The sequence below is a fragment of the Terrapene carolina genome, unplaced genomic scaffold, assembly GCF_002925995.2.
Source record: "Terrapene carolina triunguis isolate 2854851 unplaced genomic scaffold, T_m_triunguis-2.0 Scaffold132, whole genome shotgun sequence".
Lineage (NCBI taxonomy): Eukaryota > Metazoa > Chordata > Testudines > Emydidae > Terrapene > Terrapene triunguis.
Window position 1 is genome coordinate 3,208,196 of NW_020664483.1, and position 128,241 is coordinate 3,336,436.

Consider the following 128,241-nt stretch of genomic DNA (forward strand, 5'->3'; position numbering starts at 1 on the left):
CCACGTCCACACGGGTGATGGGCAGCCATTGGGACACATGGCCCCAGCAGGATATTAAGGAAAACATCCCCGATCTCTGCTTAAAACGTGACCTTGGTTTTATCTCCAGATTTCAGTGGCACTCTTCCCTCCCCCTTCCCCAGTGGTTAGGTTCCGGCTATTAGGATCACTCAGCCCAAGGGAAATTGTGTTGTCAAATTGCTTGGGCGTGTCCTGCCTGGGAAGCCCATCGTGTGGACTTCAGGTTCTTCTGCGGCAAAGTCAAACTCTTGCTATCAGCTCGGATCCCTTCCCTGCTTTCCAGCAGCAGTTAGGAGGCCCTGGTTTCCTAGTTAGCTGGACTCCCTCCTCGAATGGTGCATCTCGTTAAAAAAGGAAGAAGCCGGGGAGCGTTTTTTAGTGGGAAAATAAACACGGATCCATTTAGAACAGCAGGAAACTGGGAACGAACTGGAGGCAAGCCACCAGGTGCGGCGAACAACCAACTCCAGCTCGTGGGCCCGATCCTGCACATTTTACTCAGTGGGAGTTGTACCTGGAGGATCCAGCCCATCCCCTGTGTCTCTGTCTCTTGATTTTTTTTTTTTATTCCGTTGCTGGTTTGTACCTGAGTGACATTAAATGCCAAATTGGGCCCGACCGGATGGCCCAAGTCCACAGCCCACACGCACCGATTTCTCTGCAGCTTCTCTCTGCGGCTCCCCGCAAAGAAAGGAGATGAGCCCAGCTCCCGCTTCCCTCTCGCACACGAAGTCCCCACTTGGAGACTGTGGGAGTTTGGGGTGGGGGGCAGGACTGCAGGATCGGGCCCTGCGCGCTTTGCCAAGGCAGGGGGGACACGACCAGGATCCGCTTAGGGGAAAGGAGCGGCGGGCTCAGCAAATGGAAGAGGAGAGGAACCCGGACGAACCGGGGGACAAGGGCTCCCAGATACAGGTCTGGGGAAGGCGGCCTATTGCAGATTGCTCCTGCAACAATATATGGCGCGTGCCTGCACACCCTGGGGAACGTCTTGGGCCACCTTAATGACCAGAGGTGGCAAGCGACAAGCTCCTGGGGGGAATGAATGCATGACCCCTTGGGCGCCTGGCTCTCTGGCGCCTAGAAACTCCTGCCCGCAACCGCACGGAGTGCAGCCTCGCGGGGTGAGCTGGGCCAAAGGTGACCCTGGGTGGCGTGCAAGTCCCCACGGCCGCCTCTGCATTGCGCCAGTGCGGTGCGTGAGCCCGGTGCACGCTCTTTGCAGACTGGGTGTGAAGAGGGGGAAACACCGGTCTCAAATAATCGATCTGCTTCAAAAAGCCCGGGGCAGGCCGGTAGCGCTGATTTGTGCCTTATAGAAAGTGTATATATTTACTAGAGACTATACACACACACGCACACACACACGGGTGGGTGTAGTCTCTATTAAATGCATACAGTTCTATAAATATATACCACATACACGGGTGTGCAATATACAGAGTATTACATCCATTTTCTATACATCACCTCTCAATATTCTCTATGTGCATATCCATGTAAATCCCACTGGCTAATTCCCGTGTAAATCCCATTGGATAATTCCCATATACACAGCAAACAGGCTCTTCAGCGATACAGATACAGACAATCGCACCGCTGTGTGACGCATGTACTGTGCTGGATTTGTCTGTGTCCACACAGAAACGACAGAAAGTCTCCGTTGGCCTGGGAGGGTTAGAAAAAGTGCCCTAGCCGGGGTTGCTAGTTGGGCAATTCGTTAAGAACCATTTGGGGATTGTTTTAGCCGCAGTCAGCCCTGATCCCTAGAGGCTTGTCTGGCTCTCCTGGGTGCACTGGGGCAGCCTTCCCACGGGGAGCATTACACAATTAACCAAGTGAATTCCAGGGCCTGGGGTGACAGGGCTTCTCCGAACCATTCGCGGCGCGTTCATTGACAAGGTAACTACGCAAGTTCAAGCTGATGCGCTGTTCCAAGCGCCAGTCCTGCAGGGCTGAGCGGGCCCCAAGTAAGAACCGCTCCTTGCTGAATGTGGGGGGCTCCTGATCCAGGGGCGAACAGCCTGGGCTAGGGGGTTGTTTTATTCCCAGCCAGGGGTTAAACTTCCTGCGGGTGGCGTTAGGACTAGGGGCAAACCCTCGAGCCAGGCACGTGGGCTGAGCTGACAGCTCCCGTCCCAAAGTTCATTTCGTCCGCAACGCAAAAACTTTTCCGGCGGCCTGGCCCTGTTCGCGTTAAGAGTGTGTGTGTGTGTGATGGGGGGTATTGCTTCGCCTGCAGAAAACCAAACCCCCCCCCCCACGAGTTTTCAACTCCCAGAGATGAAAGTCACTCGCTGATCAAACAATTAGCCCGGGGTGGCACCGAATTAGCCCGCACCGCACCTTTATCTCGCAGCATCTGCGGACTGAAAGTGCGGGCATTCTTGTCGGTTTCCATAGGGGCTAATTCTCGGTCGGGTTCTGGAAAGTGACCCCGGGTCCCTGTTTCTACCCCCCGCCCTGCAGGTTTCGTTGTAAAACACGCTGGGGGGCTTAGGGCGTGGGGATCTCACGTTGGGACCTGAGGAAGTACTCGAGGCCGGGGGCATGGGGGAATTGGGAAGCCCTATATTCAGACGGGATCCTGCGGGTAGGAGGCTGCCCTTGCTGGCCTCTCTTTTCTGGAGTAAAACCAAAGTGTACTTGGAGGTAACACAGACACGGAAGAAACACTAAGCCATATCTGAGCCCGGAGAGAAACGAACAATGTTCGTCTTTATAACGCGCCTGGCGATCGCTCCCCTTGGGACCTGCGGGCACCCTGGGTAAAGCGTTGGAATCTTTCACGTGTTTATGATCTAGTCGGTTCGAGGGATTTTCTCTTTTCAAGACCAAGACGCATCCAGACAGACATCGGGCTCAAGCCAGAGGGAAACCCCGCTGGGTGAATCTATGGAGAGCTGCTGGTTTAATATCCCTCCCAGAGCTGGAAGCTGAGTGGGCAGAGGAGTATCTGATACCTTCTTGTTCCTACACTTACATCACGGCTTGTCCCTGATGGGAGTGAGGTCTCCGGTCTCTATTTTCCTCCGCAGTCTTATTCCCACGCGGCATTTTTTACTCATCTCCTAGAAAAACAATACTGGATTCAAATCTAATCTCTGCGGCTTTTCTGGGAGTTATTTCTGAGCCAGGAGCGTTTGGGGCTTGTTGAGTTCCCAAATCGGATGCTCATTATCCATCGCCTGGAGGCTTCTCAGTGACTTTCGGGGTGTTTCTTTTCTTACGGCTTCAACAAAACCAAAATACTTTAGTCCCTTTGGTGAGAGACGCTGGTCGGGAAGCCGGGGGAGAGAGGAAGGGGTGGGGTTTACACGCCTCGGAGAAGGCCGGCTCTCTGTTATAACGCCTGGCGGCGCAGAAGTGAAACGGAGCCTTTTCCACAGCGCGCCCGGCCCCCCGCAGATCGTGGGCTCCGGGAAAGTAGGAAAACGGGGTGGGGCCCTAGGCAGAAATGCGCCCCCCTCCCCTCCCCAGTAAAAGCAGGATACTTACAGGAGAGAGTCTCGGGGTGGGGTTTAGTCTTGCTCGCCTCTGGATTTTGATACTTTGAGCTAATTTGGAAGTGCCCCGCCGCTGCCACCAAACGATGCTTAAGAGCCCCAAGGACGCATAAATTAGGCGCATCTACAATAGGAGAGGAGAGTCCTCGTAACCTCGTCTCCTAAGCTCCCTTTGGTGCTTGTGCGAGGAAGACTGGAGGGGGGGGACACCAACCCACGGGCTCTTTCCCGGGGCGGGGGAGGCAGCGGGCTGGGGGTTCCCACTCGCCCTCGGACCGCAGCGCCGGAGCCCAGCGCTGCGCGGGGACCTGTCCGGGTGCGCAGGGGCCGGAGCGGGGCGCAAGGCGCGGGGCGCAGTGGGGAGCGAACTGGATTTCCGCCCCTGGGCACGGCCGGTTGTTGGCTCCTTGGGGCTGTCGCTCCGCCCCCCAGTGTCTGTCGTAAACCTGGCGCCGGACTAAAATAAACCCGAGATAAGAGAGCTCAGGGCTCGCCTCCCTCCTCCTTCCTCCTGCGCGGCGAGCGCTCGGCGCGCTCCGGAGCCCCCCTCTCTTGGCGCAGCCAGCCGGCCGGAGGGGAGCCGGCAGCCGCCCCGGGCTGAGCCCCCCCGAGCTCCCCCGCTGCCCGGCGGCCGAGCCATGTCGCTGAGCCCCAAGCACACGACGCCCTTCTCCGTCACCGACATCCTGAGCCCCATGGAGGAGAGCTACAAGAAGTTCGGGGCGCTGGAGGGCGCCGGGCACCTGGGCTCCCCGCTGGGGGCTTATCGCCAGGCGCAGGGCGCGCAGGCGGCCCCGGCCATGCAGCAACACGCCATGGGCGGCCACAACGGGGCGGCGGCCGGCGCCTACCACATGCCGCACGGCGTCTCCCAGTTCCCCCACAGCGCCGTGGGGGGCTACTGCAACGGGGGGCTCGCCAACATGGGCGAGCTGCCCGCCTACCCCGACAGCATGCGGAACAGCGCGGCCGCCGCCGCCGCCAGCGGCTGGTACGGGGCCAACCCGGACCCCAGGTACTCCACAAGTAAGTGGGGCGCAGCGGGCGAGCCGGGGACACTGGGCTGGGGGGGGGGCTTTGCCGGGAGGGAGGGAGGGCCGAAGGTTGGCGGCTCTGGGTACCCCACAGCCCCCAGGCTGAGACTTTCTTGGCTTGGGAAAGCCACAGGTCCTTACCCCAAATCAGGCGCGGTCGGCATTGACTAGAGAAACGGGGGATAGATAGATAGATGTGTATGGGGATGGATGGATGGAGTGTGGGGAGATAGATAGATAGAGTGGGTGGGGATAGATAGATAGATGGATAAACAGATATAGGGATGGATAGATGGGGTGTACGAAGCTAGATATTTAGATCATTAGAGGTGTATGGGGCTGGACAGACAGGGGTCTGTGGGACAGACAGACAGCGCTGTATGGGGATTAGATACCGCTGTTTCCCGTGCCCTGATGCACCCCACGCCCTTGCGATCCAGCCGAGGTTTCAGACCCGGTGGCGGGGGGCAGGTCCTCCCCCCCCACCCCCGAGCCCTGCCCCAGGCCCGGGCGCCTGCATTTCGTTGACTTGCTCCCGTCGGGCCGGCCTAGCTCTCAGCCTCCCTTCTGCTCGCAGTCTCTAGGTTCATGGGCCCCTCGGCCGGGATGAACATGGCTGGCATGGGCCCCCTGAGCGGGATCGCCGAGGCGGCCAAGACCATGGCCCCTCTCCACGCGGCGCCCCGGCGGAAGAGGAGGGTGCTCTTCTCCCAGGCGCAGGTGTACGAGCTGGAGAGGCGCTTTAAGCAGCAGAAGTACCTCTCGGCGCCGGAGCGGGAGCACCTGGCCAGCATGATCCACCTCACCCCGACGCAGGTCAAGATCTGGTTCCAGAACCACCGCTACAAGATGAAGCGGCAGGCGAAGGATAAGGCCACGCAGCAGCTCCAGCAGGAGACCAGCCTGTGCCAGCAGCAGCCGTCCCCGCGGCGGGTGGCCGTGCCGGTGCTGGTGAAGGACGGGAAACCCTGCCAGGGCAACCCCAGCAGCACCCCGGCGGCGCCCAACCAGCCGGCGCCCCAGGGCGCCTCCAGCGGGGGGCTCCCGGCGTCCGGCAGCGCCGCGCACCAGCATCAGAGCCAGCAGGTCAGCTCGCTGAGCCAGGCCCCGGAGCTGGAGGAGATGTCGCCCAGCCCCCCCTCCCTCCACAGCCAGGTCGGCGGCATGGCCCAGATGGACACAGCCAACGTCGATTACAGCAGCAGCCTTGTCAACCCCAACCTGCTCTACAGCAGGACGTGGTAACGCGGTGGGGGGGCCTGCCTGGGACTGCCTGGGGAGCGGGCTAAAAGCACCCCCCGCCACCACCCACCCCAACAGTGCTGGCGCCCGCGGCTTTCTTCCCTGTGAGTCCGTCCCTGGAGGGAAAGATCTGCGCGCCTTCCTCCTCTCTCGTTGTCGTGGTTGATTTTATTTTATATGATTAATTATTAATTAATTATTATTATTATTCCTTTTTTAAAGACTTGAATTGCAACCAAGTCTATAACTCCGAGTTGCCAAAGGTGCAGCGGAAGTACGGACTTCTTCGGTGTAGTTGAAAGGCTGATCAAAAAGCCTTGCACATGTAGGGGCAGGGGGGAGGGAAAGGGAAGGGGAGAAAGAACAAAACAAACCCACAAAAAAACCCTCGTTGCTTTAGGAGATCTGAGGCCACTGCCCAGGTACAGGTGAGGACTTCCCTCTTGATCGTCTGACTTTGACTCGAGTGTAATGTACGAGGAACCAAATTAAAAGCTGACGCAGCAGAGGGACAAGAGTTAGTGTTTACCACCCTAAAGTCTCCGATTTCTTTCTTTTTTTTTTTTTTTTTTTGTTTTTTAAAAAATACAAAAACCCCGTTGGTTGGTGTCTCTATCTTATAAACCAATTGAAAGCGAACAATAAAGCGTTTGAAGTGCAACTTATCTGGTAGAATTAATTTTATAAGGGTGCCCCTTAAGTGCAATTTCATTATTATTTGATTGAAAGTAAATTGAATTGTAACTCAAGGTCGATGAGGCATACAGCAATGTTAGCTGAGAACAGTTCTTGCCATTTAGGTGACAGGGAAAGAAAAGCAGCGTTAGCAATCAGATCGAGAAAAAAGACTTGTATTATACCCGTTGAGGATATTTTTACAGAAGAGCTTTTGAACTTTGATGCTCAGATTTAAAAAAAAACCGTTTTTATTGTTGTTATTATTAATTATTATTATTTAGTAAGGACTTGGATGTATGTTGACAAACCACCCACCCCTCTCACTACGTGTAAAATGTGACCCGTCCCAACGATGACAGATTGCTGGTTAAGTTAAATTAGACCTGATGAAATAAAGAAACTCAGAACAATTCCTCCAAAATGTGTGACCTGCTCTTGGTATCCCAGGATAATTTTACCCGAAGCTAAATATTGTTAGTAGAAAGCATTTAATTATTGCCGGCAGCATAGCTACAGATGTGAACGAGGGGGAAATTAAAAAAGATCAAGAACCTGAAATGGACAGCAGTCAAACCCTGAAATTGACATCAGTTGGGTAGAATGCTAAATATTATGCTGGGTCTTTAAAAAAATAAAAAATCAAGGAGAATAACAAGGAAAATAAATTACAGCAACGTGTTTTCTTCCTCACGCCTCTTCCCGAATACAAAAAAAAAAATACAGAGAAACTAAATAAACCATAGACTTTTTCAGCAATTTTTTATAATATAAGAAACGGCGGTTGCTCACAAAACAATTCTGTTTTAATTGTACAAAAGACGTTTTTGCCTCTTACTATTAGCAATTTTGGTTCCAAACTGATCTTTAACTGTCACTTCAGAGAACCCTCAATATTTTTTTCTCTCTAAGAAGTGAAGGTGATTCTGTTACATTATGTTATGTAGGTCTATTTAGGGGTTTTATTTTATTTTTTATTTATTTAGACACTAGTATGTTTTGGGTGTTCGATATGAAACCTCAAGTTACAGAATGATTTAATTAAATAAATCATGACTGGAGTTCAATATACTCAGAGCAATTTGTGTTATTCAATTAATGCAAATAAATGGAATATCAGTAACAAGGTGTGCGTTATAAATTATCAGAACAAATAAGTGAAATCTATTCTCCACTAAAGAGATATAACCTCAACATGAGAGATTTTATAGCTTATGATGTTTTTACTGAATGTTTTTGGTCTATTTTTAATCGAAAGATTTCCATACCGCCTTGGATTTTTTGGGGGGCGGAGGGGAGGTGGTGGTTTGGCTTAAATATTTTTGATCTAATACTTTAACTGAATTTTTATCGTGCTTTTTTCCCTTAAATATTTTTGGTCTAAATTTATAGCTAAGAGATTTTATAATCTGCTTCGCGCCCCCTCCCCCTTTAAATAATTTGGCTATAACATCCTAAATGAGTGTTCGGCCAAACGGATACTTTTAAACATTTAGAAAAAGTTATTCTGTGATTTGATCGCGAATATTTCAAAAAGAAGTAATTTTTGGATTCCTCTGGAGGTACGCAAAAAATCAAACTGTCTGAGGAATAAATGGCCTGTACTATAGACCCATAGAATGATCTCTGAAAAAAATATATACATACAACTGGATACCAACGAAGGATTTGCAAATAATATAAAGGTGTATGCTTGTGAATGCAGTGCAGGGAGATGGAAAATTCTTGTTATTTTGATCAATGTACTATTCGTTTCCGGGACAGAAAATTAATTTCAGAATGTATTGTTTAATATCTGATGGCACTATTTCAATGTAAGATACTCATGATTTATTTGACAAGGAAGATGCATTTTTTTTTAAATGTCTGGGGAAATAGATTAGGTAGATACAGATATATAATCAGTACATTTTGCAAGCCTGATTTTTTCCCTCTTGGAACAAAAAGCTTTGTTTACATAAAGACATGCTGCGGAGAAAGCGAGCGGATTGAAACCTTTAGGAGAATATGACCTTTTACAACATTGCCCGGGTAGAATAGAAACGACAGGACTTTATTATAACGGAGAAAAGAGACGACAGAACGAAACAATCTGTTGTCACCATGCTCTAGGGGTGATTACGCATTATGTTTCGCTTGCGGCTTCCAGTGAAATCAGAAGGAAATATAAATATAAAGCGATTACCTTTTCTCTACATGTAACAGAGGGGAAATAGGTTTATGTACAAAAATCAGTTCTGGGTTTGTGTATATACATACATACATACACACAGCATATTCTGATTCGGTGATTAAATAGATAGTCTACACAATCTATCTATCATCCCTGAAATGTAGACGATCGAATCAGGGGTGTGTGTGTGTACTTTCTAGCAGAGACAAAGGTGGGCGAGGTAATATTTTTTTATTGGCCCAACTTCTGTTGGCGGAAGAGACGAGCTTTCGAGCTCACACAGGGCTCTTCTGCATGCAGAGCCTAGAGAAGTTGGTCCGATGAATGACCTCACCCACCTTGTAACGTACGGGTAACTCGTCTGCCTAAAAGTTAGCACCCCCCTTGTCGGGAGCGGAGAGCTTCAACCTTCCCGGCCGTGGAGCTGCGTTTTCTGCTCAGTCGCCACCGGGATCCCTTTTGCAATGGGGGCTTCCCAGGCCTTTAGTCCGAGTGCAAACGCGCAGACTGGGTGCAGCTCATTAACTGGAGAGGAGGCGAAGGCTCTTCACAGAGAGCCAAGCGGGAAAGGGGCTAAGCGGAACAAAGCCCCCCTGGAAGTTTAGGGTGGCCCAGCGGCGACTCAAAGGCTTTCTTGCCCCCCCCCCCCCAGCAGGGCTGGCGGGCTCCGGCCGGCTCAGAGACCGGGTCATTGGAAGCGAACGTCGGCTCCAGCTGAGCTCTGGAAAGAGCCTGGAAGTTCACGCGGCCGAGAAGGCGAGCGGGCAGGTACGCGTGAAATGAACAAACAAACCCCAGTGGTTCCCCCCCGCCCTCCTTTTTCCTAGGGTTGGGGCCAGGGCAGAGCGCCAGACCCGGCTCTTTGCTGTGAGGCCCCCCTCGCGCCGGATTGGGATGTTTCAACCATTGGTTTTTGCGAGGCGATCCCCAGCCATGCGCTCGCCTGCGGGCCGAGAGGCAGCTCGGTTTGGTAGCAAGAGAAGCCCCAGGTGGAGCTGGCTAGAGGGGAGAGCCAAGCGCTGGATTTGGAGATCGGACGTTTGGCTCAATTGCTAATTACCCCCCCCCCGGGTCTCTGTTTTCCTTTCAGAGAGACGCAGCCGGCTCTTACGGCCTGTGCTCGCTACCCCTCCTGTAAGGAAGTCACGGGGAGATTTGGGTCCATCACGGCTGTGGCCTTACCCCCCACGCGGTATGTCCTAGCGCGCGTGGGTGCCCGGAGGCAACGCGTTGGGTAGCTGGTACGTGCTGTGCCCAGCCAGGCGAGGGGTTATGATCGATCGCAAGTAGCCGGCTGCAGAGAAAGGGAAAGTCCCCCCTTACCCCCACTCTCGGTCCCCAGGGACTGGTCCTGCCTAGTCCCTACTTTAAAGGACTTTTTTTAGCCACAGACACGCCTGACCGTGGCATCAGGTGGAAGCCAGAGGCCTGTGAGGTCAGTGGCAGGACTCCCATTGGCTGCATTCGGGCTGGGCGAGGGGAGGATGCGATTTCCAGCCGGCACCGGGAGTTTTCATCCTGCCAGGGCGATCGGCGCTGGCTCACTGGGGGGGTCCCAGCGAGCATTGCCCCCAGGCTGCTCCCGCAGAGAGCTTCCCCCAGAACAGGTCATTTGCGGAAATAATTAAATGGCAGCAAACGCTGTTTTTAGAGGAACGAAGGGAGCGAGGCAGGTCCTGGGCGCCCCGCAGCGGAGCTTTTCCCCGCCCGGTGTGAACGATCAAGCTCCGTTTAAACCAAAACGCCGGTTTACGCTAGCCCGATCCTGCCCCGCTGGAAGTGCAGGGGAGCTTTTCCCGTTGACCCCAGTGGGTCTGGGGTAGTCTCTGGGGTCCCTGTGTTTTCTGAAGGCGGCTTTGCAGAGGGCTGCCCCCCGTGCGTGTCTTGTGAGAAATCGGTAGATTTCCCCTTTTCAGTGCATTCATGGAAGGGGGGGGGTGAGAAATGGGCCTGAGGAGCAGTGAGGGAGGGGAGTTGACCGGCAGCCCTTGGCCATACTGGTCCGTGCCCCAGCGTCCCCACTATAGCTCCAAGGGGCTGTTCAGACGAGGTGGCACCGAACAGCCCTTCGTTTCTCCAAAGCCCAGCCCTCCCTGCTCCCATCCCGCCCGAGTCCCCTCAACCTCCCATTTCTCCTCCCTCAAGATCCATCTCAGGGGCTCCATCAAATTCTAGCCCGAGCCTTTCTCCCCACTCTCACAGCCATTAGTGTCCCCGGCTCCAGGATGGGAGCAAGAAGTTAGAAACTAGACCAACTCCGCTAAATGCAGGGAGAAAGGTGCGATTTTCATGATGTCAGGACTGGCCCAGGGTTAGGAGCCATTGTAAGCAGGCGCTTGCAGAGAAAGTCCCTCCCCCTTGAAAGGACTTTTTTTTTTTTTAAGCCACAGACACGCCGGACCGTGGCGTCGCTTTGGTTGGAGGGTTTGTAAACATGTTCCTATCTGTTCTAAACAGTCCCTCAGGGCCAAGTAGAGCCTGAAAGATTCCTGCCCTGAAATGGTGCTAAAACCAGCTCTCTAAACCCCTCTTCCCTCACCAGAGTTTGTCCTGCTAACCTGTTCGGCTATTTCTTTAAACAGACTGTGCATTAGCAGGTTGCTAGAGCAGAAGGGACTATTCAGATGCTTGGACCTCATGCACTACACAGCCAGTCTATAGAATTTCAGCCAGTAATTCCTGCAATGGGGGGAATTCTTCTCTAAGTGAAACTGATTTTGGCAGGAGTAAGTCTGAGTTACATCCCTCTCCTGAACTCCTTATTAAAGAATGCACTGTTACAGACTGGAACCTTTGCCAAACCCAGCCTGTGTGCAATTGCATGTCTAACTATGCACACACAATTACTGCAATTGCAATTTTGATGCTTGGGTACAACTGGCCATTTGCGCCCACCCGTGGGTTCATGCAATTGTAAGGCTGTGCCAAAAAAATGACCTTCTGAAAGTCACACCAGTACTCCAATTGCACCATCAAATTATGTATTTGAATAATGATGCTTTGCAGGAAACAATGACACTTTTCTGAAGGGGTTAGAGAGAAGCTGCAATGCACAGAACAAAAACAGACAGTAAGTGTACACACAATTGCAACTATTTGCTACAAACACCAGAAATTCCTGACATGTACACTAGTTGTGAAAGATGCAAAGCCCAGGTACAAAGGTGCATTCAGTTTCCATTTGCAGGATGTTTATTCTCTAACATTTTAGCTGTCAGTCACATTTGAAAAGGATAAACGGAACAACATTTTCTTTAGATTTGATATTAAAAACAGCCATATATGAGGCGAGTGCTTTGAGAAATGCCTATATGTCTGAAAATTGAGTTTCACTGCTGCTCCTGTTCTGGTCAATAGCAAATGTTTATACACACAACATTTTAATGTAATGCACTATAGGCCATTGCAATCTGATGGTATACATCAGTTTCTAACAGTGTGACCACTCTTTGAATCACAATAAGTATTCTGCTCCATCCCCAATCACTTGCAAATGAATCTAGGTTCAGGATTTCTTCCTCTCAAGGTTACGTTGGTCTGGTCCTTTTCCCTTATATTTGAATATTAACATTTGTGCCCTTGAAGGAGGACACCTATATCAGATGGTCCACGAGAGACTATTTCTTATAACCTCGTGTAAGAGTTAAAAAATACGTACATAGAAAAAGGCTACAATTATGCATACATACATGTGCATATTAAAGGGATATTGCATCCATTTTTAAATAGTTGACTTAACCTGATGCATGGTGTATGTTAGGAGCAGAGAACTGTTTACTTTTTATGGGCAAACTAAAAGGTTTAGAGTCTTTTAAAAATATGGATGTTTATATAGGAGGATTTTCCAAGTTATTAATTAATAACTAACAAATAAAAGTGTGCATATGCATTTAGATAAAAACTACACAAATATTCCAGAGGAAAGAGTCATAAGCCACTTAATACCAGTGCATATTTTCAAAAGCCACTTCATAGGGCAGTGAAGTAAAAAGAGAATATTTCAATATTCAATATACTGAATGCAAAACCCTTTGAAAATTACTAAAAAATACACCTAAAAAATACATTCCATTTACTAGTCAGCTAACGGTTTGTTAACCTTTGTTTGAAAATGTGATTTTCTGTAAAATCTGTTGTTAATTTCATATTCTACGAGGTAAAAGGCATAAAAGAGCAAGAACACACCAGACAAAAGTTGTAAAAGTTGAAACATTTTTACTTAGAAGTCCAGAAATCAAACTCGAGAGACAAATACATCAATGAAGTGTTGTTAAAAAGAATACAGACAAAAGCGTGTCTTTAAACATTGTGTTTCTTAGACTGCCTGCTGTGCCTACCTTCACAGCTAATAAAACCCTATTTCTAGGCAGTCTTTAAAAACCAGTATCTATTTTTGGGCTCTTATGTTGTGAATTAAAGGATGTTTTGATTTGCAATTGACAGGCATATGCAATTGATGCTTAGCTAGTAATAAAGGCAGAACAGTACTCCTACTTCATGAAATGTCTCTCAAGCACATTAGTAAGTGCTTTACATGTCGTCTCCAGTACACAGTTTCAAAGCAACATAAAAACCCTTCCCCCCCAAAAATCAAATCTTATCAGTAAGAAATATACACAGTTAAAACACATATTGCAGTTTAAAAACTACTAGTACATTTCTTAAAGATGCCTCATTTTTCCACAGCTATTGTAAAAACAGGTTTTGATGATGGAAGACTTCAAGAGTCTAATTCCAGTTGTATCGTCCAGAGGGAGGTGGCAAAGGGTAGGGCCTCCCGGGGCCATATCCCTGCAAACAAACAAAAGCAAGGGTTTATTTTCTGGATTAGTGTCACAGTAAACAAGTTAGCCTAGCCTCAGACTCCATGCAAAACTGAAACAATACAGCCTTTACACAGAAAGCTACCAAAGAAAGAGCTAAACATCTCTTAATAGCGTTTACAAATGCTCTCCTGGATACACACACTTCAGCTCCTACACAAGGAGTGAGTTCTGTACAACACCAAACTCACACTTCCATGTGTGTTGGACAAGATTTAATAACCCTAAATGAGAAAGTCAAAAGGCAGCATTGAGGGTGATTTGATCTGCAGGAGTAACTGCTAACCTTTTGCTTTCAGTAATAGTGGAATTTAAAAGGTGCAAAATGAAAACAAGAACAGGATTTGAAAAGCAAACTTTGTAAATCCATGAAGAAAACATGGCTCTGCCATTACGTATATATAGACACACACGTGCGCACGCACATTTTACACAGACTAATAGTGGAAAGTAGAATACCTTCAGTATGCACAGTAAGGGTGGGCTTTGACACCTAGGATGCTTCTACCCTAGTTAGGATTCATCTTAACCTTCCCATTATGGTTAATTTATACAATGTTTTGTCTTTATTTCAATTTCATTGAAATACAGGTCCAAGTCTGTATATTTTAGTTGTAGACAGCTGATCTTCTGCCAAAGCAAAAACCATATGCTTTTACAGCTACATGAGACTTTTCTTGTTAGATGCATTTCTGTTGTGCTGGCGTCTTGTAGGCATCAGTTCCGTTTTAAGTAGCATTTTAAATACTAGGTGACATGATATCAATGCATGTCAACGGACTGAGTACTGAAAGTACAGAAGACTTCAAGTAAAGTGGTTACCACTTTAGATATACATTTGTATTTAATTTAGTTGCCACACCCAATACATCAGATTCATGGTGATAAGCTTATCTGAGGGGATATAGAGAGACAGTCAACTTGAATCTCCCTCCAAACTGAAAATTTGGTGCCTACCATTGTTACCAATAATCCCAAACTTTACCATAAGAGGTCAAAGGAAAGTTACTTTCCTCTTTATTTTCCGTTTATTCTGGTGATTTGACACACTGGGTATATATGGTCTTTCACTTCTTTGGGAGGGATGGTGACAGCTCCTTCCCCAGGCTTTTCCAGAGGGTGATTAGGAGTAAGAGCAGCAGCTAAACTGACTCCAAAGGGCAGTAGGCAAACAAGTGCAAAAGGAGTGGCTCATGCAAGCTTGGTGGTGTTACTCTTGGGCAGCCCCCAAACCGTTTCTAAACAGAGCTCCACCCCATCCATCCCTTCATTTAAAAGAGATTGATGATTAACTGTTTTAAAAATGTGCTCCAATAGAAAGCTTGCTTTTTTTTTTTTTTTTTTATTAAAATAAATTTAAAAAAAAATTTGTTTAGTTGCTTTCCTCTTAGTAGAATAAAATGGTGCACCAAAGAGTATTTTTTTTTCCAAAAAACATTGTATATAATCATACAATTAGACACTGATACACAGTTGCACAGGAAAGAATTATTCCTTATGTTCAATTCTTATATTATAGGCTAAATATTAAGTTAAATATGTCTGCAATACAATGCATTTTATTCTTTTCATTTCCGGTGTGTTTGTAAGGTTTATCAACAAAAGTCTGCTACAACAGTGATCTGCATCAAAGATAGTTACATCAATTCTGTAAGCACTCCACAGCAGCATATTTATTAACCCCTGCGGGCCACGCGGTAGCAAAGGATTTAAGGGTGAAGGGAGTTGATAATTACTTATGCTACTATAAAGTGTGTCCACTTTCATTTTAAGCCTTTTTCAGGGCTTTAAAGCCTTGACATTTATAGATAACACTAGTTTCAGATGCTGTTTTGCACTCCTAAAACTCTAACGAGGCTTATAATGTAACATCAGTATTTACTTGCCCCAAGACCATAATGTGAACTAAAACCTCATTAAAAAAAAAAATCAAAGAAGGCGTAATTACTAAAATTAGAGACAAAGCAACCGTCTTAAAAATGGGTTACACAGAAGGGCAGTTGACATAAGGACACTTCTAAAAAAGTAAGCCTTCTTGGCCAGAAGTTTTCTGTCCCCGCCCACTACTATCACATATTAGAATATGACCAAGAACGTCGTCACTGCCTAGATTTAACTTCACTGCAGGATCAAGCAGAAGATGAGTCCTGCATTTATGACACCAGACTTGAATATCAGAAATTCATTAAGTCTTCTATCTAATGTGGCTTCTATCTAATGTAAGAGGGGAACAATTTGCTAGAATTGTGAGGGGACAAGGAAAGATTTAAATAATTTATTGGCTTATAATAATTTGGTCTGTGAGAGTGCACCATGCCAGACTTCATTGCTAGCTCCATCAATCCTGCAAACCTAGTTTTCATAAAATATCCTGTTTTGAGCTCTTAAGATCACACATGGAAGGTTTTCTTTGTGAACTGATGCAGGGCTCCCTTCTTGAGTCTACAATACAAACATTTTTTTCTGAGAAGCACCATCTAGGTGGACTGTTAACCCTTATGCATAGTGACTACAATTTTAATGTCAACAATGAACTATTCCAGTGCTCACTGATTCCTTTAACAGAAATATCTGGTTATTCTAGGATTGTGGAGCAGAGTTTGGGATTGCAGAGGGAGGATGAGTATCCGATTTTCCAGTCTGATTTCAATGCTCTCTGCCCCCCCCCCCCCCCCCCCCCCACAAGCCCTGAGAATACCTCATTCATTTTTTATCTATCATCACAACAGCTCATATTGTGGACTGGTGCAATTATGCATTTATTCTTTGTTTTCAAGCTTCTTGGTGAAGATGCATTTTAAGTAATTCCATTAAAGCTTTCCAGAACTGACACTGTCAATACACATCTTTTAGCAAAGTTCAGCCACTATACTTAAGAAGCGTGGTGTAGATTAAGAAGGTTCTGGTATGGTTTAGCCAGCCAGTGTAGACAGAATCACACTATGTTAAAAGATGCAACAGCCCAGTCAGTGCCCCAGGCTAGAACCCACGTAATCTGATCTCCTCTACACAGGCCAAATAGTGTTAAAACATGGCTTGTCTACAGTAGAGTTTCAAAGCCATACCTGAGCATTTTAAACTTTGCTAACAGGCCTATACCTGATAAGCCTACTTTTTCCCTACCATACTCCAAACCAGAGAAACAGCTTGAGCTAAAGACATTACCAAACTGATCTTCAAAGCTTTTTCAGAAAGGTCCCTAGTTCAGAGAAAGATCCCACTGTTGCTAATACAGGTTCAGCTGAACAAGTGTCGAGTTAGGAGCACTAGGGTAGCTCATCTGCTGGCTGCAGATGTTTCAGCATCACGTAATCCTGCAAAACTAAGAGACGCGAGGATGGAAATGGTGTTGGCAGCTGGCAGGCTGCTTCCCCCGGGCTCCTATCACTGATTCAGCCTTGGCAACGGTGGGAAATTTATCAAGAGTTTCCCTAGCGCAGAGATGGCCAAAGCAGCTTCATTGTGGTCACACACTTTGGTTGATGCCACATTTGAAATGTCCATTAAAAAAAAAAAAAATCACATCTTCTTGAAATGGGGCTATTTAAATGAGCCATTTAAATACGACTACCACAGGCTCCCACAAATCTATATTATGGTGTGTGTGTGTGTGTGTGTGTGTGTGTGTGTTTGTTTCTGAGTTGCTTTAAACAGCCACAGTACAAGGCATCAACTCATTTATAGAGCATTCAAGTAAAAATGATCCACTGTAATAGAGAAGGGAAACATGATGTGGAGAAAAAGCCATAGCAGGAAATTCACACTAGCAAGCACTAAATGACAACTGTATAATGCTCTGAATAGGCTTATTAGAGAGAAAAGGTGGGTGAGATAATATCTTTTATTGGACCAACTTCTGTTGGTGAGAGACAAACTTTTGAGCTACAGAGCTCTTCTTCAGGTCTGGGGAAGGTACTTAGAGTGTCACGGCTAAATAGAGGATTGAACCGATGTTTAGCGTAAGTGGTTAGCACGTAGAAGTTGATCCAATAAAAGATATTACCTCACCCACCTTGTCTCTCTAATATCCTGGGATTGACATGACTACAACAATACTGCATATTGAATAGGCTTGTAGGCTAACCAAATGGAATTTTCAGAATTAAGTGCATAATTTTATCATTAGACACTGAAATGTAAGTTTGTATTCAAGCAATTACCTCAGCAAAGCAGATATGGATATTGACTCATCATTGTATTACTCGTTTTACACTGGCATAACATGAATTAAATGACGTTACAACAGAGTAAAACTGAAGGCAGATTTAATGCAACTGATTCATCACTATTAGGTTCCCAATTAAATGGGTTTTATTTTATATTTATAAAATGGGAAGAACAAGAGGATTGGGTAGTTATCCAGCATGTGTGGTACAGGCCAGAACTTATCCTTCTGATAATAACTATATCCTTCTACAGTTGGGAGTGGGGAAGAGGGGGAGTATGAGAAACTGCTTTAAAATTAACAAAAATAGGAGGAAAGTATCTTCAGGTTTTATGGCTTTCAGCCACATTGGGAGGGGGAGCAGGAAGGGCGCCACGCACAGCATTTTTAGTGCATGGTGGGCAGCAGAAGACACCAAAAAGGGAAGAACTGTTCCCCTCCTTGGGAGCTAGCTGCTAGTAGTTTTTCTGGGCCAGGCCCTACGAAAATAAGGCAAAGGTATACTTACATTCTTATTAATGGCTCACACCTTTGCTTACACATCGTGTTGGAAAACAACACGGGTAGCCAGCAGGTAAGAGGGAGATAATTTTCCCTTACTACTTCTCCAGCTGCTACTTGGTAGCCTGCCTGCCAGTTGAGCACTACAAGCTCTGGTTTCCAAAAAACAGCATCTGCCTCATACTCAAATAGCTGCCTAAAGTCTAATCAGGACATCACTAGTGCGTTTTACTACTGTGCTATGCCACACAGTTTCTGTACCCAAGGTTTCTAGTACAACTGTGCATCCTGATGTGTTACCTATTTATTGGGAAAATGGAGGAGAATGTGTGCATGTGTGGGGAGAACAATATGCTGGTGTTTTTGGCTGTTTAATAAATTTATATTGTACTTTTTAAATGATGGCAACACGACCTAAGGTTTGAATATGAACTCTCTAATGTTTGCTTACTTAAATCTAAATAAGTGATGTGTGTGTGTGTGTGTGTGTAGGGGAGAGAGGCTTGGCGGAATTCAATTTGATTTTTTATAATTTTAACAGATAATACTGATGATATTTAAGCTTTTTACCCTGTTTTTATCAATTTAAATTTTCACAGTTGAAGGAAATTATGGGGGGCTCAGACAACTTAATGACAGATTTTATATTAAAAAAATTAAAGTTTTATAACTGTTAATATAAATTGTCGTCACTACATGTCAAAAATATACAAAGTAAATATCCTTTAAATCAAACTCCCAAAAGTTCTCCAGCAGCATTTTTTTCTTTGCCTAGCTGTAAGTTTTGATCATCGTTGATGGAAATATTTTATTCATCTGTTTGTGTGTCTACAGTGAAATCAACCGTTACCAACAGTTACCAATGAAAATCAAATCCTTCCAAGACTAGCTAGCTACACACATGCGTACACCTGTACATCTTTGGCTATTAGAGTCTAATAGCCCAATAGTTTCCAGTCTAAGTCAAATCAGTATCTTTCAGCAAAAAGAAAAAATTCTAACAATAGATGCTTTAAATTTGGGGGTTTGATATGTCCTTCAATTCACCTATGAGGATGTGTTAAAGACAAACCCCTACAACAGAACCACGTTAAACTTTAAAATGAAACAGAAGATTTTACTTGCCGAAATATTTGCGGTGAGTATTTTCCCTTTTCCCATAACACAGATACTGCACAAGTGACCCAGAAGAAAATAACGTACAATCACACAGTGCTTTATTACCTGTCTTCCCCTATCCATTCGATCATCCGGTCTGTGGGGGTAATTCATTGGTCCACCTAGTCCTTGGTACTGATTTTGCTGGAATGCTGCACCCTGGGACTGCAGCATGCGGTTCCAAGATATAAGAGGGGCAGCCCCAGAATTTCTGTGTAAAGAACATGTGTATTATAGCATGTTATTAATTTATATATAACTTCATATTACAAAGCCCAACCTTTTATAGACATGTATAATAAATGGTTCGATTTGCTTAAGCACAGATCTATTGTGTTAATTGCATAGTCATATTACAATCTATGGGAGCTACAAGTGCCTCTAAATGATTTGGCTCACACTGTGTAAGGAAGAAGCCCTGCACAATTTAACGATCAGACCATGTTTACTCGCTGCTTCACTCTCAGACATCCTAAGGTGAAGAAACAGATGCTTTTGAAAGAATGCAAATTCAATTTTGCAGAGTCAGGGATTTTTTGAACACCATAAAAGGATTTTGCTCATCCTGTATTTTAGAGACAGGTTTGCCAGTCTGTTTGCAGTGACCGCCAATGTAGATTTGAAACAAAACGTCACTGAGTTAGCTAAATGTAACACACTAGCCAAAGAGTAAACATGTGCAACACAGGAGAATGAAGCTTTATTTTCTAAATGTCCAGACTCTTTCTGGGAGTCCATTCTTTCTAGTTAATTGCAGGTTGCAAATGAATTCTTACTGCTGAGTATTTTGAATCTAGGGTAGGGGCCTTGGCTGTTTTTTCCCATCCATTATTCTGCTCAATATGTCAGAAGGTCTGATCGGGAAGAAACCTTTTCAAGTTCTATTGATGCAGTTTTCAATTGACCATGGTGACCTAGCAACATAAGCACTAATTGGCATGGACTGACTGACATTTGGTGTACAGTTTATATGGGAACACAAATTCAACATCTATTTTAACCTAGTTTCTCATCCTAGATTACTAGCAGCAAGAAATATTTAATTGCCTTCAAGTACCTAGTCTAAAATTACAAATATAAAACAGGCACATCACATCCTTGTTTTATTACAAATATTCACAAAAATGATATAGCCATGTACTGCTTAGGACATGATCTCTCCAATGCTAGAGAATTCAAAATCCACATTTTCTGCAGAGAACACATACCACATTGTGTTGAGGGGAAAGAGAATTAATTAGAAAATGAGATATTATTCACATACAAATCCTGTACATTTAAATCTGTTTTGGTTACTGTTCAACAGGTATACATTGATATTTGATTATGATCTCTGAGAAAAGGAGGAACGTAATTAGCATAAAATATCAAAATGTTGGACAACTGATGTGTAGGGTAACCATTTAATTTTAAAATCGATTGTAATGACACTAATGTCAGTATTACTTTCCTTGTCTTTGAAAACCTGGGGCTGGATCCATTTGGTTAAAGATACTAAAGTCATCCCTGCCAGAACTCTACCAAAGTCAATGAAGTGACACCGAGGCTGAATTTGACCCACTCTATTCAAGCAAGCACTCAGGGTTTTAATAAGGTGATCACATTCTCCTTCTTGAAGTTTTTACAAGCATATTACACATAGCTGCCTGTACAACAGCTGAAAGATCAGTGTAGGGCTTATTGAGGGAAGGATTGGTGGGGGTGGGGAACATTTTAATGTGGTTTAATATGAACTTCACTGATAGGAATGGAGACAAAGTCTATGTTAAGCCAGTGCATTGATCACGGCAAGCTGTTTCTGAGAACCCAAAACACAAAAAGGTAAATATAACAAGATGGGGGAAAAGTACACATTTAAAGAGGGCTTTCATGTTTAAATTCCTATTCCCATTCATTTTAGTTTTACACTGTAAAAACTGCATTACGTTTATTTTATCTGGCCAGATTTTAAGAACAGTTATGATGTCCCAAACCTAGGCAATAAGAACTCTTACTGTCCACAGAGATAAAAACAAGATTTCTAGTATGAAGTGCGACTCTTTCATGCTGGATTCATAGTTGGCACTTACAAGCAATATGCAAAATGATATTTACTGAAACAGAACTAAACGTTGCACAGAAGCAAAACCTTAATTACTGCTGAATCATACACCCCTTTTACCTATTTTCGGTCTCAAACAGCAGACTATGCATTCATAAAACGTTATCTGAAACATTTACTAGTCAGACCAATACTGTAATTATTTAAAATCAATGGCAGGGTGAATTAAGCACTCAAGATCACCTAAGACTAGTGCAGAGATATTCCTGTTTAAATACATGTTAAAAACATTGTTAATTTTATATTTCACTGAAATAATATCCTCATCTTAAGGCAAAACACTGGATTCAAAATGTGTCTTGATATTTTGTCAGATAAATCATAGTGGTGACAGGAGAAAATTCCATCAAAACACTATGAACATTAAGTAGCATGAACTTTGGTCTTTCATTAACTAACAATCATTTGATTTCAGTAAGTTGGTCAACATTTCCATTATAAAGTCACTTTGCCACAAAAGTCTATGTAGGCTTAGGCTTCTGTAAGGTCTCTCCTAATAAAATTTTAAAAACAGATTCCATTTAAATCAATATGTTTAAATTCTATGCAAATACCAAGGGACTGTGGTTAAAAAGCATTTGTGCTTTTGTAACTCAAGGTGATCTTAAACAAGTTAAATTATTCAGGCAGTAAGTGCGTAACATGAATTTGGAGTATTTAACTCCCCCCAAACCACCCCAAGCAGTAATTACATAGCCAATATGTTGATTTTTAATAAGACAATACGCATGTGCAGCAACAACTATTCAGAAAGGATTTTGGCAATTCAGTTATTGCATACAGGGCAAAAGTTACACAATATATTTTTGTATTAGGCAAAATGTACATTAACTCTAGCAGTGTAATTTTGTAAACTGCATATTAGGAGTGTTTACTAAGATGGACTGACAATGTACTATGAGTGTTTCATAGATTTAAAAGCTTGTTAGATATTTCTATTGTTTTCAAGCCACTGTAAAAATGAAACAGCTATGTAGTAGCATCAGAAGATTTTAGCTAAACCTGTTAAGTTACTGAATATTAATATAGCATCTAACATTTTCAAAATGCTGTGCAAGTACTACATAGTATTAAAAGTAACAAAACCAGCATCCAGACTTCCATTCTGCCCTTCACTCATTGGGTTATGCACCTTATTTATATGCCAAAACAGTATTAATGCAAGATTACAGTATTAATGCAAGATTACAACTGACATTTTAATCTGACAAATCAGGAAATTAAAAGTTACAGTTCCCACAGGAATAAATTCTGTGCTATTGTGCATACGTATTACTATAGGATCTAGGCTCTGTCTTAATATATAGCTTGACCCCTTAATATACATGCAGGAATACAGAGTCACAGACAGAAGGGCAGTGCCCTTTGTGCTGTATTTGAATTAGGACAAAAGATGATAAGTATTGTATGATTGTGTAATGAAACCCTAATCCACATGGTAAGTGACAGTTATGGCTGCTTTAGGAAGGTGTTCTATAATAAGAAAATGTTAATACGTTTCAGACCTCAAATGATCTAAAACAATCCTAGCTTAGTTTAGATTTTCAAGTTATGCCATCAACACTCATAGTGAAATGATCGTGTTCTCTTCCCTGAAATGCTAGGAAGCGAGGGTCAAACCCAGATCTCTCAAGCTTTCTAGTGTTATGATCAACGAAGCCCACAAACAACATTAAATATATAAAACTTCTAAAATATAGTAATTAAGTCCAGCTACTGCCATTGAAAAAAACAAGCCTAGAACACACAGCATTCTCACACAGTGGTGCTGGAACAATTTTTATAGTGGGGGTGCTGAGAACCATTGAACCAAAACTGTCAACTCTGTATATAATGGAAACCACTTCAAGCCAATGGGTGCAGTAGCACTCCCAGCATCTCTAGTTCCAGCACCTATGTTCTCACATGCTTATTCAGTATTAATCAGGCCTCAAATGCTTTAGATTTTAGATTGACTGTATCAGAACTTCTCAGATCAGTAAGACTGTTTGTTTGCAAGTATGCAGCAGCTGCTCTGTTCATCAGTAACTTCCTGCGGTTTTAATGATTTATTCCCCCTACATATACTTTGAGACTGTTACACCACTGGCTCTAAAAACAAACACTCCTGTACAAACAACATGTTCATTTTGATTCTGAGAGAAGCATTTTATAAGCACCAAGTTTCCCTCCAGCAAGCCAAAAATCTGACCACTTTCAACCCAGCCTTCCAGACATCTTTGAACCTGCTTCACTGGCTCCTCAAAAGATTCATTGGCAGGGATGGGACTCCGTCCACATTCCCTGCTGGCTGTTGTAAGTGGAGGAGGTTCCATTCTCCCAGTCCTGCCTCCTTTAGGTGAAGAGTTTCTTCCTGGTTGTGTCGCTCCCCCTGTATGTTATGATTTCAATGCCTATTCACTTCCCGATTTGCCCCAACCCAGGCAGAGCAAGAGGAGGAACTATCAGCAGGAGCAGGCAGTGGCGAAACAGCACGTGAACGGCAGCCTCACAATGCCACAAAAACTTGTTGGCAACTTCCCTCCTGCTGGGTAACTATCCACAAGTTGAAAACCACTACTCTATAGGGCATTAGAACCAATAAAAGAGTCCCAGGTCTAAAAAAGTATCAGGTCTATTACAACCAACTCTCCCCCAATCTCAAGTCCTTTAGAAGCACTGGCAGAGTCTGTTCAAATATGCAAATATTCAGGCCCATCACCTTTTAGATGCATGCTTAAATCAGTAAGGCAAGTAATTTAATGTCAATGCTCAGTGCATTTAAACATTTTAACTTTTTTTTTTTTTTCTTCCTAATCAAGTATCTTCAGGAACATGGTGGTGTATTTGTCCTCATTGGGGAGCTAAGTCTGGCAAGCTAGTGGTTTTATAAACCAAAGAGGTATGAACACAAAAAGTACCAGAAAAAAAATAAAAATCTTGAATTATGAAAAACCACCTTATTTTCATTTCAAAGCTGGAAGGATTTTCTGCAAACTTTCCAAAGAGATTCCCTTCTTGGCTAAGCCATGGCATGAACAACTTCAGTCCCATAAAGTAATTGGAGGAAGATTGAAAATGGAAGTTTAAGAAATGAATGGCGACCTCCACATTGTAACATTACTAGCACACTGCACAACGTTCACACATCCCACCACCTACAATACTGAAAGCACATTGGGTAAGGTTAAGGAGCCAGTGATGCCACCATATACTATACTAGTGAGCCAGATGTCTGGACCCTAAGTACAGGCATCTTTCCAATGTGAAAAGGAAACTAAGTTCTGTGCCCCCATACCAAGACCTCTTCACTATTAAAACTATAATACACACACGCGCACGCGCGCGCCAGCATTGGTTGAAGAAGTGGAAGTGTGAAGTTGGAAATCCAGAAGCCCAAACAGAAATTTTAGTTCAATTATACTGAGTCAGTGAAATTAGCAGCCCAACAGAATGACATTCTAGAATGGAATGAAATTCCTAGCATTGTAAAAAACCATTACAAGTTACCAAAGCGCACAGTACTGTTTCCTTAAAAAAAAACAAAAGAAAAGCTATTTGTGAAGCTACTTTTAGTTAAGATCGGGTATTTCAGTTTGTTACATTGCTGAAGATAACCCTGAAAATAAAGTTTATAAGGCAAGATTCCATATTAAACATGGCAAATTAAAGGGAAATTGGACTGATTTTGAGAGAGATAAAAATGCTTGCCATGGAAGGTGTGCATATTTGTTAACAGCCCAACAACTTTTCCCCAGTCTGATTCTTCTCAGCATTAACAGCTGTAAGTAAACGTAGCATATGTCAAAGTTAATGTCCATTTTAAAGCTGTATTATAAAACTGCACTATATATATTAATATAATTATTCATAGCATTCAGATATCCTGGAGTTTGTAAAGTCCATCCGACTTAAGGGAATACAACTTATCAATGAAGGAACACATGTAAAACATCCCTTATTATCAAACCATGTCACATTCTTTCTATTCCATGGTACTTATTGGACTGCAGATTCTATAATCCTCCTCTGAGTCCCTTCTGCATTTAATTCAGTTCAGTCTTAAGTAGTTAAAGAAACTGTTTTCAGTGGCAACTAATAACTACTGACCTACAGTGACACTGCCCTACAATAGGCTTGTCAGGCCTGAAAAAGTTGTACCAAAGAAGCTGATTAGGACTTCAAGAGGTTTGTAGCAAGAATCAATGGCTAGTCTGTACTAATGCTGTGGTTCCAGCACAGAAATGATAAAAGTGGAACACCATTAGTTATGCCTCATTAAGCTCCACAACCCTCCTAAAAAGAAATTTGTTTAGCCTGTACAAAAATCTAATGCAGTTTTAAGCTCTCTGTGTTGAATTTCATGGTATCTCAAAAGCTTCAATAAGATAAAGGCCAAAGATCCAAGAATGGTAACCAAAGCATCAACAGTAAAGTTAATTTTGAAGTTTCTGGTTTTTAATAGAACGTGTTTTTTTCTTTTTCGCTTTCTTTCTTAGCCAGAAACTCAATCTTTTAAAAAGAGAAATACTGAATTTCGCACCCCACAATGAAAATACATCATGGATTTAATATTTTGTAACGGTTTGTTTTTAAAAGTTAATATATTTAAATAGAAAATAAAAAGCCTAGTTTTAAGACTAACGAATAACATATTGTGGACTATCAGGGAGCTAAGTATTTTAAAACTTTTTACAAAATTTAAGTGGCCATACCTTTCATATCTCTGGGGCGGCTGTTGAAACAGAGGTGTGGGACCTCGCCATGATTCTTGGGGCCGTAGATCTGTATAATAAAACAAAAAAGTCAAACAATATGCAAAAACCAGTTCCATACATCACTTATTGTTAAATATGTGTTAAAAACAAATTTTTACAAGTTTCAGAGAACTAACGAAAAACCCCAAATTGGACTTGCTGCCAAATACTTTTGGGCCAAATTTTTACTCTACGCTGGTGTAATTGTAAATTAATTCCACTGACTTCAGTGGAATAACTGACTTGAAACCGGTGAAAGAGCAAAATTTCTCCATTTGTATCTTCTTAATATACACAATGGAAAGCTAAATTTCAGGTAATCAAGAGGAAAAAATTATAATGACTGGGACCAATACACTGGTTAATGTTTTAAACCTCTGAATGTATACATTTTCTGGAATTTTTACAACAAAAGAAATCATACGACTCCTACCACAACTTTTGAAAAGCCTCTTTCAGACAACGTTTAGCGTTACCACCAAATACGTTCACCAATATGCCAGTATGTGTGATTTTTGTAATTGGGGAGGGAAAGCAAATTGATAATGAATTGCAATATTTTTATAAGCATCAACCAATAATTCTGTCCTCTTTATTAGGCTGAATTATTCACCATACAATCTGAAAGCTGATAGGGTGGAGACATGATTTAAGAATACTGTATTTTCAACTTTGTCTGGCCATCAGAATATTATGATTTACTATGGGTCCTTTTGAATAGTTATTATACAGACAGAAAAAAATTGGTAAAATCTGGCTCAGGACACATGGCATTGCAGCAGTAAGAAATGGTAATGAAAGGGACCACCCACTTTTCAATTGTTTTCTTGTAGTCAAGCTCTAACTCTGTACAAAGATGTACCAGCAACAACTTTGCTTTAATAAGACATGCAATTAAATGGCTGCTGTTCTTCTAAATAAATTGACCAGTAAACAGGATGAAAGAAACATCTAATCAATAGCTCCCTGGTCAGTTCACAACACTTAAATTGTGTATCAGTCAAAAGCTTCAGTTTCAGTGACATCTTTGATTATCTTCAATGGTGTTTAAGTGTGACCTAATTATAACAGCTGGTTCCAGAAGTTGTCTAATGGATATGCTGTGATAGGATAGTAATACCCTGTTAAATTGTCAATATTCAAGGACACCGAAGCTTAGCAATAATTTGATAGCACTCTACATTTACTTTTTCAATTGAGCTTTTAAGAAAAGCATGGATAGAGGGAAATCTGAGCCTCTCTTCTAGGAACTCAGACTGGATTGCTTGTGCATTTTAATGGTCTGACCTGAACAGAAACCTTTTATGGTAGCACTTGAGAGAACTCTGTGTAGTGCGGGCAGGTCCTACTGAAGATAACAGCTTTGCTGGTGGAAATAAATTCTGATCTCCAACAGTTCTGCTCTTCCTGCCTTGGGCCTCCTTTGATCAGAATGAGTCATGCTCACATAGGCCAGATTACAAAGTTACTTGTAGTGGGAACAATATACCCATTAGAGACTAGACTGGGATTCCCCAAACTCATTTCACTTGTAACTAATTGCTAATTTGACGATAATGCATTATATATAAAAATAATGTTTTAGGGTGGTCACAGAGTGGCTGGGGAATTTATGGGATCAAATTAGGAAAAGAAAAAATTAGACTAATGAGAAAGTTTAAACAGTGAGGTCTATTATAGAGGATAGGACACTTTAAGAGAAGTAGATTCATCATTCAAATTAGGATAGTACCAAAGCGCTTGAGTATGTATCGTAGGGAACAGTACTGATTACACTGGCCATTTCAATCTTCCATGATCCATAGTTTCAAACCTTTCATTTTAAACAACTCCATTTGAAAAGAGATGCAAAATGAAAGATCTGCATTTCAGGATTAAATATTTAACCCAAAAGGTATGCCCATAATTCTTTTAATTAGACTGTCCACTTGGTGTCTCATAGTCCTGGCAAATGGCCCCACTTTTCTATTCATAGCTGTCAAGAAAACTGTCCCCATTCCTGGGCTTGGACTCTACCATGGTGATCCAGCCATACAAGACCTCTAGGCTAGATTCCTTAGTTCTCAGTACCTAAATAATACGGTCACCGGGTTCCTAAACTGACAGCTGTTCCATATGCTCAGAAACATCACCCCAGCACTCTAATCTCTTTAACTGGCTCCCTATTGAACGCCTGGTCAAATTCATGGTTTGGGGCCCTGTTTTAAGGGCTCCCCAGGAGACTCTTCCCCAAATTACTTCAGGGACCACCTCACGATGTGCTAACATGACCTAGGCACAACAGATGCATGCCGCTGAAATAGAACTAAGAGCTTCACAAGTCAGAGTTGTGTTCAGGAGACAGATCTTTCAGCAACTGACCCCCAAACCTGGAAGTCTCTGCTGGAGGAGGATGGGATGAAAAACTCCCTTTGATCTAGCTGTCCCACAGCCACCCCGCAAAAAGAACCAACTAGTGAACAAAAATTAAGTCCAGTCCCTGCTGACTATAGGGAAGAGGTTTTTTTTTTTTTTTTTTTTTTATGTGTACGCTTTATAATGTTGGGAGCCACTCAGATACAGCTGTAATGGGTCCAGTAAAAGAACTCAGACAGACCGACCAGATTCTTGTGTCACTGCTGATGGACAGCAGCAGCAGTATGGGAGTCTAGGGGGTGGGGAAAAAAGGAGGCGAGTCAAACTGCCCTTTCCTGTCTAGTACACAGATGGAGAGTGGGGTGGAAGGGAAGGAGAAGGGAGGGACACTTCACACTTCCAGCAGCATGGAGAAGGGGTGCTCCCTCTTTTCTTTGCAGCCAGAAAGTAGGGGAGCACTCCAAGCAGCCAGGAGGCCATGCAGATGAAAGAAGCTGCCTTTGTTCCTGGCAGTTCAGGGCTACACATTTAATCCAAACACTCACTTATAAAACCCCCATGTCCTCTGCTCCTCCGTAAAGTCCAAGGAAAGCCCTCCAGTGAGAGGAGGTTAGTCCCCACCAGGTGTAGGGTGCATCTTTCATATTGACCCCCGAATCACAAGCGCCTGGTGTATGTGTGTTTCAAGCTCTGTAACCCTCCCCTCCAAGGGAAAAGTTAGAACATAGCCCCCTTCAGGAAGTAGCTCTGATCACATCTCCTTGTACAGCACTGAGGAACACACAGATTAAGTATTCACAAGCAGGAATATCTTAATAATGAAGTAGAGTTTAAAACAAACTTATTACCATTCTTTGCATGGTTCTGACAGAAGATCACTTTAAGAAGGAAAAAAAAAGCCTGAAAGTGAATTGCACTTCAAAAAGGTACAAGCAGGAGAGGAAAAAATGACAGTTAATATTTTCTTTGGTCTTTACAAATTAGGCATTTCCTAGAGCTATAAGGCCATATAAACTGCCTTCTCCAGCAACTCCTCAAGTAACAATTTATCTAATCAGTGTAGCAATCAAAGACAAGATTTCATGTTTACTGATTGCACTAATCAAAATCACTTTTCAAATGCAGCTAATTGACAAGTTTACTGACTGAGATGAAAGTCATAAATCACATACTCTGGATTGCAGAAACCAAATATGCCATTCACACAGTACCACCAGACTGCACTTGACTCCCCCAAGTTATCAGCACAGACAATTATTCATCAACTGAAAATTGGCACATCAAAGTCAAATCAGAGAACAACGGTAAGAAACACCCACAGCAGGCTCTTGAAAAAGAGGTGGTGGTTTGATTGACCACATTGCCCTTCTAGAGTCCCATTTTACCTCATCATATATAAAATACAGATCTCCTAAAATAAAATTCCGCTTCTTCAACCCGCAGTTTTAACTGCATTATCTCTACTTTTTCCAATACATTTTAAACTATACAAAAATTGAGAGAGAGTTTTCCGGGAGCTTTTTAGTCAGATTACTATCTTGACATACAACTATTCCCACTCATCAAGGCCTATCTTCTGGCCTCATCTGTGGTTGTTTTATAGTAATACAGAAAGAAGATGATTAAATCTGATTTTGATATAATCTGTGTGTGTCTCATTTAGAAAATCTTTTCCATTTGGCAGTGTAGGACTGCCTAGCTGAAGACTTCTGACTTTCCAACATCATCTCCAAGAACTCCTGACAGAAAATGATTTTGTCCTCGGGCTTATTTGAAACACCAGTGGAAGAGCCTTTGGATTTCGGTGAGGCATGTGTCCTTGAGTTGAGAGAGAGAGAGAGAGAGAGAGGTATAAGAAAGCTGCCACAGCTAGATCCAGAAGCCCATAGTACCCAAAAACCCTGTTTAGCCAGAATTACAGATAGCAGTAGGATTAAAGCTCAATCCTTTTTTTATTGCCTTGGGAACCATTCGTATTGCAGGGAACACATATGGAATGTTTGCTCCAGTTCAGTAAGAAGGCTACTGTCTACTGAAGGAAGACACAAACGCTAGCTAAATTGCTCTCAGCCTGAATATGTGTATGACTAGAGCTCCACAGAAGCCCATCAACTGTGTGTCTTCTCTTGGCTTATCCTTACGCCTTGTAAGTCTTTGGCAAACCAGACTGTACACTCTACAGCATCTGCTCCCTCACTAACCAATCACTGAAGTATTGGAAGAGGTGGATACTAAGCCTCAAGTGAACTGCCACCAAATTTAGAGCAGTTAGGAAATAACTTGAGTGTAGCAGGAAGGTCAAACTAGATTTTCAAGGCTTGAGCTAAAGATATCTCCTGGAAGGTCTCAGTATCATCAACAGAAGAGAAGGGGATAGGGAACACAGAAACTAGTGAAGAGTAAGGAAACTTCTCAGTCTTCTGTCCCTCCTCTTCCTCCAATTCAGATTTTATCTCCTTAAATGGAGATAGTATCAAGAGCTGGCTGTCTCTCAACTCCGTTCAGGATACTTAGGAAATGGCAAACACAATGGCAACACAATTTTTACCTTCCTTGCTTTTTGAAAGATGCCTTTAAGAGGACTGAAGATGGCAACGGATGCCACATGTTAAAGGAAAGCTGAACTGCCCATAAGATTGTTGACTTGACATCCCTTTTCCCTACATGGGTGGGAAAGTCCAGGGGCACAAGAATCAATCTTCATGCAACAGAAGAGTAGGGAAACCGGCACTAGGGAAGTAATAATGACAGAAAAGGAAAATCTAACATTAGGAATAGACTGGATTTTAGATTTGCAGGACCACACCAAAAGAAGGGGAGACTTCAACAGCATCAAAAAAAAGCTGAACTATTATCCTTGGAGACAGATGCTCAAATGAGAATACGAAATGTTCTTGTCTTGGCAAGTGTTGGATCTGAGAACCAACCAAATCCAAGGACCCATTCAAGGAACGATCTTCTTTTATTGACTCTTCCAATTGGTAGAATGGGGCTCCTTTGGGAAAACACAGGGGAAACCCCAAGATCGTTCCTGAGGCAAACAGATGGTCTAGAATTCCACACTGATCAGTGGATTCAAGCCTCCTCAATTTGAAGGAATGATGGTATTTGTATCTGGAGTATCTTCTATACAACGAGATGCACTCAGATGCTATGGTGATGCAAGCCACAAGTACCTAAATGAATAGATCAGCTCCATGTATCTAAGGCTCAGAGGATTGTTTTGAGAGTTCTCCCTCAAAGTGCCAAGACATGAACTTTAAAAATGCAGAAATCAGTACCAGACACTCATGGTACTCCAAATGGGTTATTCAATCTCAACATTTGTTTCCTTTGCTCCCTTCAGATGAACACAAAGATTTGAAGTCTAAGTATTTCCTATGACCAAGGCAAAAGATAGTTATGCTTTTCATTCTGATTATCACATTCTTCTCTCCACACCATTACACATTCTCTTCTATTTCTGATTACTATAAACACTTAAAAAAAAAATCAAAGTTAGTAGTTAGGGCTGGTGTCCTTGGCCTCTGTTTGCCAGAAGCTGGGAATGGACAACAAGGGATGGATCATTTGATGATTACCTGTTCTGTTCATTCCCTCTGAACCCCTGGGCATTGGCCACTGTCGGAAGACAGGATACTGGGCTAGATGGACCTTTGGTCTGACCCAGTCTGGCTGTTCTTATTCTTAGTAGCCACAGCCACTCCACATTGGTTAGAGCAGCGGGGAAGGCTGCATGTGCGATTTGATACCTCATAAATTTAAAGGTTTGATCCTGTAGTCCTTAAGTAAACCTCATCTACATTGGGACCGGACAATACGTTTAATTTAAAATGGCTACCATTATTTTATCTCAACTGTTCACTTCCACTTCCTGGGACTTCTGTTATTACTGAAATATAATAAAGTTTGACACTCTCCCATTCTGCAATTAATTTGATCTCTCTCTCTCTCTCATGCATGCGTGCAAGCTGGCTAAAAGTACCGCACATTTATAACATTATTTTCCCATTAGCTTTTTGCCCTCTCTTGTCTGCTTGTCCCAACTCTTCAAAACTAGCTTGGTCACTCATCTTTTTTCCAAAATGGGTTTTCCCCAGAATTCAATAGAGAAATGAAAGTCATCATTTTAGTACCTTTTCAGGCAGTTCACCTAACTTTCCTCCTGCCTCTCTGTGGCCCAGTTCTCTCCATATATCTGCTACCATTATTGCCCACTGTAAACAGATTGAGCATGTAGCAGTGTCTGACAATGGGAGAAAGGAAGGTAGAAAGCTTAAGAGTTTCAACATATGAAAGATTACCCATTTTAGGGTAAAAAAAGCCTACTTTAAATGATAACTGGGTCTGAACACAGGAAAGAAAGTCTTACTCCCCACGCTCAGTCTCTTCTCTTGCTGTTCTGTTCTGTTGTCCAGGATACAAAATCCCCATCTGACATGTTTTCTGCTGGTGTTTCAGAGATCAGGATTCTGGCAAAGCCTGTAGGTTTCACTGTTGTCCATGAGAGGTTATCCACTCAAGTCTAAACACTCTACATGTTTAGAGCCCACCAAGTTTCCCCCCCCCAATCCTGTTTCTAACACTGGGATGTGTGCTGACAGTCAACAACACAATCCTGCTTGAAGAAGTACAAATGCAGTTTTACAGAAAAGATCTTAGAACATTTTACGACACTATCACCATGCAGAATAGCATCAAAGCGGTGCAACAAAGAGAGCAACACAAGATCAATCATTTGGAAGTGAAAACACCCAAAGTGACTTAGGCCTTTAAAACAGATGAATACTGAGCAATTGTGGGCACATCAAACACATTGGCATGTCAGGTTAATGAAGGGTTTGTAGGAGGAGACTAAACTCATTTCAAATCATGACTATTAATATTTAACCAGGTGTAAGGTGAGTCAGTGAAGTTTATCTATTATGCCACATAGCTCAGACACTTTTTTCCAATCATACAGTGAATAACCAATGATTAAAGTAAAGAGGACTTTTTAAAGATGACCATTTGGAAGTTTTTCAATATTTTCTAGGATTGTAAGTGTCCCTATTCCCTTTAATAGGATTTTGACTACAGTAGAACCCCATTTACCTGAGCCTCCATTTTCCGTCTCTCTGCATTAACTGAACCACCAGCGGGCACACACAGGAATACGGAAAATTGATGCTTTAGCCCCGGCCCCCACCACCCAGGGCTGACGCATATAACTTAGCTTCGCAGGGGCCTCTGTGGTGTGAGGCCCCAGGCAATTGCAATAGAAAGGTTGAGAAACACTGTTGTAGACAGTCCCTATAATGTTCAGGGTTAGAGTGTAAAAATGATCAGTACCTGTACAACTTGTTAAAAACTCTCATTGGTTTTCTTGTTAACAAATGAACAAAACATTATTTGCAAGAACTAAGGGTTTGTATATTGTGTTAAGCAGGTAAGTAGATGAGAAAGGGGGTAATGTTTTAATGCTTTTCCAAGATGGGTCAGCTAGTTTAAAAGCAACTCCGCATCGTAAAATAACAGAGAAAACTCTTTGCCCATTCTCCTGATAAGCTGAATTTTTTATTATCCAGTCTGGCCCTGGTCCCAATTAGATCGGACAAACAGGGTTCCACTGTATTTGGTGCTACTCTGAGCAGAGTTTTCCAATCGAGACAGTTCAATCAACATCAGTGTAACTCTTATGTTAAACATCTTTGATGCAAACTGTCAGGCCAGGGCTACACTAGCGGGGTGGTTTGAACTAAGATACGCAACTATTCGCGTAGCTGAAGTCGAAGTATCTTAGTTCGACTTACCTGGCCGTCCTCACGGCGGCGAGTTGACTGCCACAGCTCCCCCATTGACGCCACTTACTCCTCCTGCGGAGGTGGAGTACGGGCGTCGATTCGCGGATCGATTTATCGCGTCCAGACAAGACGCGATAAATCAATTCCCCGTTACATCGAACTCTACCCGCTGATGTGGCGGGTAGTATAGACCTACCCTCAGTGTTGACATTCGAATGGCTACCTCAAAAAGTGCTGATGCTTATGTAGTGCTAAAGAGAGGCACAAAGGAAAAACATGTTTTTTCCTTCCCCGTTGAGTACAAGGAGATGGTCAAGTTTCTTAATCCTCCTGTGCAGGACAGAACAGTTTAAATATTGAGATTTGCAACATCTCAACTTAGTTTACATCAACACAAGTAGTTCAAGCCATTTCTTTCACACTTATTTTAAAAGTGAAATGGGCTCAAAATTCAGAACCCCTTGAGTAATGAGGGTCTTAAATAACTGACAGATCTTTGAACAGGAATAAAGTTTCAAATTCCCACAATACAACAGTTTAAACCCTTTCTTTCTGCCTCATACAGAGAAAAGTTTTCAAAGCACTAACACACAGTGCAGAGGTAACAATTTAAGGAGACTAAAAAAGTGAAATCTGTTCAATATTCTAGTTCTTGGCAAAGACAAAGCAAGCAACTAATTTTTTAAAGGTTGTATCTGATGGTAGTTGCCTTGAGACATGTCTTATGGTCTTTTTGGACTGAAGCCACGCTTTACAGTGATAGACTCAAAGCGCTCAATCTATTTAGCTTAACAAAGAAAAGGTTAAGGAGTGACTGGATCAGAGTCTGTAAGTGCCTACATGGGGAACAAATATTTGATAATTGTCTCTTCAATCTAGCAGACAAAGGTACAACAAGATACAATGGTTGGAAATTGAAGCTAGACAAATTCAGATTGGAAATAGGGCATGAATTTTTAACAGTTAAGGTAAATAACCATTGGAACAATTTACAAAGCATTGTGGTGGATTCTCCATCACTGGCAATAAAATCAAGTTTGGACATTCTTCTAAAAGATATGCTCTAGTTCAAAGATAAATTGTTTCGGGGAAGTTCTATGTCCTGTGTTATATCGGAAGTCAGACTACATGATCACAGTAGCCTTGGAATCTATGGTAACTCTACATGCACAAATGCACCTGCTCCAATACTAGAGTACAGTATTAATATTGCAGAGGTTGGCCAGTGGACCCCCCCAACTGTGCTTAGTAGCACAGATGCTTGTGTCACTATCTCCAGCCCCTCCTAGTTAAATCTCTTGGAGGGACAATTTTAGATGATGCTGATGCTAGATTTTAGTAGTTGCACTTCTACTTTCTGACAAAGCAGGTTCGTTCATAGATTGAGAAGAGAGTTTTCTTTTAAATTAAATTGATTACTTTTCTGTTTTATATTGGCAGGAAACTAGTTTTCTATTTTGTTGTTTTCTGCCAATATAATAGAAACACCATGAAGTGAATTTTTAAAAATGCTTTCCTCAGCAGTGATTTAACAGGCTGGCTCCCAATGTAAGCATACAACTGAGCTAACATCCAACATCAGCACCTGTAACATTGGGGGTTAGGGAGGGAGGGAGGAGGGGAAGAGAGAGAATGACAAAAAAGGCATCTGTCTGCACCATAATCAGACTGGGCACTGGCCCATGCTGTAATGCACATTTACAGCAGTTGTCACTTTTTGTTTTATAAAATGGTTCCCTTCTCCAAAGCAGGACAGTGGGGAATCTATATCAGAACCCATGAAGAAGCAGAAACATAATTCACTTTACTCAAGTCTTGTAACTCCTAACCATTCTAACTAAGTGCCTTTCCTATAGTCAGCAACCTATCAAGAAAAAGAACCCATGAACGTGCTCTTAAACCAAATAGCCCTTTAATCTTATTATGAAGAATACTATGTAGTTGTAGCAAAATAAAAGTCAGACAATTCAATTTTAAAATTCATTAAATTTGATAATGCAGGAGGGAAAAAAAAATAATAAAAAAAAAACTTACTTGACAACAATTTAGGAATCTGTGGTTGGCCACCTAGAAGTGGTCTGTATTGGTTTCCCTGATAAGCCCCAAGTGGTGCTGCATTACTGTAGACTCCACTTCCTGACTGTCCTCTTTCCCTTGACATTGCATGGCTGTAATGTAAAAGAAATGGAAAGTAGTATAAAAGTTATTTTCTCAATGTCATCTTACTAGAACAGCTGCTACCAAGTCAAATACTACAGCTTCCCCAGTGTACTGATGGAGATGCTCATGAACAGTGCAGTAATTCACCACCTGTAAGGGTCCCATGCACATCATGAATGAAGCTCACATTTTATGACCGAGTTGGTTACTGTGAAAATGCTCTTATACCACAGCTTGCCAAAGAAAAGTAAGGGTTTTTTTTTGGGGGGGGGGGGGGGAAGAGGAGGAGGAGAAGAGGGGTTTGCACAAACAGTGTAAAAGTTTAGGTAACTATCATACATATTCTGTAGAAAAATGAAAATGCAGATACATTTAAGAGCTGTTTCATTGTTTCTGTGTAGAAGTACCTTCACTAAGATTTTGAATTTTTAATTAATGTTTTAATAAGACATGTTCTCAACATCGTTATCATTTTGTGACTGCAAAGCATGGCAAGAGGGAAGGGGATTCATGTGCACTTGCAGTGAAACAATTTTATTTCCCAGGGTGTGAATGGGAGGAAGAGTGTTGCTTGCAACTTGTCATTCCTCATCTTTCTTCCAGGCCACAATTCAATGGACAGAGTCTCCCACTTTCCTAGCTTTCTACAAGCGCCGTCTCTCTCCCTTCCCCAAGCCTCTTATCTATCTCTAGTGCCTTTGTCTTCCTCCTTGAGAGAGAGGTTGAAGCCCAGCTGTCCAAACGGCTGGGACAGTCTGAACTGGTTGTTTGGTAATGTTAATGTTAACCTCCTTTAAAGCATTTTCTGTATTTCTACACTGATAATACTCAATAGTGGCTTGTTAGCTCTACTCATTCTCCCCAATGAGCTGATTCAATTATACATGCCTGCCTGTGCATCTCAGCTTAGAAAAATACAAACCTAACCATTAGTTTCTGATGTATAATTTCAGATCAATCCCTTTGCTTGCAGCATTACTATGCAGGATTCCTAAATACTCAGAAAAATCATTTGGAATTTTGGATCACCAGTTAAACTTGGTGAACAGACTTCCATCTTTGTTCAAAGTACTACCAAAATCAAATTGATTATGGCAGACCACATGAACTTTGAACAAACGTCATTTAAGAAAACAAAAACATGGAAGACATCCCAGTTCTAGTTACACAATCTTAACTATTACTTCTGTGTAATATTCTCTTTGTAATCTCCAGTACTTCAAAGGAGTACTGAAGAAGCAAAAGTTGAAGGAACACAGCAGGAAAGCCAATTAGAAATACTTTACAGAAAAAATATCAAACGGAAGAATGTAAGCCTACTATAAAATTCAAGTATTTAAGAACATTTTGAAAATGTAACTCTCATCAGCACTGATTTTTCAATATATAATTGTTTAAGTGACCTACATATAAATACCAACTTTAAACCATAGACGTATATTCCTTTATTATTAAAAAAGGGAAGATAGACGGCATCTCAGCAAAGCAGTTAAGCACTGCTACTTTCACTAAGTGTTTTCACTGCTACTCACCCTAAAGTTCTGAATGCCGACTGGTCCAAATGAACTGGCCTTCTGTCTCGATTAAAACCAAGCTGGGGCCTCCAAGGCCTGCCATTATTGTTGGTTTTTTCCCAGTCACCTGGCTTCAGAACTGGTGCAGGTTTTCTGAATATTAAAAATAAGAGAGAACAATCGTTTGTTTCTCTATGCATCATTATAAAAATGAAGGAAAAAGATGACAATTACTTACTTTGCTCCAGGTAACACTACAGCCTTGAAAACAAAGTCTTCTTGAAATTGTGGATCTTTGAAATTGATACTAAGAGAAAAACAACAGTTGAGATAGTTATGCCGGATATACATTTGGCCTGATAAGTAAGATCAAACTATCCTAATGAAATAGCAGTTTGCTGCATTATTTACAGAAGTGATGCAGCGTACTAATCTGAATTATTTTTTCTAATAGCCAAGTTATTGGTGTGCTGTTTATCCATCATCCCCAAACTTCCAGCAAAAAGTGCAGGCAAGGGCATATGGGATATACTGGCTCAAACAGGTCCCAATATACTTCAGGGATGCCTTCCCCCCTGCACTAGATGTCAGCCCAGGAATGGATGTGGAGTTGTTAGTCCCACATGCAATAGGGAAAAGGCACCTTGCAAGCCCTTAAACATGGTAGGCCCAAACCAAAGCTCTAGCTAAGAAGATCATTCGTTTTAGAGCTCATCTTCGGGGATCCTATGTACCAATAGAGTGAAAACAATCCTATGGTGCAGCAGCACATCCACAAGCACCTGAGGAAAAGAAGGGGATTGAAGATCCCACACACGGTATTTCACATTCTAGCAGAAGTTAACAGTGCACAGTCAACCTGTGGAACTCCTTGCCAGAGGATGCTGTGAAGGCTAAGACCATAACAGGGTTCAAAAAAGAACTAGATAAATTCATGGAGGATAGGTCTATCAATGGCTATTAGCCAGGATGGGCAGGAATGGTGTCCCTAGCCTCTGTTTGCCAGAACCTGGGAATGAGAGACAGGGGATGGATCACTTGATGATTACCTGCTCTGTTCATTCCCTCTGGGGCACCTGGCACTGGCCCCTGTTGGCAGACAGGATACTGGGCTAGATGGACCTTTGGTCTGACCCAGTAGGGACATTCTTATGTAATGCTTGCTTGGTGGGCAGACTGAGAGGTAAAGAGACTTAGACTGTAAGCTCCTTGGGTCAGGGACAGTCTGTTCTGTGCTAGTACAGCACCTAACATAATGGGGTGTTAGTCCCTGACTAGGGCTCCTAGGTGCTATGTGAATACAAATAATAAACAAGGAAAGGAAGCAAGAAAAAAAGAGAGAGTAAATAAAGGAAAGTCTTTTTATTAATCAGTATTTAATATTCTTGTATCTGCATATTTTCCCTCTGGAAAGGGAGTGGGAAGGAGCACTGAAAGAAAGGGCCAACAGTGCACTCAAGGAAGCATCTTCTAGCCAGCTAGCGAAAGGGTTGGTGGGACTCTCTTCCATGGAATAGTACCGTTTCCCCTTGCATTTGATGAAGGAAGCCCCAATTCCCAACTGAGCTGCCTGTCGTTCCAATACATGGATATGTAAGTTGGCTTCAGTGGCATTCTGTAGACTCAGTACTGTAAGCTGTTCAAGGTGACAGGAGCACACTGTTCTGCTACCCTGGGTCAGTGGAACAGCCCGTGGAATTGGGGAGGGTGGGGTGGAAAGGTATACCCCTTCCCCCCCAAGTGTGCTGGGCACAGCTCTGGCACACCTGAGGATATGGCACTCTGGCGTGGCCTTAACCAAGAAAGATCTGGTGCCAACTGATGCAAGTCATTCTGAATCACTCTGTAGAGCTGTTGCATGAGAAGTGACCAGAGCCTAGATTCCCATCTCTTCTGGCCCTTGGTGACATACGGAGTACCTGCTGAGAAGCTTAGCCTCACCCAGGCATCAGAGGCCTGGTCTACACTAGGCGTTTATGTCGAATTTAGCACCGTTAAATCGAATTAACCCTGCACCCGTCCACACCACGAGGCTATTTAGTTCGACATAGAGCTCTCTTTAAATCGATTTCTGTAATCCTCCCCAACGAGAGGAGTAGCGCTAAATTCGAAATGGCCATATCGAATTAGGCTAGGTGCGGATGGAAATCGACGCTAATAGCTCCAGTAGCTATCCCACAGTGCACCACTCTGTTGACGCTCTGGACAGCAGTCCGAGCTCGGATGCTCTGACCAGCCACACCCCGGGAAAATTTGAATTCCTTTTCCTGTCTGGGCAGTTTGAATCGCAGTTTCTGTTTGGACACCGTGGCGAGCTCAGCAGCAGTGGCAACGATGCAGAGCTCTCCAGCAGAGATGGCCGTGCAATCTAATAGAAAGAGGGCCCCAGCATGGACTGATCGGGAAGTCTTGGATCTCATCGCTGTGTGGGGAGATGAGTCCGTGCTTTCCGAGTTGCGCTCCAAAAGACGGAATGCAAAGATCTATGAGAAGATCTCTAAAGCCATGGCAGAGAGAGGATACAGCCGGGATGCAACGCAGTGCCGCGTGAAAATCAAGGAGCTGAGACAAGGCTACCAGAAGACCAAAGAGGCAAACGGACGCTCCGGATCCCAGCCCCACACATCCCGTTTCTACGAGGCACTGCATTCCATCCTAGGTGCGGCCGCCACCACTACCCCACCAGTGACCGTGGACTCTGAGGATGGGATATTGTCCGCGGCCGGTTCCTCAGCGGACGGGGAAGAGGAGGAAGGAGATGAGGAGGACGAGGCAGTCGACAGCGCTTACAACGCTGATTTGCCCGACAGCCAGGAGCTCTTCATCACCCTCACAGAGATCCCCTACCAACCCTCCCCAGCCGTTATCCCAGACACAGATTCAGGGGAAGGATCAAGCAGTAAGTGTTTTAAATATTTAAACATTTATTTATAACATAACTGGCATATTTAAAATATTAACAATAGCTAAAGTGCTTTCAAACATGTAAACATTTATTTATAACAGAACAGGAAGATTTAAAATATTAACAATGGGTAAAGTGCTTCAAAACATGTAAAGAGTAAAGTCCAACAAAACGGGAATATGTGCAAAGGGTATCATGATTAGTCTGTCTTTGGGCGCTTCAATATATAGTCCGAACTATTTTCAAAAAATTTCACAATGTCCGCTTCATGATTATACTGCCCAAAACGCTCCACTCTTTTGTCCCTCCAAGGGCACCTAAGCCAAAAACTGGTCAATGTGTCCGGGGATAGAGGCGACATCCTCCGGGGAGAACTCCTCATAGGCCTCCTGCAGGTGTTTTTCAAGCCTCATGAGCAGGTTCCTGGGCAGGGAGAGCTTATTAGGCCCCCCGTGGTATGAGACGTTTCCCTGCCACAACGCCAGCAGGTACTCGGGGATCATGGCCTTGCAGAGCATTGCAGCAAATGGCCCCGGTTTCTGCAGGCTGTCCCGAAGCATCCGCTCCTTCTGGCTCTCCGAGACCTTCAGGAGGGTGATGTCTGGCATGACTCCCTGCTGTGAATTAGGTAGGGGAAAGTTAGTATTAGGACTGCTTGCCCGTCCCTTTACAGAACTGCAACCGCCGGTTTACAGCCACGCGGTTTACAGCCGCGAGGGGCTGGGACAGGGGCAGAGTTCATGCTTGCAGGATTGCTGCCAGCAGAGACTCGCATTGCTTTCTATGTGAAAGGAGGCCAGTGCCACTCTTAAAGTTTTAAGCAGCCCCAAGTCTATGGCTTACCATGTTTGCCAGCTAGACAAAGTCCGGTGTCCTGCCCCGCTCCTCAGCTCGCCACAGCAAGACCGCAGGCACTGTACGCGAGGGCCGAAAATTCGACCTTGTCCTCAGTGCGCGTGTGATAGGTGCTCTGCATGGTCTTGTTCACAGAGAAAGACTATGTTTTCTGTTCACAGATACATTGATCTGTCTCAGGAATTCACTCCCTTTTTCCAATTCCCACAGCCACATCTGCCCAGAGGCTAGCGCACATTAGGAGGAGGAAGAAGAGGACACGGGAAGACATGTTTGCTGAACTAATGGGATGCTCCCAAGCACAGGCAGCCCAGCAGACACAGTGGAGGGAGAACTTGTCCCAAATGCACCGGGCAAACATGGAACGGGAGGAGAGGTGGCGACAGGAGGACTGGCAGGCTACTCAAACGCTGCTTGGACTAATGAGGGAGCAAACGGACACGCTCCGCCGCCTTGTGGATGTTCTGCAGGACCGGAGGCAGGAGGAGAGAGCCCCGCTGCAGTCTCTCTCTAACTGCCCTGCCCCGCCACCAAGTCCCATACCCCCCTCACCCAAAGTCCAAACACGGAGGGGCGGCAGGGTCCGTGAAAAATTTCACTCCACCCCTGCGGACTGCTCTACCACTAGAAGGCTCTCATTCCCCAAAATTTGAAAAGTCCTTTCCTACCCGCCTCACACAAGACCCCGTCCAAGTTTCACCCCCCCGTTCCATGTGCGGTTGTTAATAAAAAATACGTTTCTGTTCATTACTGTTTCCATCCTCTTCTTTTGGAGGGGAGTCTGTCTGAAGGGGGGGGAAGGGGCTTGGTAATTGGACAGGACAGTCACCTTTAGCAGGGGGCAGGTCCAGCAGCAGGGCACATATACAGTGCAGTGACTAGTTACCCTGGTCAGTCTGGGAGGTGGTTTTCATGTCCTGGGGGGGGAGGGGGGGTTGCTCTGTGACTTTGTGGCGGGGGAGGGCAGTTACAGATCTTATGCCACAGTCTGCGTCCCAGGTTTAAAACATTCCCGCGAAAACAGTAATAAAGACAACGGTGTCCATTAACAAAACAGAACAGATTTTATTTTTTGGGAAGGGAGTGAAGGGGGTATGTAACTGGAGAGGATAGTCGACGGCAACCGGGTAAAGAAACGGGGGCAAGTTCAGCTTCTGTGTCCACAAACTTAAAAGTCACTGGGTACCCTGCTCAGTCTTGAAACTGGCTTTCAAAGCCTCCCGGATGCACAGCGCGTCCCGCTGGGCTCTTCTAATCGCCCGGCTGTCTGGCTGGGCGTAATCAGCAGCCAGGCTATTTGCCTCAACCTCCCACCCCGCCATAAAGGTCTCCCCCTTGCTCTCACAGAGATTGTGGAGCACACAGCAAGCTGCAATAACGATGGGGATATTGGTTTCGCTGAGATCACAGCGAGTCAGTAAGCTTCTCCATCTCCCTTTGAGACGGCCAAAAGCACACTCCACGACCATTCTGCACTTGCTCAGCCGGTAGTTGAAGAGTTCTTGTGCAGTGTCCAGGGCGCCAGTATAGGGCTTCATGAGCCAGGGCATTAGCGGGTAGGCTGGGTCCCCGAGGATCACTGTAGGCATCTCCACATCCCCAACAGTTATCTTGTGGTCCGGGAAGTAAATGCCTTCCTGCAGCCGTCTAAACAGACCAGAGTTCCTGAACACGCGAGCGTCATGAACCTTGCCCGGCCATCCGACGTTGATGTTTGTAAAACGTCCCCGATGGTCCACCAGTGCTTGCAGCACCATTGAAAAGTAGCCCTTTCTGTTGATGTACTGGCTGGCCTGGTGGCCCGGTCCCAGGATAGGGATGTGAGTCCCATCTATAGCCCCACTGCAGTTTGGGAATCCCATCGCTGCGAAGCCATCTATGATGGCCTACGCGTTTCCCAGGGTCACTACCTTTGACAGCAGTACCTTGACGATTGCCTTGGCTACTTGCAGGACAACAACCCCCACGGTAGATTTGCCCACGCCAAAGTGGTTCGCGACTGACCGGTAGCTGTCCGGCGTTGCAAGCTTCCAGAGGGCTATGGCCACTCGCTTCTGGACAGTCAGGGCTGCTCGCATGCGGGTGTCCTTGCGCTTCAGGGCAGGGGACAGCAAGTCACAAAGTTCCAGGAAAGTCCCCTTCCGCATGCGAAAGTTTCGCAGCCACTGGGATTCATCCCAGACCTGAAGCACTATGCGGTCCCACCAGTCCGTGCTTGTTTCCCGGGCCCAGAATCGCCGTTCAACAAAATCCACATGCCCCATTGCCACCGTGATGTCCTGGGCGCTGGGGCTCGTGGTTTCTGACAGCTCTGTGCTACTCTCCGACTTCAGGCCCTCACGGCGGTGCCGTAGCCTCCTCGCCTGATTTCTCTGCATCTGCCTCTGGGAAAGGTGTATGATAAGCTGCGAGGCGTTGAGAACGGCCACAACTGCAGCGATGGTCGCAGCGGGATCCATGATCGCAGTGCTGTGGCGTCCGCGCTGTCACTGATCAAAAAGTGCGCGAACTGATTTCTCGCCAGCGCTTTCAGGGAGGGAGGGAGGGCGGTAGTGACTGACGGATGACGACAGTTACCCAAAAGCACCCTCGCCACATTTTTTTACCCAGAAGGCATTGGCGGATCGACCCAGAATTCCAATGGGCAGCGGGGACTGCGGGAACTGTGGGATAGCTGCCCACAGTGCACCGCTTCCAATGTCGACGCTTGCCCCGTTAGTGTGGACTCACAAAGTCGAATTACTGTCCTTAGTGTACACACACACGTTCGACTTTCTAATATCGATTGCACATATTCGATTTAACTAAAATCGAACTACTCTCGTAGTGTAGACATACCCAGAGGCAATGTATGTGTGGGTCCAGCATAGACATTGTTGAATCACATGGAGAGCATCATTTGAAACCTGTTATCTCACTGGCTACCCTATGACAATGCAGAGTACCCACCGCACTGAGAGGAATAATGAAAAAGAAGAACTAAGAGGGAAACCTTGCAACAGCAATAAATCTATTTTAACGATAATAAATGTTTGTTTTCAACAAGGAAAACATGTCAGAAGGAAATACAGCTGGAGGCTAGAAGGATTCTGACTACATGATCTGGTGGCTGGAAAGAACTGCAGGATGGTGCCATGGGTCTTGATACAAACCAGGGTCAAAGCCATGATGAATATGGTATCTCATAGGAGCACCGCAACAAGGAAGGAAAGGCTTTACAGCAGAAAAAATGTGATTACTACAATCTGGCAGGGGGGGCTCAGAGGCAGGTGTAGTACCTGAAACTACTTTAAACTTGTTACTAGAAAGTGACCGAACTCCCATTTGAGCATGTTGTCCTTTTAATAATATCGTGAACAGGCGCATCCTGGATATTTCAGTCTTGAACTGCCTGCAAGCAGATAGTCCTATCTAACTGAGCCATGCTATACCCCATTTGAGGGACTGATTTTCACTATCTCAAATATTTTATACATCTCCAGAAGTGAAAGGTTACAGGTGCAGCATTAGACACCCACTATTGTAATGCACCAACTTAAAGCAAATCACAATGACCTACAGCATTCCGGTTCTAAATCAATTTACTGTCAAGTGCATGAGTAATTCAATCTTTTGTGACTAAAGATTTACCCTTGGAAGATTTGTATGGTTCTGGGAGGACAATAGTATACTTCATGATGAATAAAGATCATCATGGTTAAGGCAAAGTCAACATTTATTCCTACATATGCTGCAACAAAAAGTAGGCCAAATCAAAAGAAATGTGGCTACAGGTGAAGATTTCACAATGAGTGGGATACTTGTTTTTTCTGTCACTTGGTCTTCTCTGAGAAGACATCTGTCAATCTGTGCCAACATCACTGGTCGGGCCCTGCACACATAGATGCAGCCCTATGCATTCAAAGTAGGCCCATAAACACTACCAGGTGCCACCAGCCTCAAAGAGAAAGCTGGAATGACAGAATACAGGAGGACTGCCATGCATTAGCCGATGGATTCTCTGTGAGGACTCCAATTTACAGATAAAAAGTGGTCCCATTCTCATAGGAGAATCCATCTGTCAGTCTATGGTTCTACTACAGGGACAGAGAAAGCCATAGCACAAAAGGCATAGAAGACTAAGAAGAGGAGACAGACTCCCTTTAATCATCAAATGAAGGCGTTAAGTCAGAACAGAAGAAAAGATACAGGAAAGAGAATGAGCTTCCAGCAATGATGTATTTACTATTTTTATTTTTAATAAAATAAGGGAAACGGCCTTTAGGATCCAGTGACCAAAGGAGTTTTCAGAAGATGCCTGTACTGTGGTATAACAGCCCTTTAACGGCCTGTCAGGGGAGCATGTGGGTCTGGCAGTGCCTTATTCCAGCATTTTCTGCCAAGAATACAGTTATAGGACTGGGAATTTGAGGGTTCGGGGAGAGGAAGTGCTCTAGGGAGGGCAGTAATTCAAGACTACTGCCTCTATTTAGGACCTGAGACCAGTGTACCCAGTGTAGGGTGGGTGGTAAATCCCCATAGCACTTTGGAACTGCTAGGATATGATTGCTGGGAAGGGTGCAGAATATCATGTAGTCAAGGGGCCAGGATGGCTGGGGGCCTTTCCCCAAGACAGGGAAATTAATTTTGTCTTCTGGGCTTTGGTCTCTTGGAGGGTCTTCTTATAAAAAAGCAATAAAACTTTGCCACCAGACCCCATGGGGAGAGTAAAGACGTGGACAAAGAAACCCAAGTGGAGAAAGTCTGTTATACCATAACTCCATAGGTGTAAGCCCTTTGGTTTGCTTAAGCCCTCAACAATGTCGAAAGTGAATGAATGGAAGGAAATGAATCCCAGACAGAGGAAAACATTTTAGACCACATCAGACTGACACTGGGTTTGACTCACTGAGAAATGTTAACTTCAGGTGACCTTGCATAGCACATGGTGCTACAAAAAGGGTCAAGCAGTAGGTGGCTTTCTAAAAAGCTACCCTATTAAGGTAAAACTTAAGAGCCCTAGAGTCACAGAGGAAGGAAAATTCCCTGGTTAAGGTAAAAAGGAGAACAAACCCTTAGAACTACTCTTCAGTTTAACCCTAAGGACAACCTTATTGGGAAAAGTTGTAGGAAGGGTTTCTTACAGATCAGGGACAGACCAAAGAACCGAGACGCCAACCTATCACACTGCAGTTTAACTTTAAAAAGGGATACTGTCAATTTGACTTTATTGATCTTTACCCTTACAAAAATCAATTCAGTTTGATAGAGCACCATAGAAGCAGTACGTCATGAGTATTTCCTGCAATATTTTTAAAATGCAAACGAAGATTTTAACATGACACGTTGGATGTATTTTTACTTGTTTATACTGTCTGAAGGACAACTCAGGTTCAGCAACCTACCATGACAAAGTTCATGCTTCATGTCAGAACACAAGGTAAAGTTAACAACATTTTGTATCTTTGGTTAACTTTAATGTTTTCTTCACATGCATAAGAGATTAGATTCTGAAGCAATCTATGACAAGGGGCTGATTCTGTAGCAAATTCAACAGCTACAGAACCCCAGATTACACTGGGCCTGGATTGATACATTTCAATAAGCAGAAAAACAAAACACCCCACAACCACCAGTACATTCACACAACATTAACTCACCTGATGGCAGAATTCTGTGTCAGATCACGCAACAATGGAACAGGAGACTCTACTGTCCTAATGAAAGGAAAAAAATTACCAACTTCACTTTCCCTAATTTGAGACTGTTGTTATAATTCACACGTGTCTGAACAAAGCAGTCTATAACCCACACAAACTGAAGTTCTGAAGAATTGTATCACTTTACAATGTAAACAATGGCTAGCTGTTCTTACGTCTTTTTAACAGCAACAGAGGGTCCTGTGGCACCTTTAAGACTAACAGAAGTATTGGAGCATAAGCTTCGTGGGTGAATGCCCACTTCATCAGACGCATTCACCCACGAAAGCTTATGCTCCAATACTACTGTTAGTCTTAAAGGTGCCACAGGACCCTCTGTTGCTTTTTACAGATTCCGACTAACACGGCTACCCCTCTGATACTTTTTAACAGCAGTTTCCAAAAGATGCAAGTTTCCTTTCTAATTAAAGTAGACTACATTGGATGCACAGTTCTATCACACCTCTCCCCGATAAGCTAGCTAAACTGTGCCCCTTTAATCCAAGCAGTCAACAACTTGACACGCAGAAGGAAACGGCCTTTGTTATTAATCAGAAGTACGCGCCTTCTCTGAAGATGACAGCAATAAAAGCCCCACTCCCTGCTTCATACTCCTGCCTGTGATCAATTTCAGAATACTATATAGCTTACTGGATCAACCTTTAGGTCATCAACAAGTGCTAAGCACCCCCTGGTTGGGCACGGTGATCACCATCTACTTGTTAGTTCCTTTTGACCAAAAACCGCAGCTTCAGTAAACCAATGCATAGGCAAGTGTGTATTACCACCCTCAGAAAATAATGAATTCCAGGAGAATACTTCTAAGTATAAAATGGCAATAGAGCCCTTCTCCTGGGCTGCATCTATGCAAGGAAATTTTAGCAAAAACTTGCCACTGATTTACAGCTGCACCAATGATAGACTTATGAGAGGACTCGTGTAGCCAGTGCTTCCATAACTCGGTGCCTTGAGTGCACTACAGGTCCCACAACTGCTTAGCATTCAATCTTCCAGAGCCTCACCTGCACTACCACTCCCTCCGGTGCAGCTTTAAATCTGCAGGAAATTTTGATAAAATTCCTCAATGTTTACATGACCCGGGAGTGGGAATCTATATTAGCCACTCTTGCCTAAGTTACATTAGTTGATCAACACAAATCAGGGTGATTGGGAAGAAGTTATTCTTAGAGCAGCTTCCCTCGTGTTTAATCAAAGTTTATCAGAGCTTTCAGTACCTTATTTACATGGGTTTCACAAACTAACTTAATACATTATTTAAAAAGCTAAGTGTTAATGAATGTTTTAAAAATTACACATCAAAAGGGTATGCTCCTAATTTACTGCTAGGCCCTAGACAAAAAACTAAGCATGCTTTTCTCTGGGTTATTCTCTAGTGAATTCAACAATAGTATGAAGACAAATGATATAAAATTTCGATGGGCATGATCCAATAAAGCACACAGTGCTGCAGCCTCAACATCAGACTGGAACAAGATTCCCCTAATCTACTGAAAGATGATCAGAGACCCAAACACCACAAGATTATTGAAGACAGTAGGCCCACTTATGATCTCTCCCACCCCGCCCCAGCTCTTCACCTGTGAAAGTTTATCATATAGTACGTGGTGCACAGTATTCTCTTCATATCAAATACATAAGACCAGTCTCTCACAGAAGGCAAATAATGAAACTAGGATGACCTCTGTTGATTTCATAAGTAATGAAGACACTTTCTCGAGCATGTTAAAGCCCACTACCTTCCAGAGCTCTTAAACCAAACCCTTCCAAAGCAAAGCAATGCAATGGGACTGGAAAACCATAAACACTAGTTGAAATTTTATATGGATAATAGCAAGCAAACTGCTTTGAACTCTAATGGAAATAGTACTTAATTCCAAAGACAAGTATTTAGAGACGTCAGACTTTTCTGGGTTTTTGTTGGGGAGTGGGGGAGTTTTGTTTTAGTTTAGACACAGCTAAAGGAAGTATCTTTCAGCAGCAAACAACTCAGACTGAAAGCTATACTCACTGATCTGGAAGAACTGCATTTTCATTCAGAGTAAGTTTTCCCTGGATTCCATGGCACAGTTCAGCGGGTATATCCATTGGCTATAGAAAAAAATAATTTTTCAGCTGAAGCAGACAACCACACCACTCCCTCCCACAAATGCAATAACCATAGAACAAATGTAATATACCTCTGTGCTACTGGATTTGTACAGTTCTAAAACAAAGTCACAAAGCAAGTGATGTTTCCCAACAAACATAATATCGCCACCAAGACTATTTCTTCTGTCTAGAATAGGAGAAAGGGAAAATAGCATGATAATTCAGCATGAAGGAGATTTAAAGCAGCAATATATGCCAAGACAGCACCATTTTGTTGACAGGTGTCTGCAGTAGCTCACTAATTCTCTACTGAAAGTTTCATTTCTGTTATGGAGAGACTATAATGCACACTCCATTGATATAAGTCCAAATTCTTCTCTATGGCTTGCACTTTTGAGGGGGATATGGGTCTCAAATCAAGGAAATATTTCTTATCTGCTAATTATTTGCAATGGTGTGACCACACTTGTACAAACAAATCAATGTGGCCCTATCCTATGTCCATCAGGAAGGAGATATCCAATCAGAATTAGGAGCTCATGCTTAGCTCTGACTATCTGCTTTGTGGAGGCAGTCTCCTTGGTTAATGACTTGCAAAGCTGCAAAATATAGATTAGTCTGCGCTTATCCTGTAGAGACCTGTGTGTTAGTATGCCCTAACTTTCCACCCAATAGGCCGAAATGCAGAGCAATATGAAAGCAGGGAGAGGTCCTAGGGAAGCGATCTTTCCCCCGACTAGCCCATAAAAGTAATTTCTTCACCATGACTAGGATCTGAACGCAGGCTTCTAGGTTCTTCTCCCCTGGCATCCAGAAGCAGAGGAACTGCTGAAAGGTCTGAGAATGGAATTGTGCCTATGTAGGCTCAAACACGTGTTAGGCTTCCCTGGGCCTCTGATGACTGACCCAAATTTCAGGATTTTTTTCCAAGGATGGCAACACTTTTCCCCTCTGTGGTATTGTTTGCACCCAAGTGCTTTTACCTCTGTTCAAGAAGAGTGCCAGAGGGAAGAGGCTTGGAGTGAGATGTGCTGCCAAATCCACCTTCAGGTGCAGAACCAAGAGGGCATGAAAAGTTTACTTATGATTGTAATTCTTTTGAAAATGTAAGCATGGCAGCTGCTGTGTTCAGGACAGAGCAGTCTTTTACTACTATCTGGATGATAGTGAGATGCATGGAAAGGACTCTGAATTAGTTTTCTTTGTGGATCCTTTGCTTAATAGGAGAGATTTTGAGTCAATGCCATGAGACACTGGATAGGTCCATGCGTCTAGTGAGACCACCTATAAATTCTAAAAAGGGGATAAGACTGGGAAAGGGAAGAGATAGAGCCTTCCCATTCTTTGGCCGATTCATCCCCTGGAGGAGAAGGGGGAGATAAACACAGGTTACAACAGCCACCTATGGTAGAGGAGTCCCAGCATAGGATGGAAGAGGGACAGAAGAGAAAGCAAGCTAAGAGGAGGCTGTATGGAGGAGATTTTTAGACTGGGGAAGATAAAGCTCCCACCTACCCTCTTTGGAGCATCGGGAGAGAAACTGCATAAGCTTGGCTGAGTCAGAATAAGGCTCTTGGATTTAGTCTCTCTAAGAGATTAGGGAGGGAAAAGGTAATCTTGACATACTCCTCCAAACTACTTTCCTCCTCCTCCTGTACTCGGGCATGGTGGCCAACAGAGATGTCCCGCCCTATGGGGGTAGGCTTCCTGAACTGCTGTGAGAGCACCTGCACCAGCCCCATTCCCAGTCATATTGAAGCCACCAGGGAAGCTTATAGCAATGTGGACCTGATTAACTCTGTTCATAAATGGGTCCACAACAGGAAGCTGAAGGGTGGCACTGACACCAGGGCAGAGTCTATAGTTCCTGACTGGCTTTTTTCCTCCTCCCAGCTTCTTATCCTGGCTTTCCACCCTGGAAACAGAAACAGGCTGAAAACGCCACCTTGAGCTGGCACCTCACCTGGAAGAATCTGCCTACATGGAGCTTAGAAGCTGGTCATGAAAATTCCTGTATCCTGATTGGACACAAACTGGACAGAGGACAGGTGTATCCCCATTCGGTTTTACCAGTCTCACCACAGAAAATAATTGAGTGCATTCTTTTGATTAAAATGTGTTCATCTAGCAATTACTCATTCAGGTAGGGCGTACCAGCTGAATCATTTCATACAATAACCTGAAAATTAGATTTCGTGTTAAAATTCTGCTATGGATCTACTTAATTTTAATAAGTGCAAGTGAAGGCTGATAATTCTGTTTTTACAACAAAGTTCACTCCATTTACAGCCACTGAATTATTTGTGGAGCAAAGGTTGCAGTTTGACATAAGGAAATCAATAGCAGCCATCTATTATACCCTGTTCATTTGAGTTTTAATACTGCATGAAAGATAAGTACACTAATAATGAAAGCCTTAACGATCACAGTCATCATAATGAAATATCATAATTCTTACTTTCATCGGGAGAGAGGTCAGGGTAAACCTCTTCCAGAGCAGCTCTCAGACGGCGCTCATCAACGAATGGCAACAGAGCAACACCTAATTAAAACAAGCTCTTAGTATTGATGCCCAACTTTCACAATCCTTGAGCTTAGCCGCCAAGTTACCCTGTTTATCTAACAACGAAAGATGAAATTGAATTTTTCCACTGAGAGGGAGAAAAAAACCTAAGCAGTAGTCAAAAGGATTCAGTCAACACTGACATTTTTTTTAATTCGTTTGTTCCAGAATTTTCCAAATACTTTAGGAAAAGCATTTAAAAAAAAAACCCACCACCACACAAGGAGCTATGACAAATATGGCAATTTTCTACAGTATCTTACTACATTAGGTTTGTATCATTGTGTGCCAAGGACTGCATATAATTCCATGGGGGAGCCCGTCCAGGAATTAAGAACAGTAGGAGGTTTGGGGTGATTAGGCAAATTCACTCAGGTTGTAACACCTCCAGACAGGTACCACCCTCCCAGGGAGACTTGCCGATACAAGTTTAAAATGGATTCTCCAAAGGACAAAGACAACAAAGATAAATAGCTTGAGTTTAAAATGACTCCGGGACGGCCTTCTGATCCAGCAAATGGACAGGAGCGTCTATCCAAAGGGAAGGCCCCAAGCCTCAGGGAAGGGCTGGAAGGACTGACACTGCTCAGAGCACTTGTGGAAACGGGGGTGGGAGGAGTGATCTCTGATGAGCTTATTAACATGCGTGCAGGTTCTTTTATTGTTTTAATGTTTTCTCTGTAATGCTTTCACCGTCAGAGTAAGTGTGCTTACTTAGGAAAAGCTGTGTGGTAACTTAAAACCCTGGCTAATCACACTGTTTAAAACCTCTGAGGAGAAGGCAAAGCAGGACTGCTCTGGCAGTCTGACTTTCTATAGAAATCCCTGTAGGAAGGGGACTGGCAGCCTGGGAAAACCCCAGTGAGAAGGCAGAGATACAGGTCTCTGCCTGAGAGAGGTGATGGCTCAGGAGCCTAAAAGCGGTGCCCTTGGTGGGAGGGGGAATACAGCATCCCTGAATTGTGAGAGCAGCAATCCTAGGGACGATTTTTATATTGCATCTATTTTTACATGTTAACATTGTATGGTTATATACAAGAATAGCTTGATTTTCAGATTTCATGCTGTGTTTGCAATGCTGACATTTAATTTTATTTTAATAAAGTAGTATACAGAAGTCAGAAAATATATATGGAATCCCAATTTTAGTCACTTCTGATTATAACCATACTCCACGAAAGACAGAAATGAAATGCTATATACTTAATACAGGAATCTTAACTTTTTAAAGTAATTATTTCATTTAAAAACTTTAATCTTTAGTATTTACTTTGCTAAACTGAATTAATTTTTTTAAAACTGGACAATTTCAGAAATAAGACTTAAAACTCTGATTTATAGTAACACATGGCATTGCACTGTTCCAGGTACCCATTACCACATAAGCATCCTTTACATAGTTCAGCTCAAGGTTAACACATCATGCCCCTCCAAAACAAGCAACTCCACTTCCGTGAATGGATCAGAACCAGGGGGAGGGTGCATGTGTGCAAAGAGTAACAACTAGGAGGACAAACTGCAAGAGACTAATTGTTAAGGGGATTTCTACACCTACAGTTAGTAGAATGGCTGAACAAAGATCCACTGTTTTGCACTCCACTGTGAAAAGCAGCTAGAATGAGCCAAGCAGGGCCAGACAGACAGGCAGAATTACAGGGTCTCAATGCATGGATGAGATGATGGTGTAGGGAGGAGGGGTTTAGATTTAGTAGGAACTGGGGAAACTTTTGGGAAAGGGGGAGTCTATACAGGAAGGATGGGCTCCACCTAAACCAAAATGGAACCAGATTGCTGGTGCTTAAAATTAAAAAGGTTATAGAGCAGTTTTTAAACTAAGGGCTGTGGGAAAGCCGACAGCTGCAGAGGAGCACATGATTTGGACATCCCTTAGGGGAGGATCTATAAATGGAGATTCCCTGTGTCCTAATAAAGAGGAGAGGATGGATGATGATAAAATACACCTCTCTAACAACACTTTCAGTGTTTCATTTGGAAGGTTCTTTTTCATCTCCCATCAATTTTTGGTAACTATCCCACAGGCTATCTTATTCACTTGCATGACTTTGACTATCAACTTTGTACAAAGTACTCTCAAACCTACCTCTTCACTCTCCATTCAAACCCACGTCCCCTGCCTGTCTTTTTGACATCTCCTCATGGTTGTCCAAGTCTTTACCCAAAACGGTGCTCCCTGTGTCCTGCCCCATCCCTTGATGATCTGTCACCATGGACAACATGATCATCTTCCCAGTCTCTCAGACCTGTAATCTGGGCATCATCTTTAAATAAGTTCAGTCTAGCTCTAGATCCACCATATTCAAGCAGCATCTAGAACACTGCTACTACCTGACCAAGACACCCTGAATTTCCATCACAAACACCATTCCAATCTCTGTTGCAAACCTGAGCAGCTCTCTCCATTACACAGCAACCAGGTCTCACCTCCTCCAGGCCCTACCATGCCCACATAAACTTGGAGGGGGCTACAGATGGGAAGGTGGTGAGTCAGAAAAAGTGCATGAACCCACTGGAGGAGAAAAGGGAGAGGACAGCGGAGATCTAGGTTCAGATCTGGAGGGTAACACACTCCAGAGCATGGGGAAAGGTCTCTGCACAACTGTTTGCACCACGGGGACTTGTATTTTTTCCTCACTATTGTCTAATGTAAGCAATATGCACAGGAATCATTACTAGCCATTTCTTCTAGAGCAAAATCATAGCAGCATCCAGAATTAGTAGACCAACTAAACCAACCGAGTTATTCTATACGAATTAGATTAACTAGGAAAAAAAAAAGGATGTTTTGTTATTTCTATTTTTGGACACTTGGGAGGACACTACAATGACGGAGGGCACGTAATTGCCTAGCGGTATCATGGGAGGGCAATGTTGTATTTAACTGGCAAAACTCCTCATTTAAATATTGACAGAATAATACAACTGATACTTTAAAGACAAAAGAGAGTACATTAAGTACTATACATTATTTCTTCATTCTTAGTTTGCATGTACCTGAAATGTTTCTTTATTGCCTACAGCATTGTTCACAAGGAACTAATGAACTACTGATTGAACAGAATACGATCCATTAATTAAATGCAAAGGAGACAAAAGACATAATTATATAGTAAGGCTGATAAAGAATAGAAAAATGATTAATCTATTTCTGGCCAAAATTAACTGGTCCAGAATGACTGCTAAAATTACTATTAATCATTGCTAATCCTCGATCAGTTACTGAATCATAATTGGCTCTTCACATGAATTTATTTATTTTTTTAAAACTGCTGTAAAATGCTCTTTCCTTCCTTAAATAATGCATTCAAATATGACAGTAAACCTCATTAATCATTATCTAATTAAAATCCTTTCCTATTTTGTTCACATTTTTCAGACATCCCCCAATACGAAGATTAAGGTTTCAAGTTCAAATAGAAAAAGATCTTAAATTTCACCTTGCCAAGCAAATTTCTTCCCATTCAAATCAATAGCAAAATCTTCAGGGTAGAAGTCAATTATACTTGATTCCTGCATTTGAGAAAAATCAGAAGACCATTAAAAACAATTAGGAAGTGGATTCACAAGTCTGCATAGAGCTGGATGAACCTTCTCTGTTCTTTCTCCTGCTTAAGACAAAACTGTTTAATATGGCTAATGAAAAAGGAATACACTGTATTATAAAATACCATCCAAGCTAGAAGGCTGCAGGGGAACCCCACAAACCCAACAGAGAGTCAAGGATTGACTAAACAAGACAAGCAGGGTAGGATTTTGTGGGAGTTCAGGAGAATGGAGCTAGGCCTCCACTCCTGAAATAATTTGCAGGGTTCTTGGAAGCAGAGGAGATTTTGGTTTGCCTCTATGGAAATAGGGTCAGGAAAAGTCATTTAATATATTCAAACATTTGAAACAAAAAGATTCACGTTTCACAAAGCTGTATGACCAGACAAGTTAAACTGTTACTTTCCCCCGTCAGTATTATTCCTTTAAGACAAACCAGTAACAGAAAGAGAAGATTCTTACTGGATCAGTCATGAGCTTCCGCCATGTTGGTGGTAGAAAGTTACCACTAGCAGCGGGAAATACTCCCATGAGTTGTTCAAGTGGTCTGAACTGCCAAAACAAAAAAGGGAAAAATGTGAATGACTGCCAATAACCTATTAAAAGACAATAATAAATGAATGTCTCTTACCGGTTTTGTACCCTTCTCAAAGTCTGAGGGCAGGTCTGCAATACCTTCAAAGTCAGAGGCAAATGGCGCATAATGGAAAGGATAGTACCACTTCCAGGAAGCACAACCCTAGTTTTGCAAGACAAGAGACTAATAAATGATACAGCTCAGAGGAGATAAATAGTCACATATACTATTAGTGGCTATCGAACGATGACTAAACTTAACCCAGTGTGAGCACCAGTGTTATAGTCATGTGTCATGGATAAGGTTAAGATTCTGTCAAGGGTATTTTTAGTAAAAGTCAGGGACAGGTTGCAGCAATAAACAAAAATTCACGGAAGCCCGTGACCCGTCCCTGACTTTTACTAAAAATGCCGGGGTGGGGAAAACAGACAAAACAGAGCACTGCCAGAGGCTTGTAGCTGCTCCTGCCCTCCGCTGCTGCTCCGGCAGTCCGGGGACTGCTGTTCCGGTGGCACCAGGGCTTATCGCCAGCAGCTGCACCAGCCCTGCTGCTGTTCCTGTGGCAGGGGCTGACCGCTGCTGCTCCAGCCCCAAGTTTGCTGATCCAACCCCAGCCGCTGCTCCTACCCCAGAAGTCACAGAGGTCCTGGAAAGTCACTGAATCCATGACAGACTCGTATCCTTAGTCACAGAACTAGGAAAGTTACCTCCCAGGTTCACTGAGGAAAGAGTTGCTAGGTCTAAATATCTTTTGGAATTGCGCTACTCCACCAGAGTTCAGGTCAAGGCTGAACAGATGTGTCCCAAGAATTCAGTAGAAGGCTATGTGGTTAAATTCAATGGGTAGTAAAGGAAACCGTAGGGACTTCCTGAAGAACTTTGGAGACAAAGTCTTATGTCAACACATCCCTTTGTGCCTGTTACCAGAGATAGAACTGCTTCATCCACAAACACATCCAGAAAAGGTTCTCTGAACAGTATTCCAACAGCCACTCTTGCCAAAGTAGCGACCTTACTCATGAAAGTATGACTTTTCCTACATTACAGGCATACTCCCCCTCGCCTCACAATACACACAAGCACATACGTAGTTCTAGTCCTAGTTCTTAATCCTTGGTTGTGTATACTTTGTCTGCAGTTTGTGTGTTAAAACGAAGGCTATGTCTACACTACCCACCTGAATCGGCGGATAGAAATCGATCTCTCGGGGATCGAATTATCGCGTCTCGTCGGGATGCGACAATCGATCCCCGAATCGACGCTTGTACTCCACCAGCACAGGTAGGAGTAAGCGCCGTCGACGGGGGAGCCGCGGAGGTCGATTTGCCACCATCCTCACAGCGGGGTAAGTCGGCTCGGATACGTCGAATTCAGCTACGCTATTTGCGTAGCTGAATTTGCGTATCTTAAATCGACCCCCCCAGTAGTGAGGACTTAGCCGAACAGAGGTCACTTTACGGGAAGTAGTTACTATTGAGTGTAGTTTCTGCATGTTCCCCTGGAGCGATGTGCTTCTGGAACAACAGAGTTTCAGAACCTTCTAAAAAGCCATGCCACAAGCATTCCTTGCAGCACTGAATGTTTGGTAGCTGCGGTTATAGGAGGGGCATGCAGCCCCAACTGCCACAGTATCTAAGAGTGGAAATCTCAGGAAAAGGATAAGGCAGGAGAGAAGTATGAATGCGTGTAGGCAACTATCTTGAAGAACTACAGTTACAAGTAACCTCTTCTTGTATATGTAAGGTGGCTTCTACATATCCAATACCTTCCCCAAGATGGTAGGCTGAGGTGTTCTAGATAAACAGTGATTGCTAAACTGCCCTCTTACGGTATCCGTTTGAGAGGTCATGTCAAAAAAAGAGTGTTTGTAAAGGTGTGAACAGAACTCAGCGTTGCATCCTGCAAATATCAAGTATGGAAACATTACTTAGGCAGACAGATGCTGCCTTGGTATTAGTTAAATGAGCCGTAAGAGAGACAGGTATTCAGACATTATAGAAGTAGTAGCAGATTTCAATACATAACGTCTTTCTAAGTGGATAAAATTAAGTGGAAACGGTATTCCCTCAACACTGACCCCCTGTATATCTGGGGATCTGAGTGACTTCAAAGTCGTGGTCCCATTTAAACAAAAAGTTTAAAATTCCATATAACCTTTCAGTGTGAAGTCATGTCTCCCCAGGATGCATGATATACTCTGGGAAGGAGCTAAAAGCATAATTGACAGCGTTGGAGAGGAAATTAGTATGTGGTCATTGGACAACTTTGTCAATCAAAGTTCACAACTCACTCTCCTCACAAGTGTAAATGTGATGAAGAATGCTCTCTTAAGGCAAAAGATGGAACAAAGATCCAACACTCAAGGACTCAAAAGGTGTCTCCATCAACCTGAACAACACTAACCTGAGTTCCCATGTTGGGAAAGGATCTTTGACTGATGGAACAGAAGAGAGGTTATTTTCATGGCAACAAAGTTTGGCTTATTTTGAGAAAGAAAAGTTAAATTCTCTTAATATTGGGGTTTTGGGCCCAGAGTAGCCTGGAATGCCACACACCATGCCAAGTGTGTGAAGGCACAAACCATCTTTGCTGCAACTTCAAAACAGTGTTGCTTTTGTGTGCAACAGAAGTATTACATGTACCTCAAATTACATTTTTCCTTATCTTAAAGGCACTGGAACAAAGGGAGAGATTACAAGTGAATTCACTCAGTTGAGAAACACAGTAATCCTATAGAAGAGTATAACAAGAGAAACTCAAACATCTAGGAATATGGTACAACATACAAAGGAAACGTGGCTCTAAAAAGTCTGTGTAGAGCTTCCCTTCCTCCCCCCAAATCTTGGGTTATTTTTCTTAGTAGTGACACTTGAAGCAAAAGTCTACTATTTTAACTTCCAACTATGCCTAAGTACATGTTGGTGAGCGTGTTATTGGTATTTTGGGAACAAAACTGTACAGAGATTATAATTCTCAAATTCAATCACTCATAGGACTTTAGTAATACAAGTTTTAGAAATGGAGGTGGAGTCTGTAAAGACAGTGAATGTTATATGCTGGTCTACTAAATTGGGGTTTTTTTGTTTAAGGAAATGGGGTTAATTACATATTCTTCTGTCTTTCCCCATTATCTGTCCACAGCCAAAATACTGAGGTAAGTAATTATGGAAAGCAACTCTTGCACTTCTGATAGCCAGCTTTGAAAAAAAAAAAACCATCTTATTTGGAACCCCTCCTCACCTCTACAGATTTACGTCCCTAATCTTGCAACCTCCACATGAGCATAAGTGACGTTAATGGGACTCTACATGCAAGTAAGCTTAAAGCACCAGAGCCCAAGTATGTATTTGTCACATAGGTAAGTAGGATCAAAAGCAGCTCACAGGCCCTCAATGTTCATATTGTTTAATGTCAGATATTTATGCTTTATATTAAGCATGGAGCCATGAAATTGACCAAAAAGACAACCAACAGCCAATATAAGTAATGCAGTGTCTACATTGACACAGTTGCCTAACTACACTGACATAAGCCACCTCCCTGAGAGGCGTAGGGAGTTTTGTCAGTGTCGTAGGGCACTTACATGGGCGGGAGCAAGGCTGTATTGTGTGCACTGACATAATTAGGTCGACAAACTGCTTTACATGGACCTAACTGTGCAGTGTAGAGCAAGGCTCTATATCCTGTTTGGTTAAAGTAGTGGAATTTGTATGGGGACTCTTACCAGTTTAAAACTGGTTAGTTTGGTTTAAACTTGCACCAGCAAGTTGGTAGGCACCAGCCTAACTGATATAAAAAGTGTCCACACCCAGACAAGCTGCAGCAGTCTAAACTGGTGTAAAAAACACACCTTTAATTGTGTCTGTACAATAGTGTGTAGACCAGGCCAATGGCACTTTGAACAATAGTCCTGGGGGAATTCTGCACCGAGACAAGTAAAATTGCAATTTTTTTTAATGTTACTTGTCAAAACACAACATAATCACACCAGTTTCAATTATTTTGGTAATTTATTTCAAATACCTGTCAGCAAGTACATCTAACAATACAGATAACAAAATTTCCCCCCAGGAGTAGAGAGTTAAAGAAACCCCTATGACAATCCAGCTCCTGTTTTTCTGTTATGCTTTTGTTGGGTGCCTCAGTCTGGGTGTGTCACACGTGCCAGCGGGGCACATCTTGGGGGAGAAAACTGCTCCTCCAGTCTCAGACACCCACACCCTTACACCCAGCTGCAGCCCCCCCCCCGCCCCAGCCCAGACACCCACACCCCCTCTACCAGCCCCAATAATCATGTCTTGTTATAAGGAGGAGAAAGAAGAGGACTCGGGATGACATGTTCAGCGAGATCCTGCAAGCCAGTGCTGCATTGGACCATGAACAGAGGGTCAGGAGGACTAAAATGGCAGACCACATGGAGAAGGAAAGAGCGGACAGGAGAAAGGTGCAGGAAAAGAAGAGGGAGAGGCACCAGGACACAATGGGGCTTCTTCAGCCGCCAACACAGACGCTGCAGATTCTTATGGACCTACAGCTTCAACAGTCATGGGCTTTCTTCCCTTTGTAGTCCATGGAGCATTCCAATGTAGCACCCCACAAATTCCACACCAGCCCAAACATTCCATGTGGCATCAGGGGGCCACATCACTCCACACCAGGGGACATTAAAGTCAGCCACAGCTTCACATACTGACCTGAGTGTGCCACAGTTGACATGTGTAGCTAAAATGGAAATGAATGTTCCTTCCCCTTCTTTAAAGTCATAATAAGTTGATGAAACAGAACTTAATGTATTTGCTTTTGACTTGCACAGAATTTTTTAAAGAGTTTTCATTACTCAATAACACTAGTGTTTGGAAAATAATTCATCTTTATGAGTTCCCAACTGGTGCTGCAGAATGCCTGCCAGCAGTGACAGCACCCACTTGTTATTGTAGACTGTGACAACTCATAGGATCAGTGACAAGCAGCATAATTATCATAGATGTACACCAAGCACCACACAACTAAAGGCCTCCAAACTGCAAGGCCAGGTAGAGCACAGTACACCACAACGCATTACTGTAGCTTGCTCTTTAAAAGTGTTCTTTCAAAGCCTGCCTGAGCCATATAGCTCCTAGTTGAGCTCTTCTGATAGCCTTTGTGTCTCACTGTTCAAACTCAGCACCACCTCTGCTCTCCACCCCGGCGGGAGCTTTTTCCCCTTTGCTTCACAGATATTATATAGGTCACAACTATGCGGTTATAACCACTGGGATACTGTTTCCTCACAAGATTGGATCTCAGTGAGAACAATGCTGGCACCCCTTCAGCCTACCGAAAGCACATTCAACAGTCATTCTGCACTTGCTGAGCCAGTAGTTGAATCTCTCCTTGGCGCTGTCAAGGAGGCCAGTGTACAGCTTCATAAGCCAGGGGAACAAAGGGTAGGATAGTTCCCCCCGGAAACTACTGGCATTCCAACATCGCCAATGGCAATCTGCCAGTCAGGAATAAAAGTCCTTGCTTGTCGCTTTCTGAACAGTCCTGTGCTCTTAAAGATGTGAGCATCATGCACCTTCCATCATGCACTCTGATGTCTGAAGACTCCCCAGCGATCCACCAACATAGAAAAAATAGCCTGTCAATTGAAGTACTCTGTGACAAGGTGGTCTGGTGCCAAAAATAGGGATGTGCGTGCCATCTATTGCTCTACTGCAGTTTGGGAACCCCACTGCTGTAAATCCATCCATTATGTTCTGAACATTGCCAAGAGTCACAGTCCTGTGCAGCAGGAGATGATTAATGCCCCTGCACACTTGCATGACCACAGCCTCCAGGGTGGATTTTCCAAATACAAAATGAGTTCCCACTGACCAGCTGCAATCCAGTATCAAGTTTCCACAGGGCAATCGCCACTTGCTTCTCCTCTGTCAGTGCAACTCCCATTTTGGTGTCCCAGCACTGGAGGACTGGGGTAAGCTCAGCGCACTGATCCAGGAACATGGCCTTGCCCATCCCAAAGTTCTGCAGCCACTGCTCATCATCCCAAGCCTGCATTACAGTGCTATCCCACCAGTCAGTGCTAGTTTCTCAGGCCCAGAAGCAGCACTCCATGACCACCACCAACCGCCTTGAATTGGTTCTTGCTACGTCCCACAGCAATCTGCCCACTAGGAAGTCGTCATGTTCCCCGTGGCTCTTCTTGAGGATCTGCAAATACTAAGGAATGAGAGTCCTGTGCTTGTAACACTCACGACAATAATGTAGAGCTGCTCAGGCGCCATGCTTCTGTCAGATGGCAGACAGTGACAAATCCCATGTGGGCTCATGGGATTTTCAAAATAGGAGCTAAAATTATGGGATAGTGTGGAGTGGAGAAAGCTGCAAGTTGGGAACTTGACTCCAGAGTCCCAGTCACCCCTGCACAACTTGTTTCTGCCCCACCATACATTGCCAAAACTTCTCAAAAAAGACACTTCGCTGGACGGTTGCGAGTTGCACACTGGGATATGTACCCATGGTGCTCCACACTGTGCATCAAAACAAATACTCCTGGTGAATACGCACAGCTCTGACGCAAGGAGCCACGCGTCCATGTGCAGAAGCAATATACTAACTGCATCCAATGAGGGTAATGCCACAGCACCGTGGATTGTGGTCATGCAATAAAGGCAGACCACCAAAAAAAAAAAAAAAAAAAAAAAAGTCCACTCGATTCCTTGCAGAAACTAGGTCCCCTGCTGCAAGTCTACATTTTCTTTGCTGGTTGGTATTAAGCAATGCTAATGAGAGCTCTTATGCATTTAAGGGCATGTCTACATAGGGACACTCAGGAATGTTAAACCAAATTAACTTCAGGTGTGAATCTGAAGCACATTAAACCCCCGATGCAGATGCTCTCAAATGCAGCAGAGGAAAAAAGTATGCACAGAAAAAGACAGGTATTACTGCTGAGCTACATTTCCAATATCCAGTTTTACAGAAGCTGGTCAGACGTTACTGAATCTGAATCTATTAGGCAAGAGAGAATTTTGATTTCTTCAGAAATAGAAAGCCGCTCTTCACAAACACAACTATTTCCAAAAAGGACTTGCACACACAGCAGCTGCCTTCTGTAACTATGGATAGCTGTGTCACAACAGGTATTTCTGGAAATCAAGTAAGTTTCCTACTTAAAACTTTGATCAGAGAATTGTATATCATTCTACTTTGCCTGTACATATGCCTTTGCTTCTTTAGGTATAAAACTCAAAATGAGATTGCAGTCAACCTGAACAATAGTCACATTGAACAGTTTAGAGCAGTTAAACCTTGACATTTCTTGATCATTTCAGCACACAGCATCTTACTTTTGAACAGGTCTTAACAAGCTGGGTATAGAAGAGATTACTCCAGTGAGGCTGTCCATTAAAAGGCTTGAAGATGCAAGCAAAAAAAAAAAAAAAGTCTGTGCTCCCTTTTTAAATCTAATCTTTGTAAGTTTCTGAAAAAAGATACTTTTGTCAGCTGTTGATAATCAAAGGAAGACTCACAGAGTGAAATCTGCAGACTCGCAGAGTGAAATCCTATGGAAAGTGATAAAACTTACAGAATGGAAGTGGTCTCACAAATTCCTGAAGAAGGTGGTAAGCCTTGCAGAGGTTAGCTGCAGAAAAAGTCATTCTGACTGCCTGGCTAGCTGCTGAACCTTAAAACTGTTCAGTCCTTCTAGCAAGCACAGGTTCTCTTTCCTACTGCTCCATTCACTTGTCAGTATGCTGCTGCTTCAGATACAGGACACATGCTGAGACACTAGGTTGCATGCCACAGTCCTAATCGGTTTAAAAGCAACTAACTTCAGCTTCATGGTCTTCCATAGGTCTAGTGAGACCATCTCTGATTTGATGGGATTTTAACAGGGAAGAAGGACAAGAGCATGTTAAGTGAACGAGACTTGATCTGCTGGGTTGGTTACTCTGTTCACTTTTCAGAATGGCTTTGCCTTCATGAATTTGCAAATTATGTCATGGAAACAGTGGTACTACTTTTGACTTCCTTTACAATTGAGGCAAATGGACACAGGAAGTTTTTGTATTGCTGTCCGTTAGATGGTTTTACACCACCATTTTTTCTAGTCTTCTGCTTTTATTCTTCCTCTGATGCAGTTTATCGGTAAGCCAGTGAATTTCATGACATTTAAACTATTGTCACCCTGAGCATTATTTCTTCTTCAAGTGTAAAGTGATCCTTTTCATATCCTAAAGGAGGGCTCTTTGCCTGAGACTATTCTCATAACACAAGAACTAGGGGTCACCAAATGAAATTAATAGGCAGCAGGTTTAAAACAAACAAAAGGAAGTCTTTTTTCCACACACCACACAGTCAACTTGTGGAACTCCTTGCCAGAGGATGTTGTGAAGGCCAAGACTAACAGAGTTAAAAAACAAAAACAAAAAAAACACTAGATAAGTTCATGGAGGATAGGTCCATCAGTGGCTATTAGCTAGGATGGGCAGGGATGCTGTCCCTAGCCTCTGTTTGCTAGAAGCTGGGAATGGGGGACATCACTTGATAATTACCTGTTCTGTTCATTCCCTCATGGGCACTTGGCATTGGCCACTGTCAGAAGACAGGACACTGGGCTAGATGGAACTTTCATAAGAACGGCCCTACTGGGTCAGACCAAAGACAAATTCATCTACTCAGCTTAAGTTTCTAGAAGCTATGCTTTAAAAAGAAACCAGATAGAGTTAACAATTAGCCTACTCACAAGTCCACTGCAGATAAAAAAAAGATGGTGGTTATTAAAATGAGCAATGTTTGTTTGCACAAGAAATAGCATCTTTATGGGAATAGGAATTTCTGGCCTACAACTCGCAAACATGTTTTCTAACCTTCATACTTAGCTGTCATGCAATCTCAAAATTTAAAGAATGGCAAGCACCCTGCCTCGTTACCTACATAAAAGTGAAAATGCTACACTAGATGCCAGGCCTTTTCAAGATTCCCTGAAACCTAAAACACTGTTCACTCTATCCTCCACCTCTAAATGGAATATTTCATTTTAAAATACAAATTAAAATCAGTGACCTAGCAGACTGATCTAATTAGCAAGAAAAACTGGTAATAAATTTTGTATTTAGTTAATATAACCCCACTTACATATCATGTTTTCATATTGAAATAGCACTAACAAAAATTAAACAGGGAACACACCCTACAAACAAAAAATCACCACTGCATACTATTTTTGCTACTTGATATTATTTAAACTATCTATTCCCAGTTCATACAAACTTCAGCTTGTTTTGTTCTCAGAGCACGAAACTAGTTATTAACCATCATTGCTACAATCCCCAATATGTCTAACTAATCTCTTGCCAATCTGACATCTCAATTATCAAAAGATTTAAATCAGATATAGATTCCTTCAATTATAATGCACTTCATGTAACATCACTACAATCCACAGAGAAGACTGACAATTCTGTACCTTTCAAATTCTTACAAGCATTTTGCATTCTTTCCCCTTTGTTCACTCATTTGGTCATTTGCAATTAGTTTTGCTAATTATTATCTTCTTCAATTCAAAGAAAAAGCTTGGTAGCTTCAAATATTTACAGTGCAAGACATTTAAATGAGTATTTACTCAAAGAGCTTTTACACCCTTAGAAACAATCCTCTGCTGTTCAACTACTGCTAGTAAGAAAATATTAAAATGACTTATTGATGTTGTGATTAAGCATTAATTTTCTGTAATATTTTATGAATCCTACATGTGCCTCAGTTCCCTATGTATTTTGCATGGCTTGCCAGTGGGGAAAAAGGATTAAGTTTGCCCTTAGCACAGGCTAACTAGACATAGGGGTGTGTGTTTCCTGGCTGAGAGAGCCTGAATGGGTCATTAAAAAGGACTGGCCAAGGCAAACCCCATATCAACAAAAAACCCGAGAAGACAGTGGAAAACCCAATCATCAGGACACTGACATACCAAAGGACCCAGGGGAGATGGATTTCCCTGCCTCTCAGCAAGGAAGCTGAGCAAAGACCCCAGCTCAAGAATAAAAGGACTGGAAGATATGATGGACAAGGGTTGGCTTCTGGAGGAAGCTGGGGGGCCCTTGCATCTGGGAACTGACTAAGAACATCCGACAGAGCCTGAAAATGGAGTTTCATTACAGCTTGGCTGGGGCTCTGGGTTAACCAGAATGGACTATGCTTTAGCCATCATTTCTCCATGCTACCTTAAGGATTTCCTATGCTGTGTCCAGTTGACTAATAAACCCTGCTGTTTTGAAAAGCTGTTAAGAGGGTCATTGTAAATACTAGGTAGAGGCGCATTAATCCCTGAAGAGAATACACGTCTCTACCTGGAGGTTTCCCTCAGCTGGACTGACTGAACAGAGCTCAGTGTGAAGAAGGGCTGCAGCCCAGAGGTTCAGTCTCAGGAGGCGGTGAGGCCTACCCTGAAGGAAGAGCGAGACCCCTTGGGGGAGTCTGGCTCCTGGAAGGGGTTCCTCCAAGGTACTGTTCCAAAGCTGGGGGCGTAGCACCAATCCTATGGATCCGTGACAGATTACAGCCACTATCTACTGAAAGACAGATGGGCTGCAGACATGGAAGAAAATTAAATTTCATAGAATAAAAATTTAAGTACCTGATAATAGTATCTGAGAACCCAGCAAAGCCCTTCAACATAAGACTGTACAACTTTACGACGGAATTTCTCATCAGACACATCAACATCAAATTTGTTCTTATAGTAGCGCTGTTTCCAACCAGATTCCCATAACCTACACAAGAAGCACAATTAGATTTTAGTCTATAATTGTTTTCATATTACATATTTAAATGTCACATATTTTGCAATGAAAGCTAAGGCAAATGCTGTATTAACATGAGGGTAATGGTATGACGAGCATCTCATCTCAAGAGCTACATCAATTTAAAGTCACTTACACCCTAAATTACCATTTGATGTTTGACAATGTCTTCTACTAATTTAAACCTGGGCTTGGGGAGGGTGGGCAGGGAACTGACAGAGACCCAAGAGCCAGAGGAGTAAACACACTGGCCAGAGACTGAGATGAAAGTTATGATTGGGGAAGCCAAACTTGAAAATTTAGGAGTAACACCCTGAGAAGTAGTTTAGTCCTTATTCTCTGCTGCCTGGACAGCATTGTGATTTCTACAAAAGGTGCTGTCCCTGAACCCAGCTTGAATAGGTAAAGATTGTTTTAAAAAAATAAAAATAAATTGAAATACATTTTTATTTTTAAAAGTAAATAAACCTGTTTAAAATCTGAAGCTATGACAACCTATGTTAAGACCTAAACTTACTATAATCAATTAAAAGCATTTAAACAAAGATATGCTGCATCAGAGAGCTCTCCTCAAGTTTTAAGGACTTAACAAGGGAGCTCCTTTTCCAATTATATACAGAATCAGGGGAAAACCATCTAACTTCTGAGGTCAACTCAAACTCATGTACTGCATTATCTATCTATACCAGTGGTCCCCTTGCAACCCAATCAACACACAGCAGCCGCCCATGTGACATTCTCGGGACCATACAGGTAGTATACATGTTGTGTGGATGCAGCCCACATAACACAGAGCTGCATATGCAGCCCACAATGGTAAATAGGTTGAGAACCATTGATCTATACTATTTTCAGTCTTTACAATGCAGGAAGTGCTGCTATTTTTCCAAATGCAAGTACTTCCAGTTTGTTGTGCAGAAAAGCTTTTGCTTTAATTACTTTCGGTTTCAGTTTAACTAGCAGTTTGTATTTTCATTTGGACTAGTTCAAAGTTGAAAAACCAGTTGGCAGCTGATAAAGCAGGCAAGCTTGTTTCCCTCTTCCGAGCTATAAATAAAAACCAGGTGAGAGGATGAGATTTACTAATTCTAAAAACCTGAAGGACACGGGGGCAATTTTCAAAGGTATTTAGGCATCTAAATATGTAGATATGTGCTACTGAAAAACCAGCTAGGAGCCTAATTTGCACTGATTTAAATGAGAATTAAAAATATAAGCTTCTTAAGAACTTCTGAAAAACCTAGTAGGCACCTATCTGCATCTTTAGACACCTAAATATCTTTGAAAGTCTGGCCCACAGTGTGTTCATTAACTATAGTTAATACTTCATTTATTAAATCAGTTTTAAATGCAAAACATGTTTTGATAAACCTTCGTTTCTTTATGTATCCAGCATATTTAAAGATATTCTTTTAGTTAACTAAAACAATCCTAAAATGTTAATTTTTTTGCATTTTTAATTGAATTCTGATTTCCATCCAAATGTGGCTTGCACAAATTACAAGTAAAATGACAGTCTAGTAGATAAGAAATGGATGGTTCAAATTTTTCTAACATAATAAAAATGTAAAAATTAAGAACATGAATAAATGTATGATGAGCTATGTATTTGCTTAAATAAATATGTATAGACAGTGCATCCTGGTTAGCAAAAAGTAAACTAATTTAGTGTAATGGCTATATTTGGTCAATATAACTATTAAAACATGTTTATTTGCACCAAATGAGAATAAACCTGTCTTTAGGAAAATTAATAAGTATAAATGCAAAAATATCACAAATAATTAAATCAAGGTTTCCTGCTTGCTGATTTATACTTCAGTGTGAACACACAGGAAAGAAAAGAAAGAATAGTTTGGCATAAGATCAAAGGACATTGATCAAATATGGAATGCAGGATGCAGTGATGAATTTGTTACCCAAACTTTGCACCCTACTAAGATTTTAATATGCTACACTTAAATAAACTTTTCTTCTTCTCTATACCTAGGTCCTCCCCCCCGTCCCCCCCAAAAAACCCCCACCCAATTGGTACATTTCTTATGAAGCCATTCTAAATAGGGAATGGAGTGACAGTGGACTTCTCTAGCCTTTCACCTTTTGAGACCTTGGCTCAAACCATATTTGAGTTATGAGTGAGTTGGCTAAACTTGCTTTCACCTTATTCCTACCCCTTCATTTATTTAATCAAAGGGCATCTTGCTCATAGCTAACACACATACCCAGTATAAAATCAATATTAAAAAAAAAAAAAAAAAAAACGAATTTCGGTAATCCAAATAAAAAAAACAAAAACCTAGTATAACTGAACTTTATGGGTTAAATAGCTCAAAAATTCAATTGCAAAACAGTGGCATTCAGCTCACATAATCAAAGCTAAACACTGAATGTCTAGCCAATTTAGCGCTTGGTCTCAAAGGGAGTAGTGGCTTGGAGGACAAAAACCTGTATGCATACTAATCTAGATACTTAGATTTAACAGCTATAGCTTACACATCTCACTGGAATTTACTGAATATTCTAACCCTCCACATTAATTACTCATGGATAAAAAGATCATAGGAAAGCATCTGAAGGCACTGCTGCTCTAAGCTAAATGGCATTAATTAGGCTGCATCTACTTCACCAATTTGCTAACAAAGTGCTACAAAAAATGGCTTCACCTGATATTATCCTCTGGCTCAGGTTCACTGTCACTGTCTTCTGCTTTGCGCTTAATTCCTCCTGCTGGGGACGGGGTGCCATCAGAAGTGAAACTAGTATTAGGAGATGATGAAGGAGTCTAGGGATATAAGCATATATAAACACAGGAAAAAAGGGTTTTATTATGCATTTCATATTCAAATTAAAATTAATGGTTTTGTGTGAAGAATTAAAAAAATTGTTATTTTTACTTAAAACAAACAAAAAAACTACATGCTACACAATCCTAAAATATTAGGAAGTCCACTAGCATAAAATAGGGCTTTATAATAGGAATCAAACATTGGAATGTAAAAACAAAAACCAATAACGAAACATGAAATTCTATGACAAAGCACAAAACGTTTGGTATAGTCCAGTCTAACAGTAGGAATAAAAAAACAATTGGATACAAGGTTTATTTTATGACTTCTGTTTATGACTGCAGCAAAACAGGTCACATGTGCAGACTATAATATAAAGATGACTTAGAATTCAGAACTGACAGCCAAATTTAGAATATTTCTGCAAATTGCAAGTGAGCCTCTATTCAAATAGAAAGTATCTTAACATGGAAGAAAGTAGAGTTTTAGGAAGTCTCTCTCATTTCTGCAGATCACAGTTAGAAGATATTTAAGATAAATAAAACTTAAACACAGAAGATTGTGACAAACTGACAAGAGCTAGGAAGTTAAAATTCTGATGAAAGCCTCAAACAATTTTTATGCATCTTTTGCTTTAAAGTACAAAATTTCACGATTAAAGCGAGTACTAAATTAAAATGACAAAATTTTATTTACCCAGGCTTACCAGACAAAAAATATTTATTAGCAATAGAGAAATTTGTATTGAAATGTACATTTACTGTTTGGATGGGCAAATAGAGCCAAAGGAGAATCCTTACTATACATTGCATACGAGTGACTTTTCTATAGTCAAGTCTGGTTAAAAATGTTTCCATAACAAACACCTCTAGTTTTCAGTCACTCAACTTCCCAAAAGTTTGCCCGTAGGCAGGTATGGGAAATTTTTAACTAAATAAATATATTTTTTAGAAAGTATAAATAATTAGCAGTTCAGTCTTTATTTTTATATATTGGGGGCAGCAGGGAAGATATTCCCCTGCATTATAGAAAATTGATTTTTGAACAGCACTATAGCTGAAATAGAATCTAGAAAGTTAAAACCTGGCCATTGTGAAGCTAGCCTTTGCAAAAACTGGTTGGAACTTGGCTAAGTTACAAGGCACTAGGCAGGGGAGAACAATTTGCACATACACAGTAGATATTTCTTACCACCAGTGCTCAAAAGGGAGACGCTGTACATAACGTAGAGCTGCCTGACTTAGGTGCATATTAAGTGTGGACATCTTCTAAGGTCCACTGAACGAAGCAGAGCTAAACAGCTTATGTATGTGCAAAGAGTCATTCAGTATGTAACACTAACAACCAATACTAAAAAGACAATTGGATGAGTATTTTTTAATACACTCTACTGCAGTGGTCCTCAAACTTCTGTACTGGTGACCCCTTTCAGATTAGCCTCTGAGTGCAACCCCCCCTATAAATTAAAAACACTTTTTAACATATTTAACATGATTATAAATGCTGGAGGCAAAGCAGGGTTTGGAGTGGAGGCTGACAGCTCATGAGCCCCCACGTAATAACCTCACAACTGCCTGAGAGGTCCTGACCCCCAGTTTGAGAACCCCTGCTCTACTGCACTAAGATTGAAAATAAGTTGAAAGGTACACCATTTGATATTTAAATTGCCATTTTTCCTACAACTTCACAGGTGTATTCACTCAGAGCACAAGGGAAAAGAAACTAAAATACTCTCCACTGGAGAACATCCCACTCTAAACCAAATAATCCTACAAAAAGGACAGTCTACAGAATTGTTCCAAGAGACAATAACTACCAATTTTTCAGCCAGCCTGAATGCTATCTCCATCTGTTGGAGACAAGAAAAGAACCGAGCACATTCAGCTGTGACAGACATTTCTCAGGGGTGGGATTGTAAGAGGTTTCTGTTTTCCTGCCTGCACTGGAGTGGAAGTTGGATGTTATACCCATTCCTGGGCTAGAATAGAGACTACATGGACCAGCACAGTGTGATTATTTTTTTGGCAATCACTAAAGGATACAGAAAATTAAAGCTAACATGACTAGCTCTGGCATCAGCCAGCATCATACAAAATATGAGCATAGTATAAGAACCTATACAGAATAGATTATATATTGACCCAAATTTAATGTACGCCAATGAAAAATATTTTCATTTAAAAATAGAAAAAAAAAACCTACTACTATGTAAAACTGGGGTTTCACTGGTCTTGGGAGATAGCTGGGTTTGTGTTTTTTTTTTAAATCTCAAATTTCTAACCGGGGGTGGATTTGAACTCAGTACCCGTGTGCTGCTCAGGTTCAGTGGCCAGAACATTTCCTTGGAGTTACAGAGGTCCTGTTTGAGCTCAGGTGCCTTGCAACATTCTTGAACTCTCACACTGCACACGCACGGTGTAATTCATGAGGCACATGAACCTTCAAATGCTGGAGAAGCATACTTTTTCCTAAGAGCATTATAATTTGATTTCTCCAGAGGGCAAATGAGTGGCATGTATTTTTTTGGTACTAACCCTCGAGCACTGGAGACCATGATGCAATGATCTGAGCCCTGGTTTGATCACTATCTGTGATCTAAATATACGGCCAGAATAGACCAGTTTTTAAGACACAGAGATCAAGCCAGGGCTCAGATCATTGCACCAGTGTCTCAAATTCTTGAGGGTTACCCCAAAGGAGTGCAGGGCACCCACCAGCCCTTGGGGAGCCGGGGGGAAATCAAGTTTAAATGTTATTTGAAAAAGAATCGGCTTCTCCTGTTAGGTAGGCTAAGGTTCATCTACCTACTTCACAAGCGTAATGGATCACAGGGCTGTCTCTCACACATCCCTTGTTCAAACAGCCACAAATCTGGATCACAAACCATTCCTGCCCTACAACCCATTCCATTTATCCCACTGTCCTAGATGCAACCCCAAGCCCCTCTCACTCAGATTCATCCCCACCTCCTCTACTGCCAGCAAGCAGTCACCTGTCCAACACACACAACCCTGACAGATTTTAGCAATATGTCTTTCAACCTTTTTCAAATTCCTGCCCAAGGTAGGACTCAGAATGACACTAGGTGGGATGGGTCAGGTTCAAAAGGACCACTGCTTATCACCTTCAGCTATCCAGCTAGGGTGAAACTTTGAAGGCTAAAAATCCTGTTAACCCCTGTCTGCACATGCTCACAGTAATCCATCAGGTTCCTGAACTCGCATGTGAGGCTCAGCACGCAACTGTATTAGAGATCACCCTCAAGCATTTGAGACCCTAGTGCAATGACCTGAGCTCTGGTTTGATCGCTATCTGTGGGGGAAGGGGAAGGGGAGGAGAGAGGGGGAGAGTTGCTAGAAATTGTCAGCTTTAAGAAGAGCTGTTTTCCAGGGGCCCAGGAATCCCTTGGCCAAAGGGCCCCAAATTTGGGCCACTGACATACCCTGTGCCTCTAAGAGATGCAACAAATCTCCTGGCAATCTGATTAACCAAACAGATTTTAAAGCACTTAGACTGACTGTTCTATAACCTCAAAAACAACCGAAAAAAACTGTTGTGAACATATTCCACCAACACTATATTTCTAATTAGAGATTGAAAAGCCCTACTGAGCTGGTATTCAACAGGTCACATATGATGACAGAAGTAAAAATGAAAAGATTAGCAAAATGAATAATTTTTAAAAAATATAAACCCCAATTCAGTTGCTTAGTTTGATTTTATTTTTCCTACATTTCTACATAGGGCAAGTTCTGAAATCCCATGCTCACAACAGCCTCAACTCCATAATCTTGCGTAAGGATTCAAGTTTGCTTAAAAGTGCTTATTTTTGATTAGAAGGGCATTCTTTGCATTATATTTACCTTTTCAGAAATATTTAATCAATTATATTTGAAATATGAAAATGAACAAAACTTGACTTAAGTAGCCTTGGAAAACTGATTAAAAACTTGACTAGTTAAGTTGTTCTTCAAGAAAGAAAGTGAAAATGGAGTGATTAAGCGCTTAGAAGTAATGTTAGTATATTCATTACTTTTTTCCTTCTTACAATTATAACATTCACTCACCGAGTTCTGTTTGTCTTGCATTCTCATTTCATAGGCTGTCTGCCTGGGGTTACTGATTGCCTGAGGACTAGATCTATTTCCTCTCCCCAAAGCTTGAGGGGAAAACTGGCCACCAGGAATAAAAGAAGGCTGATCCCTCTACAAAAGCAAGTGAATATACACACAGTGATATAAATCTAATATTGGAGATTACAAGAACTTAGAACAAGTATGTTTAAACAAGATCTTATATATGTAAAATATACCCTTGGATAAGATGGCCCTTACAATTTCAGACCTTCCTATTTTCAAGGGTTTTATTAAACGCTCTCTCAAAAAGTTATATTTTTGTACTGAAGTTCCAGAGACATCAGAAGAAACTATGATTTTTTTTTAACTGAAGAAACTCCATCTAGCTATTAGAGTGTGAAAAATAGAATTTACATTTCAAGAAAGAGGATAAATCATTTTCTTGCACTCTGATAGCAATACTTAGCTGATCCTTATTTTAAAGCTTAGACCTGACATGCACATAACACTCAATGAAAAGGGGCTCTATAAAGTTTGAAAAACGTTGGTTAAATGAAGTGACGATGATCCTATGACACACCTCCACTGTATATCTAGAGTCCTTGTGGCTCAAGGAAATACAAAGAGACATCAAGCTCTGGGAAATGGCTGGGGACATCTGACATATTAGAAGCACTGGACAGAGACACTGTCTTGAATGTACTGAGGCCCTGCTGGGTTTCTTGGATCATTAGATCACATTGTAAAGAAGCTACATTGTAAAGAAGCTACACATTGTGAATGAGCTATCAAGTAACATGTTTATTATACAAAGCCTAAATTCAAATGAACATGCAAGAATCTATTCTAAAAAATTAGGAAGGACATTTAGTACAAAAAACGTAAATTAAATGCAATTTTAAGGGTTTAACATGCACAAGTACATGTTAAGGCTGTGACAACAAACAACACTTTGCCGTTGAGAATAAGTGGTATTTTGTATTACTGTGAATAAATCTGCACATATAGTTTAGGCACAATATAACCAAGTTACACTTGCAGAGGAAACCTTGTTGTGGAATTCTGACTTGCCTGTTTCAAGGTTAAAGCTTGATTTAGCATTAACTGTTTAATTTTCTGTAGTCAGTTTACTAAACTCTTAATCAGGCTCTCAATTAAGAGGCATATCTTGTGTCCTCTCTGCTGATTGCTGACACACTAACCCAATGGCACAATCCCTCTGAGCAACTGGTACTGTAAAGTATTTGATACTGTAGTCACATTATGCAGATGTACTTATATTCCAAAGGCCCCAATTTATTGTTATCCTTGAGCAACTTAATCTTTTCCCCCACGTTTTAAATAGGTTTAGATTTAATTATGTGATTTTTCCATTCAATGCTGCAATTTAAAAAAAAAAAAAAAAGTTTTTTTTGTAAAACACTAAGACAGTTCAGAGTAAGGCAAAAACTATGCAATTGTTACTGTAGTTTTATCTAATTTACTGAAATGAGACCAAACTTCTGTTTGTCACAATATAAAAATGCCTGTAAAAATGAGCTCTTAAATTTACCTTCATTCTTTTTCTCTTTTCTTTTTGTCGTCTTCTGAAGTTCTCCTAAAACAAGAGTAAAGACAATTAAAGTAACCCAGTCTTACAAGTCTTTTAGAAAAATATTTCCCGAGTCCCTCCATTAATCACCACACAAAGAAAGATTAAGTAGCAAGACTGAGTAGGCGTCATGGCTACTGACCTATGAGGCTTGCTGAACTGAACTCTTCCCTGGCCCCATCTAGGATTACTGGTCTATGGCTTTTCTAAGCTACGCTAGCATCCTATGGAAAACACCCCCCAAAACTGAAGGGCTTTCAATATAGCTCAATACTCAGCAAATTGCATTGGGACAACAAGGCCTTTAAAGCACATGCGTGAAGATGCCAAAACAGAGTTTTGCCTGTCTGTCCACCTGCGTGAAGATACTACAGAAGTCCAGGTGCTACGGGTAACTCAGCATAGATACACATTTCTTGCCACAGTTGCTAGTGGCTCAAAAAATTCCTGCCCTTCTTTTTTAAGATCCTGGATCTTGCTCCAAAGCCTGTTCTTCTACAAGTGCTAAGTTTGTACTGTAGTTTGGCATATGATATTGAGAGAACTGTAGATTATGGTTATGACATACAGTACATCCTACCAACATTGAAACAATGTTTTTCTGACTGGATACTCAGTGCAGTTCTGCTCCCTTGATTGAAGGGTTTTATTATTCTCCTTTTTATGAATAAGCTATTTAGGATTGTTTGCTTAGTACTTTCTAGCAATATAACCCATGTGCTAGGAATATGCTGCAGTGTAGTGAGTTGTTATTGTTGACCAAGAAGTCAAATTTGCTTAAAACAGCTGAAGGATCCCTTCTGAAAAAAAGCAGCATTGTAAGATTTACGGATTACAACACAAACATAATAAATTTCTCTAGAACTTAACTAAGTTTAATACAACGCACAAAGCTGCCACCAACACATTTAGCAGGAAATTTGTCAAAAATCTACCTGCTGGAAGAAAATGTAACTGAAAAGCCATAAAAGTAAAGCAGCTTTAAACAAGTGATACTGCCAAAAGGACTGAACAAGTGCAATTATTTTTGTATTCTAAAAAGCATTAATAGTTAATGCTTTTAGAATATGAAAATAGTCATTGGTATATTAAATTCTGAAGAACCCTTCAGTGTAGCTAACAGGTTTGACACAAAACAGAAAAGTGAACACATGGTCACTTTTAGCCAGCTTTTACACAGAAGTAAGTGCTCTGAGTCAAGGACTGTCTTTACAGTAATGTTATGTACTGTGCCAGCCTCATTCCCTGCACTAAAGGAATGAATTAATTATGGAGGGCTTGAAAATCCACTCACTTACTGGCCATCGGCAAGAAAAAAAGCTTCTTTTTTTAAAAGAAGAATTTTCAAATCATTATGGTTGAAAAGAACTAAATATGAACTGAAAAAATACCCAATGGAGTGAAATCTTATCTTTTAGACCATTCCAGTGCCTGTTGGAGCTCAGAACTTTCCCATGTTGCCGCAAAGTGAAAACTAAGCAGGTTTGTCTGTTTTCAAAGGTGCTATTCACTACACTGTGGGCAGCAGTGAAACTAACAAAAAAATCACGTCAGTTTCACGACAGTGTTGCTTGGGTATTGGCAGAGACAAAGAAAGGCCATCGAATTATTCGCTCAGAAGGATGACCCAAAGTGGAGACTGGGGAGGTAGGAAAGGGAATTGTGTGTGAAGAGACTAGCCTTATTTCATTATCAGTGTTTCCTATATCATTGTACAATACAATGAACATCTTCAAAGTGGTAACTGTGATGATGCTGGCAAACCAGATGCCAGTTCTTGCCAAGTGCTCCTGGGCCACACTAAACACTGACAGATGCACAGCTGGAAACCGGTCTGGTTTGCCTGTGTTCATGTTGTTAAAACGGACAGAGTTTTAAGAAAGTGTTTAACGTTTAGACTTTATGAAATGCTAGTCTGATGCTGCATCCTTATGTAGGATGCTTATAACGTGTCCCATATTATAAGGTAATATTTAAGTGTTTTCTCTGCAGCTATAAAAGTATTTACTAAAACTATAAAACCTCAGCGGGGTTAAGCGGATGGCTTAAAACAATGGCTAAAACAACATGGAAAACCAAGTCTCAGTTCTCTGCACGTCCCTCGATCCCCACTCCGGAAGCAGTGATGCATTCGATCAACGAGAGGCTGAAAAGAATCTCAGGTGCCAGGTTGCCAAAAGGAAACCGGACAACTCTCTCAGTGTGCACTTATAACTGCAGAACACTGATGAAGGAGGAATCAATAAACCATCTCATGGAGGAAAAGGCAAAAACAGCCTGCGATGTGCTGGGTGTTTGCGAAACACGACGAAAGAAGGAGATGGAGGTCAGCTGGAGGAACGGAAGCATGGTCATTCTAGGGAAAGGAGAAGGCATGAGGATAATTGGAGGAGTCGGATTAATCGAACAAGGAATGGTCTTCGAAAATCGTCTCATGCCATTTGAAGTCATCACGTATCGGGGTGCCTTACCTCCGATTGAACCGAAACAGCACCCTCAAAATCATCCAGATCTACGCTCCCACAAGTGCATGTGAAGATGATGATGTGGAAGAATTCTATCAGAAGCTGGAGGAAACCCTCACTCAGAGTTCCACATATACAATTGCGATGGGAGATTTTAACGCCAAGGTTGGAAGAGGGAGAGAAGGCGAAAAGTTCATAGGAAGGTACGGTATCGGAGAACGAAACACACGAGAACGACTAGCTATATTGGCAGAGACGAGGAGAATGTTCATTGGTAACACCTGGTTCCGAAAGAAGGCCAACAGGAGATGGACTTAGATCGCACCGAACATGAAGACAAAGAATGAAATAGATTACTTTCTGATCGATAGACGCATTGTGCTGGATATTTCAGTAGTGCCATCATTTAACATCGGTAGTGATCATTGTCTACTGAGAGCCAGACTCACGTTCACTGTGAAGGTGGAGAAAAAGGCGCTGTGTATGGCGAACAGAAGGCACCAACCAGTAGCTTTCGACGAGGAAATCCTGAAGGAAAACATTTCCAGGGAAGACTGGAGCCTCCTGGATGACTGCGACAACAATTATGAGAACGTCAGCAAGAGACTGGAACGGTGCGTGAAATCAGCTGAGCGTGAAAGACCAAAAAGAGCTAGTGGAAGAATCTCGGAGAATACAAAGACCTTATTGGAGAAGAGGAGGAAAATGAAAAGAAATGGCAGTGACAGGCTTGAGTACTCCCTTCTCTGCAAGCTCATACAAATGAAGCTGAAGGAAGACTTCGAGAAATTTCGAACCGAAAAGCTCCTAAAAGCTGCTGAAGATTGTAAAAGTCTCAAAAAATGCAAACGGGAACTGGCGTTGTATAGGTCATCATTATCGGCTTTGAAGAACGAGGATGGAGGATCAGTAACCAATCGAACAGAGATGGAGGCAATCTGCAGGGATTTCTATACCCAGCTCTTTGCATCCCATATAGACGTCCCAATGCCATCACTTCAACAAACCGATGAACACATACTCCCAGTTCTCATCAGCGAAGTCCGTCACGCAATCCATCAAATGAAAGAGGGGAAGGCTCCAGGCAAGGACGGTCTGACAGCAGAAGTGCTTAAGGCAGGAAGTCAGGAACTCTGGAAAGCTCTCGCCCAAAGATTCAACCGTTAACTGAAAACCCAGAAGATACCGTCCAGTTGGAAAGAGTCCAATACCATTTTGCTGCATAAGAAAGGCGATCGAGAAAATCTGAAGAACTATCGCCCGATCTGCCTGCTTTCGCATGTCTATAAATTGTTCACCAAAATAATAACAAATAGACTGTCGCGAAACCTGGATGAACAGCAACATAGAGAGCAGGCCGGTTTTCGAAGAAATTACAGCACAATAGACACATCTTCACTCTAAACCAACTACTAGAGCGTTCAAGGGAATACAAGTTCCCTTTGTGCATTGCCTTCGTGGACTACGAGAAGGCATTTGATAGCGTGGAGACTAACGCCGTTCTTGAAGCTCTTTCAGAACAGGACATCAGCGCAAAATAGATCACATTATTAAAGGAAACAAACTCTGGCTGCAGCACGGATATATCGCTGTTCGATACTCCCCTCCGAATCCCCCTCGAGAAAGGTGTGAAACAAGGAGATACAGTTTCACCAAAATTATTCACAGCCTGTCTTGAATTGGTCTTTCGATGAGCAGACCTGAAAGGCGGGATTAATATCAACGCTGAGCGGCTAAACCATCTCAGGTTTGCAGATGATATAGTGCTGATAGCAGAAAATACAGTCCAGCTTGAGAGAATGCTTAAAGAACTGAACGCGAAAAGTAGTCAAGTCGGATTAAAAATGAACCAGTCAAAAATGAAATATATGAGATCGGATGTTCTGCCAAGAACCCAAATAACTCTTGGAGGAGAGCAGATCCAAGAGGCTGACAAATACATTTATTTGGGCCAGGAAGTCAACATGCGCCACGATCAGAAAGGCGAACTGTCACGCAGAAAAAAAGCTGGATGGTGCGCATTCAATGACATCAGGGACATCCTCCAAGGAAAGATCAGCAAAATAACTCGTGCGAATCTTTTTAACTCGACCATGCTTCCAGCGATGCTATATGGCAGTGAAACATGGTCGCTGACGAAGACTGAAGAACATCAACTGTCTGTCACACAGAAGGCAATGGAACAAACATTATTGGGCATTTCGCTCCGCGATCGCATCCCCAATGAAATAATTAGGCAGCAGTCTGGAGTCTGAGATGATGTTGTCGAAAGCAGGCTCAGCAAAATGCGGTGGGCGGGACACGTGGCCCGACTCAGTGACAACAGATGGACTGCAGCTATATATGAGTGGTATCCGCGAGAACTGAAACGGCCACGCGGTCAGCCTCCAAAGAGGTGGGATGATTTCTTAACAAGGAGATATGGACAAACATGGCGAAGGATGGCCAGAGCGAGAGAAGATTGGAAGACGTGTTGTGATCGGCTCAGTCTTAACTGATGAAGGACTGACAGTTTACGCATAAAACCCCAGTCAGGAGAGAAGCATTACCAAGTGTGAAATATTAAATTTACCATAAGAGGGGTCATCACCTCCCCCACAAAATGTGTCTTATAGACACCAGACAAGCCATTGTGGAACATCAGCGGACAAAATACTTGGCTGACCGCTTCCCCAACACCCACAAAGAGGGTACATGCCCAAGCTCTCGTCCCACCACTATTTGAACGTGGGGGGGAAGGGCATAAAAATCCTAGTCAAGAAGGAATTGTTATCACTGTGTTGCTTGGAATTCAGACAGGGCAAAAATTTCTAAGCATAAGCAAGGGATCCCCAAGCTACTTGGCTTGGGTCAGCCCTAAAGGACATATAAAGCTAGCATATTATAGCAGCTATTACCTTTTGGAACCCAAGACTCATTTTTTGTACGTTGATCTGCTTTAATCTTGTCAATAACTCATTTCTTAGTAAATAAATCTTTAGTTAGTATTATAGGATTGGCTAGAAGCATCGTCTTTGGTTTGAGATCTGAGGTACAGCTGACCCGGGGTAATTGACTGGTCCTTTGGGACTTGGAGTAACCCGAGTATAGCCATGACGCTTGGTGTAAGGGACCATCTATCACAAAGGTAAGCTTACCCGGCTGGTAAGACTGATCGGAGTACCCGAGGGGGTTGGGTCTGTGACTCCATATTACAGTGCTTTAGGAGTTCACACTTGTTACTTGGCTAGTGAAATCTAGTTCTACAACAAACAAACAGTTTGGCGACACTCTGCCCCGAGGTTGGCACTCATGCTCACGAGCCTCTCCAGACAGCTTGACAGCAACGTTTCAAGGAAAACTGTTTCTAAATTCTACTAAACACTGCATAAAAGCCATCTAAGCTGAACTCCACAATCATAAATACTTTACCTCATCATCTTTCCTCTTTTTAAAAATGCTATCTTCAACTTCTCCAACAGCCAACATGATCATCTGTACTCTCTGTAGGTTGACATAACCACTCTCTGTGAGGTACCCCTGCAAAATAAGCAAGTTAATACATGTGGCGGAGGGGGTTCTGCTGAAAAATCTGGATTTTTTTTTTTTTTAATAGCTACACAAAAAGTTGAAATGTACCCCAGTTTTGTGCACCACATTTTTATATATGCCAACCAGACGATCAATTGCTCCCTCCCTGTGAATAAAGAATAAAAATAGTTAAATTCTAGTCTATACGCCACTCTTGTTTACAGCTATGCTAGATATATCTATACAAACAAATGTAAATAAATCTATTCTTGTGTATACAGTTGCTTTACATACCTGATCTCCAAAGATGGCAAATGAGGAAGAAAGTCATTCCCCACGAAGAAACACATGAAGACCCAGTCATCTACGCTTCTCTCAATATCAAAAGTAAAAGGTAAACTGGCCATAGTTAGTTCTTTTTCCAAATACTGCAACAAAAAAAACCCAGACATTGGGAAGCTTGTCAGATGCTACTACAAATAGACTTTACATAAAGCAGCTTTACAAAACAATTTTGCATACCTCTCGCAGCACACTTAATCGGATAAAGATAAACTCTTGTTCAGAGCCAGGAGGACAATCTGCAAACTGATCATGCTGCAATACAAAAGAATATGGAAAAGTATGAACCACACACTGGCCCACCTTAAAACTTTTTGGCTTAATATTAAAGGTTTAATCAAAAAGGAATTAAGTATAGAGATACAAGTCAAATTCCTGAAGTCTTTATACTATTTTTTTCTTCTGTTTTTACTTTGACAAATTGCCTATCAACTTTAACTAGTAACGAAAGAGAGAGTAGGTTGCAAATTAGCACTGTATTGACACTTTATTGTGGTGCAAACTTTTTTTTTTTTTTTTAAGTAAAAAAGAGAATAAAGTCAGGCATTCCATTGATATTACTGCTATTGTACTTCAGCAAACCCCTTCCTCTCCCCCGCCCCACCCCCCGAAAAAACAAAACCCACCATCTGTGGACACTAAACTTTACTACAATTGAACTAACAATCAAAGAACTACTGCAAACTGTTAAAACTCTTACCTCTCCTTGTTTCTCTCTTGGCAAGCCTTGACAATCCTTAACCTCATGGCCAAACTGATTACAAAGACCACAAGGTTTGGGTTTATTTGGTTTAAACTCTTCTCTAATTATAGTGAAGTTTGGTTCATGTGTAGCTAGTCCAAGCATGATCAGATCAGCTATCAAGCAGGGCAAGAAAGAAAAGTAATGAAAAGTAGACATTAAGGCTTGTATATGAGTTAAAGAACCAAGTGTATTCCATTTTAAACAACTGCGAGCAAGGCATGTGGGTGCATTCAGTACAATTTGAAATACTGTACTGTAAAAAAATCAGTGTCGTTTGATACTACAGGTATAAATTAGTTCTTCAGCTATGGATAATACTCGGTCTTGTCCCCAAAAGTAAAATAGAGCTTCCAAAAATACATTAACCAATCCATGGGATACTTCGAATGCATCCATCACCCTAAGCATTTAACTTATTCACCATCTGGAAACTGCCAGTGTTAAAAAGCTTAACCAACAAACGTATTGCCAGCAAAGGAGGAGGACTTACCATCAGCCCCACACAAACAATGATGAGTGTTTGGGTCATGGTTTGGTTGAGCTAAACAAAAGAAAAATAAGTGTGTTCAAATCAAGCTATTATAGGCGATTTCATTGATTCTTCTGAACACATCTTACAAGTATACAGTAGAAGTATGCACATTTTAGTTAACTTACCTCTCTGTCTTCTAATGTAATCCATGATTTTGTGTTCCCCTTCACCAGGAGCACTAGCATCAGATAAAATAACCTGTAAAACGTTTAGAGCTATGTAAACTTTTTTTTTAACTGTGCTGTTGACATTAAGAAGTGAGTAAATGTTTAAGATCTCCGTGTCTTGACCACATGAATGCCAAACACTTGAAATGTTTAGTAATTTCATCTAAATTGCCTTTACTTCAATATGAATTATACACTCATTGGACCCAATTTAAGAGTCACTTGTTATTTACACTTGTATAAATTACTTTATTCAAACAGATTTTCTACCAATTCTATTAAAATAATACATTAACTTCATCAGAAAGTACATAAAGTTACTAGGACTGACAGTTAGCTAATGTATCCAATGTTTTCTAAGCAAGTTTAAAAGTCAGTTAAAACTTGCACTGGACAACCAGCAGTGTAAACATGCATGAGACCCCCACAGACCTCCTTTAGAACTCTGGAATCCCAGACACTCAGATACCACTGTGATGAGGACCATACAAGTACCCAGACAGACCAACAGTGAAGTTCACAAGCTCAGTTGCTTATGGAGGGAAATGCCCCCCAAATTAGAACACATTTTAAAAGCCCATCTAGGGTAAATGAACTGGTCAGCAGTCTCTGAAGAGGCTGATATTCTGCCCTCCCAACAGAGGGTAAATGCAATGTTATCAGTCAGCAGGAAGACTTGATGGGAAAAACAGGAAAGCCAGAAAGACAAGATAATAAAATTGATAGGAATCATTTTGGTTGCCTAGTATTGTGTTATCCACCAATCACTTGCAATAAATGAGAAAGAACTCAGGCCTGAGACCTACAAGAGGCAGAACACAAGTTAAAAATCCAATACAGAAAAAGGAAAGAAAAAAAAAAAAAAACATTCTGTAAAGAATGTGGGGGAAAACGTAAGGGTAGAGTCTTAACTCATACAGTCTTTAGAGACAATGTACCTTGGCTTCCAATATCAAATCCTATTATTGTGCTCCTTAAACCCCATTTTTATATAAAATCATAACAAATGGCTCTACTGGATGGTGTTATTAGGATGAAATGTATCTCTTAGGTGAAAATCCTTGATGTGCAAGTTACCCCCATCTCCAATAACACCATAGTGCCAGAAGACAAGGCTAATCTACTGTTTAAATTTACACTGTTCAATCATACTATAGTTCAGACTAATACACCCACCCTAATTTTTTTGAAGTAGGAAAGTGTGAAACTTACTGTCAAATTTTTCCAACCTGGGTCATTGTTTAAACGATCAGCAATGTAATAGCGAAGGCATTTAGCAAGATTGTCCATAAACTCGGTTCCCTAAAAGGTGATAGAAGAAAATAAATTAACCCATCATTTAGGTGTTAGCAGTAGCTGGTTAAAGTACAAGACTACTTACTGGTGTAATACAATTGCTGTCAAATCTCTCTTTCACTTCTTCTGGAGGAAGAAAGCCACCTAGAGAAAAAGGTTTAACAAAAAACACATCAAAAATAAATCATAAGAAATTAACGCCACTTTTGTAGGATTATCTAGAAACAAATCGCTTATCTGAAACAGTGAACAAAAAACACAAGCCCTTCTAATAAAAGCTATTTTGTTCCCACCAACCCAAGAGCAAGCTGCTGTTACCACTGCGTTATCTTCAATCAAAATAAGCAGAGAATTAACAAGGAACAAGACTTAATGATAGTCATGAAGTAGTTCAAACAAGGTGGGTGAGAAGAAAAAAAATGTGTAAGCTCAAAAGCTTGTCTCTGACAACAAAAGGTGGTCTAATAAAAGAAATCACCTCACTCATCTCTCTCTCTACTATCCTGGGACCAACACTGCTACACCATCACTGCAAACATGAAATAGTTCATGCAGGTAACTCAAAGATAACTTCTTCTCCCTGCTACAAGACGCTGGACAGAATGTGCTAGGAAGCGACTTCCTCTAACTAAAGCTGTTCTTGGCTTCCAAGAACTTTCCTCCTATAACTTCTCCATTATCCCATTTCATTGTTGGCAACACTAATTATCCATCTGGTCACTCAACTTCACAACCTTGGGGTAATTTTTGACTCCTCCCATTCTTCTATCTTCACATATAAGCTCTCACCAAATCCAGTCACTTCTCCCTCTAACATTTCTAAAGTCTTCCCCTCCTTCTCCAAGTCCAATGCGAGGACACCTGTTCACATCATAGTGGTCTCACATGGACTGCCCGTAGCCACCCAACCTTGCCAACTCACTTCTCCAATTCAGCCAGCATGTTTCAGCTAAAATAAATAGCCTTTGACTTTCATTCAGATCATGTCACATCAATCCTTAAGCTCCTTCAGGGGCACCTTACCTCCACACCAAGTTCAAGTGACTTTCAGCATCAAAACAATACACTTCACTACAGCTCATTACTCATGCCCAGCTGCTCTGCATTTAACAGTATTGCTCCCCATGTCTCCTTTCCCTACTTGCACCGCTGTGCCTTATACCACTGCCTCTCATTTAATGCAACAAGCATCTTCACTCTTCCTCCAGGACACTTTCGATTAGCTCTCCATTACAACAACCACCCCATCTCTCCTAACCTAACTTTTAAAAAATTAAAACGAATCCAGAGGTGCATGGGAGAAAGAAGGGACATTTTTCTTTTGCGCAATTTACTTTAGATCAGGGCTTTGGAGCGGAGCCAGAGCTGCAGGTTTTTGCCTGGAGCCCTGCTGTAGATTGTAAGTTCATTGGAGTAAGGATATATTTTCATAAGTTACTATATTATGCATGCCTGTGGCACTACATAAATGAAAAAACAGTCACCGAGCCCTACGTTTTTCTGTAGTATCTAGCCTCTGCTATAGTTAAAAACTGTCTATTTCAAAACAATTTCTCACTCTTAAAGCCATCAGTTACTGAGTAGCATCAGATATGATGCAAACATCTGTACCTTTTGCCAAAATTTCTTGTCTTATTCTTTGCTTCTCTTCTGCACCTTCCACTCCTTCCTTTGACGCTCTGAATCTCCTGGATCTCTGCTGATTCATTTTTGCACGGGGAGCCTAAAACATGTGTTATAGTATTTTACTCAACATTGTATTTGATTTTTTTCCCCTTATCTGCTCAGTTGTTTTCTGTGACTAAGGGTATGTCTTCACTACCTGCCGTAGCTGAAGTTGCATATCTTGGATCGACCCCCGCCCCCAGTGTAGACCAGCCCTTGGTAACACCCAACACAGCCTTATGGGGTTATTTAGACAATACATCACGGTGGAAGCAATCACGTAAAAAGTTTTCCATCTTCCAGCTGGCTCTTCCCTTCTTTTACATGTTCCCTCCTCCCCCAAATGAGTTCCCATAGCTGTAAGACCACAGGAAGCCAGCACTAGTATCACGGTGTGTCCTTTTGCTGAGCCAACTTCGGGGCAAGTTGTCTGCAATTTTCAAAAGGGAAGGGGGAAAGAATGTTGATACTTGACCTTCACCATCACTGGCTGATAAAGTCAGGTGAAAACTAAATATGCTCTCCAAGAAGCTTCTGAAGTGTCACAGTGGTCTGCCAGGTCCACTGCAATTGCAGTGACCCCAAACTAGTAGTAGTGACTCGGGATTTCCTGGCTGTCTCACGTGGTCTAGGATAAAGTTATGGACTTTGAAAATAAAGTCCTAGTATCTCCAGTCTTAGAACATTAAAGGAGACTAAGGGCTTGTCTTCACTACCATGCATTGATGTAGCATGTCTGGTGAAGACACACTATTTCAACAGGAGAGCACTCTGCCATCCCATCAACGCAATTGCTCCACCTCAAAACAATGCGAAAGCGGTGTAGACAAGCCCTTAGGCTTCTGACCACTCAGACTTCAGCCATCCTTTTAGTCACCTATCTGTATCAATAGCCTTGTTCAGGTATCACCCCTAGAAACCTTAAAAACATCCATCTCGGGTCATGAAGCATCCGGGGAACCAGTAAAGCCAACAGCCTCCCATAACTCTTAAGTAGTCACCAGCTCCTAAACAGTATTTAATTAGGGAACTCTGCTCCCAATTTTCTCTTGACATCCAGAGTCCCACTCCCATTCTTTTGGGGACTGCCCTTCCTTTTCTCCTTTTGGACTGGGAGGCTGTATTAGCAGAAAGTAGCAGATCCACCCAAAAAAACGCTCTCTCCTGTTCTGAAGCCGTATTTTGTATCTTTCAACTTCCTCATCCCTTTCCAGGGATTCGTCTCATAAGAGCTATCAGAAAGAAAGTCTCTCCCCTGTTACAGACAGGAGCAGTAGGCTGGATGCTACAGGCTTATATTGCTATTAAGTTTTTACTGCCATTACTTTCTCATTCCCAAGAAAAGTAGTATTGGAGGTGCATAGCTCAAATTTCTAAAGATGATTTTGCATAATATCCACTGAAGAATTACAGTGCTACAATCTAGATGTTTCATTTTTCAAGGTCTTTGTGGACTAAACACAATCAAGGATTGGAGTATTATGTACTGATTGTTCTATGACTAGCAAAAATAAGTTTTTGCATGTTAACTTTACAATAGATTTCCTCCCTTCTCCTTCAAGATTGGTTTGAGTTCTTGATCTGATGCCTTGTGGAGACATGGAAAATGTGCGCAAGCATAAGGGAAATTTCTGAAGTTCAGGCTCTGAACTCCCAGTATAAGGTTCTCTCTTGTTATAGTTGCAATTTCAGACCTAGAGATGATCCCAAAGCAACGGATTCCCTTGACTCAAAAAGCAGACACCCATTTCCTCCATCCTTGCCTCAGATTCCGCTAAACTTCCAGCTGCTTGGCTGGGTGCCTACCCATCAGTTTCCTCTTCAGCTGTAGCTTATTCATGCATTCATGCCTATATTTCTAGTTTTATCAGGACTTAGTCTCCACATTCTCTGTGACGCACCCCAACATAAGATCTTCAGAAATGGGGTAAACATGGAAGAGTCCACTTTGAAACCTACCATTGTGTCCTCAACAAAATAAGTCAGAACACAATGCAGAGATGGCGAACCCAGCTGTTCCCTTAAACCATTCACTTGGCTGGCAAAGAACACTAGTGTTCTAACTAATCCTAGTCCTTGCAGTTCAGCAAAATGCTTTTTTGAATATTGCCCACACCTGGCTCTTTCAAGAATACCTACTAACAACTAGATAATGCTAAGTGCTCCCTACGCCCCCCCACCCCAAAACATGGGCAAAGCTCCCCATTCAATATTTTCTGCTCTACCAGGTTGATGGGCTGTCTTTACCGCTGTTGTTTCGGGATTTCTACAAAGCACGGCAACACATGATTCTGTTAGTCCCAACCCAGGCAAGGCAAAAATTGTGCTTTGCCATAGGAACATGAGAGGTTACAACAAAGATCCCTGGAAATCAGAGGAAAAACATACCAACAAATGGAAACGTTAGTATGTTCTAGGGCAGGGGTCGGCAACGTTTGGCACGCGGCTCGCCAGGGTAAGCACCCTGGCGGGCCGGGCCAGTTTATTTACCAGCTGACGCGGCAGGTTCGGCCGATTATGGCCCCCACTGGCCGCGATTCGCCGTCCCGGGCCAATGGGGGCGGCGGGAAGCCACGGCCAGCACATCCCTCGCCTGCGCCGCCCCCATTGGCCCAGGACGGCGAACCGCGGCCAGTGGGGGCTGCGATCGGCCGAACCTGCCATGTCAGCAGGTAAATAAACTGGCCTGGCCCGCCAGGGTGCTTACCCTGGCGAGCCGCGTGCCAAACGTTGCCGACCCCTGTTCTAGGGTAAAGCATTAGTTAGCAGTGAACTTGATCAAGATGAGGAGGTACTCCCAAGATGATGCTTCTTAGGGACTTCCTTGAGGGAATATCCGGAGGGATCAAGTGAGCAGTCTGAGAAGATCCTTGATTCCAAGCCAAGACTGTTGTCACAAAGGAAGGCTGGGAATTCCTTTTCCTCTCGTGTCTTACCCTCTACTGTTGGATATTCCTCATTAGATCTTTGCCATCTCCCTGTGGCTTCAGGGGATGGGAAGGAGAAGGGAGAATGAGTGCCTGCCCAGATCTGAATCTACACTAGAGTTACCCAGAACTGCTTGTGTGTCGGCTGAAGCGTCTGACGATTACTCATAGTAATGGGGAAAGCTGCTGCTCACACTGATCACAGGAGTCCTGCGCAGACAGGAACAGCAGTCTGCTGCAATGCATCCCTTTATTTTCCTTATCCATCCCCAATTACTGCTCAATAATGCATTGATCAAAGAAGTTAGCCACTACATCATCGCCAAAGTGGATTTGATACATAGCATCTGCTAGTGCGGTAGGATGCAACTTAAGAGACATGACTGAAGGTAGAAAGGCCTTTTATAATGCTGCCAGGTGCCTGTCTCAGTGAGAAAACTCAGCAGTAGGTGCTAGCAGCATCCAAGTCCCAGCCACGCACCATGTGTAAGCATTTAAAATTTCCCTGGCAACATACATGAAATTTACAAGTGCTGTATAACTGAGAAATTTAGTATGAACTTTCTTTTAACACAATTTAACACACAAGTAATAGGTTTACTAACGACATTTTTTGCTGCATAATACTATAAACTGTAACACGGGGCACAGGATCCTAAAATCTCTAGCAGAGAACATTTTATTTAAGTTAATTATGTTGCTGTATCCTTAAAAACAAACTGAGTGCATATACAAACGTTTATAAGACCACCACAAATGATATTAAAGATCTACAATTTGGGAGGGAGGGGAGAGAGAGGAAATCTTTCAAATAGATACACACAGGCAGAATCCTGAGAAAAATAGATCCGGAGTCCGTGAAACAAATTTTAGTGTAACTGGTAGGGTTACATAACCAAAAATGGAATACTTAGAATAATGCTTTTTTGTTGGGTTGTTCCTTCAACCAAAACACCTGTATTAACTCGTTTCCCAGGGCACTGTATATAAGTCAGCCAAGGCAAGAAGTCAAGCAACAAATGTAGCTGAGTTCTTGAAATCTTTCACAATACAATTAAATTAGTTGCTAAATTTTGAGTGTCCATTTGTAGGCTTTTCTGATCTTTCACAGCCTGCTTGCGGCACAAACTACCACCGATTTCAAAGATTCATAGGATTTAAGGCCAGAACGGACCATTAGACTGGCCCTTATTTACAATGGACTTGTGTGCTGATGAAGCAAAGCAGAAGCTATCCCACACAACCCTCCACCCCGATATAATACACTAGACAAGAAAGCTTTCTTTGCTAACATTTCTTTGACATACGTCAAGGTGAAGTTTTAGCCAAATACCGGGTGCTATAACTGAAACAATACACATTAAATGAAAAGCTAAACTATTGCCTAATGAAGTTCATGAAAGCAGACAGCATCAACCTTAGCATTGCAATTAGGCATTACATGGAAAGACGACAAACATTTCAGTACTTACTACTCCATCTATTGCCATGTAGAGAAGTCGTCTTGGCCTGACAATGTTGAAAAGTCTGTCAATGTACTCAAAAATGGCAACCATCATTTCATCTTCATTTTTGGGAGCTGGTCTATAATTTAACAAGACATCCTGTTAATGTTTCAGATAATAGATAATACAAGCTATTTATGAAGTGACAAAAGAGTCACTTACTTGTCCTCAGGATGTGTACATGGATGGATAATACCATTCATATCCAAATACAGGTTATCAAACTCCACCTCATTGGGATTAGGCTTGCTGGTATCAACTGGAATTTTGATGCCATTGCATTCTTTAGGCTGTGAACACAGTAATAACAAGCCTTTCAGTATCTGCCATATTTCCAACAATTTTGTTATCAGAGAGGCTTTAAATACGTCAGACCCAAATGAGATTAAAAAAAAAAAAAAGGCGAAGGAGCAAAGAGCAGTTGCATGTCAGCCCACAACATGATTACACATAGACCATGTCTACACTACAAAATAGGCTTTGTTTAAAAATGGTTCTGGGCAAACATTATATGTCCACACAGACAATAAAACAAAACACTCCCACTACAATTAGGTAACATAACCAAGTTTTAGCCAGGGTTAAAACATTGTTCTTTAACATGTTTATATTTTTCCCCTCTGTCCACAAAAGCAAGAATAATGTTGCAAAAGAGAATGTTGTAGAGCCAGCAGGACCTTACATGGCTTCTGTAAATTTGATTGACCAAGGAGCCTGTCTATAGTTCTAATCAGTAGGAGGTTTTACAATATCAGTCCTACTTTAGTCTTTAAACTTTATAAAAGAGCTGGACTGGCACGTTTAGATAAACCAGGGCCACTATTTATTTCTCCAATATTAAATATTTAGCTTTACAGCACAGATCAAACAAAAAGACACCACTACTTTTCAGTTGTCCCTCTCTTCTTAGAAGAGTCAAAATCATGGTGAACAGATGACCAATCTTTATTGTATTAGATTTGGGGGCACAGCAGAAGCACTCATGCCCATTATGCTAGGCATCTGGTAACTGTGAAGGGACAGGAAAGAAGCACCTGCTTTCCCTCTAACTTTGGGAAACATTAGTTAAGAACAGCCATACTGGGTCAGACCAAAGGTCCATCTAGCACAGTATCCTGTCCTCCGACCATGGCCAATGCCAGGTGCTTCAGAGGGAGTGAACAGAACAGGCAAATCATCAAATGATCCATCCCGTCATCCACTTCCAGCTTCTGGCAAACAGAGGCTAGGGACATTCAGAGCAGGTGTTGCATCCCTGCCCATCCTGGCCAATAGCCATTGATGGATCTATCCTCCATGAAATTATCTAATTCTTTTTTTAAACCCTGTTATAGTCTTGGCCTTCACAAGATCCCCTGGCAAAGAGTTCCACACGTTGACTGTGCATTGTATAAAGTGCTTCCTTTTGTTTGTTTTAACCTGCTGCCTATTAATTTCATTGGATGACGTGTAGGTCTGGTGTTATGTGAAGGAATAAATAACACTTTATTTACTTTTTCCACACCAGTCAAGATTTTATAGACCTCTATTGTATCCCCCACTTAGTCGTGTCTTGTCCAAGCTGAAAAGTCCCTGTCTTTTTCATTTCTCCTCATATGGAAGCTGTTCCATACCGCTAACTATTTTTGTTGCCCTTCTCTGTACCTTTTCCAATTCTAATAGATTTTTTTTTTTTTTTAAGATGGGGTGACCACATCTGCACGCAGTATTCAAGATGTGGGTGTACCATGCATTTATACAGAAGCATATTTTCTGTCTTATCTGTTTCCTAACGGTTCCTAACATTGTTAGCTTTTTTTGACTGCTGCTGCACATCGCGTGGATGTTTTCAGAGAACTATCCATGATGACTCCAAGATCTCTTTCTTGAGTGGTAACAGTTAATTTAGACCCCATCATTTTGTATGTATAGTTGGGATTATATTTTCTAATATGCATTACTTTGCATTTATCAACACTGATTTTCATCTACCATTTTGTTGCCCAGCCACCCATGTTTGTGAGATCCCTTTGTAACTCTTTGCAGATTGCTTTGGAGTTAACCGTCTTCATTACTTTTATTTATAGTTCAAGGTGTGAGACGAGTTTAAGCCTGGCCTTGAAAGACTAGCTTCCTCCTGCTCCCTGTACACAGACAGATGTGATCCTGCCAACCCTCTTCCCCCCGGTAGTCAGCTTTCCCTTTTGTGGGGAGGGAGGGAAGACATCTCATTCTGCCCATTGGCTACCAGATGTTTTGGGATGCTCAGACACCACCCATCACCTTCCAGTTTGAGGAAGGTGTCTCCAAAGCAGATTGATGTCTATATTTTTGTGACCAATAACCATACAAAATCAATTACTCTACTTTCCCTTAGCTAAATCAATAGTTTCCAACTTTCATTCCCCAAATTCTTCTTTCCAGTCTGGCATGCTTTAAAATGCCCTTACCTAATGAACAGACCCAAAACAAACAGGTGAACAGATTGTACTGAACGCCAAACAGATTACAGGCTGCAAACCCCTGAATTTTCGAACTTCTGGAGATGGTCATTCCGCTGTCTCACAATCACACATGCTTTGGTCCTGCCTCTTTACTATTTATAAGGGGAGCAGTACCAGTCCTTTTATTAAGGACACCTAATGCTCTCCATTATTAAAATTTTACAAATCATTTTTGAAGAGCTCTGGCACCTCCGTAGTATACTATAGGGTCTTGAAACTTAGCAGGAGGATACTCCTGAGGGCCTCATCTCTGACGCGCCCAAAATTAGTGGAGACTTTTGCAAGTTCTGACCTTAATCTTCCCATGCAACCATCCCTGCACCTCACAAAGGCGTTCCAAAGACAAACTGATTTTTCTTTGAGAGACTCCGGTATTATGGCAGCAAGCACCACAGAAAATCCCTTGAGGAAATTAATAATTCTGTATTCAGTGTAGCAGGAACTAAATAATGCAGTAAGGCAGGCATGGGGCCACATACTGAATGATAAGGACAAAGACATTGAAAAGCTGCTTTATTCCCTCAGCACCATCCATCCTGTGCACTGAATGAGACAGAGATTCTGTTGAAAAAAAAATGTATGGGAGCATGCAATTAGAGACTCAATGCACAGGCACAAGGGGGCCAAATTACAGTTCCATAATCAATTACAATTGGTCATTAGTTTTTTAGATTGTGGTAGCGCCTGACATATATTAAGTGCATGCCACCCAGAAAAAGACAGTCGATACACCAAGAGCGCACAGCCCCACAACCATCTGTATGCTCAGCCTACAAATATTACAACACCCAATCACCTTTTCTATTGAGATCTGCCTCCTCCGCCTTGATAAGGACAATGCAATGTCATCCTACTTTAAAAAACAAACAAACCCATACACATATCCAAGCAGCTCTTATACAAAAGAGGCATTCAATCACAGTCCAAGTTGGAATCAGCCTCTATGCTCCTCATGCAAAGAACTCATTCCCTCTTGGGCAGCTGACATGGACCATTTCTCCCAGTCCTGGTAAATGATGCAAGCTATTTCCACTCTGCAAAAGCTGTTGTTAATCACATTTTAAGTGATCACTGCACAATTGTGTCTTGAGGCTTGATCCAAAGCCCATCAATGAGACTCTTTCCCTAGGAATACCTACCTTCTAGAACTTCCATTACCAAAATACCCCCACACAACACATTTAGCCACTTCAAATATCTTTAGCTACTACTGCTGGGAGAGGGAAGTGTAGAGAAGGAGTGCGTACAAGAAAGAAGGCTGTAGGGGGAAGCAATAACCTGGTGTATAATAGCTATGTTAATAGTAAGGTGTTTGCATGCGGGTGGGAGAGTGGAGTGTATGTTTTGTCAGGTGATAATTTCATTTCCTAGCTTTTTTGTAGCTGAGCGTCAGATACGTTACAGACATAGCAACCGGGAACGCTTCAAAATGAAGTTTGTGAAGTAACTGATACTGAATAGCAGGCTAAAGATTTTGCTTAACTTCCTTCTTGAGAATCAGTGTTTAACTCAACAGGACAAGTTTTAGTTCTGGAAACTTTTCAGTTCACGCTCCTGAATGTTTCTGTTTTAACTCAATAATGGTGCTGGTCACTCAACTGGTGTGTATATATTAAGATTCCCATAGCATCATCTTAAGCAAGTGAAATTATAGTTTGACTGTAATAATGGAGCATTAAACCCTAATATTTTATCCTTGAAGCAAGTTTAGGGCATCACCCTCATTTACCTGCTGAGAAAAACACTTTCAGCAAAAATAAGTTGCAGTGAGAAAGGGATTTAAAGTCTTTTCGGTTCTAAGATATAATATATACTACATCTCAAGGCAGAAGTTGAGAATATTCTTAAACGGCCTGATACAATCACTAGGGCTGTCAAGCAATTTAAAAAATTAATTGCGATTAATCGCACTGTTAAATAATAACCGAATACCATTTATTTAAATATTTTTGATGTTTTCTACATTTTCAAATATATTGATTTCAATTACAACACAGAATACAAAGTGTACAGTGCTCACTTTAGATTTTTTATTACAAATATTTGTGCTGTAAAAAACAAAAGAAATAGCTTTTTTCAATTCACCTCATACAAGTACCATAATGCAATCTCTTTATCTTGAAAGTGCAACTTACAAATGTAGATACTTTTTGTTACATAACTGCACTCAAAAACAAAACAATGTAAAACTTTAGAGCCTACAAGTCCACTCAGTCCTACTTCTTGTTCAGCCAGTCACTCAGATAAAAAAGTTTATTTATATTTGCAGGAGATAATGCTGTCTGCTTCTTGTTTACAATGTCACCTGAAAGTGAGAACAGACATTCGCATGGCACTGTTGTAGCTGGCATTTCAAGATATTTATGTGCCTGAAGGGCTAAAGATTCATATGTCCCTTCATCTTCAACCACCATTCCAGAGGACATGCATCCATGCTGATGATGTGTTCTGCTCAATAACGATCCAAAGGAGTGCAGACTGATGCATGTTCACTTTCATCATCATGAGTCAGATATCACCAGCAGAAGGTTCATTTTTCTTTTTTGATGGTTCGGGTTCTGCAGTTTCCGCACCGGAGTGTTGCTCTTTTAGGATTTCTGAAAGCATGTTCCACACCTCGTCCCTCTCAGATTTTGGAAGGCAGTTCAGATTCTTAAACCTTGGGTCAAATGCTGTAGCTATCTTTAGAAATGTCACATTGGTACCTTCTTTGTGTTTTGTCAAATCTGCAGTCAAAGTGTTCTTAAAATGAACAACGTGTGCTGGGTCATCATCCGAGACTGCTAGAATATGAAATACATGGCAGAATGTGGGTAAAACAGTGCAGGAGACATACTATTCTCCCCCACAAAGTTCAGTCACAAATTTAATGAACGCATTTATTTTTTTTAACAAGAGTCATCAGCATGGATGCATGTCCTCTGGAAAGGTAGCCAAAGCATGAAGGGGCATACGAATGTTTAGCATATCTGCAGGACTGGCTCTAGGCACCAGCAAAGCAAGCACGTGCCTGAGGCGGCACATTTCCGGGGGCGGCATTCCGGCCATCCTTTTTTTCCCCCCAGAAAAATCCACCGATGTACGGGGGGGAAATACATGAAGATCAAAATAATCTCCAGTAGTGCGATAGGAGCGTGACGTGAAAAATATCATGTCACGTTGTGACAGTCACTCATAATGTGAACATGCGTAAATGTGTAAACGTTAACGGTTACTGATTAATTAAATCAGGAATCACAATTATTTGTGTGTATTGTGCTGCCCTATCTGTGCCATTCACGCCAATTTCCGTGTCGCGTCGGTGCCAGTGGTTGTTATAGGGCTAAAATGCCGGGACAAAAACGAAAACAACTTTCCGGTGCTGCCTACCGGCAACAAAGAGAGAAACAGCAAAAAGAATTAGAAAAACTCTCTCGTACTTCAAATAAGTATTTTTAAAAAGTCGACATTACCAGTATCAGTGGCTTCTGGTGAGCGAAGTTTCTCAAAACTGAAATTACTAAAAAATTATTTGAGGTCCACCATGTCTCAAAATCGTTTGTCAATTGAAAGTACCATTGCAAAAAATTTAGATTTCACTGAATTATTAGAAGACTATGAAAGTATAAAAATCAGAAAAATTAAGTTCATATAAATTCTTTTAATTTATGAGAACCTGGGGGCACCGGAAGACACTAACGTTTTTCATTACAGTGTATAGTTGAACCCAAATTGTTTGTAACTGTGATTTCGTTCAAATTAAATGAGTACACTAGTAGGAAATTGTTTTATTTCACTAACTACAAATTCTCTGTTTTCATTTTTAAAAAAATTTTAAACAGTCAAAAAAAAAAGAAAACATCGCAAACGTGTGTAAAAGTTAAAATGGGGGGGGAGGGCAAATTTTTTTTTGCTTGGGGCGGCAAAAAACCTAGAGCCGGCCCTGCATATCTGGCATGTAAATACCTTGCAATGCCTGCTACAAAAGTGCCATGCGATTGTCTGTTCTCACTTTCAGTTGACATTGTAAACAAGAAGCAGACAGCATTATCTCCTGCAAATATAAACAAACTTTTTTATCTGAGTGACTTGCTGAACAAGAAGTAGGACTGAGTGGACTTGTAGGCTCTAAAATTTTACATTGTTTTATTTTTGAATGCAGTTATTTTTTTGTACATAATTCTACATTTGTAAGTTCAATTTTCATGACAAAGATTGCATTACAGTACTTTGAGGTAAATTGAAAAATACTATTTCTTTTGTTTTTTATAGCACAAATATTTGTAATCAAAAATAAATATAAAGTGAGCACTGTACACTTTGTATTCGGTATTTTAATTTAAATCAATATATTTGAAAATGTAGAAAACATCCAAAAATAGTTAATAAATTTCAATTGGTATTCTATTGTTTAAAAGTGCGGTCACGATTAATTTTTGTGTGTTACTAGCATGAGTTAGCTGCGATTAATCAACAGCCCTAATAATTACAAATATAGTTCAAACTTCACTTTATTATGCTCAGATTATGAACATGGGAATAAGTGAGGGCAGTCGTTAGTGATGTCATTCTATAGATTCTTGAACTCATGTGGCATCATTCAGTAGTCTGAAAGAACCTTTATCAAATGTCTTCTGAGTTGCTGTTATGCACTATCATCACTTAATGCATCCTTAAAATGAAATCATCAGTTTCCCAGATCTGGATGTTTTTGGTAAGACTTTACCTTGTATTACCAGATTCAAATAGAGAACTGAAAGCAGAAAATATCATAGATCATGCACCAAGTCCAGAAGAACGTGTACTCCAGTTTTAAAAGCCAAAAAATAACGTCTTGCTTCACATCTCTTACAGATAGTCCATATTCATGAAAACAAGGAATCCTGCAAGTATTTTCTCTTGAAGCAAGAATTAATGTTTAAAAAAATACTCAAGATTAAAGAATTCAGATGGTAAGATTTATAATCAGGATAATTTCAGCCTTTTTTAAAGCTAATTTTCTTTCTCTCAAGGTACATCTCGGACTATTTGACTAATCATAAAATAAGAACATTATGTAATATGGAGAATTAAGCAAAAAATTTTATCAGATGCATTGACAGGGTCTGTTAGCCAGTTATTTTCTATGCCAACTTTGAACAAAGATTTAATATTATGAAGTTTTCTAGTCAACTGAGAGATTCACTTATATAATGGGACAAGACAGCCGTCTTCTCTTCACTTCTGTTTGTTCTTTCAATCAAACATCTCACTATAGCTAACTGATTCAGGTATAAAAGGCTTACAACTATATGATATGGAACTATATGATAAAATTGACCTCTGGTGATATTTTGCTTCACCTTCAAGATTATATTTTGCTTATATTCAGGCTCTTTTTAAAGATTTTGTAAAGCAGCTTGGTTTAACTTCACCCTTATATGCTCATATAACCAATACCCCGCCATCAAATTTTCAATGAAAAATAGTCTTGTAATGGATTGAAGTATCTGGGAATGATGTCTCTTGTGACATAACTAAATTGTTCAAACAATTGAAAATAGATCTCTAGATATGACACTCTAGCTGTTGCTTTATTAGGGTATGTGAATTTGATTAATATTCTCCCCAGGATTTTGTAGTATCTTCAATCTCTCTTATTCTTCCTGCTTGATTTAAGATTAACCAGTTTATTTCTCTCTCTTTGTAAAGTAAAAGTGCAAGGATCGACTTGTTAATATTTCAAAAAGAGACAAGCTTCCACAAGATCCAACTCAACTTTTAAATTTATGGCCGAATTTAGATACCAACAATCACAAATATACTTTATTCCATGTAGTGTCCCATATAAATAGGATTTACTCATGGAGTAAGTCACTATTCAATGCAAGACCATCAGGATCTGACAAATTAAATTTGCCATAAACTGTTTCCACAAGATGTTTAAAATTCAAAATGATCTGGATAATCTGGAGAAATGGTCTAAGTAAATCGGATGAAATTCAATAAGAACAAATGCAAAATACTCCACTTAGGAAGAAAATCAGTTGCACACATACAAAATGGGAAATGGCTGTATAGGAAGGAGTACTGTGGAAAGGGATCTGGGGATGATAGTGGTTCACAAGCTAAATGAGAGAGTCAGTGTAACACTGTTGGGAAGAAAACAGAAAGAAAAAAAAAGCAAACATTCTGGGATGTATTAGCAGGAATGTTGTAAGCAAGACACAAGTAGTAATTCTTCTGCTCTACTACACGCTAATTAGACTTCAACTGGAGTACTGTGTCCAGTTCTGGGCAACATATTTCAGGAAATGTGGACAAACTGGAGAAGAGAAGACAACATGATAACAGTTTTCAAGTACATAAAAGGTTGTTACAAGAAGGAGGAAGAAAAACTGTTATCCTTACCCTCTGAGGATAGGCCAAGAAGCAATGGGCTTAAATTACAGCAAGAAGGGTGGATTTGATTTAAATCGCAAGTCAGGAAGACTCGATTTAATCATGGATTTCTACATAAAAGTGCATTCTTGTTGGTTGTTATAACCTTAATACATATTCTTCACAACTCAGAGATAGATGTAGGTTTCATTTTTAGAAGGTACACACTATACATTTTTAAACAGTGATTTATTTAGAAAAAACTTTTCCGATTAGTTTTACAGCTATATCAGAAAATTAATGATTGTTTGGTTATTTCATTTACCAAAGGTAATTGAAACAGATATTTATGAAGTCATTGGGAAGTGAACTATCTCCATCCAATTCAACAGGTTAATCATTAATATTTGGAGGCTTTTCTTGCCATGCTGTATTAGGAGGAGAACATCACCAGACATTTAAATTGTTTTATTTAACTAAAACGACAACATTAAGTATTCTTTTTTTTTCTTCAACAGCAAACATACAATATTTTAACAAAACAAGCATATGTCCCTCGCTTCTCGCATTTATCTCCAGACTTCTTCTCCTTGTCCAGATCTATTCCGCCCCCAACAATCTTCTATTCATTGAACTTTTTGAAACTTTGCACTTTTAGAGAGAGGTAAGGGATTGACTCTGAGTACACAAATTTGCAGAGGGACAATAGGGTTGAGGTCTGTTATTTCTCACCTCTAATTATTTATTTTAAAACATTTTTGCTGTTAACAAGCATGTTACCTCTGGAGATACAAATCCACAGTTTGAGAACTGCAAAACTAAGCATCTCTGATGGTATCTTCTAGACTGAGCCCCACTGGGTAGATAGAAAGATTAACCTACATAATCTATACAAAAGTGTGTGGAACCCCATAAAATTGGGTCCCTAATCCATGAACTATTGGAACTCATTTACAAATGTTTTCTTAAACATTACATGAATACATTGTCTCATACTATAGAATTAGAATTTATAATCCCTATTCCATGATGAGATATCTTTCAGCTATAATGTATCTTTAGATAGGTTTTTTCCTCAAAAAGCATTTTACCAAAAAAATCTGATTTAAATAAAAAAAATTTTTTTTTAAATCATTGATTTTTATCCACCCTGGCAGCAAGGGAGGTTTAGGTTGGACAATAGGAAGTTTTTCCTAACTGTCATGATGGTTAAACACTGGAATAAATTGCCTAAGGAGTCTGTGGAATCTCCATCACTGGAGATTTTTTTTAAGGGCAGGTTAGACAAACACCTGTCAGGGATGGTCTAGATAATAATCACTCCTGATATGAGTGCAAAGGACTGGACTAGATGACCTCTTGAGGTCCCTTCTAATCCCAGGATTCTATGTAATCTCATAACAGCAATTACTTAAAAAAAAAAAAGAGTGTGGTCCCGAACATTAGTCACTCTCACAATTATACTTTAAACTCTTCAAAGAGCTGTCCAGGATGTGAAGATTTTAGTTACAAAAGATGGGAAAGTGATCACAATCTTAGTAAGAAAGATTTTATGTATTTTTATTTTACCCTTACACAGATGTCTGATCAAATGAAAATAGCTTTTCAATGATTTATACACAAACAAAGGCTGCTCTCATCAGTAAGCTAAAAACAAAATAAAAATTAAGGATTAAAAAGATAGCAAAATCAGGAACTTTCACACTAGGAAATAGCAGAATGAACATTGCCCATGCAATCTTAATTTAACTCCCTTGTGTGTATGCATTATGATACAGCCTTTCATTAGATGCAGAAGTGACTACCTGTGAAAAGTCTGGGGGTAAGTGACTTACCCAGCACCACACAGGAATTCTGTGATAGAGGCAGGGATAGAACCCCAGTCTCTAGGGCAGCATTCAACTGCCCTAACCACAAGGCCATCCCCCTTATTCCTACAATCCCCTGCTTCATTCATCACAAACCTTCAAATTCCACAATAAAAAAAAGGCAGGGACCTATAGAAAACAGACTTCTTAACTACACGGATTCACTCCCACAGCACATTCATCCTACTCCACTCAATGACCTTGGAGTCCTGTTTGGTTTAAAAGAGAGCTCATGTAAGACTACCATGACGCATACGCACAAGGGGGGCAAATTAAGGTTGCACAGGAAACATTCACTTTGGCATTTCCTAATTTGAGTGCTTGACTTTGCAGCCTTTTACTCCTTTTTAATGCTTAAATTCCTAATTTTTTATGGTTTAGTTTATTTATGAGAGCAACCTTAACATTAAGTCAAGGTTTTTGCTTTTGAACTGCCTTAGTTTAATAAAATTCCCTCTTCTGTAAGTGCTATTTAACTAGTAAAGTACTTACAAATATCTTCTTCAACTTGCATTTTATTGTCATTGTTATCTTTGTGAAGCTCATTTGAAAAGAGAAGTGAAACAATTTTGAAAACTACCAATCTTCAGTCTGTGTTCTTGCCCTTTTTCGTTTATCATATATGGAGAGCACGAAGAAGTGTCTGACTCCTATTCCAACCCAAGAAAAAAGGAAGGTGAAAGAATTGCTTGATTTTTCACGGTGAAGCAAGAAAAGCTGCAGTTTCTAGACCTTCATCTAGAACAGGGATGGGCAAACCTTTTAGCCCGAGGGCCACATCTGGGTATGGAAATTGTACGGCGGACCATAAATGCTCACAAAATTGGGGGTTGGGGTGCAGGAGGGAGTGAGGGCGTCAGCTGGGGGGGCGGGATCTGGGGATGCAGGAGGGTGCTCCAGGCTGGGATCAAGGGGTTCGGAGGGCGGGCGGGAGGAGGATCAGGGATGGGGCAGGGGCACAGGAGGAGGTCAGGGGTGCAGGCTCCAGGCAGCGCTTACCTCAAGCAGCTCCCGGAAGCAGCAGCATGCCCTCCCCCTCTGGCTCCTATGCAGCGGCACGGCCAGGTGGCTCTGCACGCTGCTCCGTCCGCAGGCACTGCCCCTGCAGCTCCCATTGGCTGCAGTTGCTGGCCAATGGGAGCAGCGGGGGCAGTGTGCGGAGCCCCCTGGCTGCCCCTACGTGTAGCGGGGGCATGCTGCTGCTTCCGGGAGCTGCGCGGAGCCCCGGCATGCGTGGAGCAAGCCTCCGACCCCACTCCCCGGCTGGAGCTCAAGAGGCAGATTAAAATGTCTGAAGGGTCATCTGTGGTCCCCTGGGCCATAGTTTGCCCACGCCGATCTAGAAATTATTACTTAAGCTCAACTCAAGCAACTGCTATAAGGAAAAGTTAATCCTCCTCCACCCCACCCGTTGACAGAAAAAAACCCAAAACTGTTAGACAATATTCATTATCAAGCTATTGAATCATCCACTTAAATATCAGAAGAATAGAATGGATAGGTAAAGATCCTGAAACACTTGACAATCTTCCAAGAGGTCAGAGCACAGTTATACCTCTCAATACCAAAAAAATTATGAAGAAATTGAAGGAAATTCAGAGAAAACATATAAGCACGATTAAGTGGTTTGAGGTCTATATAGGAGAAAAGATTAAGTGAACAAAATGTGTCCAATCATTTCTTCCCCCAAAATTTCCCATTACACCATTTTCCACCCCTAAAATACGATGTCTACAATAGTTACTTTTATATCATAGCCTACACAAGTTTACTTGTAATTGGTTATGACCAAACACTGACATTTTTGTATCAGTATTGTAAAACTACATTTAAGTTTGTTGCTTTAAAACCTGAAACTCTGCAACTGAGAAGCGTTCTTAGTTACTGGTTTTGTACATGCTAAAAAAAAACACCTTGTGATCTCTCCACATTTCTGCAGTTTGCTAACAATTATAAATCTTATAGAATATTTTCTGTTGGTTACTTCCTGTACAGGCCTAACAGCCCAGAAGAAATCAGCACTGTAAACAGAACACTATCGCCACAGCATCAGGCCATTCAACTTTTCAACAGATTTTTTTCCTTTACATTTTTCACATTTTGCCAAAGTTTAATAGCAGCAACAGTGACCTCTAGGTCAGACATTTCACGGCAATTAATGACCAGACGTGCTAAAGACCTTCAGATTCACTTTCGGCAATTCATCCAGTCAGTCATTAAGCAATAATGATTTTCTGGTAGCTAAAGTTGAATTGTCATTAATGATAGTGCCAATAGAAGATGGCATAAATAGAACTAAAAGCGCTTATAACAAATATAAGAAGTACTAGCTTCTGTGCCACACAAAATGAACAGAAGGGGAAAGTCGAAAAGACAGCAAGCAAGGACTTACAATCCCAGGAGGGTATTGGAGAGGGAAACACAAAAACCATTACTTGATACTAACCGTAGCTTAGGAGCAAAAAAGTTCAGTTCTCTTCAGTTTTGCAGAAAATACAATAAGAAATGTTACATAAAAGGTCCAGTTTTCAGAACATTTGGAAACAGCAGCAGCCATATAATAAGAAAACTTCAAGCTTCCATTCAAAGAACTAACAGGCAGATGCTGGATACTATCATGGCACCACTATTCAGCTTCTTCCCTATTATTTATTACTTGCACAGTGCCACAGGATTAGTTAGCACTAAATAAGACACATCAGCATTTACTAGATATAAATCAATCCACCGAAATGTATCAAAAGACAATTGACTGTGCACTTTAACACAGCAAGTAAGGTCACAAATCTGCAGTGTACTAATGAGCTTTTCAGCCCTTTGGGTTTGTTCACAAGTGGGGAGAGAGGGTGTGTTTGTTGCATACTTGTACAGTACCTAACATAATGGGGGGGGGGCACATCCACAACACACACACACACACACCGTGCAATTCAGTCAAGGGACCGCCAGATCTCCACGCTGAAAGATTTTGTGGCTGTATCTCCACACTCAGCCTGGGCCAGAGCTCCCAGCTCAACCAAGGGGTTGGAATGGCTACAGAGTCAGCCCCGGGTGCAGCTCCCGGAGTCCAAGTGGAACAGGCGGGAGCTGGGGCGCCGGGGGGGGGGTGTCTGTGGTTCATGGGGGGCCGGGCCCGGGAGGAGGGAGCAGGTGGTCGCTGGGGCCGAGCCCAGGGCCTGGAGGGGAGGTGGTGGCTGCTGGGAGCCGACCCCCAGGACGGGCAGGAGGGTTGCGGGGGGGATGGAGGCCGAGCCCCGGGAAGGAGATGCGGGGGGAGGAGCCCCGGGACGGCGCCGGCCTCACCTTCTCCTCCACGCTGTTGACGATGATGGAGGGGTACTTGCGGCTGAGCCAGCGGAAGAAGGCCGGGACTCCCATGGCCCCGCGTGGGGCTACAGCAGCGGCCGCGTAGTTGGAATTGGAATCCAGGCGGCGGCGGCAACCGGACTTCCGGGGCAAGGGGCAGCGCAAGGCACGATGGGGGGAAAAGTGCTCGGGGACAGAGGAGGAGGGGGCGGCAGCGAACGGGGGCAAGTCACGTGACTACAGCAGCTCCGGGCTGCCATATTCGGGCATGCGCAGTGCGGGCTCTCGACCTCCCCTCAGAGGGGCTAGGGGCGGGGCCAGCCCCGTTCCCTGCTGAGGGCGGAGCTTCACTGTTGGTAGCAGAGTCGGGAAGCGGAGGGGCGGGCTCGCCCGCCTCAGTCCCGGGCACCCTCAATAGCCCCTACAGCGCCCCCCCCGCCCACGCACGGCTCACGCGGGCCTGAGGCTGCAGGCAGCCCAGGGGCGCCAGCCGACGTGGGCCGTTGGGGGCTCGCCCGCGCGGGGCCAGCCTCTGTCCGCCCCCTTTAGCCTGTCCCCAACGGCCTGACAGAACGGGCCGCTGCGCTGCTACTGCGCATGCTCGCACGGACTGAGCATGCTCAGTGGCATCTGCTGAAGCCGCTGCCCTCAGGTGGGCGTGAGACAGCTGCTCCCTGCAAAGGGGGACTCGTGGGAGGCGTTGGGCAGGAGGGAGCTGGCCGCACGGGAGGCAGGGGCAGAGTCAGGGTGTGGGGGGTAGGCCACCGGGTTAAGACCCTGCCAGACAGAGCCACGGCGAGGGGCAGAAGGCATAAAAGTTACCCCTGCTGCCCCCAGGGGCCAGGCAGCAAGTCCTGACCGGGCAGTACAAAATAAGGCCCCCTCCAGTGACCTCTTGTGGCTGTTGCAATTTGTGACATGACACCTTTGTGGTGGCAGAAGGATGCTAGCAGGATCGACACCAGGGCTGAGGGCTGCTTGACTACACCCATCCGTGGCATGAATTTCACACACACACACCCCTTGGTCAGCCTAAGTTTGAGGTGCAGACCAGGCCCTAAGTCTGCTAAAAGTGCCACCCCTTCCAGGGTACTTAAAAGTCCAAATAAACACAAAAGCAAACCCCCTTCACCCTTCCTCACTCTAGAGCAGACCAAGAAAACAAACACTGCCGCCCCTCTTGGACTCATGCCAACCTAAGGCATGCATTGGCAACCAACCAAGATGGTCTTCCCAGGCCTGCCTACCTTCCCTCAGGAAGGTGCTGCTACACAGCACTCTTCTTCAACTCCTGACCCCAGCCAGCCACCAACTAACCTGGGCTCTTTGCTTTTAGCTTTTCCGTTGCAGCCTGACACCTGCTCCTAGGTGTCATGGGGCTGGGCTGATTGGGCCCCCAGCAGCCCATTAATGCTTTTCTGACTCACATGGGGTTTTGTACAGCTCATCGCAGACCCCAGGTGGAATAGATTGTTTAGCAGAAGTAGTCAGCACATATTCTAAGGCTGTGTCTACACCACGCAGCTTTTAGCGACACAGCTGTGTTGCTACAGCCAGGCCACTAAAAGGTGTGCAGTGTAGCCGCTGTTTGTCAGCTCTCCTGCCGACAAAAAACGTCCATCCCCCATGAGTGGCGTTACCTTTGTCTGCAGGAGAGCGCTCCTGCCAACAAAGCGCTGTTCACGCCCGCACTTGTCAGCAAAACTTTTGTCTTCTGGGGGTGTTTTTTTTAAACACCTCTGAAAGACAAAAGTTTTGTCCTTCAGCTGTCAGTGTAGACATAGTCTAAGGTACCATTCAAGGTAGAGTGGCCCATTAGCACCTTTTGATAGGACAAAAGGGGGGATTAGTGAGTCACTGTTCCATCTTGCTTTTAGCTGAGATGCTCAGAATACCTTTCCCAGACATGAATAAGAGCTCTGTGTGGCTCAAAAGCTTGTCTCTCTGAACAACAGAAGTTGGTCTGATAAAAGATACTGCCACACCCACCTTGTCTGTTTTACAATCTATCCATAACCAATTGACCAACTTTTGGGAGGAATTGCTTTATTGGTTATGGTGAATTTTAATTTTTGTATAATTGCCCAGAACCTGGGATCTATGATTGGGATTATGATTTCTTATTAGTAATAATTATAAGTATTGGCATCATTTTATATATTTAACTAAAGAAGTGTATAAAATCAATCAGAAGGATTTTTAGAACAAGCTTGTTTAGAGGATGTGAGTTCATAAAGAAGAAAGAAGACTTCTTGAAAACTGAAAAGAACATTATTTTTTAAGGTCAGGATTGTTGCTCACTCTGCATACTGGTGCAGGGGAGTATGGGAGCATAAGGTACTGCTTTTTTCCCCCATGCAGAACACCTTCATTGCAGGTAGCAGTGCGTGACCCACCTCTACATACTGCAGTGGAAGGCGAAAAATCCCTAAAGTCACTGCCAAGCTGACTTGGAGGGAAATTCCTTCCTGGAACCCAACAGGACCCACTCGTATAGATCAATAGCAGATTACTTACCCTCTGAAACACCCACAATACTTACCCCAAGCAGAATTTTTACCCTGAAAAAGAAGTTCCAGAGACTCCATGAAGTCCATTAGGACTCCATTGCTATTGATTTATGTGGAAGGTGATCAGACACTGTGCTGACGGGCAGCAGTATAAAACCAATAGACAGCAAAGGGGGAACCAAGAACCCAATTTTGACTCCTGTGCATCTATGCACTGCCCCTTCCTTAGTGCATATTGGTAATTGGCAATCTTGCCTTAAGTATAATTTCCAAATGCATTATTCAACTAACTACAAACTGTGTAAAAAAATTTCTTCTCTGGCTCCGGCTATATGACACTTTTCATCCAGAAAACAGTTGAATAAGGAAAATTAAGCAAGGTGTTGCTACCAAGACTTATTACGATTTTTCCCCCCTGTTCCACAGAAAGGATATGGCTGCACAGTAATGAAACAGGTTTGAAACGTAAGAGGGGAGGATTTTTTTCCCCTTCAGAATGGATTTACGGAAATGTTGCCTCTTGTGGTGATTCACAAAGCAAGCAACAGCAGCAGTCTTTAAGAAAAGTCATAATGATTATAGAGCGCTGAAAGTACATAACTGAGCTGATGCAATTTCAACAGAAGCACAAACTGGAAAATTGGAGGGCACGATTTGTGACAAATACAAGGAGCAGCAATGAAAAAAACCTTGTCATGTCATTTGTACATTGCATAAGCAAATAAAAATAAATTAGCCATTTGAGGATGTTGAAACTGAATTAAATCTTCAGATATTAAATGGGATTAACGTGATCAAGATTTTGTACTCTACCATGTCTTGGTGACAATATACCGACTTCATTAGGGCAATGACGTTGGTGAGGATGTAAGAAAGAGGTTTGGGGAAACGTTAATAAAAATAATCTCAGTACTGGGTACTGAGTCATCTACACTGATTGGAGGGAGAGGGGGAAGGAAAGAACCGTAGGTATTTACAGTAAAACAAATTAACCCAATATTGTACTTCTCATTATTCATAGCTTCATTTAGCTATGATATTAAACCATGTATGATCATATCTCTGATTTAAAATCTGTGACTTGAATAGGTTTCTCAGTAACCTCAGATTGGCACTACATCTGTTGTATGAGGTAAAGATAGGCCTTTATCTGTTCCTTCGAAAATGTCCCCTGACTGAAGCATGTTATTGTAGCACTACTACTCCTAGAAATTAGTATACTTATCACATAGAGAGGTGACTTAATATGAACAGTTCCTGAGCATTGATAGTTTTTCTGATAATAAAAATGACAAATGGACTAGTAAACAAAACTAATCATCTCCTTTCCTTATACTTACTGGCTTAAATTATGGTTGAAATTCTTGTTTTTCGCTAGCTCCAAACATTTTTAATTCCTCAATAAACATTTCACTGAAAAAGTCGACCTACTTTTTGTTGCAAAAATGTAGCCCTTGCTACATATCCTAAAACAAACCCTGCCATGTGCAGAAATCTATTATGTGAAATCCTCTTTAAGGAAATGTCCACCAGTGCTTGCCAAACAGAAATGTACATAAAGGAATGAGAGACCCTGCATTGTGATCCAAACAAGCAGTCAGTTGAATAAAAGACCCAGTGCTGTTGTGCCAGATATGTGCTTTTGCACCAATGAAACTATAGACTCATGAAATACATAATAACCTACCAGAGAAGCAACAAGGATAGTAGGAATTCACTGGTAAAGCAAAACTCCCAAGGACAACAATGGTAAAAATGCCTGTCCAACATCCAACCTAGAAGGTTTGCCATTGACTTCAGAGGGGCCAGGATTTCACCCCCTCAAGCCAATGCCACTACTCGAGGGTGCAAAGTTAAGCACCAGTGTAAATTATTTGCAGGATATTATCTCAATGCTATTTTTTAAACATTGTATTAGGGACGATATAAAAATTGTCAGCCATGCATGCTTGGTGGACTGACTGCATTCTGGACTGGGTAGAGGTTTCTTTTTAGGGCCGCTGGGAGGGAGCTGCACCTCTGATAGAAGGAGGTTGGAGGGTAAATTTCTCTTACCAACAGCCTGCCTGGTGTGAGCTTTCAAACTGCGGGTTTTGTTCAATTTTAGTTGATTGGTAAAGAGGTTCTGTGCACCAGCACACACCTTCGCATGGGGTCTCGTGATGCTTCCCGGGGTACCCAGGGTTGTGAGGCACCTTGCTGCCACCTGCCCTGAGCATGAAAATTTGCCTTTCCCCATGCCTGCCTCAACTGACACCTCCTGCCACAGGAAGCACAAGCATTCCCCTCTCAGCTTACGCAGGCTCCGCTGTCCCTCAGGAAGGTTAGCGATAGGTGCACCCACTCCAGCCCCAATTCTTCCGAGCGTCCCCCTGCAGTGTCCAGCCCTTGTGCTGCTGACACACAATTCCCAGAGCTGCTGTTCCCAAAGGATCAGGACACCACAGCTTACTGGTTACACCTTAGACCCCAGCTCTGCTTAACACACAACACTTGGATTTGTTTATAGAGAAAACAAGTGTACGTTTATTTAACAAAGATCAGAGAGGCACATAATTAGAGCCCTGCGCGGGCACAATTGATATCCACGGATGCGGATCTGCATGGAAATAAAGTGGATATCCGCGGATTTGCAGGGCTCTAGCAACAACGAGCAAGACCAGCAGGGTCATGGTCCGCAACGGGGACAGGAACTGCAGCAGCATGTCGGGCTGCCACTCGCAGTACCCAGTGCCCAGCCCAGGCAGCTCTACAAATAATCACAAGCAGAAATATTGGAGACAAAGGATTACCTATAAAATCAAATCGCAACATACATTCTAGAACCTAAGCTTAAATCGCAAGATGCCTTCTTGTTCTTTGCCCAAAGTCCTGCTCACAGCATTTTTCAATGAGGATGGTTGAGACCCTTCTTCCATGAGACCAAGCCCGCTAGCAGCTTTTGTCTCCCCGATGAAGAATGCTAGGGTGTCCCTCTGCACCCCTTGATATATTAGACCAGTCCTTTGTTCTTCACCTGTAAACAGGGTTTCCCTACACGCACACATGCACACTCTTCACCTCTTCCTGTTCATTTCTTCTCCTGAAGTCCCTGCATTAGCATTTGACTCAGTCTGCAAATTGATTTCCATCATAAGACACAGAATGCACAATGGTCCGCCAGGGAGATAAATGCATCCTACCCCGTTTGGTGGAACCTGTCTCAAGATATGTCACCTCTGAGTGACCTGCCTTTAACTTCAAGGCCTTACGATGTAATTTCCTATGTATAGATATCCTTACATATTATCCACGCCTACATTTTGCAAAGATTATGATGACCCGGGGAACATAGGCTTTCAGTAGAACCCTTACATGACACCGTTTGGTGAACTAGATTGTAAATACCAGACCCCAGTGTGACGTTGCACTCTATATGATTTCATGAAAATATGCTAATGAGTGTAAATATAATGTAACTGGAATATGCTTCATGCAAAAGGTCTCTTGTAAGGTATCATTACAAAGCTTATAATCTACTGAGTGTGGTCATCCTATTTGTATAAATGTACCACTCTTGTATCTGAAACTAGAAATATGAAATATAACTCTGAGGGCCTATTGTAGTTATGCAAAGTGTGGGCCATTAATGGTGGTTTGGAATCTCGATGGCTCTTATTAACCAGGACAATTGACTGTAGATGGCTCTGTTTTACTTGTAAGTCTTCCTGTATACGTGTGTGCTGGCAAGTGGGTAATAAAGTCTTACAGTGACATGTGATTAGGGCCGGCTCCAGGCACCAGCAAAGGAAGCAGGTGCTTGGGGCGGCCAATGGAAAGGGGCCACACGTCCGGGTCTTCGGTGGCAATTTGGCGGCGGGTCCCTCAGTCCCTGGGAGCAAAGGACCTGCAGAAGAATGAAACGGCGCGATTGAGCTGCCGCCAAAGTGCCGCTGATCGGCTTTTTTTTTTTTTTTTTTTTGCTTCGCCGCTTGGGGCGGCAAAAAAGCTGGAGCCAGCCCTGCATGTGATCATGTCACCTGAACTGGGATCCACCTTTAACCTGGTGTTTTTCCATTGAGAAGGCGGGGTGGGAACCCAGAGGGACAAAGGATTCCCGCCTTATGCAAAAGATATATAAGTGGGTGGATCAGAACAACGGGGGCGGCAATCATGAGAAATCCCCTAGCCACCACCTGAGCTGGGACAAGGGCTGTAGCAGGGGAAAGGATTGTGCCTGACTAGGAAGGCGTCCAGTCTGTGATAGAAGCTTATTGAAACATCTGAGGGTGAGGTTTTTTCTGTATTCACTTTTCTTACTGTATTAGACATAGATTTGCGTGTTGTATTTTATTTTACTTGCTAATTCACTTTGTTCTGTCTGCTATTACTTGGAACCACTTAAATCCTACTTTCTGTATTTAATAAAATCACTTTTTACTTATTAATTAACCCAGAGTATGTATTAATACCTGGGGGGGCAAACAGCTGTGTATCTCTATCAGTGTTATAGAGGGTGAACAATTTATGAGTTTACCGTGTATAAGCTTTATACAGGGTAAAACGGATTTATTTGGGGTTTGGACCCCATTGGGAATTGGGCATCTGAGTGTTAAAGACAGGAATACTTCTTAAGTTGTTTTCAGTTAAGTCTGCAGCTTTGGGGCACGTGGTTCAGACCTGGGTCTGTGTTGGAGCAGACTGGCATGTCTGGCTCAGCAAGACAGGGTGCTGGAGTCCCAAGCTGGCAGGGAAAGCAGGGGCAGAAGTAGTCTTGGCACATCAGTTGGCAGCCCCAGGGGATTTCTGTGCTCCAACCTGTCACACCCAGGACCTCTGTAACCCTGATGCACCCATGTGCCCTCTCCCAACTGGCATCAAGAGGTTCTTGGGTCACAGGTCTTCCTTGTCTCTGCCCCATGCCACAACTGTACCCCTTCTCAGGATGGGAGTTGCAGGGGCCATCAATACAAGAGCCAGCTCCTGGGCTTGTTGTGAGGCCCATCACCACCGGGCATGCTGGACCTCCTTTCTCTCCTACCCTCACTGTCTGCCTTCAAGCAGGCTGGGGTGTGCTCTGCAGGAGAGAGGATCCAGCCACCCCACACTTTTGTGTGTGTGGAAGCCCTTTCTGACACCATCCCAGCAGAGCCACTGTGCCCCATACAAATACAGAGTCCTCTGCTAGGGTGGTGTCAATGGGGTTAAAGTCCCCTTCTGGATGACAGACTGTATATCGGCAACTCTTTCTTAAATGGATAAAAGTAACCTTTTGCCCAAATTTTCCAAACACAGGTAGGCACTCGCCTACAAAAGTGTTCATGGGCTAATTTTACCTATGCAAACCAGCACAAAAATCCAATAATTGCACTGAAAGTCTGATGCTGTAATGCGGGTTTTTGTGAGCCTACATCCTCTTTTGCAGACTCACTTATTATGGATGCCTTTAAAATTTGGTCTTAAACCATTAAAACCTAGACAGCGATTAAATGTCTGGACGAGATGTTTCAGTAGCGGCACAGTAGTTTCTCCAAAAATAATTTAGCAATGTGTCATTGTGTATAAACTGCAGCAATCTATTACACTTTGTTGGATAGTACTTTCCCTTAGATGAGTGGCATGCAGCTTTAAATCTGTTACAGCTGTAAAGATTGCAATCCTACTGTCCATCAGCATCATCTGTCATAATCTTTGGGCTGCCAGTATGACAGCTGTGGAAGTGGAGAATAAAGTTGACTGGCAGAATGTTTTACATCTAATGAGTTTGGGCACAATAATAGTATCATAAATAATGCTCTAGAGGAACTCGGCTCTCACTTGAATTCCAAAAGAGAGATATTGCCTTACCAGGATCTCACGGAGCCATCTGTCATCAAATATTAGTCTTTTTGTCAATGACTGGCCTGGACTGAGAGAATGGAAAACATCTTAGTGTAGTGGTAAATGCACTGCCTCATTCAGAGAGATTTAAAATGGAGTTACATCCCGGAATCAGTGATTTCAAGATGATTCTGAAAGTGCTAAAAACTACAAAACATATTGTGTCAGATCTCCACTGCAGAATGCTAATGAGACTGTAGCCAGATGAGTTTCGGTCTGACGTTCCCTGGAAATTATTTAGCAGCAAAATCTTTGGGTCGCATGGTTTGCTGGCACCTTTTTAATAGGTTTGCTATGGTGCATAAAAATTAATAACTACGGCTTAAGGACAGTGTAAAACCAATGTAGCGAGGAAGTATGAGCCAGTAGTTAGGGCACTAAAGTCTTGGGTTCAAATGTCTGCTCTGCTACAGACTTCCAACGTGACCTGGGGCAAGTCACTCAAGCCCAGATCCTCAATGGTCTTTCAATGGGAATTAGTCGCCGAAAGATCTCTAAGGATCTTGGCCTTGGCCTCATTGTGTATCAGGGGAGGTCTACACTTAAAAAGCTGCTGCGACGCAGCTATTACATTACTACGCTCCGGTCGGTGTAGTTAATCCACCTCAGCGAGAGGAGGTAGCTATGGCAACGGGAGAAACCCTCCCATCCACATAGCACTATCTACACCGGGGGGCTAGGTCAGTATAACTCCATTGCTCAGGCTGGGTGTGGATTTTTTCATGTGTCCCCCCCCCCCCCCAAGTGACATAGTTAAACCGATGTAAGTTTGTAGTGTAGGCTTGGCCTCAGTTCCCATCTGTAAAATGGGATAATATTACTTCCCTACTTCACAGGGGGGTTGTGAGAAAAAAACACATTAAAGATGAAGATGAACTCAGATATTAGGGTAATGGCAGCGATATAAATACCTTAGCTAGATAAATACGTTCGTCTCCTTGGTTTTGTTCACTAAGTATCCTTCTATATTTTATTGAGGGGGAAAATTGTCATTCAAAAGGCCTGTTAGTAGCAGCATATGTTTCATTTTGTTCCTCAGCTGGTGTAATTCAATATGGTTCTACTGAAGTCAATTGCGCTACACCGATTTACACCAACTAAGGGATCTGGCCCGGGTGGAAACCAATTAGACCACATAGTGAGGAAAAAGGGAGAGAGAGAGAGAGAGAGAGGGGATAGGATTAAGTTAATTTGTTCTTTTAAAAAGCAGAGGAATGAATTCAGATAGGGCTCATCAGCAAGGGAATAGATAAGAAGCCAGGGTGGCATAGAAATATAATAGACCGTCTCTGCACTGGGCCAAATCCGGAGGCAAATTCCCAAATAATTTCTAGGGAATATTAGAGCTAAATTCATCTGGCTGAAATCTCATTAGCATTCTGCACAGAAGAATTTATAAGATGTTGCTTAGCAGTGTTTGGGGATTTTAGTACTAGCCATGCTGGTTACTCCTGGGAAAAGGAGCCAGGCTTACCGAATGAACATTTGCCTGAGCATGGGGCTGAACAAAATCTGGGGACCAGATCATCCTTGACTAGAACCTGTCCTGTGGTAAAATCTGCAGGAAGGGCTTTGGAGTCTCCTGAGGTCCCTTCCAACCCTGATATTCTACGATTCACAACTCAGAAAGATGTGTATCCCTCTCGGCCGGCCGTGTCTCCCTCCCCAACCACTTCCCCGCTGGCAGAGTCCTGCATAAGTATTGAACAAAGGGCAAGGGTCAATTCCGCTCTTTTAAATTTCCTTGGATTTCTTCTCTCTCGTCTCATTACGTTTAGAGACAGGGGCTGACCTGACTCCTGATCCTGCCCCCTCATATGTCTATCGCGGAGGAAAGCATTTTGCTGAGGATCATGGGTAGAAAGTCTGGAGCTTTGCATTTGAGTGGGATGTGGTGACCCTCGTCTCTGTGAGGCACACAGTAGATTTGAAGCAGACTCTGTGCTTGTGGATTGCACCTTGGAGGGCATCACAGAAATGGGCCCTATGTCCACCAATGAGTGTCTATACTAGATTTTTTTTAATACCGTCTATTGCTTTCTGTAAAAGTGAAGGTCAGACTGAGTGAATGGCCCATCGTCGGCTCAGTCTTGAAAACTCATATGCACATGCTCATGACATCATTTAAAACTACACTCATGCCTAAGTGCAGGCTCAAAGCTTTCAGTAATATCTCCAAAAGCACCTAAGTGAGTGAGGTTCCTAAGTCCCATTTTCAAAAGTGACTTAGGCAGTTAGAAGCCCAAGTCTATTGACTGTCAATGAGATTTAGACTCCTAAGCGCTTACATTACTTTTGAAAATGGGACTTAAGGCCAGATTTTCAAAGGTATTTAGATACCTAAAGATGCAAATATATTGTATATATTTTATGTATTGTGTATCACATACAAATATATTGTATGTATATATATTTATACATAGAATATATACTACATCTATAACAATACATACAATATATTTATATATATTACATACAAATATATTGCATGTATTTTATGTATTGTATATTATGTGTATTTAGGTACCTAAAGATGTAAATATCTCTATCTTAGGTGGGGGAAAAAACCTGGGAAATTCAAACCCTTTGTCAGAGGAATGTTAACGCTTCCAAGCGAAGCACTCAAAAGTGAAGAAATGCCAAAGTTATGGGATGCCCATCAACCTTAACTCTGCCCTTTTTGTGTTCACTGACTCTATTCTGTTTTCTCTGCAGGACTCATTCCGGGTCATCTCGTGATACCCTTACTCACCTCCAGTACCACTTGACTCCTTGAATTGTCTCTATTGGGACTGTTTGAGTCAGAAACTATTCAACATGAGAATGGGTAACAGTCTGTGGCAAGCCTCTTACAATGCGCAAGTTGGAAGGTGTGCTGTGTGAATGAGACAGAAGTCTTGCAAATCTGCACTTATTCTTGGGTCAAATTCTCTTTGCAGTTAGCACAGTGTAAATATAGAGCAGTTCTGCTGAAATCAGTGGAGCGGCTTTACATTTACACCTGTGTAACCAAGAGCACAATATATTCTGTTACACTGGTGTAAATTCGGAGTAAGTCCATTGACTTCAATGGAACTATTCCAGCATGCAAGTTGGATGGGGTGCAGTGAATAGTATGCAAATAGGAACTGAACAGCTGTCTCATTCATTGCGCCCATCCAGCCTGGCTACTGAATGAAGCAGGGGTCTTGAAAAAATTACACGGGCTCTTATTAAAGGCTTTGGACCAGATTTTCAGCTCGTGGAAATCAGAATAGCTCCACTGACTTTAGTGAGCTCTGATGCTTTCCGCCAGCTGAGAATCCGGCCCTATGTTTGAACGTGTATGCACAAGGGGACAGAGTTAAGTTGCACAGGAAACCTTATCATTGGTATTTCCTGGCATTCGCGTGCTGGACCTTGCACTGTTCATGTTCTTTTACCATCGATTTTTGGGACTGGGTCTGTATATTGGTTAAACACTGGCCTTTTGCTGGTGTATCTGAAGTGCAGATCTGCAAACCTAGCCCATAGCCAGAGCCATATGGCAAGCTCCACGTTTGTGAAGAAGCCTAAACTATTATTAATTTCTGCTGCACTAAGAGTGCTCAGAATGATGCTGAAATTTCCAGCTGAGGCACTTTTGTGTCTGCCCAAAGGCAGCAGCTAGCCCTTCAAATTGGGTTTATTCTTTTGCAGGCATGTGTTTAGCAGCTTTGGAAGAGGTTTCTGTCAAAACGGGGCTTTGCAATCACATCCGCATTATCCACAGGCATAGCCATGACCACAGTATTGTGCACTGGCTTCTATTCAGAATAAGCAAACCAGATTGAACAAACTCAGAACGGACTCAAATCTGTGTCAAAACTCAGCACAGAACCTAAACCTTGTGGGGATTGACAGGGTATTTGATCTCCATACCCCTTCCCTTTCTGCCTTTGTCTGAGACCGAGGGCAGAAAGACTGAAATACCATCAGCTGTTATTATTTTACCCAATTGAAACTACATTCTGCAAACCCTTCATGATTAAAAAAAAAAAGTCTATAAACAGGATAGACTTTTAAAACATAGTTTTTAGATTAGCGTGTTCTTGGGTGGTTCTCAGGGCCTGAACTGACTCAGGATAACTCAGAGGAAGGGGCAGACGGCAGTGCAAAAGCCGTGGGGAGAACGGTTGGTTGAATGCTAGCCAGGCCGCTGTGATACTTGACTGGTGTGTGTGTGTGTGAAGTGCTTTGAGAGCCGCAAATGAAATGCATGTATGAAGTGTATGACGAATGACTTGCACCTGGTGATCTGACTGTGTGCCGGCATTTTCCCTTTCCAGTCTCCTTTCTGATTGTTCTTCCCCTAGGATGTAACCCAGGGGAAAACGGGACACTGCCTGGCACTAGCCCAAGGCTCATCAGTTCACAAGAGCAAACGGGACAAACGCCCCCCGTTTGCTCCCTCTCCCTCCAGGGCCTCCGGTTGGTGGAAATTTTGACAACACAGCGTCACCAGAAATGGGTTGAGTTGGGTTTCATTCAAAAGGCCTTTTTCCCACGGACACTATGGCACCAAGCATGACAAACCCAGAATAATGATGTAGATCTATATAGTCAAGAAAAGGTTTAAAAATCAACATTTTAAAAAATTTTACTTTACCACAGCGATGTATTGCTTACCTCAAAAAGACGTTGATCTTGGCTAATCCTAGGGAAGTGGTCCTTGATGTGTAGGACTGATACATTTATTCATCAAATTCATCATCAGTGTTTTCTCTGTCCTGGGTCACTGTTAGACGCGTTGTCACATTGATCCTCATCAACGCTGCACCTGCACATCTCCATACCAGGCAGGCTGCTGGCCAAACATCTGCGGGCTGGTGAGCATCTGGTCTTTGCACACGACCATTTGATTAGCTGGAGGATTGATTCGGAAGTGCATGGTATTTCACACATAACTGGTGTGATCAGTCCATCCTCCAAGACCCATCCATGCCTGATAGGGTAGAATGTGCTCCGTCATCCCAAAGCCATTCCATTGTTTGACAATTTGCCCCCTTGATAGCAGGTATAAATGAACCCCTTGACAGTGGCTGTTTTTCTCCATTTGTCTGCTTCTTGGAAAACATCCACTGGTGTAGCTCTGCAAGCGTCATAATGTTGGTCTTCAAATGGTAAACTCGGCATATGAATGCCTCCAGTGCATTTATGACCTCGTCAGTGATGGTCTCAGCCATTCCGAGTGCCTTCAGAGTGAGGAAAGAGTCTTCAGAGACTGCATCAAGTGCCTTCCAGTAAGAGAATTCAGTCTTTCCAGCAGCGTCACATCCTTGAAAAGGCATGGAACCCTGGCAGTGCGGTGGCTTTTAATGGCCCGTGTGATAGGAACACATCTCGGAGGAATAGACAGTGATTCTCTTCCCCAGCAACAGGAACAAAAACAATCTGGTGGAAGTCTTGGGTAGCGTCTCACAGCAAGCACTAGAACGTCTGTGTCTTGTGCCAAATCCAGAGCTTAGTAGTACCTCTCCCTGTGACATTGATAGCATGCAAGATAATTTTAGTGTCAGCCTCCTCATGGGAACGATGAAGATACTCCACTGAACAGTGTAAGGCAGCAGTTTCACTGTGCCATGCAATTCTTGGAACAGTTCTTTACACGCTGGAGCGTTTTTCCTGTAAGGTGTGCAGTGAAGTCATTCTGTGTGCAAGTATGAGACAGCATCTTCTTCACTGTGGCACTGGAGATGTTCATGGAGTCAACTCTTTTGTATTGGACAGGTGCAATACCATGGAGTTTCTTCTTTCTAGTAATATTTTTTAATTGATTCCACTGCATAGGTGTGAAACACGAGGTAGACTTTGTCATAGGTCCATTATTTTTTCAGTAGCCTCATAATGAAGTGTTCAACCAAATCTTGGCAGGTGTTAACTGTTCCTGGTTTGTCAAGAGCATGTACTTTGGCCATTTCCGCACCCACTTCATATACCTTCTTGTCTTCTTAGACAAGCTCTTCAGCTGGTGGGGGAAGGAGCAGGATTGCCAAGCAGGAGACTGCTGGAGTAACTCCTGGAGCCACAGGAGAAACTCCCATCCAGGAGATCTTCACCCTGATCCTATGGGGAGTGCAGAGAACTCCCAAGGACAGACTTAAGAAGGCCCCCAAATAAGGAACTAGGGCCTGTGCAGAAGCCTCCCAGAGCAAGTGACTAGGCATGGTCAGGTTCTCCCACCATCTGGGAGAGAAACTTCAGGAGACTCCTTTACATTACTACAGTCAGCATTTTTCTCATCTGGGTCCTTAGCCAAAGCCCACTGCAGCCAATGGGCTGATACGGAGCACTCAGCTCAGGAAATATTAATAAAGTCTTGCCCGTTCCCTGCCCTGAGAAGCAGTGAGAGTGAGAATTACAGGACCTCTGGCAGTAGACTTCTTGCTGGTGGAAGATGGTTGCAAGTTTTGATACATACAGGATCATCCTTAATATCCAGACGGGGCAGAGCAGGGGTTTCCCTTTGTATAATGGCCATTCGCTGTGTTAGGATCTTTCATCCCCGAAACTTCTAATCATTCAGAGACTTTTGCATAGTTCTCAAGCTGTTTGATCCACTCATCGTCCCACAGTCCATGGGCTGTTTTTAAAATAATTCTCTGGGTCCCCGTCACCACCCTTTCCCTGGTTTTCCCCCCCATGTGCTGCAGACAAGCCCACAGACTTTCCAGTCTCATGTCCGCGATAGATGGTTAAGTGGCAGAGCTTTGAATCTGCTTTCCAGCCTGGCATTTTAGGGTTGCTGGTTTAAAGCCTCCAGCAGTTCTTTAATGAGAGCTCTCCAGCTGCTGGAAAATAGAGGCAACTTCTGCAGAGACAGGGCCAGACTCAACCAATCTGGGGCCAGGAGGTGGAAACTACATCTCCTTGTCCTTATTGATCCCCAGCCTAAGTCGCGGTGCGGTGCGGGGAATTCACCAGGGAAGGCAACTTTAAGTGTTGGAGATTCCAAAGAACCACCAGTTGTGGAGGCCGGTGAGAGGATTGAGTTCTGAGTACACCTCCTCCCCAACTAGCACTGCTCAGTGCCTTGCTGGTTCACGCTTGGTTTCTTTAGCACGTTCTTTATTTATCTCCTTTCTCAGACAGCTCAAGCAGCTCACAACACTGTTATCAGTGGCCTGGTATAAAGAGGGTTCAAATAAGAACGGCCATACTGGGTCAAACCAAAGGTCCATCCAGCCCAGTATCCTGTCTTCCGAAAGTGGCCAATTCCAGATGCTTCAGAGGGAATGAACGGAACAGGGAATCATCCAGTGATCCATCCCCTGTTTATAAACTAGGGAAGAATTTGTAATGAAACATTGCACCCTTGCCAGCTGTAGGCCTTCAAAAATCATGCATCAGGCCCTAAAAACATAATTAATTTATAATTTATGAGATTAAAAAAAAAAGCCTTGATTTGTAAGCCAAATAATAAATGTAGGGTTCTTTTTTGCCTTCTAGTTTCTGAGCCTTTCAGCTGCACCCTGGGGACTAGAAACTTTTTGTTTTTTTAAATGGAGGCGGAGATTCTTCTGATTTTATTATTGTTTGTATTACCGTAATCATGGACAAAGACCCTGTTCTACTAGGTGCTGTACAAACCGAGAAGACACAAGGACAGTCTCCGCCCCAAAGAGATTACAAGCTAAGTTGCTGTGAATCTTGATTTCAGGAGCTGGGGCTTTAACAAAAAAACACCAAATATTGCAAGACTTGTGATAAAATGCCAAGCGCTGGCAAACGGACATTGAGCTAACCTCACCGCACCGCTGCCAGTTCAGACTCACATCCTAAGAATTTGGCTGGAGTCAGATTTAAAGATGTGATGTTAGCTCATGTTAGCCCATTGTAACACTCTTTAAAAGCCTAGGGTAATCAATGGAGCTATGATTATTTACACCAGTTGCAGATTGGCCCCAAGGCTATTAATACATATACATGCTAAATGGGTCAAATCAAACTCAAACCCTGGGTGTGGGTGTGGAGGGGGTGACTCAACCTGTTTAGTGCATTTTAAAGGCAGTGTCCTTTGTCTACATTAAACTTTTCAAACATGTTAGTTAGCATGTGTTAGCCAACATGTGCTAACGTCACACTTTACATCGTACTCTATATAAGGTCTGAGTTTCTTTTGAAAAGTCAACCTGCTTTTTTCAGAAGAATATTGTAAATATTTTTCACTCTTTGCCCAAGACCTTTTATGGCAGATTTTTGACCAAAGCTGTTTTGTACTATTCAAGTCAAAGCACTAGGAATTTTTTCTTTGATTGTTTTTAAGTGGACTGACCCTAAACAACAAGTGGGCTACTGAAAGCTAGTAAATTCAAATATGCAGAACTGCTTTTCAGTAGACTTTAACTGGAAGGGTGCTTCTGTTTCTGAACCTATCATATTTATGTACAGATTTTCTTTAATTTATCCTTTGGTTTCTTTCTTAGAAAAATCTCAGGTTTAATTAAAAGTTTCAGATAAAAGGAATTCAAGAAGAAAATTAAAAATGCATGAAGCTTCTGGAGTCATCCAATTACTGGGATGTCCACATAGCTACGGCAGCATGAATTTTACAAAGCAAGTGGAAACTGAAATTCAGGGGGTTGCCACAATGAAATGCCATTATATTTAGAAATTTGCTCTATTAGAAATGTACATATGCATTTCTTCTTCTTGATGTGTCTCAGAATAAGGTAAAGATCAAACAGACAGGCTGCCCTGCAACGCATACGCACGCACGTTGAGAATGCTTTTTAAAACACGTTTTGCTCTTTACTCTTTTAATGCTAAAATATGTAAAATCATCAGAAAAAATGTTCTTTTTGCATTCAGGACTGCCACAAGAATTTGCAAAAGCAAGTTCTAGGTAATATAGTCCCAGAAACGTGCTGTGTGGACTGTAACTTTCCCGAAGAAGAGAGGCTCGATTCAGTCACTAAACACTATTTCTAGGATACTGTTTTCTTGGCAAACACAGAACAAAAAAATCAAGAAAGAAAACCAGACGGTTTGTCCAGAGGAAGGAGAAACGCTGATTGTATTTGTAACCACAAGGAACAGAAATTGTCTTGTTTGAAATGGGCTTTTAACTACACCCTGCCTGTCCTCTCTGGTGAAAAAAGGGCTCTGCCTAAGGTACAATCTCTGAGAGTCAGGATGTCGGGGGGGGGGGGGGGGGGGGGGGGGGCCGGGGGGGGAAAAGTGAGGGGCCTCTGGGGTTCCCATAGACTTAAAGGGGGCTGGCAGGTGCTCAGCACATCGCACGTCCACATGTCAAAAAGGATGCTGACAAATTAGAAAGAGCTCCGAAAAGAGCTCCAAGAATGATTCGAGGTCTGGAAAAACCTGCCTCATAGTGAGCCACTAAAGCAGAATGTATCAAAGAGAAAGATAAGAGATGACTTGATCAGGGGTCTCCAGCGGGGACGTACAATCCTGGCCCACAATAATACATAAACCAGCCAATCATACAATGGAGCCCCCAAATACTTAAACTTAATTAAATAAGGTCTTTCAAGGATATTGCAGGAAATGGCCATCTCCATCACAGGAGTATACTAACCCCTTTAGGGGTCACTGGGCCAGCCTGCGGTATAAACAAGGAGACAGGGCTGAGCTATAGAAACAGGAAGAGGACGATGAGCAAGACAGAGGGGAGAGGAAGCCACACAGGCTGCAGTGGGTGGTGGCTTCTCTCAAGCTCTAGGAGACCAGCCTAATCAGACTCAGACCTGGTGTTATAGCCTTTAAATTGGGAGCTCTGGCCCAGGGTCCAGAGGGAGGAGCTTATGAACGGCCTGTGCTAATTCCTTCTGGCCTGAAGCTGCCTTAAAACAGGAACATGGTCTTTTATTAGTGTGGGTTAGTGTCCTTGTCCTGGGCTGTTAAAGCAAACCTACCTCCTCCCAGTCAAGAGAAATTAAGGTGGGCCCCACCCACAGAGCTACCGTGGGTCACAAGGGAAACTGCCCTCAACTTTACACCCAGTGGTGCTGGAACAATTTGTATAGTGGGGAGAAACCACCTCAAACCAAGGGGTGCTGCTGCACCCCCAGCACCCATGTCGCCACCAAGCAGGGCATCACCATCGACGTTCTCTCTCGTTTGCTAATATTTTCCCCTTGGCTCACAAATGAAAGGTTCCCGTGACTACCCCCTCCCGCTCCGGATTGCTCAGCAGCGGCTCCCCCTGGCAGCAGCACTGGGTGTCCCTGCAGCCCAGGGAGAGAGGAAGCAGCAGGTCGGCTGGCTGCCGGTTGAGCTCCTCCTCCCCTCACCCCTAACAGCTGCTGCTTCTCCTTCCCTGCTGCTGGAGTCCCAGGCGTTGCCTCCGCCGCCACCCCCTGACTCACCTCAGCAGGTGTCTGCAAAGCAGGCAGCAGGGAAGGAGAAGCAGCAGCTGTAGGGGTGAGGGGAGGAGGAACTCAGCGGGCAGCCAGCCACCCTGCTGCTTTCTCCCTCCCTGGGCTGCAGGGGCACACAGAGATTTGGGGTGGGAGGATGCGTACCCCTGCTTGTGCACGCCCCTGGGACCCAGGGGGCCTTGCAAACACTGCCAAGATTCCCGTTTTTGCACCTGATAGAAACTAGCAAAGTAGTATCCACTCCAAACACAGCTATCCACCCCTGGTATCCTAGTCAGGGTTCAGGCCTGGGCAGGGAAGGATAGTGTTGATAGTCTAGTGGTCAGCCCATGAGGCTGGGACTTGGGACGTCCACATTCAATTCCCTGCTCTCCACCACAAACTACCTGTGTGGGGAAGACGTTCAGGGCTTGTCTACATGGCACTTTAACATGCACCAGGAAACTGAGTGTGCACCAACAGCGGCCACACTGGCCAGTTGGTGCACAAGTTGGTCCGTCTCTCTGTGCTTTGGTAGTACCCATCCGTAAAATGGGATAACAGCACTGCCGCACCTCACAGCAGCGTTGTAAGGATAAATAGAGATTCAGAGGCGCTCGGATTGTGTGGGTATAAGGGCCACAGAGGTTCCTGAAATGGGTGATCTCTCTCTGTTCATAGCCAAGGGGAGAACACCCATACTGATCCTCCTGGATCTGTCTGTGGCATACTATACCATTGACTATTGTCTCACCTCAGGGACATAACAGAGGTTGAAAGGAAAGCTCTGAAACGGCTGCCAGTTCTTCAGCTCCAGAGCACTCACATGTGGAGTCTCACAAGGATCAAATCCTCCCCCCACATCCTTTTTTAACATACACACAAAGCAACTGGGGAAATGATGAGAGGCCAAGGTCTGAGACAGCAGTGATGGGCAGACCACGCCCAGCTCTCCATCTTTGATGGAAATCGCCCCATCTTCCAACTCTCTCTCAGGCAGAGATCAGCTTTTGGAAGAAAGGCAGCTGCTGCAGCTGGTATCAGGGTATCAGGATCTGCTCCAAGGGCTGATTAGCCTTTCCACTCCGCACACTGCCTCACATCTCCAGGACACTCGGGGTTTCAGGGAGCTCTGCCGCCAGCCTCCTCACTACAGACTCTTTTCACACAAGGGGAGGTAGGTGATGACAGCCCCCATCCGCCTGCTCCGTCCCAGTCCCCCTCCACTAACCACAGGGTCCCATTCTCCACCACTGGGTGATTTTACTGCTGTATTGAACATGTTTCTTACCAAGATCATATGTTCCCTCTTACCTCACCATGCTGCCCCCAGTCTTCAAACCAATCTTTATCTCCACCCTTCCCTCCCCCTCCTCTTTCCTGTACCTCTCCCAGCCCACCGCTCTACCCTTCCACTCCACCCTCTCTCTTTCCTACCTATTTATTCTCTGCCACCTCCTTTCCGCTCCCCTCCATCTAACCTCTCCAGCCATCTCTACTTGCCTTTTAAAAAAAGTCGCTTATAAACAGGTTTTAAAAATCCACAGCCAGTACAGGATCCGTTCCATTTTGTAATTAGTGTGAGTAACCTCACATTCGTTTTTATTTTACCGGGCCCATTGTCCTCCCACCCTCCTAGTGTGGGTCAAACTCTCGTGAATATTGTTTTTAACAAGGGGCTCATCTCTTACTATATGTATTTGCATGTGCCGAGCACCGAGGGCCAGCAGGGAGATCATGGATGCGGGCTGGGAGAGGTGCTGACAGTGGACTGGCTCTGACCCATAGAGGAAGAGATGTGACATAATATGGACTGATCCAACTCCCAACCCCCACAAAAATGTTACCTCAAAAAAGGTCCAAAACATCTGGAATAATAATAACCAATAGGGACTAGAACGGAGTCTGACGCTAATAGCACATGGACAGTTAAGGAGATACCATCACTTTCCTTCTATCCGTGGGGAATAGCCAACCACTAACACGCACATTCTCATCAGCTGATTTTTGTTTAAAAAGTATGGACAATTTTAAAGAAATCTGTCTGAATTCAAAATATTTCTTAAAATATATGTTTAATAAAAACACACGTATGCAAGCAAAGAGAGCCATTGAACATTATTTGTTCAACATTTATATGGCCAAACAAACAAGATATTAGATACATTACAGAAATATGGACCCAAACACACAGAATAAAACTGCAGTTTCTGCAAGAGAATACAGCTTACATTTTCCTGCCTAAGCACGTGTTAACTACATCAGTCATAGAAGTCATCAAATTCATCTGCATATGTATCATGGGTTTGCGGACGCAAAGCAGCTTCAATTTCTGAGTTGCTGTCATCAGACTCACCCCAGAAAGCTAGGAGAAAAAAAATCAAAGCAATTATATATACACACACATATATACATATACATACCCACACACTGTAGAGAGCTTTCATGCATCAGATTAGAATTAGAACAGACAACAGCTTTTCGGAAACACTATGTAACTCATAAGAACGTAAGAGCTTTCATACTGGATCAGACTATAGTCCATCTAGCCCAGTATCCGGTCTGTGACATTGGCCTGTACCAGCGCATGAGGGAGAGTGCACAGAACAGGGTAATTTTGGAGTGATCCACTCCCAGATTCTAGTCGTCAGAGGTCTAGGGTCACCCCGAGCAGGGGATTATCCCTGGCCATCTTGGCTAATAGCCACTGATGGACTTATCCTCCATGAACTTATCTAATTCTTGTTTGAACTCTGTTATACTTTTGGCACCACAACATCCCATGGCAATAAGTTCCACAGTCAGTTGTGTGACCAAGTCCTTCCTCTTGTTTGTATTAAACCTGCTGCCTATTAATCTCATTGGCTGACTCCTGGTTTTTGTATTGTGGGAAAGGATAAATAACACTTTCCTATTCACTTTCTCCACACCATTCATGATTTTATCTTGACCTCTATCGTATCCCCCCCTTAGCTGTCTCTTTTCTAAGTTGACCAGCCCTAATCATTTTAGTCTCTCCTCATATGGAAGCTGTTTCAGACTCTTGATCATCTTTGTTATCCTTCTCAGAACCTTTTCCAGTTCCACTGTATCCTTTTTGAGATGAGGCAACCAGAACTGCACGCAGTAGTCAAGATTTGGGCGTACCATGGATTTATATAGTGTCATGATGATATTTTCTGTTGTATTTTCTATCCCTTTCCTAACATACCATCAGACTTTTTGAACACTGCTGGGTATTGAGCGGAAGTTTTCAGAGAACTATCCACGGTGACTCCAAGATCTCCTTCTTGGGTGGTAACAGCTAATTGAGAACCCATCACTGTATTAGGCTCATTGTATAGGTATAGTTGATATTATTATACTCTTAGGTATGAATTTCCAACACACTGTGTAGCTTACAAGGCTTGTTATTTGTTAATTGGATTGTTGTGCACAAATACTGCACGCTGATTTAGAAAGTCCCACTTCATTGTTTCTCAAGGTAGTTTGATAAAACATTTCCATTCAAAGCAATTTACTTGACATCTGTTGTCTGACTGAATAGGAGCGTTGTCTGTTATACTCCACTTTCTCTATCTACTCGACCCTGAAGTGAAGTCACAATCACAATGACATCACAGAGCTGGCACGGAAATGGCAGTGATGTCACAAATAACGTATCACAACTTTCCCACAGGATCAAATAGGAATGTACCGGAGAAACAATTTAAACACAGATGATTTTGGGAATTAGCAAGCGTAGCGAGAAATGTATGCAAAATAATAGCGAGAGGAGCATTTTAATTCTGAAGCATCCCCTGGCATGAAATTCACTCATTTCAGAGCGAAGGAGAAAAGTATGAGCATTACTGCAAGTTTAAAAATGGGGGGCGGGGGGGGAGAGAAATACAGTGCACTTGAAGGAGAAACGCTGACAAAGATTTGGTTCAAGCTGGTGACTTGTCAACTCTTTGTTTAATAATTTTAACTCCTTATCTTTCACAATAACGAATGCCATGGAATAACCTCTTCCCCCTAACGTTTGCATGGTATAGGAGGGTTGCTCATGAATGCAGGGCTGGCTGCTGCTGTGAATATTTTTAACAGGAAAAGAGCATTGAAGCATTTGGTTTTTAAAACGATACACAGGAAAGTGACATGGACTTTACAAAGAGCTAGGAGGAGACGATGGGGCAAATTCTGACCCGACTGACTTTGGCAATGTCTTAATATAGGGTTAAAAGTTCCTCTCTGCTGCTGCAAGCATAGGGGACGGCCTACAGCAGCAGAACCCAGCTGGGGGATGGTTGGGGGGGAGAAGCATAGAAATGAGGCTGCTACCTCCAGGGCACACTGCTCCTCCTCTTCCCAGTTGCATGGAAGCCCCTCTGCAGGAGCCCCATGGGGGTTCAGCCAGGCTCCACCAGGTTCTTCCCCCTCCAGACTTGTGGGGGAAAGTGGCAGAAGCTAGCACAGCCCGAGTGGGCAGTAACTACTGCAGCTTGACCCTCTGCCTCGTGCAATCCTCCACTCCAGATGGGCTTCTGGTGGCGGCTGCTTGCTATCAGTAGCCCGCACAGCAGCCCTACTATACTGCCCGGGGCAATGGGAGCAGGGATACGGCAGCAGTGCAGAGGAAAGTGGCCTCCGCATACTTTTATTTTAACTCATTCATTCCATTAAAAAGGCCTCAGAGCTCATAGTGCTTTGGGCAATAACTAAAAATACAAACCATCTGCCACCCACAATTCCTGCAGGCTAGTCCCTTCCAGCGGGTGAGGGCTCCGAAGCTTCACCTCTTCAACTGGGGATGCTACAAAAGGGGGCAAATCACCCAGCTTCCCTAGCCTAAACGCCACAATCTGGCACTCGCGGCCTTTCCGCTCCACTGCAGGGGAGTCACCAGCCTAGCACGGGGTTGGGAGCCTTCAGCACACTTCAGAACAAGAGTCATCAACAGCATCCCCC

The 128,241-nt window shown here is 42.7% G+C and overlaps 3 protein-coding genes across 5 annotated transcripts in view; 1 reads left to right on the forward strand and 2 right to left on the reverse strand.

Annotated features, from left to right (window-relative positions):
* The first annotated feature begins 4,165 nt into the window (after positions 1 to 4,165).
* On the forward strand, positions 4,166 to 5,806 carry NKX2-4 (NK2 homeobox 4). The gene is made up of 3 exons (XM_024219976.2): positions 4,166 to 4,553; positions 5,139 to 5,587; positions 5,666 to 5,806. Exons 1-3 carry the CDS (start codon positions 4,166 to 4,168, stop codon positions 5,804 to 5,806), a joined length of 978 nt encoding a protein of 325 aa, XP_024075744.2.
* Positions 5,807 to 12,849: 7,043 nt separating this feature from the next.
* Positions 12,850 to 104,746, reverse strand: XRN2 (5'-3' exoribonuclease 2). Its single transcript, XM_024219970.3, has 30 exons — positions 104,580 to 104,746; positions 90,749 to 90,876; positions 90,554 to 90,665; positions 86,101 to 86,212; positions 84,575 to 84,633; positions 84,406 to 84,495; positions 83,152 to 83,224; positions 82,985 to 83,035; positions 82,450 to 82,607; positions 81,930 to 82,004; positions 81,702 to 81,835; positions 81,516 to 81,573; positions 81,309 to 81,416; positions 75,394 to 75,438; positions 73,833 to 73,970; positions 69,643 to 69,761; positions 66,814 to 66,949; positions 56,250 to 56,357; positions 56,081 to 56,170; positions 55,513 to 55,585; positions 51,953 to 52,036; positions 49,584 to 49,681; positions 49,415 to 49,494; positions 47,347 to 47,403; positions 38,186 to 38,254; positions 37,966 to 38,100; positions 36,308 to 36,441; positions 26,094 to 26,163; positions 19,365 to 19,509; positions 12,850 to 13,442 (listed from the first exon to the last, which is right to left on the reverse strand). The coding sequence occupies exons 1-30, from the start codon at positions 104,652 to 104,654 to the stop codon at positions 13,380 to 13,382; spliced, it is 2,877 nt and encodes a 958-aa protein (XP_024075738.2). The 5' UTR covers positions 104,655 to 104,746; the 3' UTR covers positions 12,850 to 13,379.
* A 20,638-nt stretch (positions 104,747 to 125,384) lies between these two features.
* KIZ (kizuna centrosomal protein) overlaps positions 125,385 to 128,241 on the reverse strand; it is a 98,189-nt gene continuing 95,332 nt past the window's right edge. For all 3 annotated transcript variants that reach the window (XM_026653229.1, XM_026653228.1, XM_024219974.2), the window contains one exon: positions 125,385 to 125,656. In XM_026653229.1, the coding sequence (XP_026509014.1) occupies positions 125,553 to 125,656 (104 nt within the window). In that variant the 3' untranslated portion in view covers positions 125,385 to 125,552. The remainder of the gene's footprint in view (positions 125,657 to 128,241) is intronic.

Bases quoted from the DNA above. Each gene is read 5' to 3' on its own strand.
- NKX2-4 (XM_024219976.2), top strand. From the start codon at position 4,166: ATGTCGCTGAGCCCCAAGCACACGACGCCCTTCTCCGTCACCGACATC. The intron at 4,554-5,138 runs GTAAGTGGGGCG...TTCTGCTCGCAG, and splicing joins GGACCCCAGGTACTCCACAA to TCTCTAGGTTCATGGGCCCC. The intron at 5,588-5,665 runs GCCTCCAGCGGG...TCGCTGAGCCAG, and splicing joins ACCAGCCGGCGCCCCAGGGC to GCCCCGGAGCTGGAGGAGAT.
- XRN2 (XM_024219970.3), bottom strand. From the start codon at position 104,654: ATGGGAGTCCCGGCCTTCTTCCGCTGGCTCAGCCGCAAGTACCCCTCC. The intron at 81,574-81,701 runs GTATGTAAAGCA...CTTTATTCACAG, and splicing joins TTGCCATCTTTGGAGATCAG to GGAGGGAGCAATTGATCGTC. The intron at 66,950-69,642 runs GTGAAGCCATTT...CTTCTTGTGTAG, and splicing joins GAGCCAGAGGATAATATCAG to GTTATGGGAATCTGGTTGGA.